Consider the following 144,179-nt stretch of genomic DNA (forward strand, 5'->3'; position numbering starts at 1 on the left):
GTTGGGCAGAGGAAACACCAGACTGTACTTTGTCATTTGCTCTGTCACATAAAAATGGTATGTGGCAACAGGAGAGGAAGTCAAGCTCCAGATTCCTTGATCCCTAATACAGGTAGTTGGGGAGGAGGGAATAAATTATTAATTGTTACTTTACAGCCGTCTAGTACAAACAGACATAAAGCTTCCTAGAATCTCCGATGTTAATTTTTTCTGGCAGACCGATTTTCATAGTCACCTTTGCAAGTGTTTAATTGTATTTGTGTTGTAAAGTCCACAGGATGAAAGAGTGACTTTTCTTTGGTGCTCCTTTGCTGTGACGGTTACACTAGATTTCTTGAAAAGTGCTGCTAGGACTAGTGTGTTAGTTTACTTGGTATTTGGAGAGAGGGGCGATTGTCTCATGTAATGATGCCTTTTTCTTGCCCATATATAACTGGTTACTAGTTTTTTCCACAAACATGCATATTTTTAAGTGGCCAGCTCTCCAGTGGATGTTGCACAGCTCAGCTAATCTGGAAACAGTGGGTTACATTAATTATTTAAAGTTATCTTTGTGAAAGTTGCTTTAGGTGGTTGGACTTCCAGGTACCTGGTAAAAACGTTTTTATTTAAAAAAAAATAAATCTGTGACAGTCTAGAAAACACAGTCTCCTAGCGTGTAGCAACATGGCTCGAATATTTAAAGTTTGAATCACAAGACAGATTTCAGTTCCAAGAGTTGTTTCATTCCTGAATGTTCGTGAAACTTAGTGTCGGCTCCAAAGCCAGCACTTACTTTCTGACAGTCATTTAGGTAAAACTTGCAGTGTCAGAAATCTGGATTCCCTCTAGTCTGAGAATGGTACGTTTGGCTGATTAATAGTGACAGTTCACTATCTGTTTGCACAGCTAGTGTGCAATATAATTTTACTTGTTTTGGTCACTAACATGTAGAAAAGACATTGAATCTTACTGCTTATTTTCTTTGCACTAAGGAAGTTACGAAATCCATTCTTAGTTCTGCTACACAGCCAGTAGAATAGCCTATGCCATTTGACTGCACAGAAGAGAATGGTAAGTAAAACTAGTCATTCTAGTACTTAAATGACTCCCAGTACCTAAAATCCATCTCAGTAGACTGTTTAATTGACTCCTTATCTGCAGGTGTTAGGGGGGTTATGGGCTTGAACTCCTCCATTGTAGTGTGTCCGCTTCAATGCTGAGGGAATGGTGAGTGTAATCTGAGACTGTTTAATGTGAACTACTTCAGATCTAAAAATCTCCGAAATACTTCATAGATAATTCAGGCTGTATTTTTAAACTGATGGGTTAGCAATTGTAGTACTTTAAGGGATTTTCCATGAGACACAGTCAGTCATTGAAAGCCAGGAACTGAATATAACAGGCCCTGAGTTCCTGGTTCCAAGTGTAGCATTTCCACTGTTGTTCTGCCATCTAAAGTAACGTTTTTCAGATTTATTTTTTGCTCTTTAGTGGGATGAAGAATGCACCTAATTCTGTTACTAGTAGTGGTTATTTAAAAACTGTATTGCTAAATGTAGGTAATTTGGGATTAAAATGCTTCCTCTGTGAGAGTTCAACAAAGGCTATTTCAATTTTATAGATATCCCATTAGTAAATTAGGGCTTTTCTTAAGGTACAGTTTCAGCATACTTAAGAGTGAAGCCCTGTACTACAAAACACTGATGAGAGCTAGCCTAAAATAAATTATAATTAATCTTTTCATCAGGCAGATGTGTCACAATTGGAAGATGATTTTAATCTTTAATATTACAGTATTTAAGATGACAGATAAAAATACTCAGTTCCTACACCTGGAAAAGCTGAAGTGGCTCTTAAAAGACTCTTCCCGTTTCACATGGAGGTCAAAGGCTTCCTTTGGACAATGCAATGAAATTTTTGTTTTCTTCCAGTGCAAAAAGTTGTTCTAACAAGCTAACCTGTTTCCAACCCACAGTTTTCCAACAGAATTTACAAGCTTTGTGTGGGTCTTAAATTGGTATTTTTAGCAGAAGATAAACCTGCAGTGACAGTCACTGGTGTATATGTGAGTAGCACTTTAACCAGGAAGTGATCAGTATGTAACCTCAACTTAAACTAGTCTAGTGGAACTGTCCTTTATTCACGTTACCTACATGTTTATAGCAGTACGTTAGTTTACACTCGCTGGTGGGATGCTTAAAAGCTACTTTGAAGAAAACCACGACATGTACTTTGTTAAAATCTGTCGACAGTTTGCAAATGGAGAAACGCTGCAGGTTTCATGCTGATGGAAGACTAGACTGGAATATAAAGGTGGGGGGAAAGATGTCGTAACTTCTCTCACTGGAAGTCCTGAAGGTACCACAAGCTTTAGGTGGCTTTAAGCTTTAGCAGTGAGTACAATGGAAGCTGGATTCGTGTAGCTGAGTAATCTTTGCTGCATTGCTCCTCTGTTTTCTGAGAGATTGTGTTAGCGTTATGAAAATTCTTCTAAAAAATCCCATTATGGGATTAACTCCAGTGAGATTGATCTTCCAGTTAAGAAGGATTGGGAAGGCCTTAAACCCATTGGATTTAAAATAACTTCCTTGTTGTGTGTGGTGTTTGCAACTTGGTTTTGCATAGAAGCGATCTTACAATGGGAATGGTAATAAATGGCACTTGGCTTTTTTTTTTTAATGGTATGCTAATCTGAAATGCACGGTTTGGTTTGTTGATGTTCTGAGCTGTTCAGGTAGTCATGTTTCTATCCAAAACAGTAACTGTATGGCATGAACTGATCAGTAAGTCTCAGACTCAACAGCTGGTTCTTTGAGTTAGTTGGTCTTTCCTTAGGTTAACTGTTGAAAACAGTGTAGGTTTCTGAATGGAAGTACAGAGTTTTGTTTCCTTAATAGCAGTATCTAAACTTCCAGGGTTTATTGCCCTCAGTGTAGCATTTCTAAAGAGCACTGCTTTCATTGACTAATGAGCAGGCCTAGTATGCAGATGAACAGTGAAAAAGCATTGCTGAGCAAGCTTTTGACAAGTGAAGCGTCCCAGTTTGTAATGCACTCTGAGGTGCGTTAAGGTGCACACGGGTACAAATGGCATTGAGGTTAAATCGGGTAGTGGTCACATCTCAGCCAGGTTAGCTCAGGCTGCGTTCAGTGATGGCCTGTGCTAAAGCAAGATTATCTGGTACTGAAGTGTGCTAAAATGCTTCTGTGGTTTCGCTGTGGAGTTAGTAAAGAACAACTAGGATAGTAGTTGCAGTGCAGCTGGAGGTAGATGATGATCCACTCCGATTTTTGTAGTCTCTGGAAGAACAAGAAGCAGTCACGCATAGTATGTTTTAAGCATCTCTTAAATTTTTAAGTCCTTTTGAAGCAACCTTTTCCTGCTTTAATACATGAAGATGAAAACATGTAAGGTTCAAATTCTGTATGCAGTTTAAAGATACAAGGACACATTTACTTAGCAGTTACGGGTGTAAGATCAGATGGCCTGGTGTAGTTAGAGCCCTGTAGTCAAAGTATGTATTTTGGAATCATGGTAATTTTTTGACTGGGTGAATAAAGGCCCTGCTATTAAACAGATACTCAATCGATCTTAGAATCCCTGTATCTAGCAAAAATGCACATATTGGGGGAAAGAAACCCAACACAACACCTCCCCCTCCTTTGTCTCTGAAAAGTGTTTAGGAGAGGACTTGAATATGCAACGCTTTCTAAGGGCATTCAAGTTCAATAGGCGATAGGTATTGAATTCTTAGCGGAGAAGTGATATAGGAATGTGATAATTTTGAACATCTGCCTGTTAAAAATGTTAAAAATAATGTTAAATTATAACATTATTTTTAATGTAACATTATTTATAATGTAGAGAGATTTTGGGTTTCACAAATAAACTAAAATTGTGTTTAATGTTTGGTTTAAAAAAAGAAAAGACACATCTTGACTTGGGCATCTTGAAGGGCAGAAAATGTCCCTGTGAAGACTAAAACTTGCAGGGTCTTCTGTAAATACCTTTGTTTTTTCTAAAGCAGTGATGACACCAGGGAAGTTCCTCTCAGAGGAATACAAAGGAGTATGTTTGGCTTGTATTTAAAAGCTTGACCTAGGAGCGATAGAATCCCAAACACTCCCCACTTGGGAAAACTGTTAACAAAGTGTATTTCTGTTCGTTCCCTGAGAAAACAAGGTAATGGAAGAGTTGGGAAAAGAAATCATCTGCCTGTGGGCACAAGATGGCCATTAAATGTGCCTGAACTACACTGCTGGCAAGTTTGTAGGCTAGGGGTAAAGGTAAGATAGCCAGGGAAACGTCCTGGCAACCTACAACGTAGAACAAGTTCATTTAGCTGTGTTACAGCTTTGTAGGCTCTTTCTTGCTATTAATCAGTCTATCCTTTTCCTGTGAAAGGTAGGGACACTAAGCCAGGCACCATCTAGCAGCCGCAGTGCGATGTGAAGGGAATGTCAGGTGATGGATCTTGCCCCGATTCAAACATCAGGTTGAAAGCAGACACAGGGTCCTTGGATTACGTGTCAGAAGGTAAGAAGATCCTGTCCTGGCCGTTGTGATCATCAGGGCCACTTTATCTTGGTAGAAATTTCAGAAGAAAATTGTCTGGAAGTATCCCTGTAAGGGAGGAGGCTTCAAACACAGCAAAATATAAAAATGGTGACAGAAATCCGTTACAATGCCTAACACTGCTGTTTCGGATGTCCTGTTCTGAGAGGCGGGTGGTGTCTTAGAGCTGCTGTTTGTAAACCTGCTGTTTTGAGGTGATGAACTAATAGTCTTGGCCCCAGGGAAGCAAGAGCCAGTCTTGAGTATTTGATACACGTGCTCCAAAGATGGACCTTTTTTTTTTTTTTAGCATAGGTGAGGAGGTCTCCCATCTCTCTTTTATTGGTATAACGTGTTTGCCACTCACTGCCCTTAATAATCCCTTAAAGGATGGGCAAAAGTAGGGTAATGGAGAAAAACTTTTTAATAGGGCCTGATGATGCTTCCTAATTGAGTGATGCGTGAGGGAATGTGTTTATAGCAAAGCTTGTATGTAAAGTCTTGATTTGAATGTCTCTCTACGCAGGGGACAATGTGAGAGTAAGTGTTCTACTTGTAAAGCTGGGGTGAATCCATGCCAGCTTGGCAGCCCCTTGCAGATTTCAAATTTAGGATGGGTCCAAAGAGCTCCCAAGTACACCAGCTTCTGGTACAGAGTTGCATTTTTTCTGGAACAGCATGCAGTGCAAGCCCAGCATCCTGAGAGAGAGAAGTGGCTGATTGTTTCTTGGGACTAGCCCAGGACTATTGATTAAACATCTGGTGGTGCAGGTAGCCCAAATAGGTGTATTCTACACTGGAGGTCGTCTTCACGTGCTCAGAAATGAAGGTACTTAGAATGAACAGTGGGTGCTTGGAAACGGACATCTGGGACCTCAAGAGAGCGAGTGAAGAGCCAGGATGAAGGCTGCTGAACTTTGTCTGAAGATGTTCAGTTTCCTCAAGTCTAGGCTAGAGCTTACATGTCTTAATATGAGAAAGTACACTTCCCCTAATGAACAAAAGGCATTTTTTTTCTAAAGCTGTCAAATGCAAAATCCTGTAGACCATAAGGTAGGAGAAGGCTGAGGAAGGAATGTGGTGAGGTAGAATACACTTGCCAAATTTAGTTGGCCAGGATGGTCTCCTTACTGAGTTAAAAGAGGATCAAGTATAGGTAAGGCTCTGTATCTTGTTCATCAGCACTCAGGATCTATAGAAGCATCTGTTTCACAGACAGCTTTCAGTGGGGAAAAGTTCTCCTTTTCTCTGCAGGTGAGCAGCATCTCTGAAGACTCAGTGGGAGATGGGAACGTTCCTGACTGTAGAAGTAATGCGAAGTGGGCATCCAATAGCGATCGGTGCATGTTCTAAGTTCTTGGTGAAACTCAGGTGAGCTGCTTTGAACTAAGACACCTTGGACTAAACACACTAATTCCATGTCTCCTCACTGCCAAAACTGCTCCTCCAGATTTCAGTTTTGTTCCTTTCTTTTGCTGTCTTTTAACTATTGCCCTTGGGCTTCAGGGAAGAAGAGAGAGTCATTGCTGTAAAGGTAGCTTAACTTGGGTAGCTTGGTTTCTCTTCCAGACCAAACAAACAACTGAAGGGGAAAATGGAGAGGAGGAGCACAGCTGGGCATTAGTCCCCACCATTGTGGTCCAGGAGAACACCAGATACACGGGCTTTTCAGAATTCAGCTTCACTGGTACTCTGAGTTCCCTGACCATAATGTATCCCAGAAACACGCTGGATATAGACAGTACACCACAGTATGGTGATGGGTTAGTACTTGACCTACGGTTTACCATATCCAAGCTGAGTGGTGATCAGTGGAGAACTTACGACTTGTCCTCGATAAATAATGGTTATGAGACTCATATGTGAGCTGTTAGGAACCTGGATGATATTAGAGAATCCTTTCTCCATTTTGGTATCTTCTGAAGCAAAATCTACTTTCTCAAGGAAAAGAAAAAATACTTCTTCCCTGTTGCATCTGAACTGCTCTGACCCCAACTTGAGGTCAGTGTGAGGCCTTCCAGTTCTGCCTGTTGTGTGCTATCTGTTCAAATCCCCAAGAGCTCCCATCTTCACCTGTAACTGGGGGGTAGGAGGCTGGTGGGGGGTGGAATACTACAAACTGGACCTACAAAGAATACCTCAAACTCGAGATTAGGCTGGAGGATTCACAACTTCTTAAGGGGAAGAAAAAGTTACTCCTTACAGTTGGATATGAAAGATGGTAAATTCATTTTAATATTAAAATGCCCCTGTATTAATATATACTTTAAAATACACGTGTGTCTGTGAAAGAGGAAAAACTTCATGCCTAGCATTTTAAACCGTTTCTTTTGTACTTCTGTGGAACAACAAAAGATAAGCCAGGTAGCTTATACAGTAGCAAGTTATTCAGTCACAAATCAGAAATTGATTTTGGAAGTTTTAGCATAATATCAAGTGTTAATAATAGTCCCCCATACAATATCAGACTTTACTAGCTCCAGTGCCTTTTCTAGCTAGAATATTAGTTATTTAAATAAAACAAAGTAAAAAGCAAAGCAAAACTTGTAAGTGGTGGAGTTTTGCGGAAATTAGCTAAGTCTTCCAAATAGTCCTTGTTTCTTGGTTTCACAATTTGTGCCTTTTCCGAACAGCTGAAAGTCCTCTCACCTGCCTAAGCATGCACTCTCACTCCCCAAAGAACACTTTAGGGAAAACCACTGTGCAAGTGGCAAGTGTGCACCATAACCAGGAACTGCATTTGCGCAACTTCTGGAGGAATCGCAAGTAACTTCTTCGCTGCTTGGGAAGAGAGACTGTGGCTTTCTGTCCTGCAAAGGTATGTCTGCTGATAGGCCTGCGGAGAGATCGTCTGGTTCTACAGAAGCACCGTTAACAGCAGTGCTAGAGGTGAAGTGGTGTATAAGAATACATCACTTTTCTATTAAATATGCCAGCACTGGGGGAGGGAGGTTTGGCATACCTTCAGCTTGGGGTAGCTTCTGATAAAGATAGCATTGGTCAGCTGTATGAGCTGTAAAGCAGCCCGGCCTTGTAGAGCTTTGTACTGAGCCCCACTTCTTAAATTCTCTCATTAAAACTACCATATTCCTCTTTTTTAGTGGAGCTTTACTATGGAGTTATACGCTCCATAGTATACCACAAACACACCACAAAATAAGTAATACAGGCAAGCTGCTCTTTTTTTGTGCTTCAAAAAGTTATTTTCAAAAAGCCTCAGAATTCATCCTTGAATATGAGGAGGAACAGCCCTCTGTTCAGGCTCATAGCATAATCTTGTGCATTCTGCCTGTTGGCATAAATCAGAATTTTTTTGCCTTTGTTGTATATTCAATACTCCTATTAGGGAAACATAACATTTATGTCCTATTGCTTTTTATTTTCTATTTACCGTTCTGAAATTGCCTCAGTTTTTGCTGTATATCATTAAAAAGGAGGAAAATGTTTGATTCCATACATCCTCAGCCAGCTAATGGTAAACAGAACAATATCCTCTTTTTACAACTGGTTCTGTAAACAATTCCATTCCAGTTGATGAAAGACTTAACTGAAGCACAAATAACTTTGAGGGTGATAATTAATGTTGTTTTAACTCTTACCCTATACTGCTTTTTACATGCTTCATGTTGTCGGAGAGACTGGTTGCTTGAACTAAAAATATCTCTCTGGAATTCTGACCTGACAAAAACACTCCAGGCATTTACTGCGGTATCCACAGAAGTGAAAGCAGTGGGCTTGAAGATACCAGCTCACCAGTTACCACCACACCCCCCCTCGATTTCATCACTACCTCTGGGTTTACATGATCATACAATGGACGTCCTTGTATCAGTAGAAAGCTTGCTTTGATACAAGTGTGCTTATAACTTTAGCTACAATTGTAACTAAAGCAGCCTTTAGTTACAATTAGTGAAGCCTTTGGGTTGGGATTGTTTTTCACTGTTTTTCTTCTAAGGTGGAAAAAATTAATCAAAAACTAGATCTAGTTGTGTCCGAATGAGGAAAAAAGGATCATAAATCTGCAAAGGCTAAAATACTAAAATACACAGAGGTGGGGCAAAACATACTTCAGGAACAATTTAAGAAGGCACGAGTTCTACTAATAAAAATAATTTTGAATGCTATTTTGTTGAACAGTTTTGTTGCCCCTGTTGCAGCTTGTCCCTACTCCAGCACTGCAAACCAGAGGAGATATTAAAATTGGAAAAGGATGGGGAGAACAGTGATGATAAAAGGTACAAAAGTGCTGTCATGCAAAGAACAATTCACTGAAGCAGGAATCTTCATTTTGGAAAAGACAGTTTGCTCAGGTGGCCAGAGTATTTTGATAAAATGATAAGCAGCAGTTGTGCTGAGCAGGGAACAGTTTTTCACCATCTCTTATAAAATACTAAATGAAACACGTGAAGGTTTAGAGAACTCTATCTTTACTCACACAAGCATAAATAAGTGGTGGAAACTCCTTGCTACATGTGGGTGTTAAAGCTCATGGCTGTTCAAAAAGCAACTTAAAATTTCAGAAGAAAAATTCTTTCTCGGGATATTCCCAAGATTGTGCGTCAAAGAGTGTTCCGGGAAGTATTATTAGATGCTTGCTATGCTTTTACAACTTTTTCCTAGGTATGTATCCCTTGATGGCCATCATCACAAACGCGATGGTCGCCTAGTTGAACTTTTGGTAATCCAACAGCTGTTCTACAAATCCATCAAGTACCTATGATGGAACACTTAAATAGCTTTAAATTCTCCAGGTCTCATCACAGTTACAAGGCATAGGGGCTGCAACACCTTGCAATGATCTAACAGAAAGACGCGCCACCTTACAAGGATCTTGACACTTTAATTCAGCTGAAACAAGGGAATGTGGCTCAAGTTCCTCCTACTTGAAAATTTCCCCCATTGACCTCAAAGTTGGTCAGTGGAAATTCCCTTCGGGTCCCGACATAGCTATTTTCACAAAGTATATCCAGGGCAGGGTTTTCTTTATCCCCATAGTAAGTAAACAGCTTAATTTTTATTTAGACTGAGCTCTTATGTGCTATGGCATTGTTTTAACCACTTGCATCGGTACAGCTCCTTATTTCTTCCACAACCATTTTCTTAACAAATTCTTAACACCCAGATACATTTTTTTTCCAATTCCTCCTTGATCAGACCAGGTTTTATTTTGCAGATCTTTCCCCTGCACATACTGACCAATTCAGCTTCCTCACTTAATACTTGAATAAGGTGCATATCCAGAGCTTATGTTTCGCTCAGGTGAACTAACATAAAATTGCCCTAGACCGTGCCTTTGCAAATCTTGCCATGAATCTGGTATTAATTTATTTAAGCATTTTTCCAATGGCTCCTGCATATGTCTAGTGCCCCTTTATGCATATTCCTTAATGGTGGTTTTTGTTGGGCTTGTTTGGGGTGGGTGGGTTGTTTGTTTGTTTGTATTTGATTTTGCGGGCCCCTTATTGTCTGTAGTCCTCTTCTACACTCACCTTGCAACTTTATGCTCTACATCCTTCTCCTTTAATGTCCCATAAACTGTAGGTTATGACGGGACAAATTATTTTAATCTCTATTTAAATTCTCTCCAGTATCTAGCCTGTGAAAGAACATATTCAGAAAAATTCTTTTCACGTAAACAATTTGAAGAAAAGCTCTGTATACATAGTGTTGCTCTGACCCTTTTTACTTTCTCCATGAGAGTTACAAGTTCAAGGCAAAACTGCCTTTAGCAGATTGCTTTTATTTTTTTTTCCTTCTTCCCAATGGTACATTTTCCCAAATGGACCTTGCTTGTCCCACTGAAATTCCAACACGTTCAGTGCTTCTCAGCACCTCTCTGGTTTGCCCAGCATTGTTCCTGTTTTGCACACTAAACTGACCCTCTGGAAACTGTCTCACTTCAACTGGGTCCTTTTTCTTGAATATCCTTACCAGAACAGTCTCCCTGCCTTTTTTCCCCTGCAAGTCTTTATTTTGCCTGGTCCCAGCCAGTGGCTTCATGGCTTCAGTCCTAAGCATAGCCTGGGCAGGCATCTTCGGATCTTCTAATTGAATTGTATGTTACAGTCTCTTGGAAAAAAAAAAAAGTAATGACGAATTTTGAGTGGCCTGTTATAACTGAAACCCCTTAGCCCCTCCCCTTCAATTGCTGCTGAATCCATTTCTAAACAACGGAATTTTTAAATCTGTAACGTCAGCTGGTATTTCATTGCCCCACAATTGTGGAGACCAGTGATCTTTTGAGAAGTATGTTGCCTGTGGTTTTTTTAAGCCATTTCTCCCTTCCACCTACCGTTTTGCTCCTTGCTGTTCTGGAAGTCCAAAACCCCTGTCACTGTATTCTGCAGGTACTTTTGGCCACAGGTTTATAGTTTCCTCATCCACTTTGCTTTAATCTTGTAGTACTGAGGGTCAATGTATAGTCTGTAACGTGGCGGTCCAGGAGGCAAATTTAAGAGCCTACCCCAACCACTGGCAGCACGCATTCCCATACAGCTGCCGAGCATGGGTCTGTGTGGGTGGTGCAGGGACCTGACTCCCAAATGCCATAAATCTGACTATTAGCAGTTTATTAACTCATTAACAGACAAATGAATGTGGCTGATTTTGTAACAGTAAAGCTAATTTTGTTTACCTAAGCGCTGCTAATTATCCTCCTACCCAAACCAAACCAGAAACATGTATCAAACAGCCAGCCTCTGCTCTCCCCGTTTCAGTGTTAATACAGCAAGGCCGAGAAGCACCACTAAATGTCGATTTTCACCTTATGTTTTTTGCATGCAACTGATGAATTATCTCACAGACTGAAACCAGTAACTGTTGATGGACACCCTTTAAGTTTTGAACTTAAGTCTAAAGTGCCTACTAATGCTTAATTTTCTTGGGATCTGAGTCGCCAACTTCAGTTTCACTTTTTTATTTAAGCTTAGCTATGTACTAAATATTTTAAATGAATATTCTCTTGTTTTCTGCTAAATGGCTGAAGTTAAAGGTTAATATGAAGCCTTCTATTTAAACTTGTGGAAAGGGCGTGCAAAAATGATCAGGGACGTGTGGGGAATAATTTATAAAGGAAAATCAATTCCTCGTTCTGTAAAAAATGAAGGATTGCGTTATGTAAGTTAGCCTGGACAACTGCATCCTTGAAAAAGATAAATATCTGTAATGCCTTGAAAAGAGCAAAAGTAGACTTGCAGAGTAAATTCAAGGCAATCAGCTGATGAGAATCTATATTATGGTCCATTACCTGGTTTATTAAAACAAGGGGTGTTTTAAGCTCAAAAAAAAAAAAAGGCATTTTGGTTTTTGGTAAATAGAATCTCAGCCTTACAACTGATACTATTCAGCCTCCAAGTAGAGCTTAATATTTTAAGTTATGTTGAAAATCTACACTAACATGGTTTTTGAATGCTAGAATAGCTAATCTTCTATTGCTATTTAAAAATGAAATATGGAGAACTGAATCCATACAACTTGTATGATCAGTGAAAGATCCTTTTACTTAACTATTAAAATAAAATCTAGCTTTCCGGAATAACGCAGTCCTGGCCACACTGATTCAGAGCCCATCTCCAGAAGCACGTTTTCCCCTTCAGTTCTCCGGTTAACCAGAGAATCTTCCCAAGAATTTCTATGAAGAGAGAAAGACCTGCTGTTGCTGGGGAATGGATAAAGTTATTTCTCAGATAAAATCAACAGAAGTTTGAAAAGCTTGGTGTGTCAGTATTTCACTTTTGTTCTTCCATACTTTTATTTTGCTGGAAAAAACAACTCGGCTGTATCTTTCACCACAGCAAAACAATCCGAGCAGTCATAGGGGCAAGGGTTACGGAGGGTGACGGGCACTGCTAACGCTGCTGTCTGCAGCAGAGCAGGACAGGATAAAGCCGGTTGTTGTAGTGTCTGCCCAGCAGATGTAAAGTCTGGGAATTGAAGGAAATCACACAGCTTCTCTGACAATAGGGTACAATTACTGCCAAATGTGAATGTGGCAGTTTTACACTAAATAAACATAACCCTGAACAGTGAAGCTACAAATTAGAGACTTTACCCAGAGTAGAGAACACAAATGGAAGCAGAACTTTGACTTCTCTTCCTCCTGGTTTGGTATGGAAATCACTTCCTGTGTTAGATATGTGATGCTGTGACAACGTTACGATATATTTGTTAAGTTATTCCTTATTAAAAACATTGCAAAATAAATTACTAAAAATCACAAGCAGTAAAAGCTGAGGATAAATTAAGCAGGTAGCAAAAAAAAAAGCATCTGAGGAAAGTTAATTTCCTCTGAATAGACGGTATGGAGATTTGCTGTATGTGCCTTATTTGTTTGGGTTTTTTTCTAATAGAAAACACGTGGACTGACACAAAATAATGCTGTGCAGACGCTCTTAAAGAAATTTAAGCTGACCCTTGGCTTTTGCCAAGCTCTCTGAGAAAGGTCAACATTCTGAAGTCAAACTGAGTATTTCACCTGCTCTAGAGGTCAAGGGAAGTGTTGCATAAAATGACAAAACATCTGAGCAAAGATTCTGAAAGCTATTTTCAGCTTTCGACTTCTAGATACTGACTCGGCTTCCAAATACTGACTTTCCCTTCACAGCATTGTTGCAGGGTTTTCACTGAAGATCTGTAAACACAACTCTTCTGAACAGAAGTATTTCCTATGCACTCACATAGCCTTTGCTCAAATATGCCTGTGTGGGACTAGTGCAAATGAATACAAAAGGCAGCAGCAACTTCTCAAAACAACTCAAAAATAAAAGCAGTCACTTCTCCTTGAGCAGGTCTTTTTTGTATTTGCAAGTCAGAAGCCCCTCTATCAGTAAGATTTCACAGGAGAAGTTGTTCAACTGCTTTTATTTTGTCCATTGAACTAATCTTCCCGTAACCAGTAGTGTCACGTTAACGTAGCTTTGACCTTCCTAAGACTGAATAACTACAGAGTTGCTGAAAGCATTTGAGCAGTTTGAAAGCTTGTGACTTGCTGTCCCTGAAAGCAGTTACTCAGGTGAAGTTGGCTTTAAATTGTACTCACTAGCAATAAACTACATTGCACAAATAGTCTATTTTCAATGTCTTCATGTTGTATACTTAGATGTTAAGGAGGGATCTGTTACATTTCCTACCCTGTTCTTTTTCTTTACAAGCAATTACAAAGTTTTGAGAGGCGTTTATACGGTTTTAGCATGCTGGTCACTAAGTGATTTAGTTCAGTCATCATCTAAATATAGAGCATTTAATCAGATGTAGCAGTTCCTGGCTGCTGGACGCTGGGAGCCCCTGTTGTCCAGAACCTAAGTATTTATAACTAGATAAGCTCTCTGTCATCAGAGATCTATTTACAGGACTTAGCACAGTATGTTACACAGCGGAGCTCGAAATGCCACCCGAGCGCGTCACCGGCAGGCTGCTGGGGGGATCTCTCTGGGAGCCGGCTGCTCCCCCAGATCCAACCAAGCTCGACCCGGCTTGGGAGCTCGGTCCTCCTTCGGCTCCCCCTCTCCCCTCAGAGACGCGAGAGCCACGGCCGGCCTTGTCGCCGCTTCTCCGCGCCACCCTCCGGGACGCTGTGGCGGGGCCACCAACTGCCGGACCCGCCTGCCCGCCACCGACACCCCCCCACCCCCCGGAGCACGACTGAGCCACCCGCAGGCCTTGGGGCTCTCCGGCTTCAGCGAAGCTGAGGCTCGCCGCGGCCCAGGGCCGCCCGCCCCCGCTCTGGCCCGGCCGCCTCAGCGAAAGCGGAGCGCGATGCCCGCCTCCCCCGCGCTGCGGCGCCGGCTTTGTGAGGGGGGGGGGCGAGGAGGGGCGGGAGCGCCCGGCCCGGCAGCCGCCCCGCGCTCTCGGCCCGCGGGGCCGGGGCTCCTCACCCACCTCCCACCGCTGCCGCCACGTCGGGCTGCGCCCCTCCAACAACATGGCGGCGGCAGCCGCCGGCCCGCCTGACGCCGGGGCCGCCGTCACGTGCCCGCCGTCACGTGCCGCCGGGACCGGAAGCGGCGCGGCCTCCCCTGTCCCGGCGGCGGCGGCGGCCATGGGCTGGCTGCGGGCCGCCGGGCAGCGGCTGCGGCAGCGGGCGCGGAGCGCCGAGGTGCTGCGGGAGACCTGCCGGCAGTACCCGCTCTTCTGCTGCCTCCTCCTGGGGCTGGGCGCCGCCACCCTCCTCCTCAACCGGTAACCGGGCCCGGCCCGGCCGGGAGGGCGGGGGGGGGCGAGGCGGGGGAGCCGGGGGCCGGGCCGGGCCGGGTCGGGTCGGGCCCGGTGCAGCACTGGTGCCTTGTCATGCAGTAATGTTTCCTTCCTGTTTATTTGTAAGGTATCTTCACGTTTTAATGGTCTTCTGGTCGTTTGTGGCTGGTGTCTTCACCTTCTACTGTTCATTGGGGCCAGATTCCCTCTTGCCCAATATTCTTTTTACAATAAAATATAAGCCTAAGGTAAATATGTACGTTAATATTCTCGTGCCTTCTTTAAATTTGGTAAGAATTTCTATTGGGTGGCAATTCTTGTGTGATTCTGTCTCTTTTCAGAAATACAACATGTCAGTGCTCATGTCCACCAACTGACAGGTGTTTTGTTGCAAATAAACAATGGTCAAGACTTTGGATTCCTCTTACATTTGTGCCCAGTCCCATCAAATCTACGTATGGCTGTGAAGCCACTTGTTGGGAGTGTTCGTGGATGTTATTTTTCTGCTTTACTCACCACTTTTGGCATTTGTATAGCAAGTAGTTGAGAAATTAGGTAGTTGTATTCTCTTTTATTGAGGCTTTTTTTTTTTCTGAAGATGCCTTCCTTTGACAAACTGTGCTAAGTCTTTGCTGATTGTAATCAAACTTCAGTGGTACTGCATTTAGAAGAAAAAAAGAAAATCCCAAAGGAAATCGCTGTTTTCTGACTTAAAATGGTTTAACACAGAATTTCATAGGACTAAAAACGTTACGGTTACAATAGTTCAAGGCTATGAGTAAGGCAAGTTTTGTAAAGAAACCAACTGATCTGTTGTTAGAGCAGCTGGTGTACGGGGAAATGACTAGAGGTGTGGAAAGGTATCTATTTCCTCAAACTGTTATTTTAGTGGAAGCGATTTTTCTGTTTACTTCAGTTGTTTATCACCACGCCTTGTTACCTTGTTTTGCTGTTGAGAAAACAATTTTGCTTTATGCTGTTCAGTTCTCTGTCATTGCATACTCTAATAGGAAATTCACGAATGCATCGGTATATTAAGGGAGTCGTTGTTTTGAAGAATGTAAACATGGCCAAATATCTTCTCTTAGCAGTTAGAATTGCCGGAGCTATTTCCCCACGGTCACAGTTGTGCTGTATGTGGCAAGGTCAAGTGCAAGAGGCACAGGTAAATTAAATATGTGGCACTGGTGAGCTCAGTATTACTTTTTGTACGTAGCGGGAGGGAACTTTCAATTAAATGTTGTTACATCAACTTTTCCATGCTCTCCTACAGACCGACTTTGCTTCTGGAAAACTATCAACCGTGGCTGGATCTGAAAGTGCCTTCTAAGGTTGATGCATCTCTCTCGGAGGTAATTGCTGCTCTTCATTTCTTTAGTACCTTGCGTTTCAGCGAGTTTTTTATTACATGTCTCTTTTATTACGTGTCTCTTAGACCTGTTACTTCTGGTTCAGTAGATAGTTCAGATGTACTTCCCATGTATGTTAACTTGTTCCTGGACATGTCAAAAGAATATATGCCCGGAGCAGAGCGGTGAGATGGCCTGCCTGTTAACACAGATGTGACTGTTCCTGCAGCAGTGTGCCCAGAACATAGAGGAAACATCTATGTAAATTGGGAAGTATGTAGGAAAGAACAGTTAGAGCTGAACATACCTGATTCTCAGAAAGGTGAGGATTTCAGCCTGCTTAGTTTGGTGAAATGGCGGTTAAGAGATGATTTGCTCCAGCTGCAAAATGTCTGTAATGAAGATGGTAATGTGATGGTAGCTATTTAAAATCGTCAGACAAAGCTGTAACCAAATATGTCTAAAAAAGAAATGAGTGGATTTGCTCAAAAAAGAATAGCATAAATACCTGTTTTTTTAGTAAGACTGTAAATCAGGAATTTTCTTTTGCTCTTTTTAAAAAGAGCTCTCTGAAGAGCCATTTTTCTTTGGGTTTGTTTTTTTTTTTCCCCTTGATTGTTAATTGATGGAATATATTGACAGCTAAATTGATAGCCTTTTGTCCTTTTCTAAAGCTGGGAAAATACCCAAGCCCATATGTAGCTTAATCTCCATTTATTTAGAATTCCAACTTTGGAGTTCTGTGGTAGGAGGATGAACAATTGGCATGTCAGAAGTGAGAAGATTCCTGTGTGTCAGCTCTCGTGATTAATGACGTGGTGTATGAAGTTAAAGCTGTGTGTGTTTGTGGTATAAGCTAACGCTTTAATTCAGCTGTGTGTGATGGTGCCCTGGGCATGGCCCACAGCAAGAGTAGCAAAAGAATGAAAACCATAAGGGAAGGGAGGGATGGACCATTGAGGAATGTTTAAAAAACCACGGATAACAACTTGTTGACTTGCTTTGGTTTTATGTAGCAAGAGGAAATGGCCTCAAGCTGCGGCAGGGAAGATTTAGATTGGACATTAGGAAAAATTTCTTTGCTGAAAGAGTGGTTAGACGTTGGAACAGGCTGCCCAGGGGGGTGGTGGAGTCACCATCCCTGGAGGTGTTCAAAAGACATATAGATGTGGTGTTTAGGGGCGTGGTTTAGCAGTGGGCTTGGCGGTGTTAGGTTAATGGTTGGACCTGATGATCTTCAAGGTCTTTTCTAACCAGAAGGATTCTGTGATTCAGAAGCAAACCTTTATATTTTTAAAATTACTTAATCTGTTATTTTTTAATAAGTTTGGGCTCAAGTGTATTAAAATAACAACATTGTTGGATATAATTTCAGTAGGCTTACTTTTTTAAACCTCTTGTTTCAGTAAGAGATTGTAAAATAAATGCTTCTGTGCACGTAATATTTTTAGAATTTTGGGTAGCAAATAGCTGTGACAATTTACCGAAGGATGTGGTAGATGCTGAAGAACTGGAAGTTTCCCTGTTTAGCTTAAATGGGAATTTAATGCTAAAAAAGTTCTTTGTAGTATGTTATTCATAAGAGATATGAGTAGATACCTTTGTTAGCTTCTAAGACTGATCTTTAAAATGTGTTGCTGCACAGTGGCATTTTGTACATGATTGCTGTTTCTGTAGATCTCCTTTTACCAGTGTGGTGTGGGCTTTTCTTCGCTGTTTCTTTTTACTTCAGTGGCATGGCCCTGGCCCTGCTCTGTTTAGCAGTGTAGACATGGCTTTTGTGTATGTGCCATGTTTCTCACTCCTTTCTTTGGGTGCTTCACCAGAGGGAAGTGCCAGATGCAAGTTCTGTGCCTTCCTGGGGCAGTGACACAGGGTGGTCACGCAGAATCACAGAATGGCAGGGGCTGGAGGGGACCTCTGGAGATCATCTAGTCCAACCCCCCTGCTAAAGCAGGTTCACCCAGAGCAGGTCACACAGGACTGCATCCAGGCGGGTTTTGAATGTCTCCAGGGAAGGAGACTACACAGCCTCTCTGGGCAGCCTGTTCCAGTGCTCTGTCACCCTCAGAATAAAGTTGTTCCTCATGTTCGTGTAATCATCTTTGATGGACCCAAACAGGGTCTGTCTGAGCCCCCATTTTCACCTGCGTAGAACACTATTTGGAATGAGAAATCTCATTGCGTTGTTCCCCACTGCAACTCTTCTGTACTGGTTAAAAGGATAGCAGGGGTTCTCCCCACACCGTATTCCTCTTGGCCATCTGCTCTGGGGATGCAGCATGTAACACACGCCTGGAATTGGATAGCCTGCTTCTGGTTGGAAGGAGAGACTGCTCTTCCTTTCTTTTGTGGGTTAGTCATACATTAGAGGGAAGCTGATGCAGTGAGAACTGAATTAAGATTAATGAGATTCTAAAGGAGTGCAGAGTGCAGCCTGCTTCTGAAAAGCAGATTCTTCAAATACTTGGAATAATTATGGGATTTTTTTTTTTTTTCCTTCTGGATTAGTTTTTCTAGTTCTTCCTTTGCAGGTTGAAGAATTTTGGCCTTGTTCTAATTTCCAAGTGTTTCTAATTTGAATCGGTTGCATAGTCTTTGAGCATGTCTTTTCAAGCACTTGCAGAATAATTTAATACACACTCAAATCAGAAGAAATCCAAGTTTTTCCCACAAGTGTAGATTTTTCTCTCTTGGGTTGTGATGAATGTTTGTCTCACTTTGCAAATTCTTAATAATTTGCAGCCTTTTTTTGGTTATCTAGCTGCTGCGCATGGTTTAGAACAATAAGAAAAACCTGCACTTGGACTTTCCTCCCCCCTTCATTTATGTTTATTATTACAGTTGAGCTCTAAACTGCCTCAACTGTGCATCTGTCTGATAGTTTGGGCTGCATTCTGTGCAAAAATAGTGCAGTGACTGAAGTATAATGTTGTTTCCCATTTCTAATCCATTGTGGTTTATGTTAAGTTTCCCTGATATTTTTCTTTCTCTTTGAATTAGGATGTGATACCTGTTGGTCAGTTTTATGTTGTATATAATTTCAGGTGTATACAGGAGAATTTAGTTCTATTATTCAGTTAATTTACTTAGCTCTTTCCCTACAATCTTAGTTTTGCTATGTGAGAGATAGTTGCAAGTCAAATCTGCAGAAAGCTGCTCAGCTACCCTTGCTCAGCATCATGAAAGAAATGCCTTGCTGGATCAAGGTGTTGCCTGTTGATCTCACAAATTTTTCTTTAATTCTTAAGTTCTCAGGTTCTTGACTTGATTATGGGACCAGAATTTTATCTCTTTCTTTCTTTTTTTTTTTTTTCCTTTTCTAAAGGTAAGAAAAGGACAAATGCATGAGAAGAAATTGGTTATTGTCTGAAAATGCTCTTGGCCAGTCCTGAACTCTTGTAGCAGCACAGTGGCCTGCATGCTTCCTTATGAGAAATTGCTTGTTCTACCCTCTGGAAGTGGTCTCAGCTGTGTAGTTGTACCATCTTTTAAGGCTTTTTAAATTGTCTTTGTGGTTTACTTATCAAATCCTTGCTCCTTTGCAATCTGATTTGGCCTGGTAGTTCTGACTGCTACTGAATCATTCATCGCTCAGCTCTACAGTTCCTCCTCCTGACAACTGGGGTCTATTCTGTGGCAGTCCACAGACAGCTTGCCTCAGCAGCAAAGACTGACTAGCTTGCAGTGTTGCAGTGCATGCTAGAAAATAGTCTCTCTCTGTTTTTTCTTCAGCTGCAGCTTATATTGCTACCTGCTGCATTTGGTTTTACGCTTGTAATCTTTTTCCAATTCAAAACTGCTCACAGATAGTAGAACTAGCCATTTTGCAAAATCCTTGAGAAACAGGTAGGCTTTAAATGAAATGACTCATCATTTGTATTTAAAACTGGAGAATAATACTTTACAGACAAGGAAATTGCTTATCGTTAGCTGTCATTCTTTGAGATGTCCTATCTACTCTGTTGGCGTGTGTGTAGTGTGAGTAATTGAGCTTGAATAATATTGTTGGTGTTTCTAGAATGGAAGTGGGTACACATATCCTGCTTTCCTAGTGCTTTATGAAAGTGCAGTGGATGATGTGGCAGGGTTGTTTTTTTTTTTCCGACTTACAGAAGCACACTGATACAGCCTGGAGAGCTCATAGGGTTCATGGGAGAACTGTATGGACCATGGTATACCTTGAACTCCAGTTACTGGCAATCAATCACGCACTGTTCCTTGAGTGCTTGTATCTTGGAGTATGAATGATTTCACACTGTAGCTCTCTTACCTTCAGTACAGCACCTTGGTGCAATGGAGCATCATACATAATTGCCTCTGCCATGCCATGTGCTTAGTAAATGTGCAAATAGGGACTGCTTTCTCTGTGTCCAGGAACAAGGCGTTTTTTTATTGAGACCATATAGATAACTTGAGATCTAGTGTCTTAACCTCCAATATCGGGATCAGTGATATGTGGACTTCAAATGTATTTTGAGTTAGTTGTCTGACTCTGTGCATGCTGCCCCTGGGCCTCTGGCTAGTGAGATTATCTGCATGGCATTGTCCTGTGGAAGCATTACTATAAAGCCCTTACTTACAGTGTGGCTGTGGGAGCAGGAGATAACAACAGAAACACTTGTCAAGTCTGCAAAATAGTTCAACTGGAAGTCAGTTACTGCAAACATGGGATATGAATCTCAAGGACACCTCATCCAGAGTAGGATGGGTCGTCAAGTCTTGCATCTTTTCCATGTTCCTTGCTGATTTAATAGCTACAGGAGGATGATTCTCAAAACCATCCATGTTTGGCTTAGCAGTAAGAATGAGATCTCTCACTGTTGGAAACAATTCTTCTGCTGGCTTCAGAAACCTCTGGACCGTAGGCGAAGACAGTGCCAGCAAGTTATGTTAGCATCCCATGAACTGGAATTGCAGTGTTCCAAAGTAGTAGTCGTGGATGAAGAAAGCTCTTTCAGGAGGAGTGCATTGTACTCCCTTTGAGTGCAGTCTTGTGCTTGAAGGCTGTCCAAGTGCGCTTTCCACTCCAAGCGGAAAATGGTCTGCTATCGTTTCTCTGGATGGGGAGGCATACAGCAAAAGTGGAGGAAGAAGGAAAAGGGATCCTTTACTAGATAGACGCACAGTATGGATTTTTCTACAGGCCTTTGCTTTTGAAAGGCACTTTTTTTTGAAAGAGTCTGCCTTTTGAGCCCTGAAAGAGGTTTATTGCGTTAGAAACTCTGCATGAACAAAAATAATGTTGCAATACCCGCGAGACTGAGATTTCTATGGAGTATATTGGTGGTTTATATACTGGCAGTGCTATGGAAGGTGTCAGGAAAATTGTTTTGAGTACTCTGATCTATTACTCCTAAGGCCAATGGTCTATGTTTGCTGACTGGAGCTGGATGTGATCTTCTTCCTCTCGTCTCAAGATTCTCTGGGATTTCTTGCTCTCTTCTGGCTGGCAAGTGAAGCATCTGTTGTCATCTTCCCTCACCCTTCCACCCTACCTTTAATGGAAATATGAGATTGGGCGGGAGGGAACAGACATGGATGGGGGGACATGACATTTAGCTTACCCATCCATCATCAACACATGATCATATTACAATTTCAAGATCTATTACTGCTATAGCACATAAGGGTAGGAGAAAAGACACTGATGACTTTATATGGTCCACAATACAGACATCTGAAGTTATCCCAAACTGGAAAACATCCCCTCAGAAAGGGTGAAGAAACAAAATTTCTTACTTACCCTTAAAAACAAAGGGAAGAAAATCACTGAAAGGGAACAAGTTTAAAAGAGAGAGTGTCTTATCAGATTTGAGTAGGCGATATTCTTAGTTTTTCTGAAGACAAAAAAAGAGTATTCATCAGCTGCTCAAGTCTGAAGAATTGAGAGGAATTAAAAAGGCCATGGTGTGCATTTTACTGAATGTGCTTTTATAATCATGAGTAGAGCAGAGGCATGTGGTGCCCTAAAGATAGTATAAATTTAGAAAGTCTTGAATTCTTGCAGTACATGCAGTGCGAACGAGTGCAGCAGCAAATCTTGTAAGAATACTGCTTTCATAAGTGACACTTGCCTATCAGCTGTTACATTCAGCTTTCCTTTCAAACAGATTTTACTTTTTTCTTTGAACACAGCGGCTTCTTTTGCAAAACCTTTCCTTCTATAGAACATGGCACAGCAGCCTTGGGTAGCAGCACACGTGTTCTGTCTTACTGCCCTGATCAGCATTGATGCTGCTGGGGACAAACTGATCTCTAAAGCAGTCATTCAGATGAAGGGATAAGTTGTGACAGGAGAAGGTAGTGTGGAATGTGTCTTATGGTGAAGGAGGAGAAATCTCAAGAAAACATCCTCCTTCTTTCTCCTTCCTCATGTTGTTGTTTTTTTCTTGGCACTGTCTGATGTGTCCCCTTCAAAAGTTTTCCTTTTGCTAATCATGTTGTAAGGACTGTAACAGTTACTTGAAACTTTTGTGCAGGTGTAAGGAAAGGTGTCAAACCTGCAGCTGGGCTATCAGTACACCTTGCGTATATGGTGGTGGCAGCCGGTTGATTGAGCAGGGCCTGTCACCTCCACTGCCTCCCTCCCTTCGGTGACCTTGAAAGCCAAGCTGAACCAGGGCGTGCCTGTGACGTGACTGCAATGGCACTGGTTCTTCCTGATTAACCCAGGTTTTCTGGCATGGAAGTGGCAACCACAGGCTTTACCTGTGAGGACAGGTTTGATGAAAACGGTGGAAAAGATTCTCCTACAGAGATACACGTAGGTGGAATATACGGGGGCTAGGAACAGGAGGGAGAGGCCGTGAGCTTACATGTAGGACCAGGACTTTGGGAAGTGCTCTGGTTGGACTCCAGGAGATGGCTGGACCATAAGGCAGGCTTTGTTGAAAGCTTTGGTGCAGGATGTGGAGAAACAAGAATAGCTTTCCTAGGAAATGCTTTTTAGGATTGTTCTTCTGCTTGCTTTGTGAGTGGTGAGCAGACAGGATTGACTGTCGCACTTTGAGGGTGGGGAAGAGTGGGAAAATGTGGAGGTTTGGATGAAAAGGATGGAGATGTGTGTCAGCAGAGGATGGGTAGCTGTGCCTGTGGGATGCTCCACGCTACATCAGAAAAGAATGTGGAGTGATCTGAAAAATTAGGGAAGGGCTGTTTGAGGTAAGATTACATTTTTCATAGCATTTGCCTGACAGTGGCCATGGCACTGTGCTTCACATTGTTGATAGTACTAGTGGCAGCTGTTTCGCATTGATACCTGATGAAACCATCACTTTGTGGCTTATTTGCCCAAAGTTAGGCAAAGTGACTGATTTCACAATGAGATCGCAACGTACACGTTTGTATATTAAAGTTTTATGTGGTATGAATTATGTTCTATGAGTTTTGGAAGGTGCTTGTGTTTTTAACTCTTCTAACAAGGATTTATGGTAAATTGTTTATTTTGTTCTGCACAGGTGCTTGAGCTGGTGCTGGAAAACTTCATTTATCCATGGTACAGGTACGAGCTTTACCTAAAAGTTACTATTTTTGAATATCATAAATATTTGTCAAACTTTTTAAGAAATAGCCACGTGAAAATAAGTATTTCTGTTTCTTTAGTAAAACATAAAGCATACTTTTAAGTGCTACAGTTTCATTGTTTTGTTGTCTCTTAGCAGAGTAAAACAGATTTTTTTAATAATTTAGGGATGATAGAGGTGGCTCTGAAATTTGTATTTCATCCTAAAAACACTTCTAGATCATTCATTTTTATATGTTAATTTTCTAATAACTCTTACTCGGAAGTACGTATGGCTTGATTAAAACCTGTGTAAAAACTCAAAAAAACCCTAGAAATTTTTTCCAGTTTAGAAGCATACTGAAGCATTTTTTTAAAAATCACTTTTTAAAAATAAAAATTCCACTTTTAATTAATATAGAAAAGGTATTTTGAATACATGCTGTGTCCACCTTGCAGAATCTGGTGATTTGCTGAGTTTTAAGGCTATGAGTGGTTATGCTGAGCTGACTAGAGTAGTAGTACTGTGTAAATAACTTCATAATAGTGTATAAAGAAAAGACTATGGCTAATTCTCTCTTCTGCTTTTTTTTTTTGCCTTGTACCTTTGTGTATTAATTAGTCCTTCAGAGTACTTTGTAAGAAAATATTAAAAATATTATCATGCTGGCATTAATGTGTTAGAGCAACATTTTGCCTTAATTCTGAATTTGTCTTTTTCATTGGAAGGAAATGTTCAGTTTTGTGCTAAAAGAAATTTATACTTTTTTTCTTTCAGTCTACACTTTTTTTTTTTCTGTCTCTCTGGGATGTAAAATTTTCTAGGCAGACTTCTTTGCCTGATTTTTAACTTTAGCCAATACCTGCATGGCTGACATCTATCTTGTGTGATGACTCTATCTTGTGTGATGAATACACTGAAGTATAAAACTAAACTGCTTATGCAAACAGCAGAGGGAGCTTTAGCACCGTGTATTGTAAATAATCAAGGTGGAAAACTCAAGGTTTTTAACTTTCAAATACAGAAAACTACAGCACGTTCCATTGAGCTGTTTGATAAAGTAACAAATGTAAGGGAACCATACTCTGTATTTCATAATTTGGAATTAGTTAGTATTTTTTGGCTGGTGTAAGGTGTCTTCAGTGTCTTTGTTTTGGACTGACAAGGAAACTTCGATTCCACATGTTACTTACATCTCTGACACCCAAGACAGTAGATGTCTAGAATACATCATGTGGTGGCGATAGTAATATGCGTAGTTAGAAGTGCAGTGCAAAATATACTAGGTGTGGAGCCAGCCAGCCAGCCTAGATTCTGCTACATCTTGCCCTCTGGTGAATCACAGAATCACAGAACGTTAGGGGTTGGAAGGGACCTCAAAAGATATAGTCCAACCCCCTTGCCAGAGCAGGACCATCTAGAGTAGGTCACACAGGAACACGTCCAGGTGGGTTTTGAATGTCTCCAGAGAAGGAGACTCCACAACCTCTCTGGGCAGCCTGTTCCAGTGCTCTGCCACCCTCACCATGAAAAATTTTTTCCTTATGTTAACGTGGAACCTCCTGTGCTCCAGCTTGCACCCGTTGCCCCTTGTCCTGTCATTGGCCATCACCAAGAAGAGCCTGGCTCCATCCTGCTGACACTCGCCCTTTACGTATTTATAAACATTGATGAGGTCACCCCTCAGTCTCCTCCTCTCCAAGCTAAAGAGACCCAGCTCCCTCAGCCTTTCATCACAAGAGAGATGTTCCACCCCCTTCATCATCTGTGTGGCTCTGTGCTGGACTCTTTCAAGCAGTTCCCCGTCCTTCCTGAACTGAGGGGCCCAGAACTGGACACACTATTCCAGATGGGGTCTCACCAGGGCAGAGTAGAGGGGGAGGAGAACCTCTCTCAACCTACTGACCACAGCCCTTCTGCTACACCCCAGGGTGCCATTGGCCTTCTTGGCCACGAGGGCACCTTGCTGGCTCACGGCCATCCTGCTGTCCACCAGGACCCCCAAGTCCCTTTCCCCTACGCTACTCTCAAACAACTCAGTCCCCAACCCATACTGGTCCATGGGGTTGTTCTTTCCCAGATGCAAGACTCTGCACTTGCCCTTGTTGTATTTCATTACATTTCTCCCTGCCCAGCTCTCCAGCCTGTCCAGGTCCCGCTGAATGGCAGCACAGCCTTCTGGTGTGTCAGCCACTCCTCCCAGTTTTGTGTCATCAGCAAACTTGCTGACAGTGCACTCTGTTCCCTTGTCCAGGTCATTGATGCATACATTGAATAGTACTGGTCCCAGTACTGACCCCTGGGGACTCCACTGTTCCTGCACTGTCTTTAGTTTTACTTAGCTGCACCTCCAGATTTTGGACTGCCTCTATAAATTCACACCATGCTGATCAGATCTGATAAGCTTTCCATGAACCTGAAGTGCTGGGAGTTCAGCGAGCTGTAGCGCAGCGGTATCTGAGTCATTGTTCTGGAAACAGCTTGGTCCTGAAAGGCTTACTGGTTTCAGCCTAACTGTAGTAATGTCAGATCTGCTCTCATTCCCTCTAGACATTCAGGTGTTTTTGTGCTTTCCTGTGTTTCCAGCCACAGTCGTACAGGGAGGCCTGAACTGTGTGTCTGTGTGCAGCTGTTTGAGGTCTGTCTTATAGAGCACGTTAGTTCTGACTTTCTCTGCTTAGGTGTACCTACACTGTTTGCATAGCTCAGCTCACGCTGGAAAAAGGACCTCTGCATTCATGAAATGTTTTTTCTGAGCTAACAAACCTCACCGACTCTGGATGATTCTTCACAGAGTCAAATCAGAAACCTTTGCATCCAGACTGTCCTTATTCGGCAGCCTGGGTGACCACCAGCAGGCAGTTCAGACTTGCCAGACTGGGTTGATAAAACAGTTTGTTGCTTTCCCTTGCAGAAAAGCCTGGGCATAATTCCTTATGCTAGCTGCTCCCCTTTCAAGGGAATGGAATTTGTGCAGAAGCTACCTCTTTTTTTTTTTTTTTTTTTTATTTTATTTAATTTGTTGGTGCCCTGCCAGCTGATGGTGTCTTGCAGCACCTTGCACGCCACTCTGGACATTAGAGAGGTAACATGACGTATATCACTGAGAAGTCTGGGAAGTGTAACACTTGTCAGAAATGTGTGTTGCAAGATAAAGTCATAGATATATTACTCAGGAAATGAAGTGTTGTAACAGGGAAAAGCTGTGGTTTATGTTTGTTTCATTAATAAACTGGGAAAGAATTTGTAGTATTTTATTGGCAGGTTAAAATTTAAAGGCAAACATCCCTAAACTTGGATCAGTTTAGGATAATGAAGATTAGTACTTAAAATCCCGTGAACTCTACTGAAATACATAGTTACACCTACGTGCATTTTTTGTTTGGTGTTTTTCGAAGTATTTATATGGTTATATTTAAATACTTGTGTGTTAAGAATTTTTTCAACTATACGAGTAGAGCATAGCTGTAAGTAATCCAAGTTTGCAGAGCTACAACACACTGGTCTTAGTCTATTGCTTATGCTGTACGATAAAACTATATAATATCTTGCTTAAACCAACCTCATTTTAAATAGGAGAGTTTGAAGTTTGTATGAGTCACTCTATGCTTACTGGATTTTTTTGGTCATTGATGTTATTGCAACTTCAGTTCTCTCAGATTAGATTAGAATCCAGTTATTACCAGTTTTTTTGTAATAGATTATAATGAAAACATTTTTCTTTGATAGTGACTAAACCCAATGTTTTCACATATGGAGCTGCTTCTATTTTACATGCAAGTCATGCAAGAAAAATTCAGGATTTTTGTTACAAACCGTAACTTTACAGTTTTACCAGCTTGCAACTTATTTTCTTCATCTTTTTGATAGGAGTTGGCCAGATTTCCTAAGAATAATTGACACACAGAGGAAAAAAAAATAGCTTCGGTATTTGTATATGGTTTCCATTTATCAGGAGGTCCCATAAGACTCTGCATGCAATAGCAGTTGGGTGTATCTCTTTTGAGACATTGGACTCAGTAACTGTTTACAATTAACAGACTGAGCCTTTTTCTTTTAGAAAATATCTCTGTTACACTGACAGTTGTGTTTTTAAGTTTTTCCTCAAATTCTGGGAAAATGCAGCCAATTTTTAAAAAGTTTCCAAGTGAGTTATTTGGACCTTCCACTGTGTCACTAGAGATTTGAGATTTTACAGGTTCTTGTTTTGTTTTTTCCACAAGTCTTCAGTCTGCTGGTGATTAAAAGAATGTCTTTGCAAACCTATGGCACATTGTGAATGTACGTGGCATAAAGTCATGTCCAAGTAGAATTAGCCAAGATACTGGTTATCCAAGTGTCAATAAAATAACAACTTCTTGGTCCAAATTACTTCATGTATCTTGTTGTCTGTCAAATACTAGTAATACAGTCATACAATTTGTTTGCTAATCCCTTGGCTTCCTTTGACAGTGGGGGTATTCACTAACCATAGTGCTTCCAAAATGTCAACTGCTGGTCTTAAAACAAACCAAACCTTCCCCTGCAGTATGCTTATCTGCATATGATTAGCTGTTGGAGGATGGTTGTATTCCTTATGCCAGGCTGCTTTCTTTGAGGTGCTTTTTCATGCAATTAGTTGCATACTTTGACCATCAGGTCACCAGTATGTGTACCTAGCAGTTCATCCTCAACATGTGTTTGAATGCTGCATAACCCAGGCTAACGTTACCTTAAAAAATCAGATGCTGAATAATGTAAAATGATGATACAGACATAAAATTTTTGGTTTTCAAATGCACTGTTGTTGCTTGTACTGATTTTTTTTTTTTTTTTGTAATGCAAATAATATTTACATTTACTACATATGTAAACTCATTTATTACTGAAAACTGTGATGGCTTTTACATGTGGTCAATAGCTAAAGCAGGATGTAACTTTCTTTGTTGTGTCACTCAGATGTTACAATGCAGTTTTAACATTATGTCCATATATACTGAAATGCTGGTAGATTTTTATGCTATGTGTTGCATTTTGTGGGATGCTGTTACCATGGACTCTTTTTCCACAGAGTTTAGTTGCAGTTTCTGCATCTAAGGCTTAGTTTATTTCCCGTTTTCATTCAGTTTCCCAAAAGAGATGCGGAGTTTGGTATTTTTCTTCCTGAATCAACTTTTAAGTATTTTTTCCATGATTTTTCACTGAATATACTTTATTGCAGCAAATGGAAACTAGCAAACCAGATAAAAAGTTTAAATGATATTTTGACACAGTGATTTGGGGATCTGTTTAAATTATTTCTTTGTTTCCAAGCAGAAACCACGTTAAATAATTTCAGTTCTGTTCCAAGTAGCTATAGGTTGAGGTTCTTGGTTTGTTTTCTTTGTAATTGATGGTTTTACATTTCATAATACACCAAAAGTAGATCAGCTTTTAAAAAAATGAGTTCTGTCACTTGTCGGTTTCCTGTGCTGTGCTTTCTTTTCTCTTCTAGGAAATGGCAATCTTTGTTTAGGCCAGAAATAGGCCCAATTTTATATTTAAAAGAGAGAATATTATTGTATTAAATGGCATCTAAGTATTAGAACTTGCTGAAAAAATACCAGTGACAGTTTTCTACTGGAAGAGGCTGAGCTGAAGTACAAGGGATGTACCTATTTCATTAAAAGCTACATGAGAAACTACAAATTTTATAATAAAACTTAAACAAAAGAGGTTAACAAAGCCAGATTTGTACTAAACCAGAAGAAAATTATTTGAAATCTTGGAGTACAGAGGGTCTTGTAGTATGCAATATGCAAAATCCAATTTTGGCTAGCTTAATTGGGGTATGTACTTGCAGGACTCTTACTCCAGAGGGTTTGTCGATGTTAATTCAGTTTCACTCTATGCCACTGAACTAGGAAACATTCACATGTGTGGAAACTAAGTTAGATTTTACTTGGTCAAAATCATCAGACAGTATATTGGACCAGGAATTGGTATGTTCTTCCATTTTACTGATCTATTTCTTAAGCCATTGTTGTGTGCACAAACATAGTGGGAATGCTGTGTATTTTACTTGAACAGAAGACTGCTTACTCTCTGCCCACGCTTGGTAGCTTTCATTTCAGTTAATACTAGTTGAAGTGCAACTGTTGAATGTTATTCTAGCTTTTCTTGGTGCCAAATGTATTGTTGTTGGATTAATATAGATGTATTTTGTTCTGCTTTCTTACATGACATGCTTTACAACACTGCAGAAATATTACTGATGATGAATCCTCAGTGGATGAACTGAGAGGGACGCTGCGGTTTTTTGCATCTGTATTAGTTCGGAGAATTCACAAGGTAAGGTGACTTAAAGGTATTAACGTTGCGTTCCCATCAGGAACAACTGATATCCATCTGTAGCAAGTTCTTTAACTTTTTTAAAATGGTAATTCCTAAGTCAGTCTTACAGAAAGTATAGGCAGTTTCCATCTAAGTTTCTTCTTTGCATTATCTGTTCCCTCCTCCTGGAGCTTATCCCATTCCTAGTTATAAACCTGCTTTGAAGATTCATCATTGGAAGTGTTCAACATCAGGTTGGACATGGCTTTGAGCAACCTCATCTAGTGAAAGATGTCCCTGCCCATGGCAGGAGGTTGGACTAGGTGATCTTTGAAGGTCCCTTCCAACCCAAACCATTCTATGATTCTTGCAAATTGATGTGTTTTTTACACCAGTGCAAGGCACTGTTAAAAACCTTGGGATGATCTTTTAGTTGTCTTTTAGCAACTTAGTCCAAGTGGAAACAATTTTGAGAATTATTGAAAAAGAGCTATTAGAAGATGTTTAGCAGTGTACCTGTTTCATAGCTTCTGCTTGCCTGACTTCTTTAAATGCAGACGAGGTTCTTAGGTTGTCTATAAAGAAGAGACTTTAAGTGAATAGCCTACTTAAGAATTAAAACAGGTATTGTTCTTAATGTACTTAAGAAACATTTTGAAGACTAAATATTCAAATTTTTTATTTGCTGTGTTTAATTTATTAGCACATACACTCTCTTTTCTGGTAAAGTGCTCCAAGCCTGTCTTTTACAGGAACTGCTTCTAACTTTCTGGCTGTTCTAAGCAGGAAGAGTTGCTCAGTGCTGACCCCTCTGTTGGAGCAACTACCATAAATGTGTGTGTCTTTTCCTCTCCTTAGTAACAGCAATATTTTCTCAGCTACAAGTTGTACATGTACATGTCATGACTGATTAACAGCCTGATTCTGCCTTTGTTGTATATCAAATCCAGATGACTTTCTTGTTTACTCTAACTCCAGCATGTTGCTTTTTAAAGTGAGCATGGGGAAAGTTAGCACAGACATTATGTGGAGGTGTGAAAGTGGAGTAAATCCTTCACAATGAAAATCTATAAAGTAAGGTCTTAAAATTTAATTTGGAATTGTAATACATGCAGGTGTTAGTTGTGTTGTTCGTAGATGCATTTTGATTCAGAAAATGATACTGTCTCCTCTGTTGATCATGTAACAAGGTATTAATCATGTTGTCTCAGGTCAGCTATAGCTTTTTTAAGTAGGATGTTAGTTCACCATATTTGCCTTTGACAGTGATGAAGTAAATGTAATATCTTCAATTCTGTGTATCTGGGTAGACCAACAATATGTGCAACAAAAACTCAAGACATGTACAAGTGTTAAGCACTGTTAGGGGAACTGCAAAATAAAGGTCATCACAGAAATGCATTTCTCTTTACAAATGTTTAGATTTATTTGTATCCGTCCTGCAGAATAACATAATTTAGTTTGTCTCTGTGTGTGAAGCAGTACAGGTATCTCAAGCAAAAAGATAGTCATAGTTACTTTGTGTTTTGGAACCAAATTAAAACTTGGCATGTTCAGCCGTGCAGGGGAGCATGGTGCCTCATGCTGTGCTGTATTTTTCTGCTCACACCCACATACAGATTCAGCCAGCCTCAGTTAATAGCTGTGATGCATACAGTACTGAAAATGTTGTGTGTAGAAATCAGAGTTGATATGCAAGTTGCAAATAAAATACCAAATTCTTGTAATTTTAGGAATCCTAGTTTAAAGCTTCAGTAGTTAGCTGAAAAGGGTTATGACAAAGTTTTACAGCCTTTCAGCTCTGATACAGTGTCCTTTATAACCTCATTTGAGGAGAAATTCTTCACCATTCGTCATCATAATTTTATTGCAAAATAAAATAGTCTTATACCTTTGCCAAGCAACTGTACTTTGAATTGGATTTATTGTTAAATGCTTGAAAGCAATAGCTCTGGCTAATAGAGACCAAATTTTGAAATTCAGGAACTGCTATGTGTAAAAAAACCAAAACAAAACAAAGAAAAACAACCAACCAAACAAAAAAAAACCCCACCAAAAAACCCCAACAAACCCAACCCAGACTTTTTTCCTTTCTTTAGGTTATATTTTTATATTTTTTGTCAAAGAATCTTCTGCTTCTGAATTAAGACTTAAAGTTATGAATTACTTCAGTGAAGAATTTCTTTGTTTTCTGTTTAAGGCTGCCTGAGTGGATATTTTGAGGCACAGTTGCTGAACAAAGTAACAAGCACTTCAGGCCAGTCAGCTCTTAAGTATATGCTGAAATACTTCCTCTCTCTTTTGCTCTCATCTGGATTTTCCTTGCTGTGGCCATTTCTGGGTTGGTTATGAGTTTTGAGGGGAAACTGAAGGGTTTCCCTTTGTATGGTGTGTATAGGTAGCCCTGCATCTGGTTGGTTGAGATTTTTGTCAAAAGTTGATAGGGTCTCCTACATATTGATAATCGTTTGCTTGCTGTGCTCTTTGACTTACCTCTTCAGAAATAGCACTCCCTTATCCCTGTGTTCCACAGGAAACTCTTGATTTATTGAAATTACTGTTGAAATGTGAGACCCAAAGGACAGGGTTTTCCATTGATGAGCAGAAACTCCTACTTTCTTGCTTGTAAATAGGAGTTGACTTAATTTAGTTAGTTACTTTTAGGCAGTTGTAGTCAATTCTACCAGCTTGTCTGAGCTGGCCAGGTCAGGCCATAGCTGTGCGCCTCAAATGTTACAGGGGAGTGTGCAGGAATACATGCTGTTCTTCTTGTACGAATGAATAAAACCCTAACTTTTTTCTTGGCTCTGGTGGCCTTTGCAATTACACTGTCTTTCCTTGTCTGGCAAGAAGCACTTTTATGCTTCTGTTTCATTACTTAAGGTCTTTGTTTGACTTAGTATTAAGGAGGGACAAACTCCATTAGGAAAGAAACTTGTTCAGATGTCTAAAATTTTGAACATTTGCAACTGTATGTTTCTGCATCTCTGAGAAGTCTTTTGCTCTTGGTTGGACATGCAAAATGTAAATCAGTTTCTGGATAAGTTTCTGTGGAAACTACTGTGGCTGATAAGCAGAATCCCTTGAAACTGTATGGGCTGGGGACTGACTGGCTGTGGAGAGAAGCTCAGCTGCAAAGGCCTCATGGTAGACAGTAAGCTGAACATGAGCTAGGAGCGTGTACTGGCGGCAAAGAACACCAGCAGCATCCTGGTCTGTATTAACAGGAGCAGGGCCAGTTGATCAAGGAAGGTGATTATCTGCCTTTACTTGATGCTCTTTAGATGGCATCTAGGATACTGCATCCAGTTTTGGGCTCCTCGTTACAAAAAGAGACATTGATAGAGTGGAGCAAGTTCAAGCAAGGAGCCACCAAGGTGGTCGAGGCTGGAGCATGTGATCTGTGAGGAGCTGACTGTCCTCATTTCAGGAGGTTTTCAACATTGGGGTGGATACAGCCCTGAGCACCCTCATCTGAGCCTGCTTGAGCAGGAAGGTAGGCTAAGGCATCCTGAGGTCCATTTGCGCCTGAATTCTTCTGTAGTTCTCCTTTCATTTTCATAGCTATCAAGGAAGGTATAAGTGCAGGACTCTAATACAACCCTTGATTAAATCATATGTGCTTCTTGTTCCGCTTATGATCATGTGATACCGTTGTTGGCCCTAATGGTCATCTTGACTCAGTAACTCAAATTTTCTTTCGGTTCTGCCATTCACCTGCGCTGTGACATTTTTTTCCTGCATAGAGAGAGAGGAGGGTTTTGCTTTGCTTTTAGTCCTTGTGGATTGCTGATGGTTAAGGTATGCAATTACTGGAAGCAGAGCATAGTTCAGCCAGCTTTTGGTGGTGGTCACATCCTCGTGTAGAGCTAGGCTTCTTATACTGTGACTTGGAAATCAAGCTGCATTACTGTAATTATCGCAATGGAAGGATTACAATGGGAACAAGTTGTCAATACATGTGTTAACAGTATTGTTCATGGCATTTAGTTCTATATGATGGTATATGCTTTGCCCAGAAGAATGAGCATACTGTCAGTTCATCTGGAGAATTCACGGGTTGTTTCTTAAGGGTTCAATTTATGGTTAGAATGGGGACATGTAAGCAAATTAATGTTTGATAGTAGTCTGTAATGAATTTGGGGAAAAGCACTAGAACAACTCTGGTTTCATTTTAAAACTTCTTTAGGTGGATATTCCAACTGTTGTAACAAAGAAAATGCTCAAGGCGGCAATGAAACACATTGAAGTGATAGCAAAGGCCAGGCAAAAAGGTAATGTAAAGACTTAAGTTGTAAGTTTCAAAGAGCAAGTATAAATGTTTCTTTTTGCATGTTTGTTATTATATTTGCTAAATATTTTCATCCTCACTGTCTTCTCTTTAAAAAAAAAAGGAAGTGATCCTTCTGCATTTTTCTTCTGGAGGTTGCAAAGACAAATAGGGAAAAAGTTACAATACGAATCATCTCTCAGCTTTAATTTTAATTTCTCTACGTTGAAAATACTGAATTTCTTTCTCTGTATTGTAAACAGCAATTTGTTTGGCTTTTTTTGTCTATTCAAAGTCATCAAGATCCTTTATGCCTCTTGAAGTTTTCCCTTTGTATTCCAGATGAGCAATTATAAGTGAAAAGATTTGCATGTCCATGCACTGTAGTGTGACTTACAGCTAGAATGATTTCACATCTGCACACTAACATGAGCCATCAGTGGAGCTGTTGAAGTTGAAAAGTTAGGCTTATGTTTATAAGCCATGGAGAGACTTTGAGCAATAGCATATTTAATTATTATCCAAATAAAAATATCTTCACAAGCCTAATGTAAAAATTTATATTAAAATTTCACATTGAAGAAATATTTGGAAAATAGAACACTTGTTGTTGGAAAATAGTTATCTTTGTTTTTTTCACTGGCTGTGTTCCACAATGCTGTATCTACTAAATGTGGTTTCATTCAGCTTTTAAGCATAGATGTTTACGTTCACTGGAGTCATGAACTTTCCTCCCTTCCCTCAAAACATCTGCTTGATATCCATAGATACATGCTGTTGGTCCTGTGGGTAGTGGGTAAGAATAAGATCACATGATGTCTCATTATTCATCACATTAGATGTGATGGCACAGCAACAATTTCAAGATACTAGATTACCTTACAGTGCTGTTTATGCCAAATTTCATATTTCCTTTGATTTCTGCTAAGGAGTTGGAAACACTTTTCTTTAGCAGCAAAGAATTGGATTTTAAATGTACAGCATTGAAAATATAGCAATTTTCTTCAATGTTTTAAAGAAGACACCTTGTTCCCTGAGGGCAGATATGTGAAGCAGCAGCTGAAAATGACTCTTAGTAGTACTTTGCAGTAAATGTTGCTAAACTAGACACCTGTAATACATGGTTCAGAGGCAGTTTTCAGACCTCGTTTTGATTGCTAGTTGATCCTAGCCTTTTCTTTATTCTTTTTCAAATGGTTGCTTTAGGGGGCATTTCCTTTTTTCCCCACTCTTCTTACCCTTACATCTCTTAGTAATTCCTAACTATTTGCATAGACGCTTCCACAATTCATTACCTGTCCTGGCCAGAGTGTGCATTCCTCCTCTGCTTTTAGTGACACCAGCTAAGCAGATTTGTCAGGCAATATACATTCCTGCATCCTCCATATCAGCTGATACCATTCATGGTTCTTGGTTGTGAAGGGCAAGCTAGCAGGCTTCTGTACTACATTCAGTACGCTGGAAACAAGCTTTAACCTTCTAGATAACAGGTATGTCATTAGGTACCTGACCTGTGCCTGGTGTGGTTCTTGGCGTGAGGCTGTGCTGGATTGCTAGTGCAGCTAGGTGTGATTTGTATTACAGCTCAGTTCTTGCCTTTGAAGTGATTTGAAGGAATATAGTATTGTTGCTTCTAATTAGTTTTAATCTGATAAAGCAGGTGTTCTTTCAATTCCATAGAGCTACTTATAAGAGGCAGCGCTCTTGCAGATCCACATGCTGGTTTTGGTTTGATTTACACTGTGTTTAAAATATATGTTCCTTCACATTTGTTTCTAAATGTTCTAAAAGAGACATATAACGGGATTGAATAAAAATTTAAGTTAATTTCAAATTGTGTTGTAGACAAATCAATAGGTAGAAGCCAGGTAAATGGGAGACCATGAAGGAGGTCAGGAAAAAGCAAGTAAAGGCAGACTTTGGGCAATGCAGTTTTTTAGAAGAATCGAGATGTTGAGTTCTTCAATAATTACAAATGAGAAAACATTATGGAAACCATGCGAACTGCAATTGTTTGGTGAAAGAATTTTTATTTCAATCTGAGGTTTTGTTTTTACATAGCCAGGCTTCCAAGTCTAAGCCAAGGTTCTTTTGTAAAGTTTCAACATTGTATCCCTTTGGCAGTTGTATATGTACTAGAAGTATTAACTTTTTAGCTCAAATGAAAAGCAATTGCCTCTTGCTTCACAATAAGAAAAAGCTGAAACAACTTGTAATACTGTTTTTTGCTTGCAGTAAAAAATGCAGAATTTTTACAGCAAGCTGCTTTAGAGGAATATGGACCAGAACTCCATGTTGCTTTGAGAAGCCGAAGAGATGAACTTCACTACTTAAGAAAACTTACTGAACTTCTTTTTCCTTATATTTTGCCTCCGAAGTCAACAGAGTGCAGGTATAGAAATTATTTAGAATTGTATTCTTTAAAGTATCTGCATATTATGCTGTACAATAATTTTAGGGAATGAAAGAATGAACTCCAAAGTCATCCTCCTCATCCCTCCTTCTTAGCCCTTTGCTTATGAGAGTTTTTAATTGGTCTTAAAAATATTCCAGCATGCTTAAGGTATTATTAAATATTAAAATATTTCGCAGTAAAATATAAAGGCATTGGAAATTTCACTTAGAAAATTATGTAATCTAGTATTGATTCTCATTTTTCTTTTTTTTTTTTTTTTTCTCTCTTTTCAGATCCTTGGCTCTTCTGATAAGAGAGATTCTGCCTGGTTCTGTTTTCCTTCCTTCGATGGATTTCTTAGCTGATCCTGTAAGACTTCGGGGCACAGGAATACTCTTAATTTATTCAGTGCTATTGTTTTCCTGCTAAGTATGTTGTGGTAAAGCAAATTATGCACAATGACTTAATTGCTGTGCATTTTGACTGGGTAAAAAAACTTATGGCCATTGTTTTTCTTTGTTCATTGTAACTGGTTTGAATGCTTAACTGAACTGACTGAAATACAGTATTGGCATGATCTCTTAAGAATGTATTTTTCATGAAGGACTATAATTCCTGTCAAATGGGGGAATGCTGTGCCAGTATAAGCACCTTCAAATTGCTGTAGCCACATTTAAACAAGGGCTCAATTATTTGAAATCTATCTGTATGTATCTTTATAGCAATCTAAGTAAACTGGCCCTTTTTGCAGCTGTATTGAAATAAATTCGTTTGTCCTTAGTTCTGCAAGTAAGAGGGCATTTAGTTCTAACGATGGAACGCTGCCAGCTTTGATTTTATTTAATAGGCAAAATTGCAATACTTAGGAAGGTATCACCTAGCTGCAAGCAGAAAGTGTAGAGGTATTAGTAGTTCATTAGATCTGCACTAACAGTAAAAATCCTTGGTAAAGCTTTCTTCCACTGGGTGAAGAATGTTTCAGTGCAGGTCTCTTCAGAAGTTCTGTGACTTGTAAATTCTTGAAGAGATTGTTGAAGGTTAATTCTCAAACTTGTGTTGCCAGGCTTTGATTTTTTCAAAGTATTAATATACTCACATGTTTAAAATTGGGTGTAACATAGTTGTGAAATGATTTTAATCTAATTTGTTGAGTTTAATATTAATTTTGTCTTGTGTTTTCCTGCAGGACACTGTCAACCATTTACTGCTGATCTTCATTGATGATAGTCCAGTGAGTACTGACAAAGTTAAAACTGTAGTAACTTGCTTACCCATTAAGGAAGCTTTCTTACCCGATTGTCTCATGTCATTTTTTTCTGCAGCCTGAGAAAGCAACTGAACCTAGTTCGTCATTGGTTCCATTCCTTCAGAAATTTGCAGAGCCAAGAAATAAGAAACCGTCTGTAAGCAAAGGCAACATTTATTTCCTTTCCTGTTTTGGATAAGTGTTTTACTTTACTTGCTGTTTTTGTTGTACAAGTCTTTACATTATTTATGTACTCACTGAAAGTTTGGAAATTGGCTGACTGCATTTTTTACCTACTAAGGTACTGAAACTGGAGCTAAAGGAGATCAGAGATCAGCAAGACCTTTTATTTCGGTTTATGAACTTCCTGAAACAGGAAGGGGCAGTCCATGTGCTGCAGTTCTGCCTGACTGTAGGTAAGATTGCATACATGTGCTGAGGTGTATTTTATAATCTTTAAAAGCTTTATGCATTTGCACATTGAAGTGAGTATTCAGGCTTAGAACTAGGCAGCATTGTTAAGCTGAAGCGTGCGTTTGGTTTTACCATTACACAAATGTTTGAAAAGCCTTCTACTTCCCAATGATAAGGTTTTCTGTGAAGTTTCTGTGAGTTAGAGTGGTTTATTTCAAGTTTTTTTTGTCAACTAGTAGTTAATTACTGGCTTACCAAAATAAGTTTGGTTTAGTTTTTAGTAAACAAGTATTTCCATGTTGCGTAGGAAATGATCGGTGTGTCTTCGTATCCCAAGCCCATACGTACATCAAGAAGATGTGAAATTAAATTAGGCAGACTTTGTCTTATAAAATACTGCAGAAGTCAGTCATTACATAAGAGAAATATGAATAATCTCTGTGCTTCTTACTTGCTCATAATCCTTCCAAACATGTTGGCGTTTTGTCAGAAAAACTCCTCTCCAAAAATCCAACAAAGCAATTCTCTGTTCAGTGCTGGTGGTACCTGCAGGGGGTTCTAAGCTGACCCGTCCTGCTTTCCGTAGCAGGAAGGTTGTTCCTACTCAGACTGTGGCTGTTGCCCACGATCAATATTTTTTTCTGGGTAAACCTCAGATTTTTCTTCCTTCTAAACTTCTCTTGCGTTCTCATAGGTGGCACAACTGTGTATTAGCTTATAAAACATAGAATACGATTTAGGTCTCTCAAGTTATGCTGCCCCACACTGTGTCCTGTAGGTGGTTCTTCAGTTGACAGAAATAAGAAGTGATTACTGAGGAAACTAAACCAAAAAAAAAAACAAATCAAGAAGGGTCTTGGTAGACTTTCTCTGAAGGAATTTGGTTTTGCCTATTAGTTGAAAAATTCATCAAACGCTACCTTTTTTCCCCTTCTTCCTGGCCAGTGGTCATGTTATTAATGGGATGGGCCAATGAATCAAGTAGGATCACACGATGATTTTGTTGAATAGAATTTTTATTTCGCTGGGGGAGGTTCATTCTTAAGTTAGTCTGATACTAAAGATATTATTGAAAATACTAAGATGGATTGGGTTTTAGGAATGAAATAGCAGCAGAATAGGCAGGTGGCTGGTATAGAGGGCTGTTGGGGCTCTGTGTGTTTAGCATGAACTGGAAATCATGCTAAAAGAAAACTACAGTTTACAATTTGGTGATTTAGGAAGAAAAAAAGTAATTCTTCAATTTTTCTGCCAGGAAAAACTTCATGGATTTATCCTCACTGTGATAAGGAACAATGAGTTTTAATTGTAATATACTTGTAGTAATAATTTTATGAACAAATCTGAATTATAGTTACTAAGGCAGCAGTTACCTTATTACCTGAGATTTTAAGGTATCTTAAGTTTCTATTAATTTAAAAAAATTTATTTTTTAAAATTTTATTAATTTTATTACATTGTAAATTACTGTGTCTCTGGGAAAATTAATTGATGTTATAGGTTGCTTCGAGATGCTATTCGTTTGCCAGATTGATCAACAAATGCATTTTCTTTCCTTTACTTCTCAGAAGAATTCAATGACCGAATTTTGCGACCAGAACTGTCGGATACTGAAAAGATGTCTCTTCATGAGGAAGTACAGAAAATTTACAAAACTTACTGTTTGGACGAAAGCATTGACAAAATTAGATTTGACCCTTTTATTGTGGAAGAGATTCAAAGAAGTAAGTTTGAATTTTAAAGGAATAATTTACATTGGATTTTAAACAGCATTCTGTAATAAAATGAAGACTAAATTCATCTGAATATGATCGATCTTTACTTTTGTCATAGTTTTAGATATTGTTATCCCTTACTGTTTGCTTAAGCCTTGTTTTGTCAGTTTATTTCTATTTTTCATTTGTCAGACTTACAGTAGCTTGCAAAGCAATCACGAACTCAGACCAGAAAAAAAGGTGAACTTTTATATGCCCATATTTATAATTGTTTTGTAGTTGCTGAAGGTCCATATATGGATGTTGTGAAACTTCAGACTATGAGGTGTCTTTTTGAAGCTTATGAGCATGTACTTTCTCTACTTGAGAATGTTTTCACTCCTATGTTCTGTCACAGTGATGAGGTAAGTGTGCAAGGTTTGAAGAGCAGTCTTAAAGCAAGATTGTATTTTTCTTAGGATACCCTATTTACGACAGTCACATGCATGTGCATCTGAAAAATGTCTTCATTTTACACTTCAGTTAGCATGTGAGAGCTGGGACCAATCTCAGTAAGAAAACTGAATTTATTCTAGTTCAACACAACATCAACAGCATTAAAAAAAAAAAACTACTTTTTTTTTTATGTAACTATTTATGTGTATCACTGTTATTACAAAATCCTCTCCATCCCTTGTTTTATGATTGGAAATTCGGTGCGAAAGAAATCTGCATGATAGTCATAGAAGACTATTAAGAATCTCTTTATCTCTTTTCTAAAATATAATGGTACTTAAAGAAAGATACAACGGTTGTATTTAGGTACCTTGAGTGTTGAGCATTCCAGCAGCTAGAAGTCAGGTATCTGTTTTCAGGAAGGTCATTCAAAGTAATTTACTAGCCATTTAAGATTGTTCTATGATTGGGTTCTGAATGCAGTTAAAAAAAAAAAATAATTCCCCACACTGGGCTGACAGCTGCCTAAAGCCTTCTAGTAGGAAACCCTTTAAACACAGGGGTGAGTCTGAATTCTTGTCCCTTTTAGAGCTTTTGTGTGTAAATCAGGTTGCATGTTAAGATCCGCGCATGTGTTTGAGGCAGAATATATTAACTTGTCCTGGGAATGGGTACTTACCTTAATTGGCGTTATTAATAAAGTGTCTTTCTCAAAAAGGATATTGATGGTCATCTTTCCCATAATATCTATAATGTGTATGATTGATTATTATTTCTTTTTAACAAGGAGGAGACATGGATTTTGGTGCTTAATTTTAGGTTTATTTCTGTTTTGTTTTTTTAGTCCCAAGACTATGTAAAGTAAGTAGTAAGGGGGCCTACAAGAAGACCCGGGAGGGACCTTTTACAAGGGCCTGCAGTGACAGGACGACGGGTAATGGTTGGAAGCTGGGAGAGGGCAAGTTTAGACTAGATACAAGGAAGAAGTTCTTCACCCTGAGGGTGGTGAGACACTGGAACAGGTTGCCTAAGGAAGTTACAGATGCTCCACCCCTGGAAGTGTTCAAGGCCAGGTTGGATGGAGCCTTGAGCAGCCTGGTCTAGTGGGAGGTATCCCTGCCATGGCAGGGGGGTTGGAACTAGATGGTTTTTAAGGTCCTTTCCAACCCAAACCATTCTGTGATTCTATGGTGCTAGTCCTGGGAGCCTGTATTGTAAATTTGGTCTGTCCTTTTCCAGATGAATATTCTAACGGCTAGATATGGTCAGCTTGCCCCTTGCTTCTGTTCTTGTTTCTTGAATTCTGCGATGTTGTTGCATAATAGTCCTTACCTCTTTTAGTCCAGTGTTTTCTTTGATACCTTGTTTGTCTGTTGTAGTACTTCAGACATCTTTTAAGAGGAGCAGAGTCACCAACACGCAATTCAAAGTTTAACAGGTAGGTATGGTAGAATCTTTAATTGTTTTTCTTTGGGTTTTAGTTAAAAGCATCAAAATATTAAACCGTAGGAATTTTGCTGCTGCCTGGTACTAATTTGACTATGTTTTTAGCTTTTTTTTTTTTTTTTTAAATGGACAAATTATGTACTAATGGAACAAGCAATATTATACAAGGTGTCTCTTCGCTTTGAAGGTTTCACATTAAAGAATTTAAAATGTCTTTTAGACCTCAGCATTTGAGAAGGGAAAAATAAATGTACAGTGAGAATAAGATAATGTGGAAATAAAGTGATTTAATTGACTGTATGTATAGAATACCATTTTGTTGGTGCAAAGCTGGGTCGCTTTGGATTTCAGGTCTTACAATGTGCCCTGCATCTAACCAAGCTGGTCATACAATGGGAATCTCTTCTTGTGGTGACAAGGAGGAGTTGCCATTTCTCCTAGGTCAAATGTGTTTTCTGTCCCCCAACTCATTGCAGAAATGTGGCACCAGAAGCCTTGTTTCTGGGTTTGGTCTATATACTTACACTCCACATTCAGGCTCCTTAGGGCCTGTGGAGAAGAGGAGCATCTCCTGTGGTATAGATGGGTGATCTTGGGCTGAATAAGCTTAAGCTCTTATTGTTTCTTGTCTTTCATTTTATGCTGGATGACTCAGTCATAGACTAGCCCAACTGAATTGCTTTTTGGTTTAGCCGAAAGAAGGAAAACTTCAGTGAGGTGCTCTTTAATTTGGATAGCCTTGCTTTCTTGGTATGCAATAAGATCCACAGTATTGTGGAAAATGCAAGTGTTTATCATCTTAGATTAATCTTCTAGGGGATTAACAAAAATTTTTTTAACTTTTTCTGCTTTCATTAGAGATGCATCTAGCAGCAGCCCTCTTGACTTGCTGCCTACTGTGAGGTGTGTTATTGAGATTCCTTTCTCCGCTGCTAACATTCTTCAAAAACTACGTGATTGTTCTTTTTAGTGTATCTCCATTGGTGGCATCTATTCTGTAGTCTTTATAGTTCTTGTAGATCCAAGACTCAAGGTTTAGTGTAGTGCTTTCTCAGATTGGTGCTGACAAGCTGCTCTTTCTTAGCAAAGAAGCATGGAATGCAGCTAGACGAAACTGCATTTCTCCCCTACATGACACTCCACTAGGAATGGTGACCTTAAAACACACTCCAGCTCTTGTTGAAGATGGCTCTACAAGGTTTCATCCAGACCTTTAAATCTGCCTTCTGATATCTTTCCCAAAATTATTCGTGTCAACAGTCGAAAGTATCCTGTCATCCACTTACATCTAGTTAAAGTATGAAAATATTTAGGTCACCTCCTTGGTGCTTTGCTTTCCAAAACAGAAAGGGTGACTTTACAGGCAGTCTCTACCTGGAGTTTTTGAAATACATCTCTGGCTACAAAATAAGAAAATTTTGTTTGGGGGCTGTTAGAACATATTCTCCTGGAGTTCAAACAGTATCCATAGCATTTCTGAAAATGTATCTGGTTTAGATTTTGGAACAATATGAATGCTCTGAATACATATGCTGGTTTATGATATGAAATACTTTATATTCCTGAACTGGTGCCTCAGTGATTATTTCCATGAAGCAGAGGTCCTGTCTGAAGTCCTATCTGCAAGTAGTTTGCCTATTGCTTTGGAGTTTCGCTCTGCAGAATCTGGTACAGTCACTGCCAAGGAAAAAAAAAGTTACATGTGGAATTATTCCAGATGTTATCCATATACACGTACCTTATCCTGCCTTCTCTTCCCTATTCTAGCATTAGTTCCACTTGAGAGAGATTATATGCAAAAATATGAGTTTTGTTTTCCGTATCTTTGATGCTTTGCTAGGGGTGCTGTGGGTGTATTGCATAGATACTGCTGGTTAAAAAGTCAGATCAAGTAGTTGATAAGAAATCCCAGTGGAATGTACATGAGTGTAATGTGTTGAAAGATTTCACTTATTGCAAGACAAGAAAATTGTGGAGCAGTTTCTAAAAAATACAAGTGGGAAAGTAGGAAGAAGTGACTATCAGTGTGTAATTTCTGGTTTGAATCACTACTTTGAACTATACAAAATAGTCATAGCTTTTTGTGATAGGACAAATAATGCGCTATGAAAACTGCAAAGGTAATAGATGAGAAGTCCTAAGCATTTCTGGAGTGTAAAGAAGTCACATTGAGGATATTCTGTTAACGTGATAACTAGCTGTGGTTGTTAGCAGTTTAACTCCGTAACTCATGTCTTCCACCTAATGTTTAATGTGTGTGGCCAATGAAAACTGATGTTTTAAGTTCCAATTCTGGCAACTTAATTTTGCATGTGTGGAAAAAAGGACAAGAATTCCCTCTCCCTCTCTCATATGTATAATACCTTACTTACAGGTATTCTGTGTTGGAAGTCTAACAAAAAAAGAAAAGGCATTATGTGATATAAACTCCCAGATTTCTGAGTAGCTGTGTATCTGCGTTGATTTTCTACACACCATGACCACATATAGAAACAGATGCATCCTGATTTCTCATCACTAGGATAACAATAAAATTGAAACATTTTTCAAGTAAAGGACCAAGTAGAAAAGATACTAACAATTTTGGGGAGTGGTTAGGAGTAAGACCCAGTGGTTAGGAATAAAACCCACAGAATGAGCTCTGTAAACAGTTGTGTGCAATGTAATTGTAACCCTCAGTTCCAACTTGGTAGGTTATGTTTCCAGTCTCAATGTTAACATGACTAAAGACAGTGTAAGATGCATTAGAATCAGTCCCTCTTGTAAAACCAAATCTAAAATTTGAATGTTTTAATCCCATATCAGTTTGTCCAGGATTCAGTAGCTCCAGTGAATTAAAATCATGTGGGTGGAGACTGTGTTTATGGTTAATCCATTTAAACATCTCAGTTGGAATTGCTGAGTTGATGGCTGAGGCACTGGTTCCATGTACCACGTCATGTAGAATGTCAAAAATATGTGACAGTTCTTAAAATCTGTGAAATAAAATAATAAAAAAAGATACTTTAATAGTGTTTTTTACTATATCTAGTAGAGTGAGGTGGAGGCTGGTGTTATTACATACATAAAGTAAGTCCACAGCCTTTTCTTTGTATTGGCTAAATGAACTAGATTCCTACGTGACTTCTGAACATAGGTTATAGAAAAGGTTAGCTGCCTGTTTGGTACTGCAGGCAGGTAACTTTAAGGTGGAAGTAGTTCTTTATAAACTGGTAGCTGCTTCTGCTGAATGTCAGTGAAGACCTGAAAGTTTCAATAGCTTAGGCTTTAAATTCAACGGCCAACATTGTGGTGGTGAAATACGCAGGTACCGTTCACATTTCACTTTCTTAGGATTTTAGGTCAGGAACTCCTAGCTGTACCACGTTTTTTATTAATCTGTAGTGATGGTCAAAGCCTATTCAGTTTTGTTGGGATAGGTCTGTCAAATTTGGTTGGTTGGTTTTCGTTTTTTGTTTGGTTTTTTTTTTTTTGGGGGGGTGGGGTGGGGTGGGATTTTTTAACATTATTTTCTTCTGGGCTCTGAGGTAATTTATGTGCCTGTTGTTGCAGAAGTAGCCTGAGTTTGGATGACTTCCGGTAAGTCTATCTAACACTCGATAAGTGTTGTGTGTTAGTTATGCTGCATCTATCATGACTGCATCACACAGCCCTTGTAACAGCAATTAACTGTCCATTTTATTTGTAAAAAAAAAAAAAGTGTGAATGTCTGTATTTCTCTCCACCATAAGCTTTACTCCCCATGTCCTCTTCAAGTGTTTAGAAATTGCTTAATTACTAATTTCACAAGGTTGCAATATATTAATATTGTTTGCTCTTAACAATTTGTTACCAGTTTTGAAATATATTTGCATTACGTGAAGCTTTTTTTTTTTGGCTTGTGACTGCTAGCTGCTCCCAAATACCCTTTACTCTATGTCACATTTCCAGATCCTGTTTGAGGTTTTATCCACTTAACTGCTTGTTTTGTCTTGCACGGCTGTGTCCAAGATGATCATTGCCTAACATCGCATGCAAATACAACCATTTTATGAATATTATCAAGCGCTCAAAACTAGCAGTTCCCTAAATCAGTTCCCTCTTCAGCTTTTCTTATGACTGTTACAGGTTTGATTACAACAGATGCTGTTACAATTCGCTCTAGGTAGTCTGTGATCACTCATTAGTGCCTTAATAGCTGTTCAGTGGTTTGTTTTCTCATTATTCGTGCCTCTTTAAATACATGCTATCCAAACTCAGAAAACAGTTTGGGCATTATGGGCTTTTCCTTAGAATTTGTCAGAGCATCAGGTTTTCATATATTACTCATACAATTCTTGAGTCTTGAGGGAACATTATCAACTTAATTTTAAGGTCAGGAATCAAGGTATATAGATACTTTTTATCTTTTATGTGCCAGTTCGATGTATTGAGTTGTAATGTGCTGGAGTGTTGAGCAATAAGAAGTACTTGAGATATAAGTGCAGCTGTATGCGCTCGGCATTTGTCCTAGTTGGGTGTAGGGGTTTTAATCAGCCAAAAGCAAATGGTACTCTGACTTCACATGCATGTAAATACCTAGCTTGTCTGATACATGCAACTTATTTGGTACTTCTTGACCCGCAGAGGTTCGCAACAGCATTCTTCAGCTGCATAGCCCTGGCTGATCACTTGTGAAGATCTGCTCAGTGCACTAAATGAGGCAGGGATCCTGTGGGAAAATTACTTTGCAACTATCCGTGATTAAAGAATGTCACAGGGCACAGTGGCGTTGATGCAGTCTTTGGTCTGCAATTCCCAGCTATAGAGTGAACAACAAGTGTAATTTTTTTAATGTTAGGTATGTGTGACTTCTGGAGCGTTTTTGTTGGGGTTTTTTTTGGTTTTTGGTTTTTTTTTAAAAAAAAGATATCAGAAAGAAAAACGTCTTCCAACCTCTTGTCATCACATCATTCATCAGGATGTTGGAACCTGTAGACTCTCCGTTCAGGGCCCTGCCGAGAAAGCCAACTATAGAATGATGGTCTAATAATGCTGTTATGTGGATCAGCACTAGAGGGAGTGGGATACGTTTTGCAATGAATTTTGTGTATGTATTTGTTGACAGTAGCAGAGTTGAAAGGTCTTGAAAAACTTGCTCTCTATTCTGAACTGGCCACCTTCTCTCTTTCTTTCCTCACACCTTGAATCTGACCATATCCTAGTCCTATGTCTTCACTTCTGCCTAGCCTCAAGTTCCTTCTCCTGTTTCTACTTAGCCAGTGAATCTATTAGATTTTCATCCTGATACCCTTTTTTTGTATTTTTTTTTGTTGTTGTTGTTGCTCAGCTTCTTCAGAATTTTGATCATCCAAAATTGGATGTTCTGTCCAACTGTGCTATTTTTCCATGCTCATCTAATCTGGCTTGTGCTCTGTGTGCTTGCTCAAGGATTTTTGCAAACCAGTCCTGTGCTCTCTCCATGAACTGTCCACTGTGTGCCCATGTACCCTCTTACTCACCAGTTTGTATTCTGAATTTGTGTCTCTTCCTGTGAAGAGAGTCTAGTCCTAGTTTGTTACTTTATACCTATCACAGTTTAGTGATTACTCTGTACTCATTAGGCCTGATCTTTGGGCTCAGCAGTAGGGCAGAAAGGGGTGATTCCTAGTTATCAGGTTGAGTCCTGGCCACATACAGCTCAGTACTGCAGTTACAGGCAAAGCTGTATTCTGCCTTCAGCTGGGGTATGATCAGTGCAGGAAAGAACTGGTCTGAGCCCGGAGTTCTCTTATCAAATCTTTGAGCTTGTGCAAATTAATGTTTTTGCTCAAAATCTTGAGCACTGCACAAGTTTTCACAGGAATGATGAAAATTCAAGAGCCAAGCCAGAGGTCTGAAGTATTAACCTTCTAGAAAAGCTGTCTAGTTTTATCTGAATGAGGTTTGTATGCTGCTAGCCAAGTGTTTAAGCTCTTGAACAAGATTTAGTTAGGTCCCCAACGTGAAGAAGTTCAGTTCAGCACAGTAACGTGTAGAAGTAGTTGTTTAAAAATGGAGTAAAATTGTTCAAACATGGATTTAGACTACAAACAGCCAAGCAACTTTATCTTTGGTTAGCAGAGATTAAATAAGATAGAGGGTGCCCGTCTGCTTTGGAGCTGATAGTAATACAAGATAGAAAAAGCAAAAGATTTGGAAAAACAGTGGATTATTTATGCAATTTTAGTCGTGTACGCAGTGTGGGTAAAATTATAAACAAGAAGATCACTAGTAACACACGCATGCACGTTTTGAGTTAGCAGTTGATGTCAACATGGTTTTTATGGGCGATGAAGATGGTTTACCTGCTGGTCACACAGAATGGTAGGGACCTCGAAAACTATCTAGTCCAACCCCCCTGACAGAGCAGGACCACCTAGAGTAGGTCACACGGGTCTCTGCTGTTCTGTTGGTACTACTGTTCAGTAGTTAATAGTTTTTTGTTTTAAAGGAAAATGAAACTCTTAGGATACTTTTTGGCCCTCTAAAGTACTAATTGTGCTTTATAAAGTTCTCTTGAGTCTTTGATTCTGCTGTATTGATTTTTTTTTTTAACTCGCCTATCAACTGTATTTACTGAATCAACGTGAGAACCTCAGGCTGATTCCATATTCAACAGAAACGTTTTTCTTTCAGAATTACTAACATTTCTATGTAAGAAATAATCTTCAGTGTCAGGTCTTGTGTAAGGGCATAAGAATGCTATAAAATCTGTTCTCTCGGTAAGGAGTGTGTTTTCTGCCCAATTATCTTTCTTTTTCCATACCTTGTTTCTTTTTGGATGCTTTGTCATAAGTGGCAACACTTTAAAATGTCTTCATCTTTCAGTTGGACTGGCTCTTCAAGCCAAGATTCTTAAGTTGCATCTGTTTTCTCTCATGCACAGTCTTGTTCCTCGCACATTCCTTTTGTCTGTCCCTAATGCTTAAAAGTTGAGATCTCTCTTCAGTCATACAGACTTGTAAAATTCTGGATGTTTATGTTGAAAAAAAAAAAAAAGGCATCTAACTACACCATTTACGGTACTTGGCAAGAGTGGATAAATATTTAAATATTAGTACATGGAAAAGGACAGAGTTAGTGACCTCCTTGGTATGCGTGCCTGTAGCAATACAACAGTTTTTGCTGTCGAAACAAAATTGTTTTGCATAGTTAATTGTTTATTCTATGTTCTGCATTACTGGGATACTATTGTAAGAGTTAGTGTTTGCTCATGGTTAAGATTATGGGAATCCCATATCTCGTAAAAGTGTAATCAAGAAATTTTGCTGATCAATCACAGAGCAAATTTGCTGTAAAGGAATTTAAATTTAATGAAATTATAAATATATTTGCTACTTGTTTATAGAGTTGTTTGTCTTATCTGCAAATGATGTGCAACGGCCTACTGAGATGCCGTGTAATAATATGCCTTGTGTTGTGAACTCTGGCTTCTGTAATCCTAGGACCACACAGAAGAGAGGAGAATCGTTTGGAATCAGCAGAATAGGCAACAAAATAAAAGGTGTATTCAAGAGTTCTGCGATGGAAGGAGCTATGTTGCCTAACTATAACTTAAATGAAGGAGAAGATGACTTTGTGAGTAAAAGCTTTAAATTTGTCTTTAAATATTTGTTGTTGTTGGGGCTTTTTTCTTTCCTTATTTGAAAATGTTAAGTTTCTGCCTTTGCTGCTGTCTTACTTCACTGCAGGGTCTCCATGTGCTGGCTTCTGATTAAGTTGCCCTGTTTTCCCTGTATTCATTCACAAGCCAAGGCCCCATCCCCAGTTAGTGTGCCTCTGAGCTTACTGCTTTAGTCCAGAGAAGTACTAAAAGTAGCAGTGTCAGACATTTTTGTAAGCAATGACTTTTTATCTAAAAACTTACCATGCTATTTTATAATCATCTGGATAATAAGGTGTGCGTGGGCCTGCATGGCTTTTCATCTGGAGATTGCCACAGGACCTTAAAACCATAGATAAAGTAGTAGAGAAATTGCTGGAGAAGTTGGTCTGCGATGCAGCCATTTTCTCTAAAGATTGCGAGCCAACAGCCCTTTCTCTTTTGTCTTGGGTGTCTCCCTTAACTTATGTTTTTCTTTCATGCAAAAGAGCACTGAACAGAGCCAATGGTAGAACTATTGCATGGGACATGGGTAGCTGAAGCACATTTGGGGGACAAGCAGGAAATTTTTAAAAGAGAAGAGGAGGGGATTGCTCAGAAGCTGTTGGTAGTCACGTGGTTTTTACAGCGTGTCTGCCAACTCAACCTTTTGCACCTGTTCCTAACAAACAAAACATGTAAGCATTTATCACCTTCATAAACTGCTCGCTCGTTATCCACACTCTAAAGATAGAAGTGTAAATACGAGTTTATATTAGTTGCCTTGTTCAGGATTGCTTTCAGAAGAGGGTGGGAAGGACTTGGCAACTTAGAACTCTAGATAGGTTTGGGTTTTTTCTTTAAGAGGAGTAGAAAAAAAGGCAATTTTCTGTACAGGCTAAATCTCCGTATAAGTCATGCCTTTAAGGGGACAGAACTGTTGCAATTTAATTTCTTGGACAGTTAAGTTGTTGTTGTTGTTGTTGTTGTTGTAAGTGCTGTCTTTTTTTAGGCAAGATTCCAATGAAAATGGGTTAATTTTGCAGCATTGCTGTTGTGGATTCTGCTAGCCAACGGGTGTGGAAGTATGATTCCCCTGTAGTAAAGGAATTAATAGAAATATAATTGAAGCAGTGAAGCTCAGAGAAGGAAAGCGGTTTTGTGCCAGAGCACAAGAAGTTACTTGTGAGAAGTTGCTGAATTCAGCGAGAGAGACAGACAATACAGCGTCTAATCCTTACTAAGGAAGGTTTTCACATGGACAGAATTGTTTTATCTTGGGCAAGAATGGAACGTTTTAAGTGCAACATTGTCTCAAATCCCTTCACTAAATAAAGGGAGGATACTACATTTTTATTAAAACTGCCTTAGACAAAGTTAGGGAAATACCTACGTCCCTTCACTTTGTAAGTGTGGATGGGAAGAAGAAATGGGAAAACACTGAACTGTTGTAATGTTACTGTGTGTCCGAACAGCTGGACAGAGCCATGACTTTGTTCATGATTGAATACTGAATATAGAGAATTCAACACGAATAATGTCACAGTAAGCGCTGAGGTGTAGTTTCCTAGCAGGCATCACCGGGTCAAAGGAAGAGCTCTCTGGGACGAGAAAAATGTGATCTACGAAATGACAGTATGATTGTAAGATGATGGCAGTGCAGTATACAGACTAAGCAACTTTTTGATTAGCTTATGTACAGAGGATATGGGAGTTCTTTCCTCCTACACAGATCCTGATTAGGTATTTAAGTAATTTAATGTAAGCTCGGTGGATTCAAGGTAAGGTATAAGGTAAAGAATGGCAGTGAAATAGAGTTCTGTGCATTGTGACAGAAACTGAACAATATCTTTGCTTTTTTTTTTCCTTTTTTTTTTTTGTTTTTGACAAAGTCCAAAGCCTATAGGAAACATCCATTTAGTTAAAGCCTGTAGGAAACATCCATTTAGTCTAAGGAAATCACGTAGGGGTAGAAATATGTGTTAGCAGCTTTCTGTGGCTCTGGGCAGCAGCTTTGTAAGCTGCTAACACGATAATGAAACCACACTCAGCCTTTGCTAGCTAAATTTTAAATATAGCAAAAGGTGCAGAATCATAGAATCATAAGGTTAGGAGAGACCTCTAAGGTCATCAAGACCAACCGTCAACCTAACAATTCTGCATATTAAAGCACAGATATTCTTCCTGAGACAGCCAGAAGACCTGCGGACTTGAATATGTGGCTTTGTTGGATAAAACAAGTGGAAAGAGACTGAGGCAATCTGTAACTATTACAGGGTGGTGATCTGTTGAGAAAGAGCATTAAAAACCCTGGAAATTCATGCTTCCTGGCTTTACAGTTAATGTAGGTGCTGTGGTTGTCATAGTGGAAAAACCTGCAAATTTACATAGGATTATTACCAAAACCAGACTACAAGTCAAGTGAGGGATCTGGTGAAAAGAGGTTATGAGCATGTGAAGCTTTGCTAATGATCCAATGCAACCTCAGAAGGGCCAAGTGAAAAGGTTATGGCCCCTTTACGAAACAGCAGACCCATACCTGCTCTAAGCCTTGTGCGAAGTTTGAGGTATATGAAACTAAATAAATGGTAGGAGATGAGAGCTGCAAGCCGTGGTAAATTTAAAAAAAGAAGGAATCAGAAAACGGGGGCAGGAGTTGAGGTTTTGATCAAGTCCATGCTCTGTGCATTTAGTTTAGTCAAAAACTACAGAATCAGATAAGCCTGAATGTTTCTAGAATGGCCTTGTGTTTTTGCAAGGAGCTCCTAGTGGAGACTGCGTATTTAGTGCTCATACATGATTAGTCAGGATAGATTGTAAAGCGTGAATTTTGGCAGCCGATAGCTCAGGTCTTGGAGCATGAGGAGTGAGGGCAAATTGCACCCAGTTCGTGCTGCCTTATCTGCAGAAACTCAGCTGTTGTTGACTTGGAGTTACTATCCTGAAATGTTGTTCTGCCGTTTCTATTCAGTGGTGATAACTGTGTGAAGCCTGGGGAAGGGGGGAAAAATGAGGGTAAGACCTCAGACAGAAGACTGGAGATGTTAAAGCTACCTGGCAACCCTTTGTGATTCAGGGGGCATCTGTCCTGTTTATTCCATTCTTTGATGCAAGTTGGTCCTGCAGTTTGTGAGCCCTAATTGTTCATTCTAGGCTGGGATTATTTTTGTTTGCTTTGTGAAGGAGCACAGCCTGTGGTTTAGCTCTCAGATTAGGACCCCCGTAGCTGAGCATGGTCTCTGTGCAGCAGCAGCTGAGGCTGCTCTTTGCCTGTCACAGTTTCTCTTCGTTGAATAAACTGGGTAAGTGGAAGCAAAGAAGTGAAGAGATACAGTCAGTGGATCTACAGAGGTCCGTTTTGAAAGACAGTGGTCCACACTGTAAACAGTTTGTGGATCATTTCAGTGCTGTGCAAAGGCAAAACAAAACAAAGATTGCTCACGTCTGTTGAACCATTTATGTTTCAACATTCAGCTGCAGTTGAATCACGATCATGTGAATATTGTAGCACAGACATAGGCAAAATTATTTCAGGGACGCTGTATTGCCTTAATCTGTTAATTAGATTATCCCAATACAGGCAAAACTTGTTAAGACACCTAGGCTTGGCCTTTGAGGGAAACTTGGCTTTAAATTATGAAGCTAAGGGAAAAGAACTTGAAAGTGGGATTCATGCTTTCCAGTTTGCTGTAATTTCACACGTTGTAAAATCTCCTGTTTTAACAAGTGGCAGTATTCTCAAGTCTCTGTGTGAGACTTGCTAAAATAACGTACTTTGAATTGTCTAACCTATGTCAGCATAATTAATAGTTCTGTAAATTGTGGTGGGAAGAGTGAGGTGCTGACTTCTGCTGTGGTGGCGCAGCCTGGAAGCAGGATGATGGGCTTGTGCATTGATCCTCACCAGGCAGTGCCTGCCTCCCTGCAGGGTTGCTGTGTTTTAGAAGCCCTTGCAGCATAGCATCAGGCTAAATTAAATTCAAACAATTTCAGTTTTTCAGGGAAATTGGTCTACTCTTTGGTTTGTTGTTTTTTTTTTTTTGGGGGGGGGGGTGGTTTTGGGGTTTTTTTTGTTGTTGGTTTTTTTTTTCCTGCCTACACTTGCAAGAACAAATTTTTTCTCCAGCACATCTTTAGTGAGGGCTAATCTCCCCACAAGTTCTCCATTCCATTTTATTTTTGAGTCCTATTTGAGTCTAAGGCCAGCTCTACCCTTTCTTCTTACAGATGCTGTCTTCTCATTTGCAAAAGTAGTTTTCATTCCTTTGGGTCATTTTTTTATTATTCTTTTTTTTTTCTGTGTGGTGAAGATGAGAGTCAGGTTAAGCATTGTTTGGAGAAGTAAATGTCTTTCCAAGAGTAGCTGTTGAAGCTCAGATTTCTCAGTTTAGATATTTAAGATAATCTTTCTGTCGTTTATGGTCCTAAAAGATTTGTAGCACTTCCTTTGTCAGTGACGGGGACCCGAGAATTCAGTGTGGTGTGTGATACTGGGGTGATTCATTACCAGCGGGCGGCTCAGCCTGTCTGCGATGAGCAGTGTCGGGAGTGCAAAGTGAATGTCAGTGTGGTGCTGGGACTGCAGTTCAGGTTCAGAAGGATTTCTTCAGCATTCCTGTGGCGCTGCTTCTAAGGTCTGCTTGCACATGGAAAAATCAGCGTTATGTTTTACGGCGTGGAGTCTGAGTTTATGAACTCGACGCACTGGATCTGCCCTTCACGCAGCCAGCAAGGAGCAGGTCCGTGCTGCTCCCTGGCGCATCCATTTCTGGGAGTGTGACGCTGAAGCTGGAGCTGATGGGGAATGCATAACACTTAAGATGGCTTTGCTTAAAATAGCTCTGGGCTGCAGGAATAATTCAGTGCCAGTTGTGGCTGTGTGGCACCTTGCAGAGCAAGTCAGGTTCACGCGTCCAGAACGTACTCGGTTGCACTTGGCTGTGGGGGTGGGGGGCCTGCTAGCTTGGTGCGCTGTTGGCTTCTGTCTCTTGTTGTGTTTAGATAGCTTCTTGGCCTGACCTAGTAAGCTCAAGTTTTTAATTTGGGTCCTAGTATGCTGGAAAATGCAGTGCCCCTAAATCTGCTGGACCCAAGCTGTTTCCTGTAGCATTCAGTCTGTGTCTAAGGCATTCTTCCAGCTATCTCCTTTAGTACTTCTATTAGTACTTCTGTTCCCCCTCCCCCTGTTGGTTTTTTCCCTGAATTATCAGATCTGAAACTTCATAGTGCTAGTAAAACTTTCAGATCTCACTAAAAGTTGCTAACTTCAAATTAATTTGCAGTGGATCTAAAAAGAGAAATTCACCTAGGTGAAAACTCCATTAATGAAATTATTTTTTTGTCCTTTTATTACTTAGTGACACATGCTTAAAGACTTGATTTATGTTTCATTATCATGTGTATATATAAGTTTTGCAAAGGTAGACTGAACCGATTAAAACAGAACTGTAGATCTTGGTGTTTGAATCTTTACAGATTGAAGAAGGTGTTATGGTGATGGAAGATGATTCTCCTGAGGAGGCTGTTAGTACCCCAAATACACCCCGCAACCTTGCCGCGTGGAAAATTAGCATCCCATATGTAGACTTTTTTGATGATCCCTCCTTGGAAAGAAAAGACAGGAAGGAGAGAATCCCTGTGTTCTGCATTGATGTAGAGAGAAATGACAGAAGGGCAGGTATGGAATGTTGTGGATAAATAAAACATAATTTTAAAATGAACTCAAAATATTCTAGCATGCTGTATTCTGATGGCTGTTGCAGTGTGTTTTGCATACATATTCTTCTGATTTTTAAATAATGACTTGAAAATTCTGAGGAAATGTGTTTGAGATCTAAATGATCACATTTAGTGTTTGCAAGTTGAGAACTGACTCAGCACGAATCAGTTCCGTTTAGACTTCGTGCCACAGTTTGAGATTTCCTCTCTCAAGAAATACTGATCCAGCGATTCATGTTAATAAACACTTGACATGTTTTTCTTTGACCTGCTCTGAACTTTGGAATAAATAACTTTTTGGTATAATAAATAGCTTTATATATAACCTTAAGTTACGGTTCCTAGGGAATGACAATGTTTTGCTTATTAGGAACCATCCTGGCTTGCAGATCATTCATCAGTATCTAGATCCATATTGAGTGGGGAAAACAGCTTCGTCCTAGGGCTACATGGATTTGTGTTAGTGAAAGGAATACTTCCACAATAAGCAGGAACTGTTTAATAAGAGTTTAGTGATACCTTCCAGGAGGAAGAAAGCTGAGGATTCAAGCTGATGGTGCAGAGGACTGTATTCAACAAGTAGTATTTCTGTAAATCATTTGGTTAAAAGTTTGAAAATAGATCTAACAGAGTGAGCCCGAATAAATTGTGATGTTACACAGCGCTCCATTGTTTAGATTTTAGGGATCCCCTAAATGAAATTCCGATTTCCTTGCTAGTACCAGATCTGTCTAGCAGGTATGCATTTTAATGTAACATTTTAATTACCTGGCTGGTTGGTTGGTTTTTTGTGTTACTGCAATATGGGGGACTAATATTGAGGTTTTTCCTATAATAATGCAGCATACGTTTGCTGTTCCATAATTTGTTTTTCAAGTGGCATAAAACCTGGTTTATTTTTAACATGGGTTCGTTTGTGGGTTTTTGTTTTTTCCTCCAGTTGGGCATGAACCTGAACATTGGTCTGTCTACAGGAGGTATCTTGAATTTTATGTGCTTGAGTCGAAGCTAACGGAATTTCACGGTATGTTCTTCATCTGGAAAGCTGCCTTTCCACTGCTGTGGTTATTATTTAGTGCTGAGCTGAAATTTAAAGTAGTGAATCCAATGTTTGCTGCGTTATAAGCATAATTTAAAGTTTGAGGTTTCCTCTTTCAAGAAATACTGATCCAGCGATTCATATTGATAAACACTTGGCATGTTTTTCTTTGACCTGCTCTGAACTTTGGAATAAATAACTTTTTGGAACAATAAGTAGCTTTATATATAACCTTAAGATACAGTTCCTAGGGACTGACAATGTTTTGCTTATTAGGAACCATCCTGGCTTGCAGATCGTTCGTCAGTATCCAGATAGCCGTGCATCCATATTGAGTGGGGAAAACAGCTTCATCCTAGGGCTACATGGATTTGTGTTAGTGAAAGGAATACTTCCACAATAAGCAGGAAGTGTATCTTTGGTATCTTTATTAGGTACGTTTCCTGATGCACAGCTTCCCTCGAAGAGAATCATTGGCCCTAAGAACTATGAGTTCTTAAAATCCAAGAGAGAGGAGTTTCAGGAATATCTGCAGGTATCAAACAAACTTTTGGAGCAAAGAATATTCTAAAACTAATGATATAAAACTAGTAAAAGAATATCTACTGGGTTTTTTGTTTCCAAGTAACTTGAGAAAGGGTTCAAGTGGGCATATAAAATTTGTTAAGGTTTCGTGTGACTGAAAACAGAAGTCTTTTTCGAATCACAATATCTATGGTAATTTAATGCTCTTTGGATATCTTTTTGCTATAGATAAACTGATTTTTAAAGATTAGTTTTAAAGTACTTATACTTCTTTCTTTCCTTCTGTCTGAAAGAAACTTCTGCAACATCCAGAACTAAGTAACAGCCAGCTTTTAGCTGACTTCCTGTCCCCTAATGGAGGAGAGACTCAGTTTCTCGATAAAATGTTGCCTGATGTGAATCTTGGTATGTAACGTGCTGGTTGCTTGTGCTGACAAGTAGTGATACTATAGATACTGTGATTGAATGATAGTAGTAATGCATAGATAACTCTTGTGTAAGAGTATGGATGTGGGAAATAAGAACTCTGCTCCTTCACAGCCCTTAAAATTACAGCTCAGCCAGCAAGAGATGCTGATACTTTTTACTTGAAGAAAAAAGACGTTTTGAGATTATGAAAAAAAGTGTTTAAGTGGTTGCTTTGAATTTTTGTGTCAGCAAGCAAGGTGGCAAGTTTTCTGTAATGAATGTCATAGTTCAAGAAGACTTACAGTATTGTCACGAGTCAAATCTGCACAAGTCAGTCATTGTTTACAGGTGCAATGGTATAAACTGCTTCTTCATATAAACTACTTCTGGGTGTTAGTTGATTAAAATATGTTTATTTTAATCTGAAAACTGTGTTATTTAGTATTTCTGGTATTAGCTAGTGTTAAAATCTCTCTTAACATGAGCTACTTAATAGAATTTGAGGCAGTGGTATATGTCACATAGGCCAAATGGGAATTGAGAAGTTGAGAAATTTTTGATGTCTAATGTAACAGTTGATAATAAATCCCAAAAGTAGACTGCAGTGTGACTTTACAGCTTGGCTGCAATGTCGCTGTCCCCAGATAGTGCGTCTGAGCTGGTAAGGTCAACCCCATGTCCATTCTGCCCTCGTGTATTGTAGCACTTGTGGTTCTGGCACCAGCGTCATCCAGGAAAGCTGTGTCTGAACTGCACCAGTGCCTTTCTGCTTCTCCCAGTCATGGTGTGAACCTGCTGGGATGGCTGTTCTCTTACTGTGCTTACTGAGTTGTTGAATGAGGTTTTGGTGGTCATCCTCCAGTTAAAGCGTTTTCTTTTGTTTCAGACCTCCCCTCTAGATCCAGCTGTACATTTTTTTAAAAAGCTTATAATTATGGTGTTTACTGTAATGCATCTCATGTCTGAGACCGTACTTCACTTCCATAATGTCATTTTAGCAAGTCTTGGCGTTTCCGTAGGGCCTTTTGCCGGGATGACAGATTTTATTATTATCATTTGATCATTGTACATACTTCCCGACGTAAGGTCCAAATTTAATGACATGTAGATAAGAAAAATATCACTGTAAATGTAGTGCTTAAAATAAAACTAATCCTAGACACTTCGATTTTTCAGCATTCAGAGTTACTGTGTTGTATCCTGATAGCCTTAACAGGACAGAGGAGATGATTTTTAAGACTACAGCTGTGGCCTGTCCAATTTGTAAAAATTTACTCATTGGTATTTTCAGGACTGTACATTCTAAAATCTTTCCAGATTAGCTGGTCTTTTTGGGAAAAGAAGAGAACTCAGTTTTTGTGATTTCTTTTTTCATAAATGTATATGAAGGATGAAGAACTATACTGCCTATACTGGTGTCATATTGTACTGCTGTTCGGTGCTATAGCTATTTGTGTTTGAGCCTCTAGAAGAATTTTTAAAAAGTATTCAGCTAATCATCTGTATATTTTTCATATTTTAAGTATCTTTTCTTAAAGAGTACTAAGCACTTAGTTATAAGCTGGATATGTGGAAGACTATTTTCATAGGTTTTTGTGCCAAATTAACAAAAACACTGTAGATTTAAGAAACTATTGTATTTTTAAATTAAGTACTAGACAATGAGTACACAAAATGTATCAGAGCAAAATGTCTTTAAGATCAGGCAGTGATAACAGAAAATTTTTGTTTGTTTGTTTCTAATTCTAGGTAAAATTATAAAATCTGTTCCAGGAAAGCTGATGAAAGAGGTGAGTAAGTCTTCCAGGTTGACAGCGTTGTAACTTCAATAACTAATTTTACATGCTTAGGAACTTATAGGCTAGTCAAAAACTTGTTTGGAAACTCAGGGTTTTTGTGGGTGGGTTTTTTTTTTTGACCTAAAATTATGCAAGTGACAGGTTACTCATATCTTATTTCAGAAAGGTCAGCATTTGGAGCCATTCATCATGAATTTTATCAACTCCTGTGAATCTCCCAAGCCTAAACCAAGTAGGCCTGAACTTACCATTTTGAGTCCCACTTCGGAAAACAACAAGAAGGTACAGTAAGTTGTCTTACTTCCCCACTTTACAGGAGTGGGGAAAATTTACCATTCTCTTAAAATGCAAAGAATAAACAGGAAAACTCATATGTGTGTGTGTGTATATATATATATATAAAAAACAACAAATCTGGTTTTTATCTATTTGTGTTTTCACACAAGAGAGAGAATAGTAGTGCAGAGAGCTCTGTCATTTTGTCTTTTTGAGGGTTGAGGGGCTTTTTTCTTCTTTTTTTTCTTTTTTTTTTTTTTTTTTAATTCTTACTGGATTTGGTGATGAGAATACAGAGTAGAGAGCCTGGGAAGTACAGAGAGAAGAAGAGGGAAAGCAAAGGTGTAAAAATGCGGAGTGTTTTAATGCCATAAGGGAGCTTCCTTTTTGAAGTGAGGAGCGTGAAGCGTTTCATGAAAGTGTGACTTGTCGAAGTGCTACAAGCCAAAATTGTCAAGGTGCTGATATACCTGTTTATCTGCCTTTAAAATGTTAATATACTGTTCACTGATGTCTGGCGTACATAATAGGTTAATTATATAACTTGGGTGTAGTTTCTGTCTCTAACATTGCCACAGTTAAAGCCCAGCAATCCCAATTTTAACCTTTTACTTGACTATAGGAAAAGATGGTTCCTTTCTTAATCTTCCTATATTTGTGCCTAGAGCCTGGTAAGACTTACTTGAAAGTCTTCCATTAGCTTCAGGCGCTTTAAAAAGACAGTGGTCTTTATACTTCTCTGTTAGACTGCTTTAAAGTGTTAGTGTATTTGTGGAATTTACAGAGGAATATTGTTTCTGGACTAGGATTTCAGAGACCCAAGCTCAGTGTTACAGAGTTCATATGCATACACTTTGGCATGTGAGAGGTTCTAAAAGAAAACGCAGTACTATGTGCTTTTCTGCTATCTTGTTTGGGGAGAGGAGTTGAAACTGGACTATGTAAGCCAGGACTGTTCATTTTGCAAAATGATAAATTGGAGCTCTATGAGATAGTGTAAAGAATAATGCCTAACGTGAGAGGATAAGGGATAAGGTTGGGATTTTTTCCCCCTCTCTCTTCTAGTGCATTCTTCTAAGAGGCATTAAATGAAGGTGATAGGAGCCAGGTTCAAAACAAAAAGCGGTAGCTCTTGCAATGGTTAGTAGGTTTGTGGAACTCCTTGCCAAAAGTTGTTGTGAATACTAGAAGTTCAGACAACTATAAGGTGAGACTGGACAAGTTCACAAAAAGGAAGTATGTTCAGAGTGAATACCTGTAGAGAAACGGCATCTGGCTCTTGAACTTTTTTTTTAGTTGAAAACAATTGGAGGCTGGAAGAGTGTTGGTGAACAGGACTGTGCTCCTTCTGTTCTTGCAAGGGCTAGAAGCCCAGTACCTATTTATGGTTCTTGTTGAAAAAGGGTGTTGAAAAAATGGATCTTTTGATTTCCTTCCCTAGGGACATTTTTATAGTGTTATGACATTTGCAGAATTTGCAGCTACAAAACTTTCATGCTGATTAAGTACAATGGCAGTTAAATCTATTAATTTGTTTAGATTTCATCTTCTAAACTTGAAGTCTGAATTAAACTGCCAATATTGTAGCGCTTACACGTGTACACACGCAAAATTAGTGCCCTTCATTTCAAGTAATTTCTTGCCTTGGATGCTATTTCCAAGGTTAAGATATTTTGCTATTGCTGCCTATTCAGAGGTCTATAAATGTATCAGCAGTCTGAAAAATCAGATGTAGTTTTTGACTTGTACTAGAAACAGTACCTGCATAAATACTTTAAATGTGTTTTATAAAACAGCTGGCAGCATACTAAAGCATAGTATGAACAATCAGTTAATTTTTTACTGTGATCTGTCAAGAACTACTGAAGTTAGTAGTTTATTTACATTTAACATACCTAAATAAAATATTTGAGCAACAAGCTTTGCATTCTGAAGTATTCCTGTGAAGACAGGGTTCTTTGTATAGTTTGTTTGAAAAACTTGATTAAAGGATCAGAATTAATTCTTTAAAGGGGTGTGCAAAACCATTTTGGATTGTAAAAGGTTGAAAAAAAATTTATTGCATTGCTCAGTTAAAATACAGACTCATTCTCTGAAGTGTCAGTATGTTATTCTTGTAAAAGAACACGTGTACAGAAATTCAGTCCTGAAATGAGCTTCTCCCGATTCTTTTCCACCGTGACGATCCCAGGAAAGCAAAGAGCTGGCTGCGCTTTCCTTAAACAAAACTTAGATCTTTACTGCCTTCTGTTTTCTATTGTCATTTTCAGAAATAGTATTGTGGGGGAAACTTCCTTATCGCTGCTGACCAACTGTCGTCCATGCATGCACTCCACTGGAAACACAAGTTTGTAGAGTCCGAGTTAGAGTTGTGCTAGTTCTGCTGATGACCCTGTAGGAGGTGCTTTTGTCATGAGATACGAGTTTCTTTGCAGAGAGCAAAAAAGATGAGCCTACCACCAGCTCTCCACTCCTGACTATCTGTTGTGAGAGTGAGTTCGCTGTTTCTCAAAGCAACTTTATTCTAGTTAGCCGTTTTATGGATAGGTGGTTGGTTCTACATATATTTTAGATTTTTCTTTCCCAAAAGAAATCTGTTTGGTTTGGGGGAGCCATTTGCTGTAAATGGGTAGAAAGTTTCAGACTTCAGTCTCTCTCCTGCAGAGCTGTGATTATTTAATGATGGGCACTCAAGACACTTTGCCTTGGGGGATGCTGCAAGACAGTTCTATGATCTGTATCCTTAGTATCTGTTTGTGCTCAAATTATACTACCAGTTTTGACCAGCAGCGGCGTAAGGAATTATGTGCTGACTGCTTTTTCGCTGTTCTCCTATCTGTCAGTTTAATCAGAGCACAAACACTTACATGATAACTGTAATTATTAGAGATCTGATATCCCAGGTTGTGCTGTGTTATGGTCTCTGCTGAGTCTTCCCATGCACATTGTGAGATTCGTCCCTCTGGCTGATCTGTTGGGGTGCTTGTGCCTTCTTTGGAAGACAGTTTTCTCTTTCTGGAGTCAGCCCATGCTTGGGAGAAGCTTTTTGCCAGGACACTGCACTATTTACATCTTGTCGTTTCTTGAATTTGATTTGTGAGCCACACTGGTTTCAGCTGCCAGGCCATTTTAGTTCAGATCAGTGATGCTTTTTGGAAGCAAATCTCCTGATCATCTCTACTTATCATGTTTTCTCTTGTACTAGACAGCTGCCTTTGAACTCATTGAATTTTTTTCAGATGAAACTAAACTGGAAAATGCTGTCTAGGAATGGAGGCACCAAGGGTGTTCAGTCCAAAGGCCAGACCAAAGGTAGACTGAGGTAACACCCCTCTCTACAGCAAATACACGGGGTGTGGACTTCAGTTGTTCCGCTCTGCAGTTTCACTTCTGTTGTGCCACGTGGCATCTTTGTGAAGACACAAGCTCTGTGCAGTAGCCTGACACCCTTACCTGCTGGTGCTGGACGTGGATGCTAAATGTCCGTACCAGGATTGTGCGGGCTGCTTGTGTGGGGTCAGTGAGGAGGTCTGGCAGGCAGCCGAAGAGACGGAAGGTTGGCGCTTTCAGAGTGCCCACCCGTGAGAACAGCATGTTGTCTCACAGCAAGAAAGTTCTTCAGCGCAGAATTTTTTGGTAAATGCTAGATTCGGCTTCCAGCTGATGCTTGTATTGCCACAGTGTTCCCATATACTTTGTCTGACACAGATCTGTTTGTCCTACTAGTATCAGCGTGTTGGAATCTGTTGAAAATCCAGTACGCGTTCCCCGGTGCTCATGCTGCCAGCTCTATTGCCATGAGCAGGGTACACCCAGGCTACCTTCTTTGTCAACAGCCTGAATAAGAAATGCCTGAAAGACTCTCAGGGCAGGTAACAGCTTGAGTTCAATCAGGAATGTGCCGCCGTCTCCGAAAGATTTTTCTGTGTGCTGCTTCCTTTTGAATATTCGTGGTGTGTGTGTGTGTTGGTGTGTTTTAAATATTGGTGGAAGGACTTCCAGTTAAAAACGCATAATGAACCTGGGTAGTCAGCCTTAGTACAGCCAGTAGCAGTTGGATTTTATCCACTAGACTGAAAGAATTACCAGCCTCCCTGGTTAAAACAAACAGGTGAACAAAACACGCCCCTGTAAAGACACCAACAGGATTCCCAGCTTTTGCCAGCTGTGTTTCTGTTCTGAAGATCTGTAAGCAGCTCAGTCATCTTCCAGATGTACTTCTGTCACTTGCTAGGATAGGTCAGGACTTCTCACCTGATACAGACTTTGCAAATATGCCTACCGAGGCATTGTTCTGCTGCTTGTGATGACCTGCCAACAGCAATAAAAACTGCTTTTGGGACATCGACAGCATACTGCGCTTTTGTGCATAGTCACTTGGAGGAAGACACGGTTGCTTTTTGATGTGGTTCAGATACTACATACATTCTTTCTTCTTACCGTTTTGGTATAGTCGCCTGTACTTTGCAAACGAGCAGGAAAAGGTGGAGAGGTTCATGCCTTTGGGTGTGGATATTGTTTGGAATGGAGGTATTGCTTCTGTGAACTCCACGCCTATGCTGGGATGTATGGGCGTGTATTTGCATATGCACTCGCTAACTGTTGAGTAATTGTGGTTTTTCTGTTAGGATTTTATGTAAGCATTCGTACTTATTTCATTAGCTTTTCCCATTGAGTACAATAGACACCCTATTGTACAAAGGATTACTTTGGGGTTTTTCTTAATACGGGCCTTTTGTATTTCACTTCCTTCAGGTGTTTGGCTTCTGTTGGGAGCCAGTACCAATCCGTGGAATTTCCTCATTGAAAGACTTTTAAGGATATTTCATGTTTTTAATCGTAGTTACTGTTTAAAGATACGAGTAATGATAACGTTGGAGTCTGTCTTGCTTGTCTTTTTTTAATTATAGTGAGCTTTGTATCACGTCTCAAATAGTAACACGTGCAGAAACATTTACAAGCAAAATCCCATGCTTATCTGAACTGTGAATATAATCTCAACTTTTGTATTAGATATCCAATTGTATGTTTTTCACTTGGCTTTCCTCTGAGCCAAAATCTTGGGAAGGGCAGCACACCTAAGTAGAGTTGTAATGCCGCTGGGTGTTGCGGCTGCTGCATGCTTCAGTCGAGCATTGCTAGTGACTGCAGGATACACAGCTTTACTGGAGTAGTGCACAGTATATACCTTATAAAAACTGCTCATTGACTCAGTAACTTTATCACACGCTGTTCTGCTGTTGCTTTCTGAAATGCCATGTGCAAGAGTCTGAGCTTTCAAAGCTTGCCAATGATCAAGGAACCATCATCTTTAAGGTGCAAGACAGATTACCCAGGTGCGGAGGTACGTACAGTATGCAAAACATACTGCTTGTGCTTTGGGGTGAAAGTTGAAATGACTTTGGGAAGTAAAAAAGGCTTTGCCCTAAGATGGCCTTCACGTTTGATTTTTTTTTATTATTATTTTTTTTTTTTTTAATACAGATCACCTACCAGACTGCTGTTAATGGTTTAGTTCAGCCTGTACACGCTCCTCTGAAATTTTTATCTGCATTGCAGAATGGGCCGCTTTGAGTTGGCTCAGTATGTATCACCTCTGTCAGGGGTGTATCTAAAAAATAAATGAGGTTCTTGTTTAAGTTACAGCAACTCCACTAAGATTTTCCAAATGTCCTAGTTTCAGTATTGAGGAGGATATAGACTTTATACAGGGTTTTTTAAACAACATAGCAGGGATGCTTTCATACAGTAGGCATGAATAATTATGTGTTCTTTTTAGATTTGTTACTTTCCTGGATACCAATCATCCGCCAGTGCATTAACCATATTTACTCTTTCATGTAATTTATGTAGTAACTTGGTGTTGTTTAATTTGAGTGAACTTTGTGAAGATAATGCCAGCAGTTCAGCACTTAACAAAAGAGAGGGCCTAAAGTCAAAACCTGAGTCTTGCCAGATTTCCTGATGTAATTTTTCCAAAGAGTGCAGAGCATTCTGTTTAAACTTGCATGATTCAGAGCCTGTTGTGATTGGGGTTTTTTTTTATGGCCTTATTTATTTCAGCAATTATAATTGCTTTACAGAAAGTGAACCACATAGAAGTACATTACTTCCTGCTCCTTGGAAATGTTTTTAATTTGGGAGTGATACAGAGAAATCCGTGTCAGTAGCAATCGTCTCAAGCTAGGCAACACTCTAATTACGTTGCATTTGCTTCTAGTTCTGGGATTTTTTTTTTTTTTATAAGCTTGGCATAAACTTTTGAACTTTCTTTTCATAATACAGCAGTATTTTGTGTAAATTCTTCCTGATCTTTAGATCAACAGTTTGGGGGATAAGATAGTTTAAAATAAACTGTTAATGGTGATTACTAGGTATTGTCAAATGTGGAGAGCTTCAAGACTCTGAGAACTCCTCCTTTCCAGCTGCTGGAGCCCACAGACTTGGGGGCTTGGGGAGAAGTGAAGGAGGTCTGCCTCGGTGGTGCACAACACCTAATGAGATGCAGGGAAGACCATCTTGGGAGTTTACATGTATTATATGTTTTAAGGAAGAATTGAAGACAAGAAAAGGAGGGCAGATGGAGGGTGGAACTTGCGAAGATAAAGGAATAAAATGAAAAGAAATGGGATAAATGGGGGAAGAACCCCAAATGTTGGTAATTTAGAAAGATTCATAATGTTTTTGCTATAAATAATCAAGCTGGCATCGAAAAAGGTTGGGTTTTGGTTTGGTTTTCTGTTTTCCCCTGTCTGTAAAAAGTTGTTTGTTTTGGCCAGAACCCATTGTAATTACTTCAGATTGGAAGCCAACAGGATATTTTAGGAACGCTTGGATGTCATAGGGTTCCCCTGTGATTTAGGGCTGACAAACTCCATATCCGTTATGCCCCTCATTGACAGAACAGGGTGCACCAAAGGAATCAAAGGCTGTGATAAATGTCTAGATGCGTGAAGGTATTGGGAGCAGAAGGGCTCACAAATTACTGCCTCAGTTGCCCTGCTGCTGTGGTCTAAATCCAGGTATTTTGAGAATGTTGGGCATCTTGGCAACGTGTGTTTTTTATTTTTTGTGCCCCTTTGGAGAGAGAACATTTATTTATTATTTTTTTAAATTATATAATGGAAAGCTGGTCAGTTCTTTGAAAGCTCTGGAAAAAAGCTACTTTTAATTAAAAAAAAAAAAACCAACCCAACTAACCAAAACCACAAAAATGCCCCCATGAAAACTCCCACCAAACCACGGATCTGATCGCTGTTCTTTTGCCTTTGAATGTGATGTGTTCATTATTACATTTTTATTTTTAGCTTTTCAATGATTTATTCAAGAATAATGCAAACCGGTCTGAGAATACAGAAAGACGACAAAATCAGAACTACTTCATGGAAATGATGACTGTAGAAGGAGTCTATGACTACTTAATGTATGTTGGTAAGAAGTGATTTCTCTTAATTATTCTTACACTTCATGCCAAATAGGAAGTTCAGGTTCTTTGGTAAGAAATAAAACTCTATTGTAGTACTCGTACATAGCTCAGCACCTGCAAGCTTAACAGGGTACAACTCAGGAACACAGTCACTCTTTAAAAGACCTTATTGCTGTGCCAAAATAGCGTAATTTATCTTTCATTATTGCTCAGTTGTTTTGTTACATCTCTCTCTTTCTGCATCTCAGAGTATGAACTTATGGGAGTAGGTCCCTTGCTTCTTCTCAAATGTGCCTAGGTTGCTTGTGCATTCTGAGAACTAATTAATAAAAATAGTTGAAGGAAATATCGGATAAGGAGTCTGGAGAATAGTCGAGAATATTCCTCCGGTGTTGCGCTAACAAAGCTACAACTTTATTCGCTTGTTTGCAATCTTTTCTTTCTTTTGTTCTTTTGAATAAGTGACTCGTAAGTCGTCGTTACTAGGAGAACCTTATAAATGTGTGTTACTGTAACTTTGCAGGTAGGGTAGTCTTCCACATCCCTGACTGGCTGCATCACCTCTTGATGGGAGGAAGAATTCTCTTCAAAAATACATTGGAACTGTACACAGACTATTACTTGCATTATAAGTTAGAACAGCTGTTTCAGGAGCATCGCTTGGTTTCTCTGATAACACTGCTGAGAGGTTAGTAAAAGGTACATCTTTGATGTGAAAATACTGCTTTAGTTTGATACTCGAAATCTCTTCTGTTAAGTTGCCAAGTATCAAACTTTGCAATGCTTGACTAAAGCTAATGGAGTTTTAAAAATCACGTGGGCCTATAAAGAAGATTCTAAAAGCTTGTTGTGGAAAGATGCTGAGTCGGCCACGTCTGTCAGTGGTGATTACAGAAAAAAGTGTTATTTGTAACAGTAATTTGCTAAGGTGTGCAAAGAACGAGAAACACAGAAGGAAGGTGGTTTGGTGCATCAGAGTGTGAACGTTCCGTGCTATCTTTAAATTAGTTTTCGCTTGTGTGCTGCATCACAGTCCTTTACTGTCAATTTTTTTGTTCCTTTTGTTGCGGTGGGCTTTTGAGAGGGCTTGAGTGTTCTTGACCATCTGATAAGGGAAGGGGAGGGACATTTAAAAAAAAATTAAAAATTATCTCACAACTGTAGAGAAGTATTACCTGACTACAGTCTGATCTAACCACACCTGGCAAAGCTCTGGTGTCAAGACAGCTCTGGCTGTATCAAGCCAAAAAAAAGAAATCTTCTGAAAGGCAAAAAAGGAAAGCACTAAATCTTTGAGATGAAAACCAAAACCGAGTGCCTAACGTTTCTGATGAACAACAATTCTTGTTTTATTATTCATAGATAAATCTGAAATTTTTGACAGTTTCCACACAGTGCTTTAGCACAAGGTATAAATACTGCTTATAGTTTTGAAAGTGTAAGGGAAATTGTAAGTAAGGAGATCATAACTAACCTCAAGTAGAATTGATCCACACCTAGAAGATAATGCTTTAAAAATTGGAAAAGAACGGAAACAAATTGGCAAAAGATTATTGTCCTTCTCACAGGTGGGATATTCTGGATTCAGCCAGGCTAATGTAATCAAAAGTCTGGCAAGGCTAGGATTCCCTTCCAGTCGAGATCACACAGAAAAGCAGCTCAGCTTCAAAGCCATAAACCAAAATGCTCTGTGTGTGCCAGCGATGCGTGGCTGCCTGAAGAAGTTGGGTTTTTTTCAATGTGTCTTCGCTGCAGATGCTGTGTTCTGTGAGAATACCGAACCTCGCTCTCTCCAGGATAAGCAGAAGCGAGCAAAGCAGACTTTTGAAGAAATGATGAGATACATTCCAGGTTCTGTATTTCATGACTCTCTGGGTATGGTTCGTTGTTCAAGCAGATATATAACCCATATACAGTCACATTAGTTTTCCAGATCAAATAATACTCACGCTGCTAAGGGTTGAGTTGACTAGAATACTGCTACTGGGTGTAAGAACCCAGGAGTTCGGTTTCATCACGTCAGTGTTGCTGACTAAAGTTGCAGCGTAGTGATCAATGAAGACGTGATGGAAATAGAGTTTTACAAATGGACTTAATGCCATAACTTCTGCATCTTTAGAATGCTCCTATGGTTTGTGTTTTATTTGGATGAAGACTGGGTTAAAAGAGGCACACCGGGAAGCCAGCAGATAAATCTGAGCTCTCTTTACACTGCATAAACTAGGGAAGAGGGGCCCATTTGCTAGGTTATTCAGAAAGTATTTTAAAAAATTCAGCTTGTGGTTTATTAAACAGTGTATTAGGACAATACATTGATATTATAAGAAGTGTAATAATTACCTAGGTGTGCAGCCCTGAAGGAAAGGGAGGAAAAAAGAAGAAACTAAAGGAGTGTTTGGTTTTCCATTTACCGCTTTAGATGGATAAAATTTGAACTCTTTATTTAATTTAAACTATGTTTTTTTAATTACTGGAGTTCTGTAACTGCGTCGTATAGCTGTTTTGCAGTCCTTCCTAATGACTTACGTATTTGCTGGTGGTGTCTGGTCTAGATTTAATAGGCAAATGCATTGGGGAAGAGGCTAAATACGAAGGCATCAGGCTTCTGTTTGATGGAATGCAGCAACCAGTGCTCAACAAACAGGTAACCTGCAACACGTGAGAAACCTGCCTTCTGGCACAATATTTCCTGAAGTGAATGTGTGATTATAGTAGAGGAGAGACCTCTAATTCAGAGTTAAAAATAAAAAGCAGTACTGTTACCTTGGGGTGTTCTTCATTTTCTTTTTCTTTTAGTTAACTTACGTTCTGCTGGACATTGGGATTCAAGAACTCTTTCCAGAGCTGAGTAAGGTATGTGCTAACTCCACTCGAGAGCTGCAGAATTCTTCAAGCTGCTAGTGAGTCTGGTCATTGGCGCATTTTTGCTGTAGTTCCCTTGTAATACTAATTTTAAATTTTGGGGAAAATCAGTATTTTCTAATGTGCTGAAACCATAAAAATCTGTTATTATTTATGTTTTTGTTAGTTAGCTCTTTCCAAACCAGTTAAGGCCCATTTGTCTAGCGTACAGCAAGTCTGAGCTGCCTTTCAGTAGAACTGGACAGAGCGATCAGCGGTCGGGATCTCTGTGCCTTTCTTTTTGGTTGATTGTGTCCACCCGATTTTACGCATTTCCTGATTCAGGCAGTGAATTCTGCATGCAGAGCTCAGGTTGAGCTTCAGCATTTTTCTTGAGAATATTTGGCAGGTGGGTTTCTTACCTCTGGTTTGGTCACTGCAGCGTTAACTCCAGCTAGCCAGATAAAGGAGAAAGAATTCGCGCAACACAAAATGCTGTCTAAAGGCAGAGGTTTGTGATCCATCTGATACTAGTACTTACGTGTGTAACGCCTCCACGGAGTTTTACGCAGTAATTTTACAGTTTGGTCTTCATGGTACGCAGGAGGTACTACCTAGTTCGCTAGATGTAAGAAAAACAAACCAAAACCCAGTCACTTAAGAGTAGACGTTCATTGCACGAGCCCCGTGTCCCGGACCTGCGGAGTGCCAGCAGGGCTGTGTGTTGCACGACGGACAGCAACAAACATTAGATGTCAGAACAAGCTGGGGCACCTTCCGTTGCTTTCGCTGCAACGAAGCCAGCTTCGCAAGTCTGCCCTGCTTGGTGCATCAGCTCTGTAGGTCGCCGCCTCCTGTCAGCGTTCAGGTAGTTAAACCAAAGAAGACCCAACCGACCAAGGGAACGAGGAATTAGACTGGAGGCTCGTGCGCTGCAAAGAAGACCTGACTTAGCCCTGCTGTTTTATTCCACTGTTTTCGTATCTCAGCAGCTAATAATACATTTCCTCCAAACAATTGTAATGGGGAGGTTTTAAAAGTAATGACTGGTTCTTACTTCGTTACCAGTTATATTGGGGGGGATCCACTCCAGTGACTGTTCTCTCTGTTCAACAGAGACTGGGCCTTTTGGAGTTGCTTGATACCAAAATGTGTTTGTAGTTACAGTGAAGAACAGAAAAATATTCCCTTTTATTTGAAGGGAAAACTGAGCATCCTGGAATTTTTTGGGCTGAGTGCTGTTCCTTCGGCAGGGGAAATGGCGATGAGAGAAATGGGAAAATTTTCGTTAACGGGGATGTCAGCCTCTTCCCACTCTTGAGATCTGGTATGATCCTGCTGCACGTACCAGTGTGGATCATATACTGGATCACTTGATACATGCTGTGTTTAACGGCAGCGTGTGTAACGGAACAAGCTCTGAGGATAAGAGCTGAAAAACGCCTTTTACAAGCTTTGCCTTGGATACAGCCAGTCCCTTGGAAGTCTGTCAGACGGGATAGAAGGAGAAGGGACAGCTGAGAGAGGAGCAGCATTCCTAGCAGAGGAAGGAAAGAACTGCACTTGAAAAGACAGCATGCCAGTGCCATTTCCAGAGCAGAAAATTGCTGTGTTAAGAAAACTGTATTTAGCAGTCAGGAACAGGAGAAGTGAGAACTTTCAGAGAAAGAAAAAAATACCTATTTTTGAGGAATAGTATTAAAATCCTGAAAGCAGTAGCCTTCCTTTCTCTTGACTCTGGTGTCAAGTGGATATTTTCAGATACCATTAATCATTGCTGCTGAGGTCAGTCATTTATATGTAAATATGCATTTTCAAACTTACTAAGTAATTTTTGTTTCTCCGTTACTGTTGAACAGGGCCCGAAGGAAGCTAGCTCCGTGTCATGTTGGATGTGAATGCAGGGACCTTGCTGGACACCCAGTAGAAACATCTGCTGTGCACTATTGTAATGGGACATGTGGCATTTTAACCTTGCATTGTATATTTTCTTGTAAATAACATAAAATGTAAGTTCTAAAAAATCTCTTTATGCAATAAAGACATGAAAATTTAATACCGATTACAAGTAAATAATATATCTGTACTTTTTATTTAAAATTTGTTTTAGCTGTTATCAGTAAAAGCCAAATTAATTTCCCCCAAATCTCTGCATGTGAAATTACAGAATTACACAAAATAAGACAGCTGGGAGATCAGCCAAGGTGTGCTTTGCTAAAAGAGCCATCACTGTTGTCTTCCTTAAAGGATATGTAGAAAAATTGTTTGGAAGAAGTTGTAGAATGCTCCCATGAAGTTATTTTTAACTGTCTTAACAAATCTTACTGATTTTTTAAAAACAAAATTACATGATTGAATCTATTCCATACAGATCATCTCAGAACTATCTTTGGCCTTCATTCTTTCCATGAGCGTGGAAAATCATGTGTGTAATTTAGTTTATTTAATACCTGACCTTCAAATCTGGAGCACTCTTAAAGTAATAATGAGTGTAAAAAGTGGTTTTGACTTTTACCTTAGCCTTTATTTTTCTGCAATTTCTCATCTGGGTTTGTTGGTTTTTTTCAGACATCCTCTTTACAGGCTTAGAAAAGAGGATGCGAGTCTGTTCATACAGCATTTTCTAAAAGTGTGTGGAAGATTTTTCCTGTAGATCTTAATTTTTTGGCCCGGCCTTTATAAAAGAGACTGAAAAGGCCTTCCATGTGTGGATTTCTAACAAGTTTTACTCACAGAACAATACAGAGATACCTTAATAGGCATTCCTCCATTTTTCTTTTCAGACGACACCCACTTTCTCCTGTTTTACAAACAAACCAATCCAATGCAGTTTTAGAGTTCTTTGTCACTACAGTCTGCGTGACCTGTCTGTGTTACTTTTGCACACCTTTTCCTTCTGTTTGTCAAAAGAAGATCAAAGTGTTATTTCTCTCTGGCTATGCCAACGGAATTGTTATAGCTCTTTAAAAATTGGTGTGCAGGTACAGGTCGGTCCATAAGTGCACCCTCTGTTACTGGTTTTATGTTGATTTGGGGACGACCATTCTCTAAATAAATAACTTTAGGGACTGGCCTTGACAAATCATCAATGCCGTGTTATAACTAGTAGTGTGTCAAGGTCAGGTGTTTGTCTCCCTGTTCTAACACAACTTACCTAATGCAGCTGTGTCATCCAGATTTTTTCATGCACCACCCTTGAATTGATGCGGAAAATAAGCAGGTCCTGAAATTTAAGCACACTGGATGTTTATCTTAATGCCCCTTCTCCTTGAAATCTGCGGGTGCAGTCAATTTAAGAGGTAAGTAGCTTCCGTCTGAAAAAGTGGAGCGTGCTTTCCAGAAGAACAAAGCAGGTTTATTCAAAACACGGATAATCAGTTTAATACAACAATAAACAACATGGGAACACATTGGTATCAACATTCCAAATGTGAACGGTCTTGGAAAAATTGTCATCATTTGCACTTATTTATAAGCACTCACTTCTTGATAAAGTGTCAGACACGTACACTGAGCATTTAATCCGATTTTGATTTTCTACTCATTAGCCTATCTCTTACAACTGCGTTTTGTTGGGGTTTTTAAATTTTAGCTTTCCCATAGAAGAGACAGGCTCTTGAGTTACCATCACAATAATCATAAAGCCAGGTTATGCTGTAAAAAAGACCCATTCCTCGGCAGCTCCCAAAGGATGCCACAGTGCTGCAGGAGTCAACCTGTGTACCCAACGTTCTCTCTGAACATCGCTCATACAGAGTAATGGTCAGGAGTCCTGTGTTTGGTCTCTGAAAAAGGTGTAAAATTGAGCATGTTTATATGAAACATAAGCATAGATCATGTTCTCACTCTAGATACGGTCCCCAAACTGGTCATGTTAAGTAGTGAAGTAAATATACTCAGTTAAAATTGATCCAAAGAAAATCAAGCTTTCATTGCATCCTTTATTAATGGAAAACATAAGTCAGATGCTGCATCTTGAAATGTAAAATGGAAGAACTTCTTTTAATTGCATGTAAATGGGCCTCATGTTTTCAATGATGCTGAGTTTAATCCCCCGCGTTAAGGCATTGGTGTAGGTCTGATAAATATGACTGGAAGCAAAGTAGAATTACTAAATTGAATGCTTAAGCCCTGAGTGTAGATCAAAGGAAGGTATATATGCCTTTAATAAATCTGTTTCTAGAAGCTTGTTTACGTTACTGGAATCAGATTCTTAACTCACTATCTAAAGCAGCTAAAAGAAATTGAAAAAATAAAAATACCCCATTTCGGTCCGCAGTTATTTTATGATGGAGCATTAGTATTCACTGGAACTTTGCTTCTTGAAACCTCAAACTGAATTGCGGGTACCTGCTGGTCCAAGCTGAGAAGTGAATTCTGCCCGCTAGTTGTGCACAGCGCGCTTCACCGACTCTACCCGATCAAAGGCAACCGCTTGCGCGTGGCTGTTGACAGGCAGAAACCTACACACTCATTCGTTTTAGGGCGTAAGAAAAGAGAACAGTTCCCTTTTCCCTTGGTCAGCACCACCTCTCCTCCTGCCTTCCTCCAAACAAAAGCATAGTGAGCAAAAATCAAGTATGCAAGACTGTTACAGTGAACAACACAGAAATCAGGGTAAGACTTGCTTCGAGAAGGCTCCCAGAAGAAAACTTTATTCGACCTTCAACTGCTGGGTAAACTCTCTTCATTCTCTGGAGGTAACGGGAAACAACCTCAGTATCAGGGTCACCTAAACAAACACACACAAACAAACAAACAACCCAGTGTTCTCTGCAGCAGCGCACCTCATAACCAAAATTTAAGAACCTGTCTACAACTGCAGTTTAGCTCAGGTCTTAAAGGAAACCCTTTGCTATGCTGAATCCATGCACACCGAGACAGCGTCGGGGTGCGCAGAGCTTTGTTCTGCACAGATAAAACCTCTGTGGTGGTCTGTAGCCAGAATTTTTGGTAGCAACTTACATTTTACCAAAAAAATAATTCTGTTTGCATCCTCTGGCTTTTTTTTTTTTTTTTCTGTTTGTTTTCATCTGTTACGCTGGTAAGTTCCAGCCAGATTTAGGTCGATCGAGATAGTCTCCCACCTGCGACTGCTGTCGCTTACACCCTTTCAAATGTAACTTTACTTTTTTTTTTTTTTCTTAGGAAGAATGTTTAGGCTGTGCCCTGCTGCACGCACACAAAGTGTGATGTGGATCTTCTGCAGTGGGAGGCCCTCTTCAGTCACTGCTGCCAACCATGTCACAAGTCCCTTCTGATCCAAGCTCTTGCAATCCTAAAGTGCAACACCTGCATCTCAAAAGTAATTACAGTTTTGCCCCTCTGCTACACTGCAGGACTTTACCAGAACCTTTCAAGTTGTTCCCTTCCATTATTCCTAACGATTTCTCTCTATGTGAGTTTATTTCTGCATATGTAGGTATTCACTGAACACTACAGCCTCCCCAAATTTACAAGCCATAGGCTGAATTTGATTTAAAACATCAATCCTACCCGTGAGAATCAGTTTTAAGTTGAAACACCCTGTAGAACAAAAAAACCCGTTAACAAAGGTCCAAAAGGAAAACTTTTTAGGTAAAAGTATGATTTTACCATCCAGAAGCAGAATATATGAAATTAAAGTTCTGCAAAATGTAGATGTACTCCTAGAAGATACTATTTTTTTTCTTTTAAATACAGCGCTACATCCTTTTTGTGCTTTCAGACATATTGAATTTTATTCTCAAAATTTTTTCTCAAGTTTCCTTTTGTCCTTTTTTTGTACGTGTCAGCTGTGTGAATGGTGAATTTCTAACAGTTTGCATGTGACTTTAGGGCACCTTAAGGCAGCATCGTGAAATGCTCCTTCCCACCGCTAGTGCGGCGTCTGTCGGCACCCTGCGCGCTGCTGCCTGCAGAACGCGCGAGAGTCCCGCCGCTTTCGGGGGGCAGGCTGACTCCTGCAGAGCAAGTCGGCTCTTTCCCCTCGCCCTCCGCGTTGCTCGCCTCAGCTGCATCTTCTGCAGTAGCAGAGGTGACGATTCTGTCTTTGCAAATACTTCTATACAGTGGGAATTTAAAGGAAATAGCACCTTTCTTTTTGATGCGTTGTGTAGTAATGAGCACGAGTGTAAGGCAGTACACGTAATATGTGCTCTCTGTAGTGTGGGGTTTGCCTTTTTTTCTGGTTTATCGTGATCTCAGAACTACCCTCTAAGCAGTCCTGAATTGGTAAGGCTCAGTTTCTCTTTGAAACTTCTGTGATTTAACTAAAAAAGAATACAGTTGCTGGCTACAACCAAAACCAGCAATCCAGAGCAGCCAGATTAGAAGCAAATTTAATCTATTCAGTAAAAGCAAAAAGTCTGAGACTTTTACTATAGAAAGATCTTTCAGCTTTTGGGAATTGTTTGCCTGCTACCCTGTTGGTGCCCATACTTACCTTTACTGTAGCCCAGATTTTTGTCTTTCAGCATGTGATAGCCATCTCCTCCAAACAACATATAGGACGGAAGAGTCACATTGTATATTTCATCCATCTGGAGCGGGACGTAGGCTGGGACGCGGCAGGCTGTGCAAAGCACTTCTAAACTAACAACTCTGCTTCCTGGGGCTCTGGAGAGGTCATAGACCACGTGGATGCCTGCAAAAATACACGTTTGAGTGCCACTTTATGCAGCACCTATTGAACATACAGGGCTAGAAGCAGCATCCTCCACCAACTTCAGCTGACTCTTTCCATTAGCTTCTGTGATGAGAGGTTGTATCATTCTGAGTTATACCAGTTAATGCCCTGTTTTCCTTGCGTGCTACTCAGCTTTTATGTAAGAAATTTCATGAGATGATTGAAGAATTGCTGAAGCACCGTCCCACCTCAGTTACTTATCTGATCGTCTGTTCTTACCACTACTCCACAGAAGGAAATTACTAGTCATGGGATTAGGATACTGCAACATAAAAATACCTTCCTTTATTTCTGTAGTCATGTGCTTTCTCACTCCCCTGGCTCGTTGGCTGAAATGACTTCTTTTAAACCCAGCAGCCACCCAAACGTAGCAGCTATTACAGATAATAGGTACTGTCCTAAAAAAAGCCAGCCAGGCCAGGGCTGAAATTTGCGGTTTCTCTTCGCTGTAGGAGAAGTAACATTTCTAGCTGTGAGCCTTCCTCGGTCAAAGCCTGGGAGAGTTAGGCCCCCAGCACAGCACTGCCAAGAATGTCCCGATCAGGGAGCCACTAAAAGCTCATCCAAGGCACAGAGGCTCTTCCAACCCTGGCGCTCTTCCTGCTCTGGATCTTCTGTTCTGAACCCTTTCCAGAGCTACTAGTTATCTTCTTTTTCTGTGAGCAGGCAGCACACAGAGGGGCTGCTGCTGCTGCTTTACCTTAGCGGTACCTAAGAAGGTGGTAACTTACTGGTGGAAGTGTGAGATGTGGGTTGTGCCCTTGGCGTGTGGGGGTTCTAGATCACATGGGGGAGGCAGTGCCCCCATCACCAGGCTATGGAGGGAGGGGGCGAGGCATGGGGGAGGCCAGGGGCGGAATCTGTCAGCCCCTGCCCTTGAGTTTAGCTTTTCTGCTAAATAAACCATAAAATCTGCACTGCGTCACAGAGAGACCAGGAATAAATGTGACTGTAGCCGAGTAAACAGCTGGATAAACATATGGGGACGTGTGATTCAAGAAATGTGTATGTTTTTTAACATCAACTGTTCATCCCTAAAATATTTAGAAATTCAATGAGGCAATTCCATAGCCCACTTGGACTAGCTGGAAAACTGTCAGCAGTTATTAGACAATGGCACAAAATGATTCCGATTAACTGAAATTGGGCAATAACTGACACAGACAGCCAGTCTGGGGTTTCAGGTAGGCTGCCAGTGAACAACTGAAAACGGGAGTCTGTCGTAGCTATTACTGTGTTACTTTTATACTCAATTATATATCTTCCTGTAGTTAACTGGAGCGTTAAACTGCTGCCATTACGGGCTGCTGAACCAACTGGGAATACGGTCTCTGCGAAAGGGAACAGCGATGGCCTGTGTGCTGCGGCGGCTCCGTTAAACACACGCAGGATACACAGCGCGCGTTAGCTGGCACGCGTGAGGCACAGGACGAGGATGTTTGGCCAAACTGATTTCCATTCTTAAAGAGGCTTCCGGGTGTAACACAAACAAGGCTGACAGAAGGCACGGCTGGTTTGGAAAACAGAAGAGGAAGGAGGAAAACATACCTGCAACCTGCAGCAGCTCTCCGCTTCCTCTTCCATATCTGCGCACACTGTGCTCAAAAGCTTCTTTCAGAGTGGAGCCTTTTACCCTTACCAAATCAAAACGACCTCCAAATGGCAAAACAGAGAGCAAATCTTCCATAGTGATGCTACCTGAGGGAATGAATCATGGAATTACAGAACGTTAGGGGTTGGAAGGGACCTCGAAAGATCATCTAGTTCAAGCCCCCTGCCAGAGCAGGACCACCTACAGTAGGTCACACAGGAACGCGTCCAGGTGGGTTTTGAGTGTCTCCAGAGAAGGAGACTCCACAACCTCTCTGGGCAGCCTGTTCCAGTGCTCTGTCATCCTCACAGTGAAAAAGTTTTTCCTTATGTTTACGTGGAAAACTTTATGAAACTTTATTTACTTTTTCCTTTTTTTTTTTTTTTTTTTAAGTTGACAACATTACTTTAGGATCATTTAACAGTACATTTTTGACAAGGAACGTGCCAAATAAAATTTAAGAAATCGAGGACCAGTAGAGGTGAGAATCGCATATATTGTCCTTATCAAAGAACCTACATCTTTATCATCCAGCAAGTATCAAGACCTATAAATCTGAGTTTGATGTTACTGCATGTCTTGCTATTCAAATAACTCTACTAAAAAAGATTACGAACCACTAACCTAAGATCAAGAAACGCAGTTATTCTTACTAAGTAAGTCAGGCAATATTTCCAATTGCTTAAGATTGTCTCACATAGTCCTACAGAAATATTTAGCTAAGCTGCATAAAGTGTTTGTTTTCACGTTTCATTCATAGGATATCAGGAAAACAAAAACTGTGAAACCTTAGCATTCAGAAAAAAACCAGAATTTACTTATTCTACACTAGACTGCAGAAGGCTCCCAGTGACCACACCAGATGACCCTCTACAGTAGGAGGTGAAGAATAGCCACTGTCTGTCTTTGTTTCAAGGCAGCAAGGAGAGAGGGAAATGGTAAAAAGCATCGCGTACAGACAACGCTAGTAACTTCTGTTCATGTCAGCCTGAGTGCAGTTGTGCTCTAACGACAGGTAACATCTGAGAACGTTTGGAATCGCTTCCAAACACTGTGCAAAACGCAGCAAAACGAGCCCATACCTAACACGGTGTTCAGGCTTGCACGACAACTTGATTTTTCCTTCTTGATGAAGTTGTCATTCAGATTGCAATTTTACATACCGTTACTGCTCTGTTCATCGATGGGCGACCGTATCCCACCTCCATTCAAGATGCACATTGAAACATGGTTCCATGACTTTTTATCCGGACGTCCGACATTCTCATAAAGCTACCAAAGGAGAATGATTAAACTGATTTTTAATCTTCACTTAGTCTAGGCTCTGGAAAATTACACCCAATACAATCTGAGACTGAAAAGAGACAGAAAGGTTTTATATCTTTTTTGACATTACCTTCAGCCCCACTGTAAAATACTTAACTATTTAAAAAATGCAAGGCAAAACACATTAAAATAAGTATTTTGCTTTTTTTAACTTTTAACAAGAAAAACATTTGCCTTTTTCTGTAATGAACTCTCAGACACTCCCATAGTCTGTGTGTATATAACCAGGGCAGGTCAGCTGAACAAAGGAAAGATGGTTTTCTGATTCCAGCAACTGTGATAAAGACAAATCATTTGAGCGTATTTGGAGAATCAGGAAGTGAAGACGACCTTAAATGCAGCTGAACATTAAAAACATGTAGGGGAATGTATAAATTAATCTAGCTCTTGTATGTTTCAGCTTCTCTGAGATTGGTTTTTACTATTTGGAACAGTCTTGGCAAACTAGAAAGATGTAGAAGAGTGGAGGAACAGGAAACAAGCATACTAGATCAGACCCAAAAGTCTACTCTGCACAGCATCATGTCTCCAATGGTGGCAAGACTCTGACAAAATGCAAGGACAAGATAGTATTTGCTTGCGGCATCCTAAGTAGTAAAGAAAATGGAGACCAGGGATTTGCTCAGTTGCATAAGGATGATGAGCCTACGGTGTTAACCCTCAGGAATAACCAAGTAGAACAGGAAAAGGCTGAGAAAAGAAACAAGGACAATGGAAGGGATGGACTGGTTTCCATACAGGAATGACTCTGGTTATGACTCCAGTCTCACAAAGACAGAAATACAGGAAGGACATGACAGAAGTCTACAAAATCAGGAAGGGCATGTGGAGGCTAGGTAGGAATCAGTGTGTTTTCTCATTTCAAGAATGATAAAAAACTAAGACAGATTCAGAGAGGGATGGTCAAAGACACAGAGAAGCTTCTGAACGTAGAATGATGATGTAGGCTCAGACTGCCTGACCTGAGACAACGGAAGGAACATATCTGAGAAGCCTATAAAATCATGAGTGGTGTGAAGAGGGTGGGCAGGGACCAAGTCTACAGGGACCTGTACAAGAACTGCTCCTTCGGCTTCCAGCAGGCATCCAGCCAGCAGGCAGCAGGCTGCACACAGATAAAAGACCAAGGTCTCTGCAGGATGTGCAGGTCAGTGGTGGAACACCCTGCCACTGGCTGTTGTGAAGGCTGAAGTCACAAGGAGATGGGGCAAGTTCAGGGAAAAGAAGTTCCAGCAGGAGCTAATAAACACCAAGACATCACTCCTGGCTTGGGAAGTCCCTAAGCTGCAAGCTGGTGGGAGATGGGGACAGATTTGAGAACAGGATCTCCACAGGCTTGTCCAGGAGTATGCTCTTCCCTCACCATTCCCCCTCGGTCACTCTTGGAGACAAGACGTTGGGATGGTCGGTTCTGTCCTCTGTTCCAGTTTGGCCACTGCTCTGCTGCACCCCTATGCTAAGTGTTTTCAGCCTCTGGCTTGCAGGTGTGTAAATGCTTTGTGGCTCCAGCTTAGTGATCAAAGTTATTCTCCATGGCCAGATCCATGAGCTATTCCTCACTTTGTAACTCCTCATCAATGAATGGATTGCAACTCTCCAGTCCTGAGCACAGGCAGCTTAAAACAAGAGCTCCCAGAGCGCTGTTGGCAATTTCACAGCCTTTTCACATTAGAGTTCCTTTAAAGTCCTTTGTAAAATGTCATCTGGGTCTGTCAACCTTTTATTCTCAGATTTTGGGCTACTGTTGGAGAAGCATCTCCGAACTAAATGGGCCTCTGTTTTGACCCGGTACAACCGTTCAATCAATCTTCTACATTTCTCCATCTCTACGTTTCCCAGGACAACTCTAAATACTAACACCTGTGGAACAGGCAGGTCTGCTCTTTACCTGCATACCCCTGAACGCATGGCGGCAGACAGGAAAGCAAGTATAGAACTGGTAAGGCAAAGAACATCAAGGGTAATCCATGTATCTGCAGATGGGTGTCTAGAGACATCGATTTAACTAAGGTAGAATTTGACCTACCAAGACAGCATGTACAGCAAGAAAATTCACAGACTTCTGAAAGACTACAGAGTTACTTGCTTTAAGCTTGGGAAGTGCCAAAGCATTTGACCACATTTTTTAAATAAAAATATAAAAAACTCTAGCAGGAAGAAAGCGCAGGGTGCTCCAATTTCAGTAGAACTGTATGCAGAGTTCCCAAATCTTAATCTAATTTGGAAATTAGGCCATGAACTAAGAATTATTTTATGCATTACAATAAAAGCAATCATGTGGACTGGATAAATAGCTTTTGAGACATATCTAATTGAAAACTCATGATTATTAATTGTCTCCTGACTTTGTGGCAAAGCTGTGGGACATTTAAGGCAATGCTCATTTTCTGGAAACAGTCACATTAGTGACCATTTTTCCCTGGAGCACCCAAAGGAAACGGTGCCGCTGTGTGAGACTAAAACAATCAAAACCAGCTTGTTTAAAAACTGGAAGTGGCTTCTCGTAAAGAGACCTTCTGGTGCTACGTGACTGTTAAAGCCCAGCGATACTTGTCAGGATGCAGCAGGAGACAGTGTCTCCCTCTGAGGTGGGGTGATGGGGGCTTTTACCTCTTCTGTGTCTGGCCTTTGCTTCAGCTGGCACCTTTTGGACTCTTTGGGGGACAATTCATATCAGTGATTTGACAGAAAACTACCCAGAATTTGTTTTTCTGGGCTAGCACGTTAAAAAAAGGGTGACGGCAGAGCCCCCAGTGATGGGGCAGAAGGTAAGTGCTGTGAGCAGGGGGCCGGCAGCAGGGCAGGAGAGGGGGAAGGGAGCTGGGCTCCTCTTTGCTTGAGGAACGGGCTCCTAGATCAGATGGCGGCGTCTCTTAAAAACTGCAGCTTCAGAGACAGCTGCGAACAAGCCATTCTCCACAGAAAGATACACGCAAAGAGTAAACGGCTCTTTATAGAGCAAGATTCATCACAGCCTTGCTTCTGCCAGCTCTTTCGAGGCACGCACTAGGTGTCACGGTGTTGGCAAGCAGCACGGAGCCCGTGCGCTGGTAGTTCAGAGCCTGGGAGCATCTAATCTGACAGCTCTGGAGTAACACTTAGATGTGATTGCCACCTGCGGTGGCAACGACTCACCACAGCATCACAAAGCAAATTTCCCATGTTACATTCTTGGAAACGGCACGCTTGGCTTGTACCATTCAGGTAAACGCTAGTTTTTCCAATCTCTTTAGAATAATCCCCCAGGTTTTTCCTCCATTTTTCCACTTCTTCTTTAATGTGCTCATCTATAAAGTAGTATAAAAGTGTAAAATAAGCATTGCACCTATCTCGTATTAATGACACTTCAGTGAATACAAAGCTAGGAAAAAACCTCTGTTCTTCATGATTCAAAAATGGTACACTTTCCCTAAAGGCTCTTCAAGCAACACGACATCGACACTCACTTCAAACAAAGCCTGTAAAGGGAGCCGGCAGGATGGGACAACCAAGTGAACAAGCTATTCCTGTGCCACAGCAAGGTTATCTCCTCTTTAACACTTGAAAATATTTTTGCCCAGTTCTGTTTTAACCTCTGATTGATGGGGTTTCTATCACCTACGTTGACAGGTGAGAGCTTCTATACAGGAATTTTTAATATACAAGTGAGCTTGGTCTTTATTTGACATCCTATCTTTTTTTTGTTGTTTTTTTTTTTCCTAAGTATAGCTTCTTCCCCTTTAATGTAGTGCTAAAAGGAACACTAGCTCAAGTATCAATGTCAAGGAATAAACCCTTTATAGAAATCAATTATCTATGCACATCTGTCTGCCAGAGGCAAATCTAATTATTTCAGAAAAAAAAACAGATACAAAGATACTTGCATATACAGACACATTAATGTCGCAACTGTTTTATATCAGCTCTTAGATTTAAGGAATTTGCCACATAACCGTCAGCAACAGCAACATTTATAAAACAAGAACACCTATGTATCTGAATTTTTATTTTTACTGACATCAGAGAGAGAATGTAAAGAATAATATAGTAAATAAGAATATCTGGGAACACATGATTTTCAAAGGATTTATTTTATAAATACTCTGGTAGAACCTAAGAAGTCTATTAAAAGCTCATAGCTTCATACAGCAAACACTGGAAAGAAACAATGACTAGAGAACCAGCCCCAGGCAACTACAGAGCCGACAAAAAGCAGGTAACAGAGCCTGGACAGAGTTATGAACAGAAAGCAAGAGAGACACTCTCCCCCTCCCAGCTCTTTAAATGTTTCAGGGCTGGAACGTTGAACACACTCAGCACTGAAAACAGGAAGCTGTGGGGTTTGTATATTATATTTGCACATTGCCAGAGTGTTCCTTTTTTTTTTTTTTTTCTGGGGTATTTCCACTTTTCTATATTGCCCTAAACTCTGTTCTGAAGAACTCAACACTTGGCAAAACAGTGTAAATTAGTCCTCATAATCTTTTAAATCATGATTACAGGGCTAGCTAAAATGGGCTCTGCTAAATGCTAAGGTCATGTATCACCTGTGTTCCTACAAAGGGACTTTCAGTGATTTTAAAGAGACAAAAACATACACTGAGTTTGTGCATATTCAAAACCCACTGTCCAGAAAGAGAAACAGGGGCAAATGGGCACAACTGTAACACAGCCTGAAGCCTACACCAAAGAGAACGGCAAGCTCAGGAAGAAAGCCAAGTTCTTCTGCAACACTGTACTATGTATTAACATAATAACACTTGCACTGTAGGAGACTGCTGCAGGCAAATTGGAATGGCTGGTCCACATACCTTCAGGAACACTGCTGTCCAGCAGAATGGGGTTTCCAGCTGCTTCAACTACATTTCCTTTCTTGTCAAACAGAACATTTAGGCAACCAAGATATTTTCCATAAGCATAAGCTTGTACAACTGGCACCTTTCTCCCATCATCTGAGTCAACCATGAATGGATACGGGCCAGCCGGCTGTTCAGTAGAAGGTGGCGTGCCTGAGTGAAACAAGCATGTAAAGCGGGTCTTCAGCTCATGTGACCTTCAAGAAATTATTAGAATGACATTTCAAATGTTTCTCAGCCTCAAAAGAAACAAATAGGATTTTAAGCAGAAACAACAATGAATGTATTGGATGACAAGCACACATATGATTGTTCAGTTATGTTATTTCATAAGAGACAATGTTGTTTTCAGGACACGAGCGCTAATAACTGCCACAGTGTTTTTTAAGTTGTGACAGCACACTCCTCCATGACATCATGTCACAGTAACAACAAAGGAACTTTTCATTTCAATTATTTCAAGCCAAACCTCTCAGTAATGCACACATACCAGCCTCTGTCTGAAAAGTTTATTGTTAAGCCTTCACACTACATTATTCTGCATCAGATAGAAAATGAGAATGTTACTAAAAGATACATAGGAGTTCTTGATATGAAAATGTCTGAACTATTTTTATTAATAATACGTAGTCAGAACACCTACAAGCAGTTCCGTGAATTTGTGCACACCCCCAACTGATTTTCTTTTTAACTGTACCTCCAAAATTTCAGACAGGCTACAAACCCTCTACAAAAGCAAACTTCATTAGCCTTAGAGTTATGTGGTCATGGATTTAAAACTCTCATCAACCTGCGAAGTTTGAAGGGTGATTAGACGTAAGACTTGGAAACAGATTAAAGCAAGGCATTTACAGAGAAAAGAGATCTCAGCTCAATCAGCATAGGCTACCACAGCATTTGGAAACCAGGCAGGGGATGAAAGCGGCAAAGAAAACTACACAGCACAGCTCTTGTCTCAAGGGTACCAGCCTTCTCCCTGTCTCCTTGACATTATTATCTGAGTAGTATCACTCCCCCCTGTTATTTGCGTCAGCAAAGACCATGGTCGGGCAGCTCTGAGAGGCATCACGTGCTGTGTGGCAGGTCCCATCGCAGAGCCCCCCAAAGCCTCCTGCTCACTCCTGTCCTAAAGCCAGTGGCATCTCCTGTCCGTGTGTCAGAGAGCTGCGGAGCTGGCGGGGCAGGGGCATGTGGGAGCGGGTGCAGAGGGCGTGAATCCGGAGGGAAGCGGGTTCTTCACTTCCACTGCTCACAGAACAATGGGTTTCCTTCCATTTGCATTTGTTAACATAATGCAAAATCCTGGGATAAGTGCTATGACAAATGTTCCCCCTAGAACTCCAGTACGATTCACACTTACCACAGAATCACAGAATGGCAGGGGTTGGAAGGGACCCCTGGAGATCATCTAGTCCAAGCCCCCTGCTAAAGCAGGTTCACCCACAGCAAGCTACACAGGGCTCCATCCAGGTGGGTTTTGAGTATCTCCAGGGAAAGAGACTCCACAAGCCCCCTGAGCAGCCTGTTCCAGTGCTCTGTCACCCTGTGGTGGTTTGGTGTCTGGCCGGGTTTTGGCGTGGTTTGGGCAGTGGGGGAGGGGGCTCCTGTAAGAGGCTTCGAGAAGCTCCCCCGCCTCCAATTTTGGACGCACCTCTGGCCAAGGCCAGACCAATGGCCCCTCTGCGAGTAACTATTTAAGAGTGAAAGAAGGGCTTGATTGCTGTCTTTTCGTTCTGTCTGTGTTGGTGAGCGAAGGCGGGTGGGAGAGAGCCAGCCCTGCGGACACCCCGGTCAGTGAGGCAGGAGAGGGGGAGCTGTGCCGGTGCGGGGGTTCCCCTGCGGCCCATAGCGGTGGGGGGGCGGCTGAGCCCCTGCAGCCCCTGGAGCCCCGCGGCGGCCCAGAGGTCGCCCTGCAGCCCGCGGAGGGCCCCGGGCCGGAGGGGCAGGGCCCGGGCCCGGAGCAGCCGCGACTGCGGCCGCGCTGGAGCCGCCCGTCGGTGGGAGGGCGGCAGCCCCGGGAGGGACCCGCGCCGGGGGGTTCTGGGGAGCTGCGGCCCCGCGGGAAGGACTCGCGTTGGGGCGGTTGGAGGAGGAATGTCTGCCGGGAGAGGGACCCCGCGGTGGGGCAGGGGAGGGCTGCGAGGGCCCCTCTCCCTGCGGGGGAAGGAGCAGCGGAGACACCTTGTGCCGGAGGGACTGTGACCCCCATTCCCTGCCCCCTGAGCTGCTCGGGGGGAAGAGGTGGCAGAGCTGAGACTGGAGAGGGGAAGGTGTGTTGTAGTTAAGACCTGGTTGTATCTCTCATTTTCCTTGATGGTGGTGGCTGTTTTGGATTAAATGTGTGTTGTTATCCCCAGGTTGAGTCTGTCTTTTGCCCATGACCATAACTGGTGAGTGAGCCCTCCCTGTCCTGTGTCTCGACCCTCAAGCCTTTTTGGTTGTAGTTTCTCCTCCACATCCCTCAGGGGACAGGGTAGGGGTAAGTGAGCAGCTGCGGGGGGGCTTTTGGAGCCAGCTGGGTAGGCTCAAACCATGACACACCCTTATCTCTAACCCCTTTCCCTCCGAGGAGAACAGCTGTAACAAACTATAAGCTGAACCAAATTTACCAGAGAAATAGTTTTTCTGCTTTCAGCCTGACAGACAGAGTTGGTTACTTGATGGTGCCTCTTCAATATTAGATATTTATTTGGGAAAGAATTTAAGAAATCCTGTAGCTAATGAGAGAGAACCTTGCAGGATTTATGCATGCAAAAGTGGCTTGGGGTTTCCTGGAATTGAAAAAGGAATCAGTTTTGATCTCTTGCCCTTGTGTAATCCTCGAATGAACAAACCATTAGCAAGAGAAGCTATGCTTTCTGGTCATCACTTTAGTTTATACCAGCTGTGTGTTGGGAAGTGCTTGTCCAGAGCCTTATTTGTTTCTTGCTTTCTGAAGAAATACTTTCTGACACATTCTTGCAGCATTAATTATCATGACCACATTATTCTGTTTTAAGATAGATGTGTTCCTTCTGAAACGAAAAGACTTTTCGGTGCATCTCATCCCCAAAGAAAGCTCCTTGGAATTCAAAAAGGAAAGCAGCACTGGAACTCATGCACACATCTCAGTCCAAGTGTGACATGCCGTTTCACTACAAATGCACAAATTCGTGCTGGCTAACTGAAGAACCTGTAACACTTTCCTATTTTCTTACCTTGTTTTAGCCAATAAACTATGTTCTCAGAACATCCTTTCTGATGAAAACTAGAAATTAAAATGCTCTAACCTAAAACTACCATCACTGTCTGAATCAGTTCTACAGACCCAAAGCACACCTGAACAGGTCAAGACAACATTTGCCACATAATCTGTGGATAAACCAGAGGTTTGCAATGTCTTTGAGACAGATAGGTTGGACTAGTCCAAGATTAGGCCCTTATATTAAGATATCTCTATGGACGTGTCTGCATGGGCAGTATGTCTCTCAACTCCCATGACAGCCAGAGATTCAGCTAACCAGCTGGTACGTTTCCACTTAGACTGAGCTGAAACTAGATCCAAATTCTGCTGCCAGTTATTGATTACATCTCAATTTAAATGAGAGCTTATAGGTTTAATGTACACATAGGCACACGCACAGAGACACTGAAAATTAGATGGTTTACTCCGCAGCCAAATCCCCTCCACAGATGTGGCTATTTCATTGTGATTGTTCGTTGATGGCTTTGACTCACAAGGGAGTGGTTCACAAACGGTGCTCCTGGATGGTTCAGCAAGTGCTGCTCAGCACTTGGAATAAAAATTATAGACTCGGACCATATTCTGTCAAAAAAACGTATTTTGACTAAATTAAGTGGATACATATTTTTTGGTGTATCTCCCCAGATATTTCGACTTAATTTTTATTTTTCTCAACTCTCCAGTGGTAATAAAAGACAGACTTGTCTTTTATTAGACAGACTGTCTAATAAAAACCAGTACTGCCCTTGGAAAACAGAGCAGAACCCACTCCCAGCTGAGGTCTTTAACCTGAAGCCTGCAGAGTCCCATCTCGTGTGCCGTCTCTGGCCTTGTGAATCTTGAACAGCTTCAAAGGTGAGAGCTGGAACAGCTTGACCTAGTCTAGTCTGACAGCAGGTTACTCTCTGGGATGACAAGAGATCTGCATGTGAACTCCTACAGATCTAGACAGGATATGAACTCAGATATCTCAACTCCTGGAGCACTTCAGATCATGATTCCAAATTGTGAACAGTGGCACCTCTTTGGACCACACCCAATAAGGCATTTTGACTACTATGGCCACCACTTCCAGGTACAAACTCCCTACAGGCATTGACCAACAAGCCTGTGCAAAAGAATCTGGATTCCACTGTGTAAACCCATCATGAATGCATACTTGGAATACTGTGTGCATCCTTGATTTTCCCATCTCAAAATAATTTAATACAACTGCTGAAAAATGCGGGCCGCGGGCAGCAGGCTGCACACAGATAAAAGACCAGGATCTCCGCAGGATGTGCAGGTCAGCGGTGGAACTCCCTGCCACCGGCTGTTGTGAAGGCGAAAGGCTGAAGGGGCTCAAAGGGAGATGGGGCAAGTTCGGGGAAGCCCCTGAACTGCAAGCTGGTGGGAGAAGGGGCAGATTTGAGTACAGCGTCTCTACAGGCTTGTCCGCCCTTCCCTCACCATTCCCCTTTGGTCACTCTTGGAGAAAAGGCGTTGGGATGGTCAGTCCTGTCATCTGTTCCAGTTTGGCCAGTGCTCTGCTGCACCCCTATGCTAAGTGCTTGCGGCCTTTGACTTGTAGGTGTGTAAGTGCTTTGTGTCATAAATTATTCCCTGAGGCCAACTTCAAGAGCTATTCTGAACTGTTTAATGTGTAACTGTAGCATGCAATTGCTTCTCTTTAACCAGTGGGATAGTAAACGGTGAGAGCCCGGATGAGACAAAAAAGGCAGAACGTGAGAGGAGATGAGTAGGAAGAGGAGAGGACAAAACAGACAGTGCAAAACTTCTAAGTGGTGAAGTTCCTAGGGTACGTGGTACTACCCCTGTGACTGGAGCACAAGGGAAACTTTGCTGAAAATTACAGAGAGTTCCTGTTATACTCGCAACCAGTTAATGAAGTTTCTGCTAAATTTAATGAGCTACCCTTGATGGTTTTAAAAACCCCAGCCTTTCTTTTACTTGTGTCGTTACATACTGGCACAGGGAAGGCAGCAGCAGTGGAGAAGCTGCTGATGGCAGGTTCTGCCCAAAGTAGCATTGCTGCAGAAGAAATCAGATCAACAATGTTTATCTCTGGAATGGTGTCTATCTCTAGGGGAAAGAAGAATAAAGTCAGAGATTAGAGGGACTGAAAAAGACAGAGGGAACTTGGGAAAAGTTTTTTAAGGAACAGGGCAAATGGAGACCCATGAATACAGAATCAGATTCTACAGAAAATCAACATTGGTATCACTCCTGAAGTCTCACATGATTGATTTTTTTTTTGTTTTTTTTTTGTTAAGTCACATACAAAGTTAAATGTAAACATCTTGTTTACTCCTTTATATGTCTGAGCTTGAAACAGGTACAATATGTTTGGCAGTAATTTACCGGTATTACTACCTTTGTTCCTCTGTCCCACTTTGTATAGGTCACCTTGAACATCCGCAACATTAAGGGACACTTCAGGAAGTCAGGACACTTCTCGCTCACAGACTGTTTTAAACAATTCTGTGGAAGTTATGGATAGGTACCAGCTATGAATCTGGCCCAGCACAGCCAGCAGTAAACTACCTTTGTGAAGGTCCTCCAAGTTTAAACAGAAACAATCTGTTTCAGCTTTGCTTTAGAAGCAACATTTTAGTAAGAAGTAAAATACCTGTATAGAGAAATGTGTTTGTATGCCCTCCAATTACAACATCCACTCCTTTCACTTTCTGGGCAATATTCTTGTCCACAGTAAAACCAGAGTGTCCTAGTGCAATTATTTTGTTCACTCCCATAGCAGTAAGTTTATTCACTTGTACTTGCAATGCTTCAATTTCATCTTCAAAGATTACGTCATCCCCTTAAGAAAAAAAAAAGCAAACATAAATTTACATGACAAAAACATATTTACAAACTAATTTCATTAGTAGTTTAAAAAAAATGTAGTTGATATTGGATACTATTTTGCATAACTAATGGAACTTTGAGTGACAGTGGCTTTCAAATGTCCTCAGTTGGTTCAAGCTCCTTATGTGATCTGATGTCACGCAGTCTCTCAGGAGCACCTGTGTGCTTAGACTACTACAACATTCCTGCACTGAGCTGTATGTACTTGCCTATACTAAACAAGTTGTAGCTCCAATAAAAGAATCCAGTGACACCAACTGTGGGATCAAATACTGATTTTTTTTTTTTTATTATTTAGCTAGAGAAAGGAAATGAAATATGTCAACAAGTGTTTCAGTGTAAACACTTGTACTTTAAAGCTTTGTTTCTTCCCAAATTATATTTCTTTGAGATCTTCTGTCTTCTCCTGAGTTAAATCTCTCTCTTTTTACTCCACACTCATCTCATTCTTTCTCCCTGCCCTGAGGCTTTAAACAGCTGCTTCTTCAAAGTCCTGCACTAAACTCTGAACCATCTTTTTGTACAAATTATCTCACATAATGTGAACGACCCTCAGTAATACCAGCTCAGCACACAATTGAGCTACCATCCTGAAACGAGAACTTAAAGAACGGAAAGTCTGGAAAGTAGAAACCTTTTCCGGACCACAATGTTGGGAAACTCACGATCTTTCTGCAAGGTTTCTGTGCCTGCTGAAATTATTCTAACACAACAAACAGTTACAAGAGCACTAGACAAAAATGCACTTTTATCCTGGGCACAGTGTTTCGGGTTGCACAAAAGGACTTCCTATGTAAGAGGCTAACTTCTTTGACAAAGTTTAAGAACAGAGTTGACAAACTGTTATCCTAAACATTCCGCCGAAGACAACCGTGTAACATTTCTACCAATTCCCCCTCTACCAAATTCCTCTCCTTCCTGCAGAGTTTTTTGATCAAACCATTTTGAAATATGCTTTAAAGTCAAAAGATTTACATTATTTCATAACAAAGGGAGGAGTGAAACGAATTCACAATCCAGTGCAAAATGTCTCAGGAAATGAAGAGGAAGCTGCTACAATGGAAGAGGTAAAAGAGGGTTACATAAATTGGTTCACCACCACACCCATTGAATAGTTCTGTTACTGCCAGAGGGAATCTCTGTACTGCACATTGCAGAGTGAATTGTGCAGTGCATCCCCACATTTTCTTCCTGTGGACCTCTTCTTAGAATCAGAGAGTCGTAAGTTAATTGAGGTTGGAAAGGACCTCCGGGGGCCACCTAGTTCAAAACTCACTCAAAGCAGGAACTCAAAGCCAGATGAGGATGCTTAGGGTCTTGTCCAAGCAAGCTGAAAATCCACAACCTCTCTGGGTAACCTGTTTCATGTCTTAACTGCTCTTACCATGACAAATTTGTTCCTTACGCCCCACCATAATTTCCTGTGGTAGTACTTGAGCCCATTGTTTCTTGTCCTTTCTCTGTGCCCCCCTGGGAAGAGTCTGTCCCTGCCTTCTCTATAAACTCCTTTAAGACAGTGGAAGACTGCAAGTAGTTCCCCCTTAGCCTTCCTTCTCCAGGCTGAAGGAAGCCGCCAGCTTCAGGCCCTCTTTGTCCATCCTTGTGCTTGAAGGAAGCTGGGCCTGATGCAGAGCTACTGGCAAAAGGGCAAGTCCGAGAAATGCTCCTCGAGCGTAGGCCCTTGGCGTGCTCATCCCGCTACCCACGCACCAGCGACAGCGGCCACGCACACCGCAGTGCGGGGATCAGTTCTGTGAAGAGAGCTGAGCTCTCCAAACGAAGAGCGAGAGCCGCTGACTAGCTGTGCCAGCACGCGGCTGCCTGCAGGCTGACTCCTCCCGTGGTGTGCAGCCAGGTGGCCCACCATAACCAGGCTCTCCCCATCAGCACCAGCTCTTTACCCCTCTGCGCCACCGCAGCCTACAATGCACCACACACCAAAGATGTATTATTATTATTAACCTTCAACCCTAAACCAAACCAACCTACTTTCATAGTGAGGGGAAAAATGAGGCCTGCCCCGTACCAGTAAGTCTACCTCTCTCCCAGGACTGTTGTGGCAGGGCTCAGGCAGCCGCCGGCGCTGCGGCGGGCAGCGGCACTGCCAACCCCCCCCCCGCCCAGAGACTGCCTGCTGCCCACCTCGTCCTCAGAAAGGGACGCCTGCTTAGGGGCTGCAGGGGCTTCTTGCACCCCCTCTCCGCGACCTAGCCGTGGCATCTCATGCAGCTTCGTGCCCCAACCATCTCAGCGCTTGAGCTAATTGAGCGGAAACGGGCCAGCAGGTTCAAAAGTTATACAGCGCGTGACTGTAAGAGCTGTTACACAGCGCCCGTTTCTCTAAGAAACTAGGCAAAAAGCAATATACTGCTTAGCACTCCACTGTGTGTTTTTCAAAAATATCTGAATTGAAATAAAGTGCTGATTTAAGAGTTAGTTATTGCTTGTGTCAGTATTTCACTTCTCTTTCAAGGCATTTAACTGATGTGGTATCCTCTTCTCTTTATAGATGGGGTAGAATTTCAGATAAAACATACAAACTGTGCTATAAATGAACAAGGAAAAAGAACTGGCTGCATGTTAAAAATATTATGCAAGCTAGCCAGAATAAAGTGGAATAAATGGAATTTAAAATTCCATTTAAGAAAACTCTGCCAAGTTTATAGTTTTAGTAACTAATTTTGCTGCCTGTAGGGTTAGAGAGTAAGCAGCGTTGCATTTCTACCTTGTATGAAAAGACAGTGGACAATATGAGATATATAATTTCACAGCATCAAATGTGTATGCAGCACCTCTCAGGACAGATAAAGACATTAACTGTTTTGTGGGGTTTACAACATCATTGCAGAACTAAACCAAGTGAGCTGGTATCATGGAATACTAGAAAGATGGTCTTGGGATTATCAGTGCAAAGCAAATACATAGACAACTCCGTCAAGTTCTGAACAACTCTTGCAGGACATGGAAAACTGGCTGGGCATTCGGCTGAAATACAGCAGAACAGAGGAGAACTTTAGAAAAACTGCCAGTTGGCTGTAATCTATAAATTGTGCTAAGAGTTCCCCATCCCTACGGTTTCCAAACAGTAACATTAACAGTACCTTCAGCAGAGATTAATTGTTCCTTCACAGTGGAAACACTGAGGGACTTGATACTCTGTTCAAGTATGTTGATATGATAGCTGTTTTAAGCAGACTATGAAAAGTACAAGCTGTAATTTCATAATTGTGGAAGTTACTGAGATTTAACAACAGAAGAAATCACACTCTCAAAAGATTTCCATGGAAAGCAGTCATGTAGGAATTCACATGTTTCAGCATTTTCAAGCTTCCTGTTTGCCTTGATAGTGCCCTGAGAGTGTACAGCACGCCAAAGCAACCACTGCAGAGAAAACGAAATCATCTGGAGGAAGTGTGTAGAGATAAGCAAGGTGCTGAATTTAAAATTCACAACATACCTTACTCATCAAAATAAGGGATTAGGTTGATAATTGCTTTGCCACCAACCCACCTCTGCCATGATTTTATCAGTCTGAAGGATTGCTAGGTCACAGGTGACATGTAGTCCCTGAGTTATACTAACAAATCCTGAATTCACGTTTTCAAAGCTTCCAAATGTTCCCCGACACACTGGGAAGGCAAAGCAGGAAATTATAAAAACTCTAACGTTACTGTCAGAATGTGCCCTGCTTGTTGCCCATTTACACTGTGGGATATACTCAGCTTAGGGCTGCTTCAGCTCCATCTACGGCGCTAACAAGCCTTCCCTTTTAACACTGTTTTTTCTAGTTGTGGTCTCTGTTACAGTGTCTCAGCATACTGAGGCATTCAATATGATGTCTAGATGTTATGGGAAATGTACTTAAATGTTTCAGAGAATCATTCCAACACTATCTGGATTTTCCTCTAGTATATTTATTTGCAAGAAAGTTAATTTGATGACCTCATTGCACCAGCACAGTCGTTTGGAAGAAGAGCTGAGATCTACTTTATTAATCCTTAATGACGAGCAATATTGGTTGTCCATCCATTTTTCAAACAGCATGATGTCAGATGGTATCTACACTCATGCCCTCAAGCACAGATGGAATTCTATTGCCTACACAAAATACAGATAATTTTCTTTTTTGTTGGGGGAAGAAAGGGATCCAAAACCACATCACTGTAAAATAAAAGTGAGATACAGAAGTCTGTTCTGACCTCAGACATCCACTTCCTGATAATTTAAACATATCGCATTGGAATTAAAAAGCACGGAAGGAACAGTTTTATGTTCTAATACTTCCTCAAAGTATTGAATATTCCTTTTCTCAACAAAGCTACATATTGCTTCTTTATTACTAGGCAATGGAAAGAGAAGTAATAATACAAAGTCCTTTTTCAATGTGGAAAATTTTTTAAACTGGTGCTTAGGGCATCCCTACTGCAAAAACCAGGGAAAGAAGTCTGATTTTGTCAGAGGAGGGCTGAGCTTTGAGCAGGCAGTGACTCAGATCTCCTACAGCTGATTTAAATGTGTTTCTCATTCCAGTAGACCATTTTATTTTACTGAAAAAAAAAAAAAAACCTCAACAAACCAAACCCCCTTAAATGTTGGAAAAAATAGTCAGAAATTGAGAAGTCTTTTTCCTCATCAATTCTAATTTTACCCATGAATGAAGCAATTGTGGTAAAAGCTGAATGGGTGTTCCTTCTACAGTCTAATTTCTGGAAACATTTGAGAGACCAAAAACATCTTAGGCAACTTCTGCTTCAAAAATACATATGAAGCTCTCCTTGCTCTGACTAGGGCTTGAGCATGGAAGCATCCAAGGGCAAAACTTCCAACATACAGAGAAACGTCTTGGTTTGAATACATGTCACTCTAGAAACAAGCTGTATTCATGTTTTAACATTTGTTTAAATGGATAAATAATTAAATATAAAAGCAGATAAATTAAAAAACCCAAACAGCAATAAAAACCCTAAAGGCCCCTCCAGCTCTCCTGCAGTCTCACTGACTTTCTTTTATTCTTAGATAATTCACCAATGCTAAATAAACAAATAATAATTTAAGTAATTCAGGTCTGTATGAAAATGGCTTTTAATGTTATCAAGCCTTCTCCAGTTTAAAAATTGGGCCGTGCCAATGTTGAATAATACAAGTAAATACTGATAAAACAATAAACCTCTTCACTTATCAGCTGACAACATTCATCTTTGGATTCAAACAATTGGGCAAGTAATAAAACAGTAACAAAGGATATTAAATCATATACGAAAGAAAACATACCTGGCTGTGAAAGAAAAGAAGTTTCTTTTGTAGTGTAGCCAACAATTCCTACTGATTCTGAGTCAAAGTGTACTATTGTAAAAGGATTAACGTATTTCATCATTTCATTTGCTAATGGGGTTTTCCCCTTAATGTTTGCACTCAGGATTGTAAAACTGGCATTTTTAAGAAGAGGGTCCAATAATCCACTCACACCTCCATCAAACTCATGGTTCCCCAAAGCCTGTGAAAAGCAAGAATAAAATATAAGACCCTACCTCCAATATTCAGTCTAAATACTCCCACACATTATATACAAGGTATGTTTGAGAAAACAAAGTCTATGTTCTAGGGAAGAAAACACTACCTTGTCTAAAACAGCGCATTCCTGTTTCTCATGAACACATACATGTTTAGGTTTAGGTTTTTGCTTTTCAGACTCTCTTACATCACTACAGATGTGAAAGCTAAAATCTAAAATCTAAATAAGTGTTTGCAATCATATACAAGATTAAAATCCACTGTAACTGTAAAATCATCCTGTAACTGCAAGAGAGAGGATGAACAATAACCACAAAGGAAAACATGTATTTTGTGTACAGAAAAATGTTTAAAAAAATACTGAAGAAAATGTTAAATGCCCGTGGCAATATTTGTTATCTTTAAATAAAACATGTATTTTAAGAGCTTGTGCTGCGACTACAATTTTTTAAACATACTTAATTCACATTTAGTAAGAGCTCTTGCGTGCTTTAACATGTAACAAGAAAATATCATTTTCTAGCCATCATCAATATCATTACCTAGTGGAAAGCTCCAATATTTATCAACTAGGCAGAATCTCCATAGACAATCCATAGCAGGTGTGTGCATGACTCTGTGAAGTGCCAGGACTCTCACACAAAAGGAGCAGTTCAGTTCCTTACTGGCAAGGTAATACCAACAAGATGCGAATGTTGAGCTGTTCTAGGCTGATTAAGCAGACAAAAATGGACTTAACTTAAAGGACCATGGAACTTGCTCTTACCCAACCTCTTTTTCATGCTCAGCCTAAGTTGCCGCATGCCTGTGCCTGCAAGTTTGCTGACAGCCAGCAAAACCTCCATAGATGGCAACTTCGCAGCAGCACAGTACACACAAGAACCTTGTAGCATGTTTAGGTGTTAGTGAAGGAAAAGATCTACCTATAGAAATGTGGTAACAGCGTAACTTGGTACACGTTACTTGGTATAAGTTTTCAGGTGGCAACTGCAGCAAAGCATGAAAGGGGTGCTAAAGCCAACGGGACAACTCTTCCAAACGAAAGTGTGCTCATAATTTGATTCTGAAGATGAAGTGGGGAAAGTCACATTCATCATCTAAAAAGACTTACACACCTCTCTGCTCTACTCAGATAAACAACCCCTATGTGTTTGTTCCAACTTTTATTCCCCAAAGGGATTACATTAACCCTGATCACATTCCAACCCAGGCAGGACCCTGAAGCCACTACAGGCATGGAAGCTCAGTATTTGGCAGTGTCTTTCTTTTGGGGGAGACAAAGACTCCTGACTCCTCTGATCCCCACAGATAGGCAGTCAATGGCCTTGTGGAAAAAAATCAGGATATCAGCAGTAACTTGCATTGGCAACCAACTGCTCCTGCTGACGCTAGTGAGAACACTACTCACACCCCAGGGAAGGAGCCAAATTGTTTGCATGCTGCTGCAGCTCTTTTCCAAAGAACTGAGAACTATCTTTAAGAAAATCCTGACTTGGGAAGACACAATGCACTCCAACTATATTCCATTCCAAACCATGCTCTAGCTGCAATCTACTTTGCTGAAAAAAATAATAAAAAAAAGAATAGCACTCTAAGGAAACTCATTTTGATGCTGACTGACGTTCTAAAAGATGTCCGCAGACTGGTAGAGCATTTCAGAATGGTAACAAGCTATTTCCTTTTGGCTGATGCATATGCCTTCTGTTTTTCCTAAATATGCAATTAACCCCTCCAAAAAAAAGGTTGTAAATGAAATAACAATTTGAGTTGGATGTAACTGCCATTTGCCTGTTGTGAAAGAAACCCCAACCAATCACTTATGAAACCTTGTTTCTCTTGGCTTTGAATCTTGCATTTGGATTATTTCATGTCCGTTAGGATACAAGCTTTGATCAAAACTTTTCCCATGGTGTGGGTGGTTATAAAGTCTCCTGTTCATGAGAAATCACTGGTGGCTAATAATACAGTTTTGGTTTTGATGCAGCTCCTCTTCTGGGGAGGAGGATGTGGACAGTTTTGGGTTCCTGTACCCTACCTACCTACCCTTACGCCCAGAGCTTCTAGGACTCTGTACCTGTGCAACATCCCGTCACCAAATCTGAATCCATTGGCCAAGGTAAGTGTAAGTCACAAGGGGGAATAAACAGAAATATTCAGGCACACAGCATGTGATCATGTAATCCTCCTTTTCACAAGAAACGAAGCTAAAAATATTTCAAAACCAGGCCACAAATTAACAGAAGGACAAAACTTAAAAGTAAAACTAGAAGGTTTCTATCACCCCTCCAGTTGCTGCCTTTGCGGTACGTAATGTGGATATTGGTATTAATCACACCAAAAAAGCAAGGCTAGTGCCAAGAAAATTTCGAAGGCAATAACTAGCTAAACAGGAGAAAATAGGCTTGAGGTGATAACGGGCATAAACGAGAAAAGAGCAAACCTAAAAAAGGAAATTTGTCCCATTCGTGGAACAAACCTCTAACGTTGCCAGGCTGCCCGAAATCCTCCTATGGCTCCTGGCCCCATCCTGTAACAACTTCTATGACTCATGTTCCCTCCTTCATCCTGTTTGTAATCCTACTCCTGTATCTCACTTCTAACCATTTCAGCAATCCCCGCCCTTCCTGTTAGGATTGTGACTTCTGAATTTTGCTTAAAGAACCACTACCTCACCCTTCTACGGCGTGGTTCTTACCTTGCTCCCTGTGCCCCACCCTGGCCACCATCCCCACTGCATGGTCCCCATGGTCCATGGACAGAGGAATGGAAAAGGAAGCTGCAAGCGCTGCCCAACACTCGGCATCTGTCCTCAGGCTCTTTGGGAGCAGAGAGAGGTGCTGAAGTCTCGGTAGCTACTCAGTCAATCCTGTCGCCTCCTATCCACTGACAATATTCAAATTATAACATGCAGCACCTCCACAGAGAGCAAATGGTTGACCACTTCACCTAGGGCATTAGCATCCAGTACAAGTCTCTGGCTATCCAGTATGGTGTGGAATTATTTTTTAATCTTGTTCTCATGAAAGAGCTCATGGGATCTCTTAAATAGTCAGCAGATGCTTCCTACATAACATGTTTCTAAAACTGAGCACTAGTTCAACACTGCTGATTTTGCCTGAAAGAATTTCTTCTTGTGATATGATCAGGATCTGTACAAGCTCCCAGCCTGCCCATGAACCAGTCAAACCAGCCAATGCAAGGCTGAGAAATCACAGCCAGCAGCAAGCTTTGGGAAGGAAGGTAGGAAAAACCACCTCGAGCTATTCCTGCACTGCAGAACCCCAAAGTGCTCCCAGGCTCCCAGCGAGGATGAGTTCTGAATGCACACACTCCTCCTCATAACCACTGAGAGGAAAAACCCTGTTAATGTTAGTTTTATGATTAGGAAACTGATCATTAGGCCATGCAAACAGGGGGCAGTATCCTTCACAGACCTGTCTGTCTGGCATGAAGCCTAGGAGAGTGTACTGGGGCATGCCTTTCCCTTTTCAATTCCCCTTCCTTTCCATAGCTGTTCTGAGGCACAGGGAAGAAATGGGTGAAACCATTTTTATCAGAGAAAGCAAAAAAGATGAAGACAGAGGACGTGATATGCACAGATTTTCCCCTCAAGCTGCCAACTGGGATGAAACCAATACGCAGTCACTCAACCAGCAGTCACTCTCACAACCACAATTTTAATCTCTCTCCTCCTTCTGGGGTTGTACGCAAGCAAAATAAGCCACGATAATTCTTTATATATTAATAGGCTATTGCCCTGAGAGGAAATATTTAAGGACATGGAGTGACATTCCCCGATCCCAAATTCTTCTACCTTCCCCTCAGCACTTGGATGACCAGAGGAGACAGAGCAAGGTGCGGGACTGGCACCCTCTCAGAGAGCTCCCTGGCAGATGCGCCCTTGCAGTCCCTGACCCCCCGTCATGCCCACAGCTCTGGCGGGACTGGACACGACGCGGGTGGGGCTGACGAAACCTAGAAATCCTCACCCTTCGAAACACTCTCCACCTTCCTCACCCCCCGGAGGTGACCCACACCCTTCTCTGCTGCACCGCTACGCGCCCAAGGAGGCGGCAACGCCACAAACGGCAGCGGGGGAGGAAAGGGAGGAACAGACCCAGCACCCCCGGCGGGGGGAAGCCCCTCACCGCCCCTCTCGCCGCCCCCCGCCCCCCCCTCCGGCCCGCTTTACCATGGCATCGTAGCGCAGGAGGTTCATGAAGTGGGCCGCCTCCCGGCCCTTGAAGCGGGAGAACCACACCGTCCCCTGGTACTGGTCCCCGGCGTCCAGCAGCAGCACGTTGCGGCGGGCGGCCCGCTCGGCCGCCACCCGCGCCGCCCTCCGCGCCACGCCGCCGAAGCAGCCCGCCGCCCGCTCCGCGCCCGCGCAGCTCCGCGCCCCCGCGCCCTGCGCCTCCACCCGCCCGTGCACGTCGTTGGTGTGCAGCAGGGTCAGCCGCAGCTCCGCCGCCGCGCCCAGCACCGCCGCCGCGCACAGCCACAGCGCGACCGCCCGCCCCGCCATGCCGCGGGGGGCTGCGCGCCGCTCCGCGCCCACCGGGAGACGGCGGGGGGGGGGTGAGGGGGTGCTGGTGGTGGTGGCGGCCGCGGGAGGGGAGGAGGGACGGGCGGCGGGGCGGGGAGCGGGCGAGCCGGCGGGGAACCCGCGCAGGCTGCGCGCCGCCTCGAGGAGCCGCTGGCCCTCAGCCGCCCGCAGCACCGGCGCTGGCTGCCCGTCGGGCGCGGGAGCCGCAGGTGTTCCGCGTCCGCTGGGACCCTGCGAGGGCCGGCGGCGGCCGCCCGGGATTGCCGGGCGCTTCCCCCGCCGCCCCCTCGGTGCGCCGGGCGGCCGAGGCCGCTGCCCGCCGGCGCTCGGAGCTCTCTGAGCCCCTGGCACCGTCCGGCCCCCGCTGTCCCGGCCTCCCCGCCGGTGTCCTTCGCCGCAGCGCAGCTGCTGACGGGTTGGAGACGGGCTGTCGGCCGGCTGCTGGGGGTCAAACGGGGTGGAAATTCAGCCAGCAGCGAAAGGACAAACTCCCGTGCTTGCAGGAAGGCTTGGTGAATGTTTAGTACGCTGACAGGAGTTTCCAAACCTTCACATGAAAATGTTTGTTTTAAGGGTTCCACTTAACCTCTCTCCTCCTCTTTCTCCTACGATGCTTAAAATAAGAGTGCTATTTCAGCCCTGAACAGAGTTACACTACTTTAAGGGTTGATTTAATTATAGCCCTAGTGTTTTTTAATGTAGATTCATGAATTGCTTTCGGCTTCCCTTCCACAGTTAAATGCTAAGCTTTTAGTTGCGGTTTGGCATGTGCATGCTGAGAGGAAAACCCGCCAATGCCTTAAAAAAAGAACTCATTAGGGGTACCAGTGGGGTGATTGACATTTTGGTAAATCAAATTGAGTGTGGTCCCACCTGCTCCTTTAAGTCGTGCATCCACCGTGTGGGTCCACATCTTCTACCACCGTTAAATGATGAAATTATCCGGAGAAAGAAATTTTTCCAAGTTAGCTTTTGAAGTGCTGCAACTTCCGTATACTTTCTTGCAACTTTTGGACAATTGCACATTGTAAGTAGTGGCTGGCTGGTCGATTTTCTTCTTAAAAACAGAAGCTTCCCCACTGTGTAGAGAAGCGACAGTTTCTTACAGCATTACAGAGGCTGTAGGAGTTGCTGTCTCCTTTCCACCAGATGATGTCAAGCCCCAGTTTCCTGGGTACCCAAAGTCCGCGGGTTGGAATCCGAACTCATTTGGTCTGTTTATTTCCTCAGATGGCTGGAAAGTGAATGAACCTGTATTTTCTTCCATGATGGCTATGCTCCGCTGTCCCCATGCTCCCATACGTGACTTGAATTAAAACAGCTGTGTGGTATCTTCTCATTCCCTTGGCTGACTGCACTCTGCACTGCCTACCCCATCCCGGGGGAATCCCTAAGGGCGTGAACTGCCCTAGCAAAAGCTGGCGTTGCGCTCCCTCTTCTCCTTTTCACAACCCCTTTGGCTGTGCTTCCCCCCCTGCACTGGCCTGTGCTGACAGCTGGCTGGGATTCAGTTCAAAGCCAAGACACATTTAGATGTCCACAAGTAGGTGCCTACATGTGCTCTAGTTTGCTTAAGGATTCATTGTGGCCACTGGAAATCTTGTTGGGACAGTTACTGTCACTTAAGAGTGATCTGGTCACCCTAAAGCAGACACACTGGCTAGGATATGATCACCTAAACAAAGGTGCTGGTGCTGTTTGGTGGTCTCCAGGTCTCACTCCAGAAAGGAGGATCTTGTGTAGGTCTTGTGTCGTATCTGCCAGCCTCACATGGCTGTCTTAGATGTCTGGATGTCTCTTTTTGGGCAACTGAGTGTCTCGTGCCATGGGTGGTCTGCTTTTCAGGGTGCATTCCCTGTACTGACCAGATCTCCACTGACCCAATGAGTTTAAACAGCTTGTCATGTGTAGAAAGTAAATACCAGTCCTGTGTTCAATGACACCCTCTTTACCCTGATCCAGTGGCCCTGCACTGAACTTGCTAGACAAATAGCAGCACCAGAATTACCAAGTGGCCCAAATCTGCTAGGAAGTCAGCTGTGTCGGAAACAAAGACAACTCTGGCCAGTTGCTCTGCTTCTGGATGGCCAAGCTGGCATGCATGTGTGCACCAAACACCATTTATCTTGTTGGCGTCTATCTGGCCTCATCTTTTTTCCTCATCAATCACTGTCCCCAGCCACGCCATTTCTAAACATGCTTGTTCTGCCCGCTGCGGCTCTGTGCAAACACAGAGACAGAGCAAAAACCCAAAGGAAGCAGAATGTACTTGCATACACAATATTGTCTTTGGCTTATACTGCACAGCCCTACCCCAAACTCCACAGAGCTCTTCATGCCTGGAACAGGCATGCTTTAGTCCGGTCCAAGAGAGTGCATCAGAACAGCCTGAGCTGCCCTGAAGAGACACTGCACCTCATGTATCAGGGATGGACAATGGAGTACTTGTACAGGAGGGCCACCCTGCTTCTTGTGCCTGCTGGCCTTGGCCGTTCATGATGTCTCCCTTATCAAGCTTCTCATTCTGGTTTGGCAAAGATCTAATCTCATGCAACATTCATTTACTAGGTGATCAGACACATAAGTAGATGTCCTCATGCTGCAGGAGGGGCTCTTTGACATCACTGCCTTTATCCTGGGAAGCAGCTTCCTGGATATTAATTAAGGCAAGGAGAGGGAGAATATGTGGGACCAGCCCTGTGCTAAAAAGGCCTACTCCAAAACCATGCTGGGATGCCCAGGGCATGGATATCTGAGCCAAGGGATGTGATACTAAACCAGGATGTCCACTACATACCTTATCTACGTGCTCCTATCACAGCCTCTCCAGCCTACCACTCATGTTTTAAGGAAAAGCATAACATTGTGAAAATGCACAAAAAATACACCTGAGACTGCTGGAACTGAAGCTGGAGAAAATAAGAGAGCACCAGAAAGTGTGTGTCTAATAAGTCTATGAGAAAGAGAGAGGACTAAAGGGAGGGAAAAAAATGCTTCATGCACAACCGTTAGTTGGCTCCTTCCTATCTCTCCTTCTGCTCCTCTGAAAGAAGTGATTAAGCCATGCTGCTGAATGTCAGTGGCACATCCCGTGACAGTCAAGATGAGTCTTCGTATTTGGCACTGGTATATGTCTCAGGAAAGTTCTTCCAGAGCTTCTTTAATAAGTTTGCACAGGACTGGTTCTGACATGGGCTAAAGTGTTGCAAACCTCGGTTGGGCAAGGGTGAATTCCACAGCCAGCCAGCAGTACCTTGAGAGAGCATGGGTATTACCTCTCCTTCATTGTGGTTTCCTTCTGGAAAGTGGGTTGCTCTGTAGTGTTCCTCTAGGTCACTCAGCAGAGCTGTATGGGCAACAAGTTCTTGGTCTTAATCTGGAAGCCAGCGTGGAAGAAGGATAATGAATATGTCTTGACTTTTTGGGTTAAATGTTACTAGAAGCAATTTCTGGAGCTTCTGCAGAGGGATTCCAGTAAAAGGCTTCTTTTGTCACTGGATTTCTTCCTGGCATCTCTGTAACAGGGCCCAGCAGCTCACACCAGGCATTACAACATACTAAGAGCTGTCACAGACACTGACAGCCAGCTGGGTAAATGTCCCAGCTGGGTGGAATTTCTCATGCTCTACCAGAAGCATTCCAGGGTGGTTTGGCTCAGCAATCAACTGAGCTGCTAGGAATGGTGTTTCCCAGCATTTCTCTGCTTGGAGGTGTTACAAGAATAACCAGTCTTCCCTCTTCAGCCTTTACATAGAAAGGGGCTTTCTCTGCTATCCTTCTAGCTGTATGATTGAGAGAGTCTAAACCGGGCTCAGCCACTTCTCACCCAAGAGTGAGAACCCAGAAGCAATGAACTCTCTCAGCAGACTTCAGAAGACCGTAAGTGTCATAAAAAATCATCAGCTTCTCATACAGCCCATCACCTCCATGCACGGTGTCATTTTGTCCCATCTCACGTAATCTCAGAGACATGCTGTCATTGCTTTTCCAGGGCTGAACAAGGTACACTTCCTCCTTGGGTATACTCCCACCCTTGTGGCAGTGGGCTCCTAAGCATGCCTTAGAAGACAGAATGATCCCCCACACTGTTCCTTCCCTTAGTAAATCCTTTGGACATCATTCTGATTTCCATCCTGGTGGAATGGGGAGATCCTCATCCCATATCATTCGCTCCTATGTCTTACAAGTATGAATTTTCATTGTAATGCTTAGTCCAAACAGACTCAGTCCCTTTCGATGCAATTATATTTCTTTCTTTTCTTGATATCACTAATTATTATTAGACTCATGGCATTAACTGAAGCAGTATCTACTGCTTTTTCTCTGGTATAATGATTTTACTTCAATAACATCAAAAGATGAAGTACTTTGTTTGTACTGAGAATAATTCACTAACTACTCTGTGCACGTGATTGAGGGGATAGGGAAAAGGAGAGTGGCCACCTACCGCCTGTACATTTTTTTTAGGGTCTCTATACACAGGTTTCTCAAGCAGTATGGCTAGTCAGAAATGTGCAAAAACCCGCTCTAGAAAAAAGACTCTTTCCTTCCCACAGTAGAGCAGAGCTGGAGTGGGAAGGGGCCCGTGACTAATACCATCCCTTCCAGCTGTAAAGAACAGTCATTACTTCTTCCCTTAGAATGGAACAGCAACCACATGTGGTTGGTTGAGCCCTGTGCTGCTGCTGAAAGCAGATTTAACTTCCTCAGTCTCTGTTCCCGTTCCCATGGCGCCTGCATGCCATGGTTCACTGTAGACAAAGTGCATTTCACCAATATTGCTTAGATCTCCTGGATGCAGTGAGTAGATTCAGCCGTGTAGCTTTGGCATATAGTCTTCATTTCTGCTTGACTGGAAACCATTCTGATACTGGCATTATGAGTGTTTATTGCCTGTTGTATGGAAGTGCTTAGATTCCAACCCAAGAAGTGTCTCAGATGTTAGGTGTTACTGAGACAGGACATAAACAAGAGCCCTTAGGCTAGAGTTTACAGTCCAGGTTAAGAGTACATGGAACAGGCTGTTAAACAAATAATTGGGTAAGGAAAAGTATCAGATAGAAAACACGTTTTGAGTTCAAAGTTGGATTTTACTTACGCATTTATTGTTTGGTCAGAAAATACAGTTTGGAAATCAAATCCACAGACTAGCTGGGTCTCTTCTTGCCTGACTTGTTAAATTGGGTAGTTGTATATTTTGCACCTGCCATTAATAAAGTATGTTGGTTGTCACTAACAGTGTAAAATATCATAGTATTTTTTAAGCCATGATGCAAAATATCTAGTTCTTAAATACATTTCCCATAAGGAAACAGCTAACAAGTAGTCAATGCAGAGAGACAGGCATCCTACCTGTCATGGGCACCTACTTCAGAATAAAATCTCTACTGACTGGAGCAACTCTACATGACTGAAGTTAGGTCAGATGAATCCCATGTGCATACAGGATGTAAACATACCTTTCAACATACGTATGCAATCTTATACACATGTAACTTGCATCATAGTGGTATATAAAATTAAGATGAAGATGTAAAATAATCTTAAAAGGCAGGAAATCTCACAACCAGCGTTGGCCATACAATCTTAATTTGACTTCACCGTGCATATGTATTATGATTGGGTTTTAATGATAAGATCCTAAAATATGCTTTTCAGTTGGCCTTCTGATTCACATACAGTGCAGGATGCACTGTGGAACCCCTCACTGCTGTACCCCCTCACTGCTGTTCCTCAGTGTTACCAGAATGTCTCTTAATTTCTAGACCGCCCCTCTGGGGTAACGCAGTGACCTCATCACTGTATTACAGATCACGGATTTATGATGCACAGAAATTAAGGCTAAAGTGTCACCTTCCCCAGCCTCAGTCTCCTAAGACATGGCTTTTCAAGTGAGTGTAGTCCTTTTCTCAAGCACAGTACAACTTCAGTACAACTTCAGTTGTAGCCTTTGGTAGTCCTACACACTGCAGACCACTGATCCTCAAGTCAAGCACCAGATGACATGATCACCACTTAGAAAACAAAACTGAGCAGTGACTAGCAAAAATTTCACTAAGTGAATTCCCGAACGTCATGGCAGGATACGAAGGTGAAAAAGTGCTGAAATAAAGTGCTGTTCTTCAGGGTTTGTTCAGTGACTCTAATCATGACACCATCCTTCTTCTATAAACCCCTCTCTCATGTCTTACGTCGTTTGTACTTCTGCAATAAATGAGGTATAAAGGGAGGGAAAGCACCCTTCTTCACTGTACAAACCTGACCACCCCCAAAACAAGCTTTTTCTATACAGAGAACGAAATAGAATTCTAGTAGAGAAATAGCAGGTGGCCATGTACTTCAAGACCCCATCATAATGCCTTTTCACAGGGGACTGGGTAAAAACTATTTTAATGCTGGCATTGCCTGATTTTTCTAGATTTGACTTTGCGACCTTGAAAAGTTTTTTAAATATAATTTTGTCTGCAGTGTCCTAGGGTTTTAAAAAAAACTGATAAGAACAAACACAAAACCAGCAGTTCTATTACGTGGCAGCATGTTATCTCCATTGGTACCACAGTTGGTTTGAAAGTCTGAGTTCACAGTATAGACCTCTTCCTGCTGACTTCTGCCAAAGTGACAGAGAGAAATAACATGTTTTCATCCTTCGTGGTGTTTAGAATGGACAGAACGATTTAGAAAACAAGCCTCCAAACTCTGAGTGGTATAGACTCAACAAAATCTGAGCAATAATCAGAAGCTTTGTTTTCTCTCATTGGAAGCCTGAGGAGACACTTGCATCCAAAAGGTCTTGACAGGGACAGAATTGAGCATGTTACTACTTCTTCTGGTCTGGGAAAGAAAATCGCTACTTTTTTTGCCCATCGCAGAAGGCCAACTAGTCATTCTGGGCAGACAGATGCTGAACGAACTTGCTCTGTACAAGAAGGGAGCACCCATTGCAGCTCTTTGGTTAGTGCAAGTACTGGTATGCAGCACACAGCAGAATACCCTTTCTTATCATTCTGGCTCAAACGTGACTTGCTTGCAGTTTCCATTAGGTTAATAACTCCAGAGCAGCTCCAGCAAAGGTTCCTTTCCTACTTCTCCTGCAGATCAGCGCTCTCTGGACTGATGCAAACACACCCCTTTCTGTCAGTCATAGCTGGAGTTCTGCAACCAGCTTTTGCCAAAGCTCCCAATACTTAAATAGCCTCTCTTGTTTTGATACTTGAGCCCTGCATGATGGCTAATGGGGCCGAGCTCCTTTCAGTAGGAAAAATATCAGTGCCATCCACAACAGGTGAAAGAAATTTCATGGCTGATCTGCAGGTCTTGCAATGATTGCGCAGGAGTCAGCAGAGCATGGAAATTCAGGTGCTGCTCTCCTGGCTGGCATTTGAAGTGTTTCAGAGGCAATGCCATCTTTTCTTCATGGGCAAGGATACCCACGATACTCTCAGCAATCACTGCCCAAAGTAATTATACTCCTAACTGCCAGCAGCTCTGCACCAAGGCAAAACCGAGGGGATTTAGAAAAAAAATCCATCAGCCATTTTTGAAAAAAAAAAATAAAAAAAATTCCTGTGCACTCAAAAAGGAGAAATGTCCGATGTCAGAACGTCAGAACGTCAAATTTTTGGTGTAATGAGATAAAGGTCAGCAGAGTTGTTGCCCTGGATTTCAAGACAGCAAAGTTTAAGCTACTCAGAGAGCTAGCTTGCAGTGTCCCCTGGGAATCTTCTTTTAAGGGCTTAGGAGTCCATAAGAACAGGTCAGTTTTTAAGAAACACCTTCTACAAGCACAGGAGAAGGCAATCCCACAGTGTCATAAGTCAAGCAAATGGGGCAGAAGACCATCTTGGCTGAACAGGGAACTCCTTTTGCAACTCAGGCGGAAAAAGAAATTGTGTGATCTCTGGAAGCGAGGTCAGGCTTCACAGGAAGATCACAGAACTACAGTTCACATGTGCAGGGAGAAAACATGAAAGGCCAAAGCTCAACCAGAGTTGAAACCGGCCAGTGCTGTGTCACACAATAAAATAGGCCTTTTAAAGTATGTTCATAGCAAGAAGAGGTCTAAGAAAAATTCTGGACCAGTATTTGATGAAGATGGTCACCTGGCAAATGGTGATGAAGAAAAGACAGAGGCATTTAATGCTTACTTTGCTTCCGTCTTTAATGTTAATGATAAACCTTGGGGTGGTCAGTCCCCTGAGTTGGAAGACCATGAGTGCAGGAACAGTGACTCTCCATTTGTGGACACAGAAATTGTAAGGGACCAACTCTATCAGCTGAATGTTCACAAGCCCAAGGAGCCAGAGTACTGAAGGAGGTAGCAGATGTTACAGCAGGATCCCTCTCAATCACCTACCAAAGGTCTTGGGAGTCTGGGGAGGTTCCTGCTGACTGGAAGCTAGCCAGTGTTGTTCCAATCTACAAGAAGGGCATGAGGGAAGACCCAGGGAACTACAGACTTGTTAATCTGACCTCAGTTCCTGGAAAAATTATGGAGAACGTCATACTGGATGCCATTAAAAGCCATTTAAAGAAGAGTGCAATCGTCAGGAATATTGACATGGGTTCACAAAGGGAAAGCCCTGTTTAACCAGCTTGATATCCTTCTACAATAAGGTCACCCACCTAGCAGATGAGGGGAAGGCAGAGGATGTAGTTGTTCTGGATTTTAGTAAGGCTTTTAATACTGTCCCTCACAGCATCCTTCTGGACAAGTTGTCCGCCTGTGAGATGGATGAGCAGGTACATGGTGCACTGGGTGAAGAACTGCCCAAACGGCAGAGCTCAAAGGGTTGCAGCGAATGACTGGTATAGTAATATGAAGTAAACGAAGGCTTCCCATCTTTAACACCTTTTACAGATGTCACGGTTTGAGGCTGGGCCGGCCACTAATGAATGACAGATGCTCTCTGTCAACCCCTCTCCCCTCCCAAAAGGGAAAAGGAGAGACAACAAGGGAGAGAGACTTTACGGTTTGGAAAAGAAAACTAAAACTGCTTTAATGAAACAATAACAGTAAAAGAAAAGATAATAGTAAGGAAATAATGAAATTTATACAATATGTACAAATATATACAAAACCAATACCGAACCCAACTCCCCCACCCTGATGACGATATGTCACCACCACACCACAGGGCTGGCACTGGGGCAGTCCCAGGCTGGACTCGGCAGCAGACAGGGATGGGATGCAGGAGCTGGACTCAGGCACTGGATTCAGGGATGCACGGATCGGGATCAACGACAGAAGAACAGACAGAGTCCTCCTCAGATGTCGGCCATCGAAGAAGAGAGAGACCCTCATGATCCCTCAGCTTTACACTGAATATGACGGCTATGGGATGGAATACTCTGTTGGTCAGGTTTGGGTCACCTGTCCGGTTCGCTCCTCCCTGTAGGTGCGACCCTTTTCACTCCTGGCACCCCAACATGGAGTACAAGATTTAGCAGTGACCTTGGTCACTATAAGAACAAGTATAAGCAAGGGCCTCTCTGCTCACCATTCCTTGGTATGAACTATAAACATCAGGCCTGATCACTGCTGGGAGCAGTCACTGTCTGGAGAAACGTGCTGCTGTTTCAGAAAATGCCGTTAGTTAGAGGAGACTTAACTGAAAAGTTAAAGCACTAAAGCAGAATTAGTTCTGATTTAGCCCAAACCAGGACAACAGAGTATGTTTCTTCTGCAGCCGCTGAAGAGGGTGAAGCTTATCCCAATGGATGAAGATTATCAGAATGGGTGAATCATAGTGGATGAAGGGAAGGTGGTGGATATAGTTTTTCTGGATTTTAGTAAGGCTCATATGTTAAATGCCGATACAGCAAGAACACAGAACTTTCTCAGAGGCTAATCTTAAACTGAATTACTTCCTAGAAGAATCAGTAACTACACAAGGATTTTATATCTTCTGTTTATGCAAAGATGTGCAGGATTTTGCTATAAAAAAGATGCATCACATCTAATATAAGAAACCTGTTTGGGGTTTTTTTTCCTCTAGGAAAAGAGGAATGAAGACACACAGAAGATGACAATCACATTTTATACAGTTCCATAAAGCACTCTGACCTGGCCTGATCCTCAATGATTTTCTTTTTTTGCATCTAACTTCTGATTATTCTATCAAAATGACCTTTTTTTTCTTTCCTTTCACCATATTGCAGCACAGGTCCATCGTATATTTCAGTCATGTGATGTGACAGAAAAAAACTCTTCCAAAAGATCTCCTCTTTTCCCACTAGAGGGCTCTCCCAAAATACTCATGAGAGACAGTTCCACCGACAGAGCCTCTTCTACTGTAGATTGGCATTTAGAGTAATGTTTTGGGCATGGTAATGGCTAGCCTGCAATGCAATGAAATGAAATCTTTGTCAGGTTTTGCAAGAAGAGTTGGATATTGGTATTTGCGTATTTTTTTTTAAATATAGGTGTATATTTGCTGGGAGTTTAACTCACCCCCCTATGTGCATTCTGAGGAGTAAAGCAGGCAGAATTTTAGATATATAAATCTTTTAAATGTAAGAATAAACACAATTCGTACATAAGTACTTGACATCTTCATTATCACCCATAGTAATATGTCCATAAAGCTGCTGGCTCAAGAAACCTTGACTGTGTTACAAATCTGAAACTAAACACTTGCACCAGCACTCAGTAAGTACGTCGTTCAACTAAAAATAGAAATTACTGTCATCAGCAAAGGGTATCCATGAGGGAACAACATTTCCTATAAATATACTAAGATACATGTGGATTAGTTTAATCTAATGAAGAAGATGTAAACAAACCAAAAGACAGAGCTTTGAATGGAGAAAGTAGGATGCATAGAAAATGCTCAAGGGAAACTTGTATGCTAGTTAAAATCTTTAACATTATGCCTTCTTTAAAAACACAGCAACAACAATATTTCTTGTTTGTTGAGCAAATTGTAAAATACTATCCTTTAGGAAGTCAATCAATTTTAGGAAGAATTTCAACAGGAACAGGAATTCTTCTATCCTTATCTTACATTTTCAAATATCAACCTGTGGTTTCGAGTATCTAAATTTCAATTTTCTGTCTGAGATTCCTGAAAGGGGACAGATTTTGAGACAGTGATTGCTTAGTATTTTCTGACTGTAGCATTTTCTCAAAACCAGCCATATTTATAACTCAGGTGAGGCTCCCAAAGACTCATTAAGGAAAACTGGTGACATTTTAAAATTTAGACCATGGAGTTAGAGACATGAGAACATTTTTTAAAGGATAATTAATTTGCTTGCTATAACCCTTTTTATGTTTCCATATTTATCCGTAATCAGAAAATGATGGCTAGAAATTAGTTTGATATTCAGAGAATTTTGGCAAAACTCACAGGTAAAAATAATATCAAAAGTTTTAGAAATACTGAGGAGGATAATTGGATAAAAATACTGATAGTAATGCAGTTTACAGTCATAGGTTACAACAGGACTTCTACAGAAATAATTCCTTTAAATTTATTTGCCATGAAAGCATAGACATGAGACACTGAAGGGCAGCTCTTTCAGCTCCAGAATTTGATCCTTATCGACCTTTATTCCTGTTGTTTTAAAAACTGGTGCTGCTCACTATTTATTCAAAGAGGGTGGGGGGTGCGGAAAGCCCATGAGTAGACGACTTGTCAGATTATGAGGGAGCAAGAGGAAGACATGGCTTCGCTGACTGAGTAGTTCTCAGCTAAGCTAAGCCGTGCAAGGGGCAAATACCAGCTGGCTTTGAAGCCCAGCCAGATTTAAGTAGGTTAAATTAGTTCACGTATAGCCCCATTACAGTCAGTTTGTATTTGGAGTGGTGGGCAGTCCTGTTATAATCAGGTCTGAATTTTGAATAGCTAATTACTTTTCATTGATAATTAATTGTTTTTAATGAACAACTAACCTCTTATATTTAATTATTTCCTGATTCAATTAATTTGCATTATGGTAAGACATATACAAAACCTCACTTAGCTAAGAGACAGCAGATGCAGGCCTTACGAAGATGGCCAAAGCTAAAGCTGCCTCGGATTGTGAAACTGTACAGAACACAGAACGGAGAGGCAGGGAGACAGGTACAAGGGGTGAAATTGTACATTCTCAGCTAGTTATCTTATCTTATGTGATAAAACCATAGAAACAAAGGAATGTTGCTGTGAAGACTCTCACATCCTCCCCATCCTGATGTGTATAGCAGAGATTTTGATCAGTAAAATAACCAATGATTACATTAGTATAGGAATAGTAATAAAGTTATATAATAGGGTGGACCAGTCATTGTAAATGTCAATATTAATAGCAGGCATAACATGCATGCTAATGTTAAAATATGTTAAAGATCATGACTTTGCAGAAAAAGGATATAAAAATGCTGAATTTTAGATGTGACTTTGAAGCACGTTAGGTGGAGCTATCCCCTGTGCTTCCCAGCGCTGCAATAAAGAAGTGTCTGCTTATCTGCAACTGTGTAGGTAAGTTTGTCGTGATTGTGACCCTCCATCAACAGTCCTAGCTAAGGGCACAAAATAGCTTTGGAGAGAGAACCTAATTTTTCTTTGGCAAAAGTTATAAAGCTATCTAAACTGTAACTTAAGTAGAGTACAGTTAATCACACACACACTAACCAATTTAATAAGTGCTATTAAAGCAGTGGTATCTTAGCATTTAACAAAAGCCTGCAGACATTTTCTATTGACTTTCTCAAGGGTATAGCCCAAAATTATATATAGCCCAATATATATGTAGCCAAAATAATCCAATATAGATTGGTTAATCATTCTTCTAAAGGATAACAAGCAGGAAGAGAAGATAAAGGACTTTCATATAGCTAGACAATAAAAAAATTGTTGGTCAGGTATACTGTCTATACTTGGCCTTTTTTTCACTGTAATTTTGGCATCTTCTAGTTGGTAGAGGTCATTCTTCTGGTATTTATTGATCCTCAAATAGAAAGTAGCCATGTTTCTGCTTAAACGTTATCCAAAACATTAGCTACTTCTAATACTTTGAGGCATGCACAAAACAGTAAAGTACAAGGCCACATTGAGGGGAAAAAATGTATATAAAATGTATTTTAAGAAGGGAGTTGAATGACGAGGGAGAGTTATTTGGTTCATAACAAGTTACAAGCAGCTCCAAAAAAATCTGTAGCACCGCCTATAATAGAATTACCCATATGCATCTCCTGGTGCTTGATACACAGCTGTGTTGGCTGCCTGCTTTACAGCTAGGCTCTGTCAGGAAGCAGCAAGCGTGGGATGCTCCACAAGGGCAGGGGGGCTGGCATCTGGGAGTGATGGAGGGGCTGGCAGGGTAGCAACTGCCCAACAGAGCGCAGTCCCATGGCACCCAAACGAGGAGAAAAGAGAAGAGCCGGCAATGGCGACCGGGACAGCCAGCAATCCAGGTTGCTGGGAGTGTCCATGGGGGTGAGGCAGGTCTGGGGTCAAGGTAAGTCAGATCAGTGGGTGGGGATCATGTCTGTGACAGCAGCCAAGCTCAGCCACCATCCAGCGATCTCCAGGCAAGGCCATGGTGATGAGGCAAGTTCGAGGTCAGGGTCCTGGCATGATGGACAAATGGATCAGGAAAGGATTCTTGCAGCCATTCAAAATGATTGTATACTGCAGGCTTTTTTGTTATTAGTCAACGTTTCATCTCAAGTATTGGAACAGTGCTGTTGCCAGCAACGTGGCCAAATGCTACGTTGCTGTTTTTCTCCTTGAATGTTTCTATTTTTTTAAATACCTGCACATTCCAGCTGATGCTGATAACTTTGTCAGAATGCCAATGCATACCAAAAGATTGCAGTGGAAAAGTTTACAGGCTAAACAGAAAATTCCGATACTATTAGCCCCATTTTTCAAATGAGGAGCAGCACTTGGTCAAAGTTATACAAGAAGACCTAAACTCAGTCTCACGATTTTTGTGCAAGACCAGCCTTCTCTCCATCACTTGGCTGACCAGTGGTCCAGGTTCCCTGGCAGCGAGTAGTGGTTGCGTATTCCCAGCTGGAAGTGCCCGTGACACAGAAATGGTGTCAGTACTGGAGGTTTTCTGTGCTCTGACCAAACTCGGTGAAGCATTTTCACTCCTTGAGCAGCGCGTGACCACAACGGTAATGTTTACATTATCAGACCCAGGTATATTTTCGCGTTGCTCAGGGCAGATGCACAGCCGGCTATGAGACACGGGCATGTGCTGATCATATCTACTCCTAGGCCCGCATTTCTGAGGGAAAGAAAGAGGCACTGAGGCTAGACAGAAACCAGAGAGCCACAGCTGCCTCATGTCTGTTCTGTAAGGGGTTCAGGACCCCACAGCATGACCTCAGCAGTTCAAGCTAGACGTAGACACAGAGACTTACGTGGCTGCTTAAGTCTTATCCTAAACAGAAATGCTTTTTGAATTGAGGCATTTCATGCCATCATTTAACCCTCAAGTCCCTTGTTTTTCCTACTACCATTTAGCCCCTTCCTGCTGTACACACTGATCGCTGGGCAACACAGAGCATCTAGATCATTATTTCCATCCAGCCTTTTTCCTCAGATTTCTGTGGGAAAATGTCACAGTGATTTTTGAAGTGACCTGAGCAATGCAAGAGCCATCACTGTGCATCATGCAAGAGGAGCAAACTGTCAAGTGTTGACAGCTTTAGCTTGAAGAACCACATTGCTTTGTAGTCTCATTTTATTTTAAGCCTACACAGCGGACTTTCAATTAAATGTAAATTAACTAGCTGATTTGTTTAATAACTGTGTGTAACCAAGCCCTCCAAAAGGTAAAAGATTTGCATACTTTTCATCCTAACATGATATGCTCAAATTGAAGACGTGAGAACAGATGCTGACGTATTGTCTGTGATGCAGAATATTTCTGGATCTCATAGTGTGTTTCGTGCATTAGTGCTGAGTGCTGCCCTGCAGATGTTAAAGAGTAAGCTAATTTTGGAATGGTTTATAACCTATAAAACCTGTAACAGACTAACCTTGCATCTCAAATTAGCCTATGGAGGTTGGTATGTACATGTGCTATAAATTAGACATAACATTTTATAAATTTTTAAGAATACTGTAAAACTATAATATAAAGTTATTATAAGTATTATAATATATATAGTATATAGTGTAGAGTATTATAAGTGACAATAGTTTATTAAATGCATACACATTATATATTGTCAATCACTGTTTTAAAGTGTCTAGAGATCCCAAATGACTATGGGCTCTGAACAAATACACCTTATGTGATGGTTCATGCCATTAAGGCTGTAAGGTGCAAAGAAAGAAAAGGTAGAAAAAAAAAGGAAGAGATTACGGTAGAAACAGAGATTTGCCAAAGCCATAGATCAGCTTATTAGAATATCTTCAATGTACTGAAGACTTCTACGTCTTTTAAGACTTTGCTGATCAAAATGGAGTAGACAAATGAAATAGCCACGCATTTACAATGCGTCCTTCATCCTGAACTTAGCTAGCTGCTCCACCACATGCTCAGTTCAAACACGTTTTTAAGTCCATCTGCAGTCAGTAAACTTAACCTCTTCCTGTCCTGCAAGTAAGCAGGTTCTGGACCCCTCCAAGAAGGATGGCTGACCAGTGCTCTGCATAACCTCCTACACCCCTGGCACTCTCATGGCATATTTATGTTTCATGAGATTAAACAAAAATGCCCTCAGTTTTATGTCTCACCCCAATGTCTGTCAGGTTGTGCCCCTCTCAAGGTAAGGAGAGGATCCAGTGCTGCTGCTCCTCACTAAGTGTTGAAAGGGTTCAATGGATAGAATAAACATTTTGGTTTAGTTAAAGAAAGTGCAAGAATGTCTACTCTGCGGATGCAGAAACACCAGAGCTGGCACTGGCACCATGTATTTTACCGGACATTAGACCTAAAGAACATCAGAACCTGAGTGCACAGTACTCACTGAGAACATCGCAAGGTGGGACTTCAGAACCTACATTTTTTTTTTCACTTTAGACAGACTTCAGACACCTTTTTTAAAAAAAAGTATCTTCAATACTTCAGTAATCAAAGACACTTCTCTTCATAACGAAATAGTTAACTAAAGCTGCAGAAATGTAGGCATCCACAATACTACTATTTTGCATACTGTGCTGAACTCCTAACTTGCCTTTGACCTAAAGGCAGTGCCATTAACAAGAGTTATGACTCAATATACCTAGTTCTATGTCTATAAGGTCAACAAGAAAACTGCGCGAAGAACTGTACCAAGGAAATTGTGGGCCTTTTGCTGAGGGCGGTGAGTGATTCGGGTGGGAGCAGACACAGATAAGCTTGAGAGGCTTGAAAACTTCTTTCTCTTAGCCTTCACCAGGAAGGTCTCCCGGGCCCCTGTGGTTACAGACAGGGTTCAAGGAGGAGAGGAGCAATCAGCTGTGGTTGAGGATGAAGTCAGGAATAACTTCAGGGGAACCATGCTAAACAAGTCCATGCAACCTGCAGGGCTGCATCGTTGAGTGCTGATAGAGCTGGTTGATGTCCCTGCAAGGCTGCTTTCTATCATATTTTTAAAGTTATGGAGATCAGGCAAGATCTCTGATAACTGGAAGAAGGCAAATGTTGCACCCATCTTCTTTCTTCTATGAAAAAAGTCTGAAAGGATGATTTGGGCAACTATAGGCCAGTCAGCCTTCCTTCAGTCCCCGGAGAAAACCATGGAATGAGTCCTCTGGGAACAAACTTGTAGCACACGAAGGTGGAGAAGGTGTTGGGAACAGTCAGCATGGATTTACCATGAGCAAGCCATGACTGACCCATGTGATTTCCTTCTGTGATAAAGTGGCTGGACTTAGGAATAAGGAAAGAGCATGGGATGACACCTGCCTTGACTTCAGGAAGACTTTGACACTGTCTCTCATAATCTTCTTGTATCCATGTTAGGATGCTATGGTCCAGATGGGTGAACAGCCAGATGAGTAAAGAACTGGTTGGATGATGGAGTCAAAGGGCAGTTCTACTTGGAGGCTGGTAACAATAAAGATCTATGCTGTGACCTGTCCTGTTTAACATCTTTATCAGGGACCTGGAGGAGGTGATGCAGAGCACTCTCAGAAAGCTGGCAGATGATATCAAATTGGGAGGACCAGTAGATAAGCCGGAAGGCAGGTCTTCCATCCAGGTGGACCTAAACAGGCTGGGAAAAAAATGGACTGACAGGAACTTCATTAAACTCAACAAGAACAAATGCAAAATCCTGCCTGTGGGAAGGAAGACCCTCTGGTGGTTATACAGACTGGGAACGAATGGCCTGGGGAGCAGCAGCTATGGCAAGAAGTTCTTGGGGGACAGCAAGCTGAACGTGAGCCAGCAATGCACCCTGGCACCACAGACAGCCAGCAGCATCCAGGGCAACACTAACGGGAGCCCAGTAGGTCAAGGGGAGTGATTACCCCCTCCTTCACTTAGCGCTTCGTAGACCACATCTAAATGACAGGATGACAAGGAGATGATTAGAGACAGCCAATGCAGTTTCACAAAGCGCAAATCGCACCTGACTAATCTGGTGGTCTTCTACGATGGAGTGACTGCATTGGTGGGTAAGGGAAGGGTAACTGCTGTCATCTACCTGGACTTTTGTAACACCTTTGATACAGCCCCACACAACATCCTTGTCACTAAATTGGAGAGATATGGGTTTGATGGATGCACTATTTGATGTATAAGGAATTGTCTGGCCACGTCCAAAGAGTTGCAGTCAACGTCTCAATGTCCAAGTGGAGATTAGTAACAAGTGGTGTCCCTCAGGGGTTAGTATCAGTACAGATACTGATACAGACCCCTGAGGGACACCACTTAATAAAGATACTGATCAGTATCTTTATTAATGACATAGACAGTGAGACTGAATGCGCCCTCAGCAAGTTTGCAGTAGACACCAAGCTAAGTGGTGTGGCTGACTCTCTAGAGGGAAGGGATGCCATCCAGAGGAACCTTGACAGGCTTGAGAGGTGGGCCCGTGTGAACCTCATGAAGTTCAACAAGGCCAAGTGCAAGGTCCTGCACCTGGGTGCGGGCAACTGGGGGTATCAATACAAGCTGGGGGATGAAGGTTTGAGAAGAGCCCTGATGAGAAGGACTTGGGGATATTGGTAGATGAAAAATTGGACATGAGCCAGCAGTGTGTGGCATCTCAGAAAGCCAATTGCATCCTGGGTTGCATCAAGAGAAGTGTGGCCAGCAGGTTGAGAGAGGTGATTCTCCCCCTCTACTCTGCTCTGGTGAGACTCCTCTTGGAGTGCTGCATCCAACTCTGGGGTCCCCAGCACAAGAAAGACATGGACCTGTTGGAGGCCACAAACATGATCGGAGGGCTGGAACACCTCTCCTATGAAGAAAGGCTGAGAGAGTTGAGGCATCTCAGCCTGGAGAAGAGAAGGCTCTGGAGAGACAGTATTCTGGCCTTTCAATACTTAAAGGGGGCTTATAAGAAAGATAGTGAGAGACATTTTACCAGGGCCTGTAGTGACAGGACAAGGGGCAATGGTTTTAAACTGAAAGAGGGTAGATTTAGACTGGACATAAGGAAGGATTTTTTTTACAATGCAGGCGGTGAGACACTGGAACAGGTTGCCTAGAGAAGTTGTGGATGCCCCATCATTGGAAGCATTTAAAGTCATGTTGGATAGGGCTTTGGGCAACCTCATCTAGTGAAAGAGGGTGGGAGATTGGTCTAGATGTTCTTTAACAGTCCCTTCCAACCCAAACCATTCTATGATTATGGAAATACAGCACCCAGTTTTGGACTCATCAGTACAGGAAACTGGGGTGAGTTCAGTGGGGGGCCACCAGAGTGATTGGGGCTGAAGAACTTGGCCTGTGAGAAGATGCTGAGGACCAGAGCTTGTTCAGCCTGGAGAACTGGTGGCTTCAGGGACACCTAACAGCTGTGGGGAGGTGAGCAAGGGATGGAGCCTCGTTCTTCACAGCAGTGCAAGGTGAAGAGACAACAGGCGCAAACTGAAAAAGACTGGATAGAAGAAAGGATTTTTTCCGCATGAGGACAGGCAAGTGGGGAAGCAGGCTGCCCAGGGAGGGTGTGCCATCTTGGAGGTGCTCAAGACTTGACTGGACACAACACTGAGCAACCTGGTCTGACATCAGTGACCAGCAGGCTGGACTGGAGACTTACTGAGGTCCCTTCCAGCCTGAATTATCATGTGCATTAATGATCTATGTCTCTGTTAGTCACCTTAGGCTCCCTTTATGATTAACATAATTTCTATAAGTGATTAATTTTACCTATTTATTATGAGTATTTAAGTGAGATGAATGGTGCTATAAAACTTCACTATGAAGATAGTCCAGACAGCTAACTCAGATCTCTAATTATCAACATGTTAAGTGTCCAAACTTAGGTCAGGTGGATCCCATCCTGGGTGGTTTTGCTCCCTGAAGGGCCCAGCTGGATACCAGGGAGGGAAAGGAAGAAGTTATTTCTGCAGAGATTCATAACAGTTACGATACTTGCTGCAAAAGAAAGATATCTGAAATCTGGTCCGTATTCCCCAAATTATTTTTTTTAAAAATCCAAAACCTCATCGATACCAAACTAATAAACGTGTAGAATATGGATTTTTCCATCTCTCTGTTCATTCTGTCTGTTTTCTTGCCCAATTATCTCTCTGGCCCCTTATGCCTTGCACAGGGCTGTGCCCTCTGCTTTCTCCTCCATGGAGCTGTGGCTTCTTCCTGAACAAACCACAGCGCCAGCTCTCCCTGTTCCTCAGGAAATGGTCCAGCTGCTACTAAGCCTATTACTAGCTTGTCTCGACACCAGCAAAATTATAAATAGCTCATTTAGGTGCTTCTGCTGGGGCTTTGATTTGTGGCGAGGGGACACATTCTGATTTTTAAACTGAATTGTTTAAAAACATCTTTCTTCATGTAATTTGTAAATAGGCTACAGAAATAACATCCGTGCTACCACAGCATCTTGCTCCTTTTACCAGTGTAACAGTAACTCTGACATAATCTGTTTATATGTACATTTTGTAGCTGTGTATATAGACATAAAAAACATTGCAACGTTTATTTATGTTACTAATAATGTGTTGGCAACAATATTAAGTACACCAATAAATTGTCATAGGGATAAAATGTTGACTTTTTCACTTGAATGCTCTACTCGGGTTATACATGTGAAAAAGTTCAGCAGTTTTCAACCCATTTCAATGTGTGGATCTCCTACACAGGGGAAAAATATCCCAAAGTTAAGGTAGCTAGAAGCACCCTCTGTTCTTTGCTATTTTTATTACAAATAGTCCACAAATCCCATGGTGTGTCAATACCACTCTGATTTCTAGACTTTTCTAAACCATGTCTTTAGCCTAATTATAACCATGTTTTTTCATGCCTCGTTAGTGTTCTATGCTTTATGACCTCGGACTTGTTTTTCATGTATATTCATTATAGCAAGACATTTTATGTTGCTTTTCTTCTATCACTTTGCATGTTAGTACCCTTTTCCTTTGTGATTCAAGCAACAACATCTTTGCTCATACTAATTCAAAGCAAGAATGTGATACTGCATGTGAGAGCGTAGGTGTTCCTGACACAACTCTTGCTTCTACATGGTGTATTTTGTCTTCAAACATAAGCACCCCAAGGCACATGTGTGATTGAGCCTTGGGAATGTGTATTTCCTTTTGCAGTTTGTTTACATTGCTAATTCACAACAGGGTGCAAAGTTAAGATTTCTGAGCAGAGAAATAAGGACTGATTACCATTCTTTTGTTTTCAGCATCTCATCCACAGACATGTACATTTTGTTTCCATAATTATTGTAAACTGTAGACTTCATACATATTGACAGATTAATTTTGTACCAGACTATTACAGAAAACTGTAACTTGGAGACTGATTTGCATCTATTTCACTAATCTATTATAAGGAAAATACCTCCTAAATAACAAAATTGGTAAAACCCGGTGTCTACTGAAACAACATGCTTGTTGGTATAATCAATGTAGATTAAATTAAAAATATTGGATGAAAAGATGTGAATCCTGTGACTTCATAGAAACTAAGTAGGTGCTTACTTCAAGAATACAAGTAGTTCTACTATGTGTCTCCGACTTGGCTAGTTTGAGTAGTTGCATTGCTTTAAACACTAGTTACTTACGCAGTCCTACTACCAATGGAAACGGAACCCTCAGCACCTTTCAAGACACGCTCAGCTCTCCTTAGGGTTAGGATGCTACTTGGACTCACATGTGTGTGTCTCTAGAATGAGAGTGTATTTTATCCTGGATTAGGTTGCAAGCGATAGGAGTTTTTTGCTTGGACCCATTCTTTTTATGATTAAGAAAAGGAACAGAAAGATCAGGCTAGGAAAGAATTATTTTAAAACATGAGTGTAAACATAAACACCCTCCCACAAGTCTTTAACAACTGAGTGGATAAAATTATGTCTTGGATACCCATCCAAATGATGTTTCTTTCCCTTTTCACTTGGTGAAAATGCTCTCTTTCAGAAGTCGAATAATCTATTTTTTGGTCTTCAGTCTTGAAAACACTTATATATGTGCTTATATTTCAGACATCTCAATAGAACTGGCATAAAAAGTACTGTTCCCATGTAAATTTTACACTTGGGAAAATGTATGCAGGCTAAGTCTTGATGAAGAATTACCTGAAAGAATATTTGAGTTATATTTTATAAATTTTCCTCCTACGTGCTTCACTCAATACTCATGCTCTATATGTCAGAAGAGCATCTTCTGTATTACATCATAGATCTGTCACAGAAAGCAAACACTGTTCAAAATGATCTTTTTTATTATTGTTACTTGGCAACATTAATGCTTTCACTGTTGCAAGTTCTCCATTGGAACTTCTGCCGTACACAGCAGTCTTTCTGTACTAAACGTGCTTTAGTTATTTGCCTGAAGATCACTGCAGAAGACTCACATTTTCTTTGTAGGAACCATATTTATCACTCAGCAAATTTAATTACCATTATGTCTCCAGAATTTTTCTTTCGAATAGTGACTCTTGACCATGCGTGGCCTAGGACAGACCTTGCTACCCTAGGTTTACTTTTTTTTCATGCTGATATTGGTAGAATTAAGCTTTTAGGATTCAAAGAATCTCTTCCTCCTTTACATTTTTCTTCCAGCTGCAGTAGGTTAAATACCTGAGTGTATTTCCAGCAGACATTCACACAAAAAACTGTCAGAATTTACAGAAAATACTATATGCCTCATCTTCTGTTGTCTTTATTCATTATTTTTACTCAACTCAGTCCAGTGATTAATCTGAGCTATCTCCAGATATGGAACTCTGCAGCTTCTCTTTCCACTAAATTGAACCAACCAGTACTTTTCATTGCATTATAGAACACCAGGTTGGAAGGGACCTCAAGGATCATTTGGTCTGACCTTTCTTGGGAAAAGCGCAGTCTAGACAGGATGGCCCAGCACCCTGTCGAGCTGAACCTTCAAAGTGTCCAATGGTGGGGAAAAGTGCCCAATATTTTGTGCATATATGCAGAACAATCACCGACTTGCATGGCAAAAATGAAAATAGTGTTAAAATGTGCTTTCATACAGGCCTTCTATATTTGTCATTAAAAGCCTGATTGGTAAAACCTGATCTGCATGTCCTTAGTTACTAAAAGCAGACATTGCTCAAATATGGAAGCAATTACTCCCATTCAGTTGTTTACCCCTCCTTCCAAAATATGGTGAAATAGAAAGTGACTGTTGATCAGGACACTATCACTTCAAGTCCTATGATTATTTGAGAGATGAGGGCTGTTTAGAAACATGGATTTCAATCCTGATTTATATGGAAAAGCTCACTAGACAGTCAGCTGGAGCGCCTGGACAGATTTTTTTTTCACAGCTATGAATAATACTAAAAATTACTAGATTCTTGCTTGTTTCATTTTTCAGAAAAAAACCCAGTATTTTGGTAATGACTGTGGTTGTTACTTATAATTTCAATTATAACGGTCTAATAACATATTCAATTTTGGTTTTTTTGATGTTGCCCAAATAAAAAAAATTAAGAAAATTAATAATGTGGTTATATGAGAATGTGTAACCATTCTATGTGCCTATTTGTAACGCCTCTCTACTTTGCCAGGTGTTACTTCTTTTGCAATTATGTTACTGAAGTCACACGAGCATTTTGAATATTACAGAGTTTCAAATGACTTTGGAGTCTCTAAATCAATGTGCAGCCCTCTGCACAGACTGAACATGAAGACATCTAGATGAAAAAATGAGAATCAAGATTTCAGTGGTTCTTATATACATGAAATATCCTCATAGGTCTGCTTGACCATGGTACAGTCTATAAGGAAGTTTTCAGTATAAACATTAACCATTCATATGCTTTGGGAAAAATAATCCCTGGTTCAGTTCTCCTTACTTCACTAGCACAATAAAAGCATGAAAGTTACCCTGCATGTCAGCTCGAGGGGGGTGGGGGGGGAGGGGGGGGGAAGGAAGAAAACAAAAAAAAAAGGCCAAAAGCCTCTCTGAAGAACAGAGAAAAATACACTAAATATTTTCCAGCTCATTTCTCTATCTGTGTTTGCACAGCTGATGTACTGAGGCAACTCAACTGAGATGTAAGAACAATAGGCAGCCACTCTAATAATTGTACCAGATGCTTAAAAGCTTCTCCTCAAAGTTAAGATTTTTTTTTTCCCTTTGTCTCAGGGATTCTAAGACTTGCTGCACTCTTAATAGGGAGCAGTGTCTTTTTACTTATTTATGGAAAAAACCTGATGCCTTAATCTCAGCTTTTGTTGCCATTTGGCCGCTCTCTTTTACAGTATTTTAGAACTGACAAACATAGTTTCAAGATCTCGTGTGTAGATAATTCCCTTCTTAAATTGGTACCAGAAGAAGTAGACAGCTCTGACAAAATACACTTTTTTTTTTTTTTTTAAATAGCAGATCAGGAGGAATAGGAGTTCCTTTTATGAATTTTTGTATCTTCATCCAAACGGAAGATAAGAAAACTTTTAAATTAAGTTTTAAATTAGAATGATTGAATTCAGTTTGAGTCAATTTTCAGATTGTAATTGTCTGTTATGGGAGAACTGGACGTGTCCTCATTGCCACTTTCTACGGCACACGGTACCATGGTAGACTTAAATATAGGTAGACCGCCATTCTTTTCCTCAGACTTCCTAAATACTAACTGAAGCAATCTCCAAATAATCATGATAAGAATGTGACCCAAATCTTTAATGCAAATTAAATCTAAGCATTTTCCTAGTTTCCATACATATAATCCTGATGGCAGTGGTCTTTTGACTAGTCCTCCTGCCCTCACATGGCAAGGTCCCCATCTGTACATCTCATACCACCCACACATGCTGGCCATTGCCTCAAGATAATCAAGGAACTAAGGATACATTTCTGCTTACAAGTGAAACCAAACAATTCACAAAGGTAACTCTCTGAGAGTTGTCTTTGGAAAGTTCGTAACATTTTGTCTTTCAAACCAAAGAAATATAATTTTATTTTTGCCAGAAATCTTAAATGGGCAGGAAGAGATGCAAATACTTGGCTGACACTGATCATTCTCAAGGCCAGGTTGGATGGGGCTTTGAGCAACCTGGTCTAGTGGAAGGTGACCCTGCCCATGGCAGGGGGGGTTGGACTAGATGATCTTCAAGGTTCCTTCCAACCTAAACCATTCTATGAGTCTATATTTTTTCCTTTTTATATAGCTTTGGTCTTACCATGGACATCTTTAATTTTTAACTTTTAAACCAGCATTGTGATCTATTTTTCCTTTCCATTACTGATTTACTATGTTGTGAAACGTCCCAAGTTTCAACTGCTGTGTGGCAGAGACTGAAACCAGTCATTAACCCATGGAAAACAAGGTGGGGAGTGACTCCCAGGCACTATGTATACCAGTGTTTTTCACCATTATTATTTATTTCCACCAGAAGCAATCACACTGCCATCAGTGGACTACTCAGAGTAAGATAATGTTTAACACAAGCAAGCGAATCACAGTCTGGCTGCCTAAAACCCACAGTACAAGGAACAGGACTGAATCTCCAAAGCACTGCACCAGTCCTTGTCTAACTTTCACAGGTTAATGTGTAACCCCGTATCTGAGAAGGTGAGGTGGTGAAAAGCTGGAAGGAACATCCTAGTCCAGTGGGAAGTAAGCCAGTCACTAAGTATTGGGGCCATTGATAGACTCTGACTCATTGACATTTTTGCCCTAGTCATTTGTTTTTGCATAGAAAGTTTTTGGTTTTGTTTTTGTTTTTGTTTTTTTTTTCTGGTATAGGTATTTATTCTAAGGCTTTCAGATTTAAGAGCTCTTATAGCATGGCTATGAGACGATGATCACATAAACCAATTCTAACGGGGTTTAAAAACACAGGCACTAAATATAATTACTCATCTTTAGTGCCAACAGTACTAATAGTAAAATGAATTAGTAACTTGATCTACTGGATATATTAATTTGCCAGCTAGATTTGGACAAAAGTAGTATAAGAGAGTGTGGCATCTGCCTCTATCCTAAAAGACAAAGGACACCAGTACTGATTTCCTGAATACTGACTCATTCACTGTTATTCTCTCTGACATATAAATCACTACATTTTTCAGTAATAAATGTCAGGTATAAAGTCTGGAAACAGCAGAATCATAAGTTACAGTACAGATCCATACTGCTACTTCCTTTGTACAATCTGAACTTTGTATCAGTTATCTATACCCTGGTGATAAGTAGTCTTCTCAGAATTAGTAGAGGCTAATTCTGCGACATATCCCTAAACACCCATTAAAAACATATCTCTCTCCTGTTTAAGCAGTACCTTGGTTTCTCTAATTTAGAAAAAAAACCTGAAAGGCTGTCTTTTTTCCTCTCTTAGCTCTGTTCTTATGGGCATCTGGTTCAGATGGAGTTAAGGGCCTTCCAGTTCATTCAAACATCTGGTGCTCTAAATATTCATGCCTTGGTAGAATTCCAAATTTTTTGTGTCCGTTGGCTTCTTTTTCTAAAAAAAAATATATGAGGAGTTTATATGAGGGGAGCTTTCCTCCATCTGAGTGCTTGCTCAGAGTTATGACTGTATCTTCAAAAACTGACGAAGGAAGAAAACTGAGCTTGTATAAAAGCAGTATAGCTATACTGAGTCAGACAAAAAACCCCACAAACCTTTAGACCAGCATCCTTTCTCTGACATCAATCAATAACACATGACACATTCGACAGTGCTAGCACAATTATACACTGAGTTCCTCAGCGCTTCATTAAGCCTTGTCTAAAGTTAGCAAAGAAGCCCTTCTTACAGCCAATGGAGAGAATGGAGTAAATGTGGACTCCAGTTGAAACAGGCTCTCCATCCTAATTTGGCTGGGGAAGGCCTGAGCAACCTGATCTAACTGGGCCTGCTCTGAGCAGACAGTTGGACTAGCTGACCTCCACATCTCCCTTCCAACCTACATGATTCTGTGACGGACTTGTATTTAGCATCCATGAATCCACTGCTAATCCCTTAGTAGGAGAAAAACAAATCCTTCTCACGCTTACCTGGGGTCTTTTCAGTTATGCAATGAGAATATCAAAACACACATTTGGTAGCTTTTTGAAGGCACACAGGGTATAGCTAGATGCCTACCTATAAGCTAGATGGCCATGCTCCCATTACAGTCAGTGGAAATCAAATCAATAGAGTCAATAGTTGCACTAAATTTTAAGAATTTAAGTTGCCCACATTCTCCACAAACTTGTTACTAATTTGTCACATTTAAATTACAGCTTAGGTCACCCCTGCCAATTTGGTTCACTACAACTTGTGCAGTTTATGTGGGTCACACACATTTTATGCACAATCGGGAATTCACTGATAATCTAATTAAAGTCTTGGCAGTCTAATCAAAGAATTATTATTAGTCTGGGCACAGAACTAACAATTATAATTCAAATTATCCAAACATGGCTCATCCCAATAACGATACAGCAAAAACCGAAATACCCAAACTTTGTAGTAATTGTCCCTTTCTCTGGTATTATGCTCACCCTTCCACCATCACTCTGGTGACACAGAGATCATGTCTGAAGGTTGATGGCTTCTGTCTAGGGGGGAGGGTGTCATGGCGAGTCACCCATGGAAGAGGTATGATGTTGGGGGGATTCTTCCTTCTCTTTTCTGAAAATACGATGTTGGTGTTGATGGTTTCTTCCTCTTTACTCTTGGGTCTTACATACTTGCTAATGCAGTCCACTTGCTCCTTATTCATTGGTTCACAATTCCATATTATATCCAAACCCAGTATGTATGGTACGTTTTACAAACATCAGTTACCTGTTCTTTGCTCCTTTTCTTACACCTAAATTGTTCTACCCAGCTCCCGAGGTTGCATTCCTTTGGCAGCAAGTAACTGACTACTGCTGAGTTGTTTATGACCCAGGGGCCCCTCTTATCATCCTGTGTCTGCACTTTCAAGGCTCCAGTTATCACCCTATGCTTGTACTTCTCTACACTGCATTTTTATTCTAGAATCACAGATAGATCACTGGAGAAAGAAAAAATACACGTTGTATCCTCTGCTTATAAAAATTTATATTACCATAAGCCTCACACCATTTAACTGCACAAAGCTACGCAAAGGCTGAAACAAATCAGGTGACAGTCACCTGGTTATCAGACAACTGCTGTTACAGCTAAACAAACTAAACCCAACCTCCACGCAGGTCAAGACAAGTCCAGATGAATCCTGACATGTTCTAATGCCCGAGTTGTCAGCCTGCTACTCATAATGGTAGCACCATATGCCCTGGGATAATGGTAGCACCATATGCCCTGGGCTGTAAGGCTCAAGAGTCTGGAGAACTGTTCAGCTCACCCTGTAACAGATGCCTCCATTTGAAGAGCCCAGTCCTGCCTATAGTATCCTGAGTGTGTTTTGGATCCTGGCAATGCATTCTTTCCTTTTCAAGGAGAGGAATTATTAACATTTTCTTTACCAAGTTCTGATAATGCTAAGATCAAATAACATTTCTAAAAGTCATCCTGAAAAGCCCATGCTTGGCAAAACTGTTTTGAAATGCAAATACCATGGTCTTATCCACACATGCTTTACCTCTGCGACAGCTCATACATCGGAAAAACTGGTACATTACACATCTGGAACCAGCTTTTCTATCACTCGTAACTCTGAGGTCCGAATGAGCCCAACAAATACCATGCTTCCTTCATGACAGGGACGTTTGCCTCAGAGTAGAAATAGTCGAGACTAGTATGTCCTTCCAAGTGGACATTTGTGTGCTGAGTTGAACGACATTCTGTGTTGCTTGTTGACACTAGAGTTGCAGTCATGTTCCTGTACTACTTGCTGACTTGTCACTATACCTGTGACTTGCAGATTCCCTTTTGTTTGGATTCTTGCATAAGACCCAGATCTTCATCTTGTAGATACCAGAAAAAAATCCTGCTGGAAAACACTATAGGTCCCACTCTGGGACCTATAGCTCGCAATTCTGGGTTCCATTTTTGTTGAAACTTGGTATGGTATACATCAAAGGCTAGACAATTTCGTAAAACGCATGCCTGAGTCTGTCCTTCAGATAGAGCTGGGAGATGGTCAAGGGAAACAGGACCTAGGAAAGCAATTTTAGATCCATAAGTATGGGAAGCACAGGACTATTTCTTAGTTTCAGTCAAACTCGAAGTATCAGCCAGCACCTTAGGCAATATGGTTTCTCACATTTATTGGTTTCTAAGTTTCCAAAGGTTCTTGCAAATAATTTTTCACCTGTTTCTCCTTGCCTGGTGCCTTCTCTTCTTTCTGAGACTTAACATTGCCTGCAGATTTTACAGAGGCTCCCATTTTCAGTTCCCACCATCTTGCTTCTTATTATATTTGTCAGTGCAAACAGCTTAATAGCAGTGTTGTCAGCACATGATTCGGCACTTCTGGAAGCTCTCACTGCAGAGTATTCCAAATGACAGGGAAATAAGCTCCTGTAATTCTTACTCAATATATTTAGTAAGTTATAGACTTATGGCTGGAACATGCCGTGATCCTGATCCTCAGTCACTCATTCTCCTTTCTGAGATGGGCACCTGGGATTTCTTTTCTGTTATGGCCACACTGCAGAACTAAGCATGGTGGTCAATGCCCACAGGTTTTCACCTCCAAGAGAATATGGCTGGCATGTGAACACAGTTCCAGAAGTACAGGAAACTAGTCTCCGATGCCTAGAATTAAACTCTTGAATAATGGAATAATGCCAATCCCTCTTTTGTCTTTTCCCCCTTATTCTGTGACGAGCAAAATTAGCCCTTAAGTGGCCTTTCCCTCAACTTTCCAGTCAGAAAGGGCTAATCAAATGAGATATCCTAATTTAAAAAAAAAAAAAAAAAAAAGCTCCAACACTGAGATGAAGTACCTTTTCCTATTTTTCTGAGACACATATCCTTATCAAAGATACATTCTGCATACCCTATGGGTCACCTGCCAACTTCTCATCTTGTGCACTTCCTTTTTATGTCTGAATTACTTTAGGAGCTCCTTGCTCATCCATGCAGGACTCTTGCTGCCTTTGTTTGATCTCTTACTTGTTGGGGTGGACCTTCCTTGAGCTTGGAGGAGGTGATCTTTGAATAACAATCAGCTCTCCTGGGTCCCTTCTCTTTCCAGGGTCATATTCCATGGGATTCTTCCAAGAAGATCTCTGAGAAGGTTGGAGTCTGATCTCCTGAAATGGAGGCTTGTGGCCCTGCTTTTTGCCTTGCTTCCTCCTCTTAGGATCCTCCTCCTCCTGGATCCTCCTGGATCCTGTAACTCCAGTGGTCACACAGCCACTGCAGGCAAGGCTGCCTCCAGCTTTCATATCCCTGACCGGTTCTTGTTTGTAAGTATCAACTCCAGGAAGGCACCCTTCCTTGTTGGCTCCTTGAGGCTAAGAGAGCTGGGATGGTTCAGCATGGAGAAGAGAGGCTCAGGGGGATCCCATCCATGTGTGTAAATACCTGAAAGGAGAGAATGAAGAAAAGGCAGCCAGATGCTTTTAAAAAGTGCTTTGCGAGATACAAAATGCTTATTCAACAGGAAACTCGAGGCATGGGGCTTTAGAATTTAGGCTGAGTTAGCATTGCAGCTGGCTAGGTTTGGTGGATGACATGGTGGTTAATGGCATAATATTGCTCTATTTTTGTTTATATTCTGACTTACGTTCAAAGGAGACTATGCTAGCATTACAAGCACAACACTGTGGTTTTTAATGCAGTTGTATTACAAACACTGAATAAAAGGGTGGTTCCTAATCTAAGAGGTTTATAATTTATGCAGAGCTTTATTTTATACAGAAGAAAATCAATTTAGGCATAAAGCCTGCTCAAGAGCTGTATATATGTGAAACATATATAATGATGAACAGACTGAAAAGTATTTAGGACAAAACCATTATCAGTACTGTGCAGGACAGTGTGTCACAGGACATCTAGTCTGAATTATCATTTTGATACTGAAAAGATATTTTTAATTTTATAGCTTTTTCAAATAGATTTTTATATTGCGTTGTAAGTGTTAGGAGAAATGCCAATACGCTAGACTTACTGACCTAGCAGTAACTCACCATGAACACATATTCAGCTTCCCTCTGTTCCTGTAGGACAGAGACCTTGTATTGCAGTTAATATTTTAAAGCAATATTGGCACTACAAAAGCATGGAGTTACTTGTGTATCTATTACTTGGTCTTTCCTCTTCTAGTTGTATAACGAAATAATTTCCAGATAACATCCAGGCCTTAGTTTTGAAGAGAACAACTTCAAACTGGCACACACTCATGTGTTTCCTCCTGTGATTCTTCTGCTTTGTACTGACTCCTCTCAAAGTACACATGCCTTTCCGAAGAGGTGGGACTTAGTGGAGCCTTCGCACTCACTGTTAGACCCTCCTCTGTCACCTATGTGAAATGCCGTCAGCCTTTGCATTCACTTTTCAGCGCAACATCCAGGTTGTGTCATATTATGTGGAAATACGACTTTTAAAGAAGAATTCACTTTGAGATACAAGCACACACTGCCTCAGCCTTTATTTATAGACTTCATGCAATTTCCTCTGGATTCATATCTTATTCCACAAAGATGGCTAAGCGATCATCTTGCAGTGGCAGCTCACTACACTCTTTTTTTTTTTTTTTTTTTTTTTTTGCAAGATGACATGCTATACTGAAGAAGCTATACTGCTGCTCATGTGAGTGTTGGCTCCCTGAATTTGTCAGAAGCGTAGCTATGTCTGTTTGTCAGATAATGTCCCTTCACTTCTATGGTCTCCTGCTTTAACCGTGCTTGTTGCCAGCAAAGGTAATTCGTGTAAGTTGTAAGGGAGACGACAGAGACATAGGGATCTGACCGTGCTACCAATTAAGACAAAGTACAGCTATGCACAGCTATGATGAGCTTGTGGGAATATACCTGAACTAGTTTAAAACTGTCTCTGTGACTAAAAGCAAATAGCTGTGGCAGCACAGAGATCCGTGCATGGCTTACAGAGAAAGGGTATCCTGTTAACCAGTAAAGTCCATCTCTCTGCGGAGACCTTGGGATGCGTATGTGACACTATCCTGCTTCCTGTAAGCCTCTGCGAAACCCTGTGTCTGACCTAGCATAATATTGTATCACTCCAAACTTTGAGTGGTGTAGACACAATAAAATCTGGTCAATAATCTGTGTATTACTTTATTTCTCTTTGTAATCCCATTTTGCTTTTTTCTTGAGTTGCTGCCAAGGTGCTTGGCAGAGATTTGTCATCTTCCTTCTTGTAAGACATTGTGTTGCAGGAAAAAAACTGAAGGAAAATTTTGGTCTCTCAACTATTGTGTGGCAACTTAGCACAGCGACAAACATAGTTTGTCCATTTTAGCTTTGAACAATATTTTGTTAACAGAGAGATCCGTGCATCTAAGTATTATTCAAAATGCATAAATTGAAAGGTATCGTTCTTCTTCTGGGAGATTTGCTTATTTCCAACTGACACCTACTATTTAACCCAAAGGCAAACGGTTCACAGCCGTCCTGCTCGTGCACTGTTCGTCTAGGGTGTTGCTGCACCCTGCTGGATGCAGCTAGTTCCTTCCATCACTTTTTAGTCCCCTCCCCTACTTTCTTGTAATTAGTTCGTGTTCAGCACTTTTCAGTGCAAGCATTTTAGCACAAATCATTCCTACTTTGCAGCATTGGTTTTCATGAAAGCTGACATCCCTCTCCCTGATTTGGCTTCCATTATATTCAAATCCTAAGATATAAGCAAATTAGAGGAAGAAAAAAAGATGAAGTAAATACATCCGACCATCCAGATGTTTCCTTTGTGTTTGCCAGACCTCAGTTCTGCAAGTGCCATCTCTTGTGAGAGAGGTCTCCATAGTCCATACCCCTTTGACCAAACATCCCAACTATGATAGGCTCCAGGCATCTTTCTGTAGCTCCTCTTCCTTAGAAGCACCGCTAAGGAAAAGTCTGCATGAAATTTGCAAACAATCAAGGACTCAACTGGTCTAATTAAAACAGAATGTACTAAGAATGTGTAGGAAAACCAGAGTGGACCGAAAGGACTTGTCTGAGCAGCTAACTCAGTTTACTCAGCAAATGTCAGGCTAGGGAGGTACATCTTGGATTCATTACAAAGGAAGCAATATCTTACTTGTCCTCTGCTCCTATCCTCGGGCAGCTGTCAGCAAGACAATCTCTTCCTTCCTCTCCTTTCTGATCCTTTTGACTACAGCGCCTCAGAGACACAGCCTCTAGTGTCCAACGTTTCTTGTCCCTACTGCTCCCACAAACACTGTTCCTTTATAGCCTGCGACCACTTTTGATGTCCAAGTTGTGACAGATTTCATTACCTTATACCATGGGCTGGTCACAGTTATATATCAACAATGAAATGTCTGCACCATCTGGGATAAGAGTCTCTCTCTTCTCTCTACAGTGGTTAACACCTTCTAACATGACCCTCATCCCTGCCCCCTCCAGCTAACTCTGGAGTTATATTTCCCAATTTCCTTTCTCAGAACTTGGCATTTCAAAAGCCTCTTTGATCTTGCCATCACCTCGGCATGCCTGAAGGGTAAAGATGTGTAGACCGTGGTTTGCATGTCAGTCTCCCCTCATTCAAGGTGTTGGACTGTTAGGTCAATTTGTCCATAAAGCAACAAGACTGGTATTTTTCCATCTTATTATTGATACTTCTCCTCCATAACATTGAAGAATTATTGACAAATTAAAGTCCACCCATCCCAGTGGCTGGGGACTTTGCTACATTTCGGTCCACGGAGCTCTGTTTCTGGACTGTGTTTAATTCTCTATTTCTCATACCTAATGCATTTGATTCCTGTCTGACCTGAATTGTCAGCAAAGCAAAAGAAGATTCCAACCCAAACCATTCTATCATTCTATGATTCCATAAGATTTCGTCAGTGGAATGACAAGAAAAACAAAAGTACAATACTGCACTTCTGACTCCTTATTTATGGCAGAGATGGGGATGCAGGATCTGAAAGGCCTCATCTATAAAGAGCAAGTCCAGTCAAACTTTGGATTAAAAAATTAAACCACGTATTCACACAGGAATGGTGTCATACTACTTAGTTGATAACACCCCGATCCCTTAAAAGTGTAAATGACATTAATTTTGCTCCTCCAGTGCTATGCAGGAACAAAAGGCAGTATTTTATTCTACAGAAGCCCAGGACAATTTCAAGCGATAAAGATGTCACTATAGGACAACCTCAAAAATCTGTAACTCTCTTTCCCTGGCTCCAGCTCTGGTACTTTTCTTCTGCTGCTGTCCATAACATAAGCACTTCCCGATCCACAAAGGCCACAAACACAGGAAAGCTGGAGTAGACCCCTTCTTTTGCCATATTATTTTGCACGCTTACAGACCAGCTGCTGTTCCTGAGCTACTCTCATACAGCTTAGCATGACTGCCAGGAGGCTCCTTTTACAAAACTACGAGTATTTCCCCTTAGCTCGTCCCTTTTACCATCCATCTCATATTTCAGAAACAATGTTTATTAAGCAGCTATTAGCTTATTTAGCCCGTTGAGATGCTACTGCCATAGTTAAACAGTAACAGTAGGTATTGCGCACTGGTAAGTGTAGATACCAGAGACACTGGGATTTCAGAAGAGAACTGGGATCTCTTGGTGCTTGTGATGCCAAATAGTGTTGGTATATTATTATTATTATTATCATCATCATCAACATTATTATTCCACTAGACACTCTGACTTTTGGAACAAAATGTCATGCTAAAAGCATCAGTCCCCATTAATCTTGATTGCAAAGTATGTTGAAAAGATGCTAAGACTTACCAGCATAACTTGTTTCACACTTTAAATTGAAACTTTTTTTTTTTTTTAATTTGGAAATGCACATTTGTTTGGAAGTCTAGCTAATTTATGCTGAAATGGGTGGAAAAGTGTTAAGGTCAAAATAAAGCATCCTTTCAGTTTTTCAATGGACGCAGTTTATTTTCTATTCAGATTGGCGGTTCATGAAAATGTCTAAAGCATTGCTTTTTTAACTGGTTTTAGAGCAGGACTGCCAGTTTTGTGCTACAAACCTCTCCTGCACAGCTACAATGCCACTTGCCAGCGGTGGGTACATGCAAATACCGACCAGGCCCACAGACGACGGCAGGCCTGCGGGTGACAGCCCCGCTTGGGACAAAAGCCAGTGAGTACAAAATAAATGTGATGATGCAATTAGGCCATGAGGCAGGATCTGGACTCAAACGGCCTTGAATCAAGTCCCGGGAAGTGCCACAGACACAGGAAAGCCCCGAGGCTTGGCAGGGCACCTCAGCTTCTTCAAAATGGCGGCGCCAGTGGCAGTTCCCTCCCAGACCGTTTTCCCGCTTTTTCTACGGTTCCGAGGACACAGAGCGCTGCAAGCAAAGCCGGGCGCCCCGGCCCCAGCTCCCGCAGCCTCGAGGCACGCTTAGCGTGTGGAAGGTGATGCTAAGGCTCGCTGCAAGCGCCGACCCCGCGGCCGCTGCCCTCCGCGGCCGCGCAACTCCGCGAAGCTCCCCGCTCCGCAGCCCCCGGCCACGCCTGCGTCCCGCCCGCTGCCTCCCCGCCCCTCCGCAGCGATCACGGGTGCAAGGGCCGCCTCGGAGTAGATCGCTGCGGGCAGTAGCTTCCTCGCCCTCCCCGGCGCTGAGCCCCCGAGCCCCAGCTGGCAGCGGCGAGGCGGAACGCCGTGCGGCTGGGAAAGGGAATCGCTCTGCGGGACGCGGCGCGCCGCGGCAGGGCGCCCGGTCGGCGGCGGTGGGAGAGCCTGCCCCTCAGGGTGCCTTGCCTTTCCCCCGGCTTCCATGAGAGGGGGCTCCGGCTCTTCTCGTGGCTCGGTCTTCCCACTGCTGCCTCCTTCCTGCAGCCCGGGATGACCGGGCGTCCGCGGCGGAGGCTGAAGGCTTGGGACGGGATGACAGGCGGGACCGTTAGCGTGAAACTTCATTAGGCATCATTGGGCTAATTGGGGGACGTGGGCAGCGGAGAGGAAACAGCAGTAGGTTTCCCTTTTCCCGTCGCCACCGGGGTAGTTGCTGCTCCCGCCTTGCGGGGCTGGTGCTGGGGCAGGAGCGGCCGCTGGGCAGAGCCGGACTCGGGGCGGGCAGTGGCGGGAGCCCCTCGCCCGCCTCGACTCCCCCACGGCCCGAGCAGGGCCCCTGCCTCCTGCTGCCCTCGTCCCTCTCCGGGATGGAGAAACCCCCGAGGGACAAGGGGTTGAGCAGTTTTTCCTTCAAGAAGGAGGCAAAACTATAGCGGTAGGAACCTCTGTCTGCAAGGCGGCAGCTACGAGGGGCGGCGGGCGCCTCCCCTGCGTGGCGGCGACAGGACCGCGGGGCGGCTGGGCCCGCCTCGTGCGCGGGGCTGGGGGGGAGCCCTCACGGGTCCGGGGGGCTCCCGGCAGCGTGCCCTCTCCTGTGGGGACTAGCCAGGCTGCTGGGCTTCTCACATGAGGGCCAGAGATCTCCCGAAATGGTTGTTGCTGAGGAGGTGCCTCGTACTGCGGGTCAGTGTCGGGCTAATCCCAGTCTGAGTCTCAGCCGATTATAATCCCTGGTGGAAAACAGACGTGCCAATCATAATTCCCAAGTATTGGCATACTTAAAAATATTTAGGGTTCTGCAGTAGATGTAGAATGGGAGTAAAAGCTGGCACAGAAAAGTCTTGCTGCCAGTCTCTCTCTTTCATCTGAAGCTGTTATCTTCTGCTTTCATCGTCAGAAAGAAAATCTGAAAATGACATTTGGTTTCGATTACAAAAATAACAACAACATAAAGTAGCCGTGAGAGCAGAGCTTGTGTGCCTCTGGTAACAGTGCGCAAGACACCTAGGAACAAAATGGCCGCTGCCTTTGCACATCAGCAGTGGCAATGGAAGAGTAGGGAAAATGCACACACTGCTCTGCTCCTCGGCTTGATGCCATCCATCCTCCTTTGCAAGTCTAAGGAATTGGCTTTGGCACTGAAACTTGTGGGTGTTTGCATTTGTAACTTATTAAGCAATGTGCAGTTCTTAGTATTTTGCCTGACTGTTTTTAAGGGTCTTCAGATGGTCGGGCTAGCTTTAACCCTAAGATGCAGTTTATGAATATTTTAAGGGTTTGAATATTGCAAATTGGCATTTCTTTTTCCAGTTCGTAATAGAGAAAGTGTGCAGTTGATACCAGTTGGGGGGGATTTTGTCTCGTCAAAGGTGTTAGCTCCAGTCTTGCTTCTGCTTCAGTTGAAGTGAGAGACATGAATCTGTTACGTAGTGGGCATAATGGTTGTCTTCACAGAAAGCTCCAAGTCTGTGGCTCTCTTCCAGCTACCAGCTCTGTTTTGAAAGGACAGTTGATATTATAGGTGATAAAATTACAAATAACCCCGAGATGCTGAATACCTGAAAGACAGGTAAAGTCACAGGTAAGGGGAAAAAAAAAATTATTTCCTGTTTTCTCACAGTTCTGTTGTAGATGTGGTGTTCTAAGGATGCAAGTGAGGCAGGGTTTGTAGAGAGGGTTAACATGTTTTATTGGGTTAGCTTATATAGTTGGAAAAATGCGTACAAGCTCTTGGGCACGTAAGCACTTCTTCAGAGAGCTTGCCTGTTTTTTCTAGTTATATCATGCTTTCTGACATTCGTCTGAATTTCCAGGTGTCTGAATTTGTCAGAGCCTTTCAAGGCCTTTCTCAAAGCCTGTTACAAAAATTCTCTAATTTATGTCTGAAATTTTTTTCAACTTACTTCTTTTAAAACTAGGTGTATGCACAAGCAGTTCTCTGATTGCGTCCACAATATGTGTGTGTGTGCACCCTTAAGTATTAATATAAATAACTGAAATGGAAAGAGAAATATGCAAAAAAATGTTTCCAACAAAACAAGGTTGGTTGTCGAAATATTTAAGCATACAGAAGACCGTAAACATATAGTGCAGGAGGTGAGAACATTTTGTATTGCATGAACAATTTAGGATATGCCACTTTCCGGTCAACTCTTACTTCCCAGTAATATGTACTAACCATCAGAGGGCACTCCTGATCCTACAACGAAATAATGTGGTTTCCTAGAACAATGGAGAACAGTCCGACTTTCCTAATCTGGAAACATGCTTTACATGATTTATATCCCATTGGCATCTGGATTATGAGTCAACAGATGATAAAGTCAGATATTTATGACACCTCCGCTTGCCACCCTTTACAGCACAGTGCTAAATACCATATAACTGATGCACTTGATTTAAAAGTCACTTGCAGCATAGTAGTTCTAGTGATTTCTTCACAATTTAATATAGTGCTTAGCTCAGGCTGTGAATGAAGTTTGCTAAAAGAAATGATTAACAATAGGGTCTGTGTTTCTTTACCAATGTCCTTAGCGTCCATACAAGAGTGTTAGTCCAGGTCAAGATGCTGTGTCTGCTACAGTATATTTTACTAACAGTCACCTAGGAGCAGCCTATTTGTCTGTATGTGAGGGGAGAGGCAGTCAGATAGGTTAAGTGTGCGCTTAGCAGAGGAGTGTGGTAAACTTTAATATTTCCTTTCATATGGTCTTACACCCCTGCGAATTTTGCCTTATATGTCCTTTTGTAGGAGTGTCTTTTTTCTTTCCTGTGAGAAACACTCCTATAGTATGCATTTCTTTTTTTTTCTTTTTTTTTTTTTTTTTTTCCCCAATGCACTTCTGTTCTTCGTTTGAAAGGGAGCACTTTTCTCCTTGCAAAATAGCACAATTTCTGAGTTTGTAGCAGAATGCTCACGAAAACAACAAATCAACTACCAAAGCATTTTACTTCTTTTTTTTTTTTTCCCCTTGAAAACCTTTGCATGTTGTTTACTAATGTTTTACAAGTCCTGATGGCAACCCCTGACTCCAAGACACTCATGGAAAGTGGGGGAAACCTGTCATACCTTTTTTTTTTCCTCTAGCCTCAGCCCCACGGCGTGTTAGCATGTTTATTCCTTGAGAACAGACACCTTCATACAATCGGTTATACACACTCTCCTTGTAATCGTGTCAAGACTGCATAGAGGGATATGCAGGAAATAGGAATGTATCTAAGTGGTGAGAACAGCAGGCACTGCCTGCGTGTATGATCCAAGACCTCGTTTGGTTCTCGTTTGGTCTCTGGTCTGGGTTCTGTATTCCTCCCAGTGTTCCCATTTGTGCCTTATCTGCCAACTAATGCTGGTGCTTGAACTCAGCAAAAGATTTCTATTTTAATGGATAGATCCTGTTGCATCTTTTTTTTTGGGCGACAGGTTTGGACTGTGTGTTCAGAGATCTGCTGTGCCATTCAGTGTAGCTCCAGTACTCTGCTGTTTGAGCTTCAGCATCCATGTGGCTTCAACAATGCTGAAATTCCTCCATGCTGCTGTGACGGTACAGACTGGGTTGACATCTAGCTTGACCCAAAATCCCAAATCCCAGCCCAAATCAGCGGGTCTCCAGAAGAGTTCTGGAGAGCATTTGCTGGCTTTTGCCACTGCCAGCCTGTGTCAGCTGATGGCTGTAAAGCTGCCATACATAGGCAGTTTCAGAGATAGTTTTTAAGTTACCTGAAGTGTAAGAGGGAAAATTACCTCCTTCATATGGTCATAATAGGTTTATTAAATTAGATTTTACTTTTCTACAATTCATCTGCATGCTAAGGCAATGGGCAAATAACACAAAAGAGGCCTGGTTACTTATTACTGTGTCTTGTATATATGACAGAAATACCCAATATGAGAGTAGAGTTGGTTTTTTATGATTAAAACTATCTTGTTTCCTGAATGAAACTTACTGTTGAGTAGTTGGGGTTTTAGGAAGTACTGCTGTTGAGTCAGCTCTCTGTTTACAGTGTAGATTCAGAAATGCTTTTAACTTCGCAAATTCATCCAGAACTTTTCTGTGGATTGTTAAAATGTCTTCACTGATAACAAAGAATAGGAAAACAAAGTGTGGGTTGGGAGGACTGAAGGGAGGACATGCCAAAGGTTGATTGCTCTTCAGCAGGTCAAATGCTTCCAAGCTGGGATCGAGAAAGATTTTTAATGGCCTGGCACACTCGTGGGAAGCTGGCTGAGGAGTCTGTGTGTGTATATGCTGCGCTCCCAAAGGTTTACTGGAAGCTTATAGGCACAGATAGCCCCTGGGCTGGGTGAGTTTTTGGTTGGATTGAGGATGCATGATGGCTAAGGTGAGCAGAGCCAAGCAATCATCAGCTGTTGGCAGGATACCTGGACTCTTCGCTTCAGGCCACGGTCAGATATCTAAATCCTGTCTCAGCCTCTCTGCCCAGCCTATAGGGAGCTGGGCAGCTCTGTTGGCTTCTGGAGAGCAACCCAGAGAGTCTGAACAAGACACTGAGCAGGGAAATACCTAAAGGAATAGGGAACAGGGGTCGGTTTTGGTCGATAGGAGACATGGACTGAATGTCCCTGCATTCAGAGAACTGAGATTTGGGTGAAATCAGGGCTGTTAGAATATGGTTGTGTCTCCCACCTCAAGGAGGGAAGTACACAGCTGAACTGTTGATGCAGAGGTCAAAACCAGTTATGCTACTTGTGGAAGGGTTAATACCCAACATGTCTCAAGATCCATGCGGTCAGGGGCCAAGAACTGATGTGAACCATTAAGCTTTAAGTGATTAGAAAAGCACAGCCCTGCTGTTTTGACATCACTTCTAACCTTCCCTGAGAAGGACAGTACAACAGGTTTTCTGTGGTTCAGACTTGCAGATTACTACTTATTTGGTTTTGACTTTCTTTTTTTTTCACCCATGGGAAATTATGGCAGACAGCAATTGTAATTACTTGGCTGGAAAATGACTTTAAACTCGTGTTGACTGTCCATTTTGAAAGTATTTCTCTTATCAGTGTCTCCTTTTTTTTTTTTCATATTTTCCTCACACTTTCGCAAGATTTATTAAATGCCCGCCTGCTGGAAAGAGTTCTGTAGGGATTTCTGCTCCTCTTAAATCAAGGGCAGCAGTCATAGGACTTGCACTGCATCTCATCATAGGGCTGTTTTTTCTATTTCCTTGAAATGATCCATTCATGGGGAAGAATGTTCCAGGAATAATGAGATTGCTTGAAATTCAGAGATAAAATCCATCTGAAAATGGACTTCAAGGAAGGGATTTAGGTGTGTGATTTTAGCCATTATAGCCCCCATGATCTGCTACCCTCTGGAGCCCCCAGAGCAGAGATGACATGAGAGGTGTGGGGGCAGACTGGCTTCTGCCATCTCAGCCTTAGGGGTGGTCACCTCTGGGATTGGGGAAGGGCACACAGTGGGGTGCTGGTGTCTTCAGCTGCCTCAGCTGGGCCTGGCAGAGCTGATCGATAGAGCCCATGGAGAGTAAAGGGGTTGTTCGACTTTCAAGCAACCCTGAGAAAGCTGAGATCATCCTGTTCTTCAGTACTACAGAAGTGATGCCTGAGGCTGGTTGAAACATCGGGAGTGTAGAGATGCTGGAGAGGGCCTAGGGGAGGGCTACCAAGGTGGTCAGAGGCTGGAGGACATGCCCTTTAGGGAAAGGTGAAGGGAGCTGTGCCTGGTGAGGAGGCAGCTATGGGGCAGTCTAATAGCCTGCACTGCTTCAAGGCAAGCTATGGAGGTGATGAAGCCAAACCCTTCTCAAGAGTTTCAAGTGGCAAAAAAGGGGCCACAGCACCAACTTGTGGCTTTGGAGGTTAGAATGGAAGTTAGGAAAAACTTTTGCCTTTGGAGGGAAGTGCAGGTTTGGAGCAGGCTACCCAGAGAGGAGGTGGAATATCTATCCCTGAAGGTTTTTTCAGGGCTTGACTAAACAAAACCATGGCTGACTTGCTCTGGTGGTGGTGATAGTCCTGCAAGCAGGCAGGCAGTTGGACTGTATGACCTCCAGAAGACCCAAAACATCAACATTTCTGTGACTGTATGAAAAACGTAAAGATTTTGCTCAAGTTTGACTTTAAGTTACTTGAAAACAGTATTATTTTAAAGAGGTGATTTTTTAAATTAAAAACAATAGGCAAAAGTGTTCGCAGGAAACGTGCAGCACTGCTTCTCACTTTTAAACGATGCTAGTGCAGCTGTAGGCTTTGCTTAAAAATTATTTTCTTTTTGAATAATCTTTCAAAATGAAATTTTGTCACTTAATTCACACAAAATAAAGAACTCCTTTTCTTTTCGTACCACTGAATAAACACTGTAGTTGATTAGGTACATCTCCTTATCCAGTATGAATAGCTGCTGCACATGTATGTGTGCATATATATAGGATATCTCTGAAAAGGATAAACGCAAACATTTTTTCACTCAGCAGACTGCTAGCTCTCAGTTGTCACCTCATAACTATAAATAATAGCTTTGGAGCTAGGTATATTTCAGACAGAGGCACAGAAAGAGTGAGCAAATAGAGTTATTTTTTTTTCCTGTATCATTGGCACACCATTGTTCCGCTGTGGTCAGTGGTAGGATGTACAAACAGTATTTCAGATTCCACAGGAACCTGTTTTGTATTTCTGCTAGGCCAGCCTCATGTGTTACTCGACCGACCGGAGGGATGGGAATGATAACCAGCAGCTTGCTTGGGCAAGAAGGAAGAGGTGCTCTTCCATAGTTAATAAAGAGGCAGGAACTTGAAAGAAAATCAAACTAAGATATATGTTTTTAGAACTCGAATTTGCCTATGTCAGCTAAGTTTTGTCATGGCAAAAGCGCAAAGAGGAATGTGGGAACGCTTTCACCAGGTTGTCTTTGTCTGAAAAAACGAAGCAAGAAAGTGAGCAAATTTTGAGAAGAAATTGAATGTTAGCCACTTCTGTGAGTATTTAAATGTTAACATCTATGGAAGAAATACTATATTGCTGTGGCTTTTCCTCAGTGCATTTGCAGGAAATGCCAAACAGTAATGCTCTCCGGTTTAAAACATGAGAGTCATGTGACAAAAGGAAAATGCATGTGTAAAGCTAATTACTGTGTTTTTACAGTCTATTTTCTGCCTGCTTTAATAAATTTTAATTTATTAAAGAAGAAGTTAGCTTTTTTTTGATTGTTGAAGTCAAGTTTTTGCTATAATTTGTGTGGGGTGGTAACGGCTAATGTGGGATCACCGGAGAAGAGCAGCACGTTGGTCGGACATGGCAGTATTCTGGCAATGTCCTGCTGCTCAGATGCACCCCAGTTTGTTCCTGTCACATTAATGGTGTTTTAAAATGAGCCACCATTTACGGGTTCCACCTAAAGGAGTTTTCAGCTGGCCTTGCAGTGTGTCTTTATGACCGTTTCCTGTGCCGTGTATTTGTCCTCGGAGAATTACGAAATACAGAGACCAAGGTGTTGTTCAGGTTCACTGAAATGCACAGGAAGGATTTTTACTGATAATTTCAAGTCCTGTGTTAACTGCATGGAAAAAATACTGAATATCATTAGTAAGCTAATCGTATAATTCCCCTTGCCACTTTGTGGTGTATTTTCATGCAGTTTTAAAGAAGGAGAAAGGAGAAGCCATTTTGAGTCTTGCATAACTTATCTGAAAATTTTGAAGATGCTTTCGTAATGTTAACCTGCCATCTCAAGTTCAGAGAATAATTGTTGTGGATTTCTAAATTTGTATCAACACAGATTAATGGTTTGCACTTTGCCTTCATGAAGTTGGATTGGCAAAGAAAGTGGCTTCTTTGTTGTTGCAGTGATGCCCAGTCAGCTCTGCAGGTGATAACTGACTACTTGGGCACAGAGATTCACAAGGAAATACAGATCCATTGGTTGCACAGAAATTAAGAGCACCGTGTGCTCTTTCGAATCAAGTTACTTTAAGTCAGGTTCCAGTTACTTTAAGTCAGGTTCCAGTTAAGATTCAGTTTTATCTTTAAATTCATTCTTGTGGAAGTTTTCCTACATCAGTAAAGGAAGTGCTAAATGACCTGCTCAAAAGTTGCATTTCTGCATATTATATGCTTTCATTGTTATCACGAAGAGAAGTCGTTGGGCAAATTACAGCAGAAGTTACTGGTGTTTTACAAATGTATCTCTACTTTCCTATTTATTTCAGTACCAAAGGGCCAATGGCAGTTATGTACAGTAATGCAAGTTCTTACACACTTAAGGCTGGTCCTGTGTGTATAATAAATGAGATCTACTCTGAAGAATTTGGAAAGCCAGGAGGTTGCAGGGTTAGCCTGCTATGAAGTACCAGGGGACTGAGGCCCTGATCCCCAGTCCATTCTTATTTGTAAAAGCACTTCAGCACATATGTATCTCTAGGCATGTGTTTAAGAGCCATTGACATCAATGAGACTTTAGCTGATGCTTAACCTTTGAGCATATGCTTAAGTTTCCTGCCGAATAAGGAGGGCCTTGAGCATATGCTTAAAAATACCCTGCTGAATTGCTGATCTCTCTCAGGCCTCTAGCCTGTCCCAAATACAAACCTTTACTTGCTTCTCTAGGTCACTTGGCTTGGCTTGGACTTCGGATTTTTTTCTTCTTTAGCATTTCCTTTTCACTCAGCTGGCCAGATCTATTTTCTACAACCCCCATTATCATGCACACATGGTGTTCATTATCACTCCACATTGCTCCACATTACAAAGTCGAGTACCCAGTTGGCTAATTTAATGCTTTCAGTGAAAGTGCTATCTATTTATAGTTTTCTGCAAATTTAAAGTCGTGTATGGAAGAAGCTGTTGTCAGTTAAACAAACATGTTGTTTATATTCAGGTGGTGTTGAGAT

The 144,179-nt window shown here is 41.4% G+C and overlaps 2 protein-coding genes across 4 annotated transcripts; one reads left to right on the top strand and one right to left on the bottom strand.

The window, feature by feature from the left end:
* The first annotated feature begins 14,572 nt into the window (after positions 1–14,572).
* Positions 14,573–71,469, top strand: SNX14 (sorting nexin 14). Of its 3 annotated transcripts, XM_086482476.1 has the most exons (30): positions 14,573–14,712; positions 14,855–14,975; positions 15,816–15,892; positions 16,001–16,079; positions 23,537–23,580; positions 29,803–29,890; positions 34,062–34,146; positions 36,378–36,534; positions 36,831–36,906; positions 37,724–37,768; positions 37,860–37,940; positions 38,085–38,199; positions 39,766–39,921; positions 40,192–40,316; positions 41,727–41,785; positions 45,346–45,372; positions 49,239–49,371; positions 54,851–55,052; positions 56,034–56,117; positions 56,567–56,667; positions 56,951–57,062; positions 58,815–58,855; positions 59,027–59,146; positions 66,448–66,571; positions 67,090–67,254; positions 68,322–68,417; positions 69,119–69,210; positions 69,363–69,419; positions 69,640–69,642; positions 71,267–71,469. In XM_086482476.1, exons 1-30 carry the CDS (start codon positions 14,573–14,575, stop codon positions 71,303–71,305), a joined length of 2,844 nt encoding a protein of 947 aa, XP_086338602.1. In that variant the 3' UTR covers positions 71,306–71,469. The 3 variants fall into 3 exon arrangements, with proteins under 3 accessions (XP_086338602.1, XP_086338600.1, XP_086338601.1); XM_086482474.1 differs by lacking the exon at positions 69,640–69,642; XM_086482475.1 differs by lacking the exons at positions 45,346–45,372; positions 69,640–69,642.
* Positions 71,470–73,981: 2,512 nt separating this feature from the next.
* Positions 73,982–99,950, bottom strand: NT5E (5'-nucleotidase ecto). Its single transcript, XM_086461396.1, has 9 exons — positions 99,618–99,950; positions 95,186–95,408; positions 89,679–89,867; positions 83,782–83,979; positions 82,127–82,278; positions 78,829–78,937; positions 77,623–77,772; positions 75,832–76,032; positions 73,982–74,139 (listed from the first exon to the last, which is right to left on the bottom strand). The coding sequence occupies exons 1-9, from the start codon at positions 99,948–99,950 to the stop codon at positions 73,982–73,984; spliced, it is 1,713 nt and encodes a 570-aa protein (XP_086317522.1).
* Between the last annotated feature and the right edge of the window lie 44,229 nt (positions 99,951–144,179).

Source organism: Leptosomus discolor, chromosome 2 (genome assembly GCF_034619465.1).
Source record: "Leptosomus discolor isolate bLepDis1 chromosome 2, bLepDis1.hap2, whole genome shotgun sequence".
Lineage (NCBI taxonomy): Eukaryota > Metazoa > Chordata > Aves > Leptosomiformes > Leptosomidae > Leptosomus > Leptosomus discolor.

Bases quoted from the DNA above. Each gene is read 5' to 3' on its own strand.
- NT5E (XM_086461396.1), bottom strand. From the start codon at position 99,950: ATGGCGGGGCGGGCGGTCGCGCTGTGGCTGTGCGCGGCGGCGGTGCTG. The intron at 95,409-99,617 runs GTAAAGCGGGCC...TGCTTTTCACAG, and splicing joins TCCTGCGCTACGATGCCATG to GCTTTGGGGAACCATGAGTT. The intron at 82,279-83,781 runs GTATGTGGACCA...ACTACTTTATAG, and splicing joins GGACAGCAGTGTTCCTGAAG to ATGAGCACATTAAAGAAGAA.
- SNX14 (XM_086482476.1), top strand. From the start codon at position 14,573: ATGGGCTGGCTGCGGGCCGCCGGGCAGCGGCTGCGGCAGCGGGCGCGG. The intron at 41,786-45,345 runs GTAGGTATGGTA...CTGTTGTTGCAG, and splicing joins CGCAATTCAAAGTTTAACAG to AAGTAGCCTGAGTTTGGATG. The intron at 69,211-69,362 runs GTAACCTGCAAC...TTTTTCTTTTAG, and splicing joins AACCAGTGCTCAACAAACAG to TTAACTTACGTTCTGCTGGA.